This window comes from Xyrauchen texanus, chromosome 27, assembly GCF_025860055.1.
Source record: "Xyrauchen texanus isolate HMW12.3.18 chromosome 27, RBS_HiC_50CHRs, whole genome shotgun sequence".
Lineage (NCBI taxonomy): Eukaryota > Metazoa > Chordata > Actinopteri > Cypriniformes > Catostomidae > Xyrauchen > Xyrauchen texanus.
The window spans coordinates 29,656,151-29,770,779 of record NC_068302.1 but is presented as its reverse complement, the minus strand read 5'-3'; the positions used below and the strand labels follow the sequence as shown (position 1 = coordinate 29,770,779).

The window sequence follows — 114,629 nt, the reverse complement described above, 5'->3', positions numbered from 1 at the left end:
CAGGCTGGATGTCTCAAAAATGTAGATCGTGTGCCTATTGTCATGTATGCACCACTACACACAAGCACTGTTCCCACAGTTATAAACACTTCCCCAGTAAAAACGGGAAGTGCTATAAGTGTAGCGCGTGTGCCTGCCGTATTGCACGCACCCCTACACACAGCTACCCACACAGTTTCAAACAGCTATGCCGCAAACATCACAGATGCAATGCGCGAGCTAAGAAACTCCCCGCTAAATGCGGAAAGCTTTATGAATGTGGCGCGCGTGCCCATAATGATGAATGCACCCCCACTTCAAAACACTGTTCATACAGTTTCAAGCACCTCTCCGACTCATGCTGTGAGCATTTCGAAATAGCGCATGTGCCTGTACTCTCACACGCACCTCTGCACTCGGCACTCAATACGGCTGCTCAGCACGCACCTGCGCCTCTGAGAGCCGTAGATTCTGTGTTAGCACAAAGCGATTTGACGGGCGGGCCCATACGTCACTGCGACACGCCCCAGCCGGCATTCAGCCCATATCTGTGCGAGCAGAAGCCTGGGAAAAAATCCCGACATGCCGAAATGGGTTTTGAACATAATAAAACACGGATACTCACTTCAGTTCGCCGCGAGACCACCCCGCTTTTCAGCGGTGGTCGAGACGAAAGTGAGGAAAGATGTGTCACATGTTCTACGCACCGAGGTGCTCAAACTGATAGAGAAGGGCTTATAGAAACTGTTCCTCCCTCTTTGAGCGAGGCAGGTTTTTACAGCCGCTATTTTCTCGCCCGAAAAGGACGGTGGCCTTCGCCCCATCCTGGATCTCAGACATCTGAACAAAGCGCTAATGATTCGCTCGTTCAGAATGTTAACAACCAAACATATCCTCGCGCAAGTTCGGCCCGGGATTGGTTTCTATCAGTGGATTTGAAAGACGCTTACTTTCACATCCCGATAGCGCTCACCACAGGCCCTTTCTGAGATTCAGCTGAGGGACAGTCATACCAGTACACAGTACTACCATTCGCCTATCATTGGCCCCCGTACATTCACGAAATGTATGGATCGCGGCACTTTCCCCTGAGACAGCGGGAGTGCGGATACTGAATTACCTCGACGATTGGCTAATCATAGCACAATCAGAGGTTCAGTTAATGACACACAGATCTTGGACTATCAGCCATTTACAATGCCTGGGTCTGAGAATAAATTTTTCAAAGAGCTGCTATCCCCCAGCCAGAATATTTCTTTTCTGGGAATAGTGCTAGACTCAGTGCAGATGACAGCGCCTCTCATCAGAGCGCGCTCTCTATTCGACGCCTTGCAACATCGTTCAGAACGGCGCGCACGCCTCGTCAAACGATTTCAGAGAATGCTCGGTCTCATGGCCTCGGCATCAGCTGTACTCCAGCTAGGATTGTTGCACATGCGTCCTCTCCAGCGCTGGCTCAAGAGCCGTGTCCCCACTCACGCGCGGCGCTCGGGCCACTTTTTGATCAGAGCGTAATCACGGCTGTATAAAAGCCCTGACGCCCTGGAAAGCCATAAACTGGTATCAAACCGGCGTGAGTCTGGGCGTGAATACGCTGAGAAAAATGATCACGACAGATGCCTCCAAAATAGGATGGGGGCCCTTTACGAGGGCAGGCCTGTTTCCGCTTTTGGTCAAACCCGGAAAGCGCCTACACATAAACTGTCTGATGGCGGCTGCTCAGAGCCCTGCTTCCGCATCTGCAAAACGAACACGCCCTGGTCCGAACGGACAACATGACGGTAGTTTCAGATATAAATCGCCAAGGTGGACTCAGGTCGAGCTCCCTGCACTCTATGGCCAGGAGCTCATCCTATGGTCACAACACCACCTGCGCCGCTAAGGGCAGTGCACGTGCCAGGCGCCCTGAACCAAGGAGCGGACATGCTATCCAGAGACAAAGTTCTCCCAGGAGAATGGTCTCTCCACCCTCTGACGGTTCAGTGGTTATGGCGAACCTTTGGCGAGGCAGAGGTCGACCTCTTCGCCTCCAAGGAAAACGCCGACTGCCCTCTCTTCTTCTCAAAAGCACGGACGCTCGCCTCAAGTTTGGCCGAGCCGCCTCTTGTATGCTTTTCCCGATCGCGATGCTGCCTCAGGTCATCAGTCGGATCAGGGAGGTGAAATGTGCAGTGCTCCTGGTAGCCCCACTCTGGAAAAACCAGACGTGGTTTCCAGAGCTGGTACAGATGATGCAATCTGCCCCATGGCCGATTCCGCTGACGCAAGACCTCCTCGGACAGGCCAGCGGGATGATTCTTCATCCCCGCCCCGATCTGTGGGCCCTCGGAACCTCCCCAGTGGAGTTCTGAAAACCATTACTGAGGCGCGAGCCCCCTCTACGAGGCGCTTGTATGCCCAAAAGTGGAAAGTGTTCAGTGACTGGTGTGATACCAAGAGCTTGAACCCCAAAACGTGCGAGATACCAAGTGTACTCGCCTTTTTGCAGGAGCTGCTGGAGGCGGGCCGCACACCCTCCACGCTCCAAGTCTATGTGGCTGCCATAGCGGCGTCACACAATCCTGATAAAGGACATTCATTAGGAAAAATGCCTTCGACATTTATCAGGTTTTATAACCTACAGGTCCCCTCACTGCATTCCAACATTCTATCAGTCTGACTGTGGAATGAACTGGAGTATGTATATGCTGGGCATCATCTCCTCCCTTATAAGGTCCGTCTCTGACAGACTTAGAGGGTTTATTATGCGTACCAGTACACAAAAGCTCAGTACATGAGATATGTGCTTGTGTTTTTTACAAGGAGCGCCCCACCTCGAAGGCAAGGGCGCCCTGTCATACCCCACTATATAGCTCGCCGCATTTGGTCCCCACAACATAGGGAACACACACACACACACACTGTTATTGTATATGGCAGTTTTTCTTCATTAAAATCTCTAAACTATCTGTGTGTCTGTGACATTAAATCACTCTCTCCTTAAATTTATATGAGCATGAGCATACAGCACATTGAATTGCATAAAATATTAAGCAAAAGCCTTAAAGGGGTAAATAACCCAAAAATTTGAATTCTCTCATTTACTCACCCTCATGTCATCCCAGATGTGTATGACATCCTTCTGCAGAACACAAAGATTTTTAGAAGAATATTTCAGCTCTGTAGGTCCATATAATGCAAGTAAATGGTGGCCAGAACTTTGAAGCTCCAAAAACCACTTAAAGGCATAATAAAAGTAATCAATACGACTCCAGGGGTTTAATTCATGTCTTCAGAAGTGATATGATAGGTGTGGGAAAGAAACAGATCAATATTTAATTCCTTTTTTACTATAACTCACCTCCCTGCCCAGTAGGTGGCGATATGCCGATCATATCGGATAAGAATGTGAATCGCCAAAAAGAAAGTGAAAGTGGAGATTTTTAGTAAAAATTGACTTTCAATATTCAATAATGTTTCTCACTCACTCATCATATCGCTTCTCAAGAAATTGATTTAACCACTGGAGTCTTATGGATTACTTTTATGTTGCCTTAATGTGCTCTTGGAGCATCAAAGTTCTGGCCACCATTCACTTGCATTTTATGGACCTACAAAGCTAAACATTCTTCTAAAAATATTTTTTTATGTTCTGCAGAAGAAAGAAAGTCATATACATCTGGAATGGCATAAGGGTGAGTACATTTCCATTTGGGGGTCACTATCCCTTTAATAGACCAATACTTTTTTACTTTTGATACTTAAGTACATTTGAAAGCAAACACTTTTGGACTTTAACTCAAGTGGAAATTTAAAAGGAGTAAATTCACTTTTACTGGAGTAATATTTCATCAGGGTATCTGTACTTTTACTCAACTACAGGATTAGTGTACTTTGTCCACAACAGAGTATACCATGTATAAAAACTATTTATTGGTTTTATAATAAAAAGAACGGCAATTTTATAATGTCATAAGAATCCTATTCCACCCAAGAGATGGAATAGAGCTCAGTGAGCCCATGACAGGACAAAAAAAATGGCTTTGAACTGACTGATACATGAATCAGGGACACAGCTAAATGAATGGTGTTAGCATAGCAATAATGGCATGGTGCTAGCATCAGCACACATATAGAACACAACAATTCAGACATACGTGAATAGCACATCCTTAGAAAAACAGCCTATGTAGGCAATTAAGTGTTTCGAATACACTGGTAGTCATGACTTAAAGCAGTACAAGCAGAAACAAAGCTGTAACTAAGTAGCAATGCCTCAAGAGTAAACGCTGCATCTCCAATGAATCCATTCAGCCAATGGCAGTGCTAGAGAGTTCATTACCACCAAGCCAATATTCGTGCAGTGTTGCAGTCAGTCAGCAAAAAGAATCAATGAGTCAAAGCAATGAGAATGTGTCCCAATGGTAAGGAGTCATTTTCTTAATATTCTAGTAAAAATTATTAAAGGGTTAGTTCACCCAAAAATTAAAATTCTTTCATCATTTACGCACCCTCATGCCATCCCAGATGTGTATGACTTTCTTTCTTCTGCTGAACACAAAGATTTTTTTGAAGAATATCTCAGCTCTTTAGGTCCTTACAATGCAAGTGAATGGTAACCACCAGAACTTCAAAAGCTTCAAAAGGTAGATAAAGTCATCAAAAAATTTATCTACAAGGCTCTAGTAGTTTAATTCATGTTTTCTAAAGTGATCCAGTTGTTTATGGGAGAGAACAGACAAAAATATTTAAAAAAGTACACTGTACATCTTGACAGCAGTCTCCTTGGCGATCATAATTTTAAGCTTAATTACACTTAAGCCATCTAGTGCTCTGTGTATGCATCAAGTGCTAGGATGTGTAATCAAGCTTGAAATCATGATCTTGCCTATATTCTGCATTGGCCAGATTTACAGTTAAAAGCTTATATAAAAGTTTATTAAAAGTCTGTTCTCAACCAAATCCAACTGGATCGCTTTAGACGACATTGTTTACACCACTGGAGACTTATGGATTACCTATATGCGGACTTTATCTCCTTTTGGAGCTTTTGGAGTTCTGACCACCATTCACTTGCATTGTATGGACTTACAAAGCGGAGATATTCTTTTAAAAATCTTTGTCATGTTCAGCAGAAGAAAGTCATACTCATCAGGGATGGCATAGGGATGAGAAAATGATGACAGTATTTTCATTTTTGGGTGAACTATTCCTTTAACAAAGTTGCTGATGACTAGAGTCTTCCTCTCAATCAGAGCCATTCTGTAGTGTTCCGTAAGGCTTCCAGAATCTCTGCTTCCTTTGTGCCTTTGGCTGGCTCGTGCATGTACTCCCACCTGAAACAAGACATACAAATGATTTACATATCAAACAATAGATAATAGTGAGTTTTTAAGTTACATAAATACAATTTTTACATGTGAGCTCCAAGAAAAATTAGCTCAAAATGGTCATGTACAGACACAGGTGATGTGTGATAGATACAGACAAGTATTCTCAAACACAGTCTCTTACCTCGCAGTAAGAGGAAGGGACATCAGGATGCTTTCAATGCGAGACCCAGGTGTGGCTAGGCCAAATTTCACCCCTCCGTCATACACTAGATTAAATTCTACATATCTAAGACACACAGAAATTGTTTGATTAATACACGTACATTTATACCAATATGACAATTAGCACCAAATTCAATTCAAACCACAACCACAAGGTAATTATAATGTAAGAACTTTGTTATATTATTATGTAACCAATTTAAAATGATTATAATGATTCATATTAGGCTGGGCGATATACCGGGTAAATTAATATAGAGGTAGAAGCAGTGTACATTTTTTCAGTTTTTTTGGATTAATCATAGTTTTAGTCTTTATTTCCTTTAAAAATAGTCAATATTTTGTCATGTCATATTAATTTATATTTGTCAGTTTTACTCATTTTTATATGTAAAATGACAATTTTAGTCAATTAAATTAATATCTTTTAGTTGATGATAATTTGCAAAATGACAGACCAAACTTAAATCAAATGTTCAAACATTTATAAAAAAGGTATAAACATTTTATGAATTTAAACATGTATCAAACATATAAAAGACAGGCTACATACTGTACAACTGTTCTTGTTGTGAAAACCTGAGCTCCTAAAATAATAGCATATAATGAATATACTGAAGTATTAACTAGTATTTAGAAGTTAGCTTCTGAATTCTTCATGCTTTAAAGACTGTTATTAATTTTCCATGTTTAGGATATTACATTGCATGTAGCCATAGATTATTTATCAGAGATGGGCCACTTCTATTTAAATGAATGGGAGAAATTGGAACGTTCAACCAAGGATCTCTGAGCGCCCAACGGCCAATGGATGTAGAAAGGAAGTCCCGCCTTACTGTTAAAAGAGCCAATCACCTTTTAGATACAGACATCACCTGTCAGATGTCAGAATGTGCATGTGCATTAGCTACAGAAGCCAGGATTTTTTATTTTTTTTTGCGTAATATGAGGTTAAGAATCGCAATTTATGATTCCAGTATTGTCAGATTTTATTGCTGATTTCATGTTCTTTGATCAAAATCTTGACCAACCATTTTAGAGATTTTGGTCTTTCTTCATTCAAGTAGATTAAAGCTGCACTGGCATGACTGGAAATAGCCTCCTAAGACTGTTCCAAAGATGGCGGACAGTGGACTGACTTGCTAAAAAACCCTTTGGTGTAGCATGTTTTGTATGGAAACAGCATATTCACAACAAAAGTGACGCAACGCAAGTTAGGCATATCATGACTCCTGTAATTTAGTTCAAGTTCACCTTTTTATTCGCTTCATTGTCTGTGCAGATGTAAAATGTAATATTATATATATGTTGTGGATATGGTTTTTAATCTTATGTGTATATATATATACACACACATATATATATATATATATACATATATATATATATATATATATATATATATATACATATATATATATATATATATATATATATATATGATGTGTTAGAGTGATGTAATTAACCAGTTTTAAAGTGGTTCATTTTGCCAGTGTTCATCTTGTTCATCTCATTCAACTCACAGCTCAAGCAAGAAAATCCCAACATATTGGATTAGATGTACCATATCTATAAACAGATGTTTCTCTAGATGTTTATTTTTCTGTTTAAATCTTGCACTGTTAACATCTTGCAGTGTTATTTTTTCCTCATATTTTTGTCAACACTATGCTTTAATAAAATTGTTTAGTTTTCGTCACGATGTGTCTTTTTCGTCTTGCATTCTTTATTGTTGACGAAATCAAAAAAACATTTGTCAATTTTCTTTATTGTCAAGGACAAGATTAACACTGGGTAGAACCTTTCTATCGAGGTTATGCAAAATATCACCGCATGGGAATCCGTGTTCCAATCCAGAGGTTGCACTATAAATAATAGGTGTTTTTCAATGCCAAAGGCACATTCTCGTTCTTGTGAAAATCAGTCTTGCCTAACTAGCTTGAAAGAGCAAACTCGGAAGACATGAGGATTTAAAACGCATGTGAGTTTTGAGGTGTCCTGTGATATGTAGATTCAACAACCTCTTAAAGGTGCACCAAGTAATTTTTTTCTCAGTAAAAAACGTTACCTCCTAAAGACATGAACAGTAATTTTGCAGTATATGTAGGAAATCATGACCACTCACATTAAAATAAAGACTTCATTCATATCGGTAAACTTATAAAAGCTATTTTATTCTACATGGAGATTGTCCGCACATGGGGGCAGCCATGTTAGAATCACATGACCAGCCGAATACTACTCGCTTAATCTCAGTAATCGTCCTGTTATTTGACACTTTCACTCTTTTTAAATAAATCATGGCTGACTGTAAATAAAAAACTACAATGGCATCTGAAACTGAAAACTGTTGATTTTAAATGATGCTGCACCCAAGCCACTAGGTGTCAGTGTAAGTTGAAGATGACACAAAGACAAAAGTTACTGAGTGCACCTTTAATTACATTTAAACCTTGTTTGGTTCAACAACTTCTGCATTTTAGCAAGACAAAAAAAGAACTGCCGTGGTCTTATTATTTCAGATGTTATCTTTTTTATTCCTTAGCAATACTAAGCAAAAAATTATAAAACATATGGTCAAAAGCAATTTAGATTTATTTATTTGAATGAGCATCTGTCTCATTTAAGTGCTGTCTCAAACTCAATGTGTTGATTCACACAATACAAAAGTTGCGGCAAATAATGGGAAATTGTCTTATCATTGCTGGACAGTCAAAAGCCACCAAGAAGATAGAAACCTAATACGCCACACACATCCATGTATACACACTTACACCCACCCATACAAGTTGCAACACACCCGATTCAAACTGTACACAACAGTAATGTGATTCCTACCACATTTTGAAGTCGGGGTAATATTTAGGATTATGCTTGTCACATGCATCCTTCAAAGTCTTGAGGAAATGGGCAGCATCTTCCAGATCAATGTAAACAGGAGTCAGATCAGTTCCTCCACCGAACCACCACTGTTTTGAGCCTATGGTAAGGAAGGAGGGGGAGGAAAACAGAGACAGAGATGGTGGGGGTCACAAATAACAATACCCCCTTCACAGAGCCTTCTTAGAGCTGAAGATCTCAACTGACTTGGCAAAAACACTCACCATCTGCTACCTCAATCTCAAAGTATCTGTAGTTGAAGTGCACTGTGGGAATGTGGGAGTTTTTAGGGTGTATAACTGAACTCATGCCCATGGCACAGAATGGCAGCTTACCTGGAACAGAGATAATGCTAAATGGTTAAAACAGGAACTAACTGATCACCACATCATTGCTTTTTCAGGAAGTCATTTAGGACAACTCTGAATTTCATCAGTGATGAGTTTTACAATTCAAACTGTGTTCAAATCTAAAAACTAGAAGTAGAATTGAAGATTTAAGGAACTAGTTTTAGTCATACTCTGCATTCACCTTGAAATGGGAAGTCAGTATCTCACCATCTTTCCCTTTTAGAACTGTTCCATGGCTGCGCATTTGCTTGGCAGCCTCTTCTGTGAGATTCCCGAACACCACAGACACGTTCACCCCTGCTTTCTCAAAAACCTTCCCATCTTGCATCACACAGCTGTTGCCGCCACCACCTGTAACAGACACATGAGAAACATGCAGTCAGTTTTTTTTAATAATGCAATGGATACAAGAAGTGTAAAGCTTAGAGTGACCATGGAACAATTTACCTTAAAAATAAAATTGTGGTTTCTGATAATTGAAACAGATATTAGAACTGTTGTATGAACATTTGGAAAAGCATAACATGACTAAATGACCCAAACTTGCACTACCAATCAAAAGTGTGGACACACATATTTATTCATTATTTATTATTACTACTAATTTTCAAATTTTTTAATAAGAGAAAAGTCATCAAAACTATGAAATAACACAACTGGAAGTATGTAAGGCTGCACAACTAATAAAAAAATATAATCAAGACAACAGCTGTTGCAATTATAAAATCGTGAAAAGTTTCTATTACAGCATTCCATTTAGGTGTACTTTCATTGCGCCTAAATGTTCTATTTACAACATATTTTTGGGCCATTGTGTGTATGAATACAAAGGCAAATCTGACGCTTTTAAATTAGTCTAAAGGCATATTAGTAATGCCCCTATCTAAATTAAACTCTGTACAATTTATTCAAAATGTGAATAACACTTTTCGTTTTACATGCAATGAAAATATTAAAGCAAGTTGTTTTTGTTTATTTTATTGTAAATTCTATTCATCGAAATTAATATTTGCGGCATTTATGATTTTTGTCATAATCATGCAGCCCTACAAGTATGGAAATAATGTTTTGACAAAGAATTTAAACTAATCAAAACCATTTGATATTTTTGCTTTTTCAAAGCACCACCCTTTATTTTAAATATATATACTTTTATTGTATCATTTATTTTTTACTTAATACATTTAGAATTTATGATGAAAATGTATTTGTAAAAAATTTAAAATGACTTTTTTAATTACAAAATCTTAAAGGATTGTTTTTTGGCTAAGTATACATTTATTTACAAATATTAATATATATACACACACATACACACATACACACACATACACACACATGCACACACATGCGCACACATGTACACACATGCACTAGTGGTCAAAAGTTTGGAAAAATGTACAGATTTTTCTGTTCGGAAGGAAATTGGTACTTCAATTCAACTAAATGGCATTCAACTGAACACAAAATATATTTATTTACATTACTGATGTAAAAAAACAGCACCATCACTATTTGAAAAAAGTCATTATTGATCAAATCTAGACAGGCCACATTTCCAGCAGCCATTACTCCAACACCTTATCCTTGAGTAATCATGCTAAATTGCTCATTTGGTACTAGAACATTTCTTGACATTATATCAAACACAGCTGAAAGCTATTTGATTTGTTAAATGAAGCTTAACATTGTCTTTGTTGTTGAGTTGCCACTGTATGCAATAGACTGGCATGTCTTAAGGTCAATATTAGGTCAAAATGGGAAAAAAGAAACAGCTTTCTCTAGAAACTCATCAGTCAATCATTGTTTTGAGGAATGAAGGCTACAATGCTTGAAATTGCCAAAAAACTGTAGATTTCATACAAAGCTGTACACTACAGTCTTCGAGGACAAAAGACAACTGACTCTAACAAGGACAGAAAGAGATGTGGAAGGCCCAGATGTACAAATAAACAAGAGGATAAGTACATCAGAGTCTCTAGTTTGAGAAATAGACACCTCACATGTCCTCAGCTGACAGCTTCATTGAATTCTACCCGCTCAACACCAGTTTCATGTACAACAGTAAAGAGGAGACTCAGGGGTGCAAGCCTTATGGGAAGAATTGCAAAGGAAAAGCCACTTTTGAAACAGAAAATCAAAAAGAAAATGTTAGTGTGTGCAAAGAAACAGACATTTGACAAAAGATAATTGGAAAAGAGTGTTATGGATCTTAACCCCATTGAGCTTTTGATAATCACAAAATTTTGTGGAATATATATATATAAAATTTCATTTTTGTAAAGAAATTCATACCAAAAAGATAATAATTATTATTTAAGAGTAATCCTTTTGATTAAAACATTTTTAAGCTCATGAGAAACAGATATTAAAATCAAGTGTGTACAAATGACTGGTAGTGTGAATCAGAAAGAACTTTGGACCATGATGTTTGCTCTATCTCACCTCTCAGCCTTGTGTGCCACTACTTATGCAACATGCAAATGTAGGTCCACATGAATTTCATTCATAAAGAGATATAAAGAGAGAGCGAGACTATATATTAAATTAAACCAGGCATAAAAAGGTGCCAACCTTCTTTTCTATTCCATCTGTCCACCTAAAACGTGCCTTCATCCACCTCGTCGCGTGCTTTACAGAATGCAAACTGCGTCTCTATGATCAGCATCTCCATTATCGTGGACATCGCGTCTTTTCTCTGCTACAAGACCTTGATGTCAGTGACTGGTGGAGACATGAACGACTTGCATCTCTCCCTTATGTCACCCTCCTCATCTTCAACCTGGGATATCTTCGTAGCCATTTCTGCCCGCTGAAATTGACTCACACCTGCCGCCAGAACACCAGTGACAGCTGCGGCCCCGGCTGCCAGAAATACACCGTTACTGTACCGTCCGAGTGAGAACGACCCCACCGATCCATGAGACATCTGTCTCGTTCCCATTCTTACGAATTACTATTTTACTCCCGGAAGAAAGGCGCATTTACGCAGAGTAGAGTTGCGGGATACGAAAGAGTGGAAATTACTTGGCACAGTCTTGGTGTTGATCTGGCTGTTCTGTTTATTGAGAACAAAACTATAGAAGTATTTTTGTCTACTGAGCATCTACTCTCTAGCATCTACTGAGCATCTATCCACAACCTGTCAATTGATAAAAGACTCAAAATCACTATATGCAGTTTTGCAAGTAAATTGTTCTGCCCGCGGAGGTGAGTCCTGATGTTTGTAAGTCAAGCCGAGGTGTATCATGGGAAGTGAAGTTTTTTCACCAATGAAATGTATTGTATCTATTCTAATAAGTACTACATAGCCTACCCCATAAACTTGGGAATTTCAAAAAAGTATAAAAAATAGTAAAACGCGACATAAATGTATTCGGTGGTAATATTTCAACTTGGAAAAACATTTAAACTACATTTGATTAATTGTCTGAATACACCACAATATTATGCACATATTAAACTCCAACAAATCATATTTTCCCACCTCAGGCATCAAAGCCCTTTTTATTATATCCCTTTTTTCTGATTTGTAAACCTTTAGTTCTCAACCCCGTTACGGACATAGTGGAAATGGTTTGAAAATTATTCTACACAAAATAAAATAATTTAAAACGTGACCCTCCTACCATGACTATAATACAACATTTATGACCGTTCTAATTTTTATGTGATGAAGCTACAAAAAAGTCTAATTGTGAGTCTGTGATCTCATTATTTTTGTCAAAAAGTTATGAAATTCAGATTTTTTTTATTAAAACTTAACATATCAGGATGTGCTCAGCAAGCAATATATTGATTTTTAATAACGTTCCCATTTAATTATCCAATAATATCACTCTTGATTCAACCCTGTCACAACTCGACTTTTCCATGACTATAGGTGACTTTCACCTACATGTTGTTAACACTGTTTCATTAAAGTCAACATATAGCATTTGCTATGTATAATATATTGACTCTCATATTGTTACAATATCCATAAATGTTCTGAATAACTCAAACCTGTCACAAGTTTACAGTGAATAAATGTGTCAGGGTTGAGTGTGATGGAGTTGTAGATTTTTGCCAACTGGCAATTCTTTATATATTTATGGATTAAAACGTAGTTTTTAAAAGTACTGATTTAATATCTTAATTTCATGTGATGGGGCTGAGTTGCTGAGCTTGACAAGTCCCATCTTACTATAATACACTTCACAATATAAATACATATTATGACATTTCTTATCTGTTTCTTTTCAACCAGAGGCGGCGGCAGCCGATTTTGCCGGGGCTTCAGCCCCGAATGTTTTGAGTGTAGCCCTGAATGTATTTTGAAAGGTTGACTGACAAATATGAAACCGGACAATAGCCTATGTAAACCTCCGAAATCATAAGTTGCCTTATTTCATTGTGCTTTGGCTTTGCACATACTGCATACAGCCTGTAAAAATAGACATAGGCATAATCTAGCCTATAGAATAAGTTTCTTTGCTGTCGGTAGCCTAAGAGCGACTCCGTTTCTTCCTCTCTGTTGAATATGCAGCAGGTAGGGGAGGAGCTGACATCAACTTACGTTACTTAGTGGCGAGTTAACAGCAGTTAGCAGGAAAGACAGCAGAAATGAAGCAAATGAGGCTTCTAAAATTTCCGAAAGAAGTCAGTGGGTAAGAATTCACATTTGTTTTTGTCCCTAAAGATCATCATCTGGCTGGCTTTCACCCACAGTAGGCTAAACCTCAAGACGTCTGTTACTGACTGATATCACATGTTGTAGCCTCTAGCCTTGTGGTTAGCTCATCCGCCGGAGACCGCGGTTCGAGTACCGTCTGGAGCATAATTTTCTTGTTTATCAGGTGTTGTTTTCTCTAAGGATAACCAATAAGCATTAGCATAAAATGTATGTGTGACTTGTTTTGTGATATTAGTTTGTTGTAAATATACATTTTGAGGGTAGCAAAGATGTGCCAGAATCAGGCATGGAAACTGGTAACAATTAATCAGTCACTTTACTTTAGAGAAAGTTAAAAGTGAAACATTGTTTATCCCAATGATCCTAATGAAAGGATTTTGACAGATGAACATTGAGAATTATATACAATTCGATGCCATGGTGTGTCAATGAACTTAGACTAAAGTAATTAATGTATTGCTTTAACTTAGGATCTTATACATCATTTTGACTATTTATGTCAAAAAATATAAATTATTTACATTAAAAAAAAAAGTTACTTCAGTTTACTCACTATAATTTAACTCTTTTGTGATGACTTTATGTTAATGTGCATGAAAATTCAAGAATCATGATAGATCTTAGGGCAATCCCACTGATCTGCTCTTCCCAATACATTTTCTTCAATGGTATTGGTCTACAATTTGACATATGTAGCACTTGATGAATTAGTTGTTTCAAGCTGATTTGCAATAAGTTATGTGCTGTATCTGTTCTTTTGCATCACAGATGATTCAGGGAGGAGAGAGGATGTTGAGGATAGTACTAGAGTGGAAGATTTAGGAACTGTAGAAACAGGCCCAGCAAGAGCAAAACTCAAAGAATACCCTCTCACCAGCTTTGGACTACAGGGAAGTGGTTGCTAGTGTGAAAATAAAATGGTCTGGGCTAAGCCCCGGATGTCCTTCAATGCTGGAAACGCCTCTGTTCTCAATGCTGTTTATGAAAGCCAAATAATGTCACTTCTGGTTAATAATGTCACATAATAGGTGAAGCAAAACATTTTATGGGCTGAAAATAGTTGGTGTGACAGTGTTGAGTTCAGACTGAGAGAAAAAACTTTATAGCTTGGTTTTGTATTTAAAAAAATCACGCATTTTGGTCAAATATTTTTCTCAGCAAAGAACACAAATAAATGTTTACATTAATAACAAAATTATAGACAGTGTACACAATTATTTTCTTGTTATAAATTCAGTGAAGTGCATCAGGTACATGAAAAAATGCTTAGTTTGAATATATAAAGTAGATATTATTTTATTATAAAGATTATTTTAATGCAATTATTATTTTTAATTAATTATAATGGACATATCAACATCTTGAAAAAAGCTTTCAACATTTCATTTTAGTGAACCACCACTTTAAAATATATGTGGGACTGAAAAATTACCGAATCCCAGAAATGACCTATAAGCCAACAATGTACAGGCCAAGTAGGATGTTTGTAGTATTATTCGTAAATAAGAATACAGTACATCAAAGTATACAGAAGGTGGCGCATGCAGTGGAAATGGCAGGTGGCCATTACAGTGCAAATGAAAATGGAAATATACAGAATGTATAGAGTAGGTGATTTTATGTCGAAACATGCAAAAATGCAGGACTGTTAGCCTAAGTAAATATAAGTTATAGCTTAATAAATGACAAATTACAACTAAAGAGAAAAAAAGGGGGTTGAAGAGAGGTGAATTGAGTCAAATAACAGTACAGCAATGTAGTAAACTATATATATATATATATATGTAAATGTATAACAGTAAATGTAAAACAGGCATGATACATAAGTAAATAATTTTTCTATCTATTTATTTATTACAAAAAGTTCTTGTAAAATTTTCATGTAAAGTTCTGTGTAATTATAAACAATTTCAGACAAAGAAATTATACTGAAATTATGTTTATGACAGATGGAATGACAAGGAGGTCATGTGCGCGTGTTTATCTGTTTGCATATTCTGAACACTTTTTTCTGTCATGTCTTTCCATTGAGTTCTATTGTTTATAAACTGAGCTAATTATATTTTATATCAGCAAATCTCATCTCTACCCCTTAACCTAACGCTCACTGAAATTTTTCGATGTTCATTAGGACATTTTTTTATAATAACTGCGCCTTTTTCCTCCTGAAGACTAGCTGGCCCCAGTGATTTCACGTTTTACTGTCCTTTACAAAGTGTATTGTTTATTCAAAACAATATTGGACAAGCAATCCAAAGCATTCTTTGTCGTACCTTATTTATTTTTCCATTAACTGTATCAGAGATAAAAATCTGGCTGGATTTCACTTCTACATTTACAGAAAGTCTGCGCATGCGCGCGCACCCTCGGCAAGCCGTGTTGTGCGTCTCTATGGCAACACCTGTTACAAGCTACTTTGAAGTCGAGGCCACCAGAGGATTAGAGCGACTTGCTCTCTAATGCACAAGTGCGCGCACAGAGACCTGCTTTTTAGAGTATATAGGCCAGTACATGAATTCTCATTAATTAGTGTTTCGCGAGACAAGATCATACAGACATACAAAAGGTAAGCTGTACAATTTATAATGTTTTTAAATTATGTTATAATTTGTATTAAAAAGTTGTTGTTTTTTTAACTGTGAAGTGAATTCTAAAATCAGCTTGTAGGCTACGTCAAATCTATCAGAGAATATACTACGTCAAATCTGTACTGAGATTCCACCTGCATATGGCAATATGTGGCAATATTAAGCAGGTGTGCGTTAATGCATGTTTAAATCAGATTTTAGCACGCAGATGTGACAAAACAATACAGTAGCTAAATGCTAAAAATGTCATTTTTGGTATTACAATGCATTTAGTGAAATACGAATATCTAGCTGGCTATATAAATAAGATATTTTCATATGACAATACTGGAAAATATAGTTACAATTTACTTTTATCATACTAATTAGCACAATGCTTTAGTTTAACACAGTGCTTTAGTTTTGATGCTTTGCATACATTATGGATCTGTGTTTCTACCATATCTACACACCTGTGCTTTTCTTTCTGAAGCGTTATTCATTGATGAATTGAAGCTTTTCAAATCTACAACCTAAATACAATTGCACATTGCACAATTCTTAAAAAAAAAATGTCTTCCCAATTTGGCATTTCGCACATCTTATCACGTGGCTTGCTGTGACTCACAGCATGTGGAGGCTCATGTTATTCTCCACGAGCCACGCACAACTTAGCACGCACCCCATTGAGAGGGAGAACCACTAATCGAGACCAGGATGAGGTTACCCCATGTGACTCTACCCTCCCTAGAAACCGGGCCAATTTGGTTGCTTAGGAGACCTGGCTGGAGTCACTCAGCACATGTGACTCCAGGGGTAGTAGTCAGCGTCAATAATCACTGAGCTACCCAGACCCAATATATTGCACAATTCTAACTATATGTGTTTGTTTACAAACTTACTAAATGTGTTGTACATGTACATGATAAGTATTTCTATGTGTCACCAGTGAAATTTTATGTTTCGATAATGAGCTGTATGCTATGATGTACTACAATGAAATTCCAACAGTATTGAGAGGTCAATAAAGATCCAAAAATAATATTCCCCATAATATTTTTTAAATATAATTTTGTTTTCTAGTCTGCTGTGATTTAGTGAGGATACTTATATGGACATGAATAGAGGATGAGTGTTTCTGATGTCAAAAACACTCAGGATGAGTATGAGGATGACTTTGAGAAAGACTTGGACTGGCTTATCAGTGAGGAGGGCAAGGTTGAAGAACAGGTGAGTGAGTGTGTATTTATGTGCACAATGATTGTAAGAAACAGATCCACATCGATGAGACAGTCCTCTGGAATAGTTTTGTAGTGTTCCCTTACACAGACGCAGTACCTGTGAGTGTGAAATCCACCCACTGACACAGATCCATACACACTTTCACTCAGCCAGAGAACTTTGTCTCATGGCGATGCATTATTCAGCACATACACGCTATGTATCTGATTCACCCGTTCTCAATAACCCACACAGTGCCATAGTTCTTTTTTTCCTCCTCTTAATCTGTCCTCTCCAGGCTATATCTAGATCTTTCTGTATTTTCTTTATAACAGGATCCTGATGATGATGAAATTGAAGCTCAGATAGACAAAGAGCTTGAAGAAGATGATCTTAAAGAAGATAGAAAGAAGGAAGCTAGGGATTTGGATGATGAAGAAGGGGAAGAAAGGTGGCCAACACCCATGGAGCCATTAGAGGGTGTGTTAGATCCCCACAGGGACAATAATGTAACCTCTCCAGAGTCTGAAGATCTTGATGAAGAGAAGAAATACATTTTGGGTAAGATCCAGGAGGCTAACAGACAACTGCAGGACCAGGAAGCTCCAGTCCAAAGCCGTCGTAGACGTCTGCAGTTTAAAGACACTTTGGTGGACCTGGTGGTGCCTGCTCAGGAGTTTGACCCTCAGGAGAGCAACAGCTCCCTCTATAGGGACTTGGAGGAGGAAGACGGAGAAGTGTCTGGGCAAATGCAGAGACTGAATCTCTCTCCACGAGATGAAAGTGAGACAGGAAACTTTGAGGATGAGCACAGAGAAGGAGCAAAGGAGGGACGGGTTTTGGTTGAAAAAGATGGAAAGTTTGACCTGGTAAGTCTAAAGGAGGTGGAGAGTCAAGGGTTGCTTCCTCCCTTGCCAGTGTCTCATGTCGACAATCAACGAGGATCCTCACGGCAAAGTGATCCTGGTCTATATCTCAGCAAGAGTGCTGTCTCCTCACCAAGACTAAATTCTACCTCACATTTTCCTCCTGGCATTGACTCTTTGTACATTCCCATACCTCCATCGAAGCACAGGAATAGGCCCAGTTCTGCAAGACCATCCCAAAGAGGAACATGGGTCCAGGGTACCAAACGCAGGGTTCAGTCGGCAAGTGGAGCACCCACACATGCCACATTTACACTCACACCACAGCAGAAAGAACTGTTGATTAAACTTCAGCAGCGGAGAGAGAGGCAAGCTAAAGAGGTAGGCCCTGGTGATTGTATTAATATAACCGTGCAGACACATGAGTTGTTTTTGTCATTAAAAAAGAACAAAGTCATTGGCTAGTACTCATATTATCAGTCAATCATGTATCTGTCATTAAAATGTGGTATTGTGATAAAGATTATGATTCATTTAAATTCCCCTACAATCACATACTCAAACATACTGTACAGTGGCGTTCATACATTCTAAGGCCACTAGTAAAATGCTTCCGTTTTGCATTCTTTTCCAAATTAATTTGATTGAAAAGTTGAATTGTAAAAAATAACTTCATTTAGTATAAACTCTTTTACATTCATTTGAGCTGGTATGGACTTCACAAGTTTGTGCAAAACCTGAAAGGTTCATATTATGCCTGCATGTTTTGAGAATGATCCAAAGAGCATCTCATGTGCTTCAATGGAAGCATGGAAATCTACATTGTTTTTAAATGTTTGTGTCCTCTTAGTCTCTCCTTTCTGTTTCCTCTGGTTCTCTCTCAGGAAGAGCAGAAGAAAAAAGAGGAAGAGGAACAGAAGCGTCAAGAGAACGAAATAGCCTTCCAATCGTGGCTTATGAGGAAGAGAGATCAACTGCAGGATGAGAGGAGGGTGCAGAAAGCCCAGGAAATGGAGAGAATGAGCTTCCAGGTTTGACTAATAGGGGGAGCTATTTAGCCGTCAAAGAGTGTATCGAAGAGACTGTCTGAGTTTGGAATTGCATACTAGCAGTCAAACTACTCTTACTATTTCTGCAATATGGCAGAAATAGAAAGAGTAGTTTGACAGCTATTGTGCAATAGTAAAATAAGCCATTCTCTTCAATACATTTGTGTGAGTCATTTGATGGTTAAATGGCTCATTTTATATGAACTTCAGCTGTCTTTCAACACAGTTTACAGTTTTGTTTGTTTTGTCACTTAACCTTTTTTTATTAGTAGTATTTTCAGCACAGATTTTGATGGCATCTAATTGCCTGTGACATTAATTGCCATTGTCATTGTGGCAGAGGGACTGTGGTGACCCAGAGGAGGCCTTTAAAATTTGGCTTATGAAGAAACAGGAACAGCAGCTGAAAGAGAAGCAGCTAGAGGAGATGAAGAAACAGGAAATGGAGAGTGGCTTTTGCCTGCACAACCGAGAGGAGAGTGAAAGGGCTTTCAGACAGTGAGTTGAGGACAATAGGCATTGCTAGACCTTATTTAGGAGGGCTTCAGCTTTGATTGCTTTTTGCACCTACTGTAGTGGCCAAAAATATTGGCACCCTTTGTAAATATGCGCAAAGAAGGCTGTGAAAACAAATCTGCATTGTTTATCCTTTTGATTTTCATTAAAAAAAAAAATCACAAAAATCTAACCTTTAATTGAAGTAATACAATTGAATATCTCATTATTAAATAAATATTTTTCTCCAAAATGCACTGGCTATAATTATTGGCACCTTTTTATTCAATACTTTTTGCAACCTCCTTTGCCTAGATAACAGTTCTGAATCTTCTCTTATAATGCCTAATGAGGTTGGAGAACACCTAGCAAGGTGTCTCTGGTGTTTGCTGCCAAAAAGCTATTTTTTGGTTTCATCTGACCATAGAACCCGGTCGTTTAAAAGTTCCAGTAGTTTCTGGCAAACTGAAGATGCTTTAGTTTGTTGTTTGATGAGAGCAGAGGCTTTTTTTTCTTGAAACCCTCTCAAACAACTTGTGGTGATGTATATGTCTGATTTATTTATTTATTAGACTTTCTGACCCCAAGACCCAACTAATTTCTGCAATTCTCCAGCTGTGATCCTTGGAGATTCTTTGGCCACTTGAACAATAATATAGACACACGTCTTCCAGGCCAATTCTTAACATCTCCAGTTGATTGAATTATATTTTTGTGAATTATTTTGAAAGATCAAAAGGCTAAACAATGCAGATTTTTTTTTCACAACCGTCTTTGCTCATATTTACCACGGGTGCCAATATTTTTGGCCTCTACTGTATAAAAACTGACTAAAGCTCTAGCCAATAGCATTGAAGTGTGTACTGTGAAGGAGCATATCATTGGTTTGACCTACTGAATTACTACACCCCATTTCCTCATTCTCTTTGTGAACGAGCAACAATGATTTCAGGATGTAAATTAAAACTTGTAATTACTTTTACGCTAATAATGTTGTCTTTTCTGTTTACCTTGATGGCCATGCACAGCAGTTCACAAAATGAAATTCTTTGTTGTCATTTGAGAGGAAAACACTTATATTTAAACAATGCTGAATTTTCTCTTCTGATTGAATTCAAAAGATTTGAGTCATGAGTTAATAACACACAGAAAAACATCATCTGGAGTTAATTCACTCCACTAAATTTCAACCAAGCTAAATGTGAGATTTATTGTAATAATAGGTTTTTGTGGTGTTTGATATGTTTGATAGAAGTTTAATCTATAGAAGTTATGAAGCTATTGACTTTCTTTAATAAACAAAAGTTTTTAAACAAATTTGTTAAGTGGAAAATTTCATTTAATTTGTAATGCTTCTTTAAATGTTTTTTATAGTTATTTTGTTTACAACTTTATTAGTGTGTTTATTACATAAAATTACAATATTCTGAATGAATATTAGCTTGCTATCATGAATGATGTAAATACAGTAAAAAAACAAAAAAAAAAAAAACAAACCACTCTCTATGCTAAAGAGTAAAATGCATTAAATGTGAATTTCTAATAGTGTCATTTGGGGCTGAGATTGAAATCTTAGAATTGCCCCTGTTCAGCACCAAACACTGAGGGTTAAAAATGTGTACTTAAACAAGCTCACATATACAAAGGTAAAAATATTGAGGGACGGAGAGAGAAAAACTGGCTGGAATGTCTTACTGTCTTTCTTGTGTTTTCTTTTACTTTAGGTGGTTGAGACGCAAGCGTGCAGAGAAAAGTGCAGAACAGCAAGCAGCACGAGAGCGCTCCCGCAGGCTGGTGTTGGAAGAGCGTAGAGCCAGACGCATGCATGACCTCCTCTGCACTGTTAATGAGATCAAACCCTTCCGATTCAGTGACCCCTACAGCTACCGCTACTGAGCACCTTCCACTGTACATGTGATTATTGTTATAACCTCAGAGTTCATCCAATTCTAACAGTCACTCTGGTTACTGCTTAAAGAGTCACCTATCAGTATCTGTGGTTTGCTTTGTATAGAACTTTTCAAAGTGAACCAGAGGATGAAAGAACATGTGGTTGACAGGAACACAAAAAAGAGCTGAAAGAGCTCCAATCCTTTAGTAGTCTTCAATTCATCCCTTTTCAAGATGACACAGTTGCTCTGGTGGACCTTCCTGTTTCAAAGAGCTTTCAGGCACTTAAAATAATTGCTTCACCAAGATGATTTAATGGAGTTTATGCTGAATCATCAGATTCTCAATTTTTGTTTAGCTAGCTACCCTATAGATTTGCCATGTGTCTGCTGTGGGTACCATAAGTGTGTTATACAACTACTGCAGGAAATTTAAAAGTTCATACAGCATGAATGGGAGCAATGCTACAAATCAGGAGTATGTCCTGGGCTTTTTTACACTTTTCAGAGGTCAGTGATCTATATGTGCCACAGGCATTTTGATTGGTCAGTCCTGATCTGTTATGCAGCACTCCTGTGTTTGTTGAGCATGTGTGTCAAGATATTTCTATGCTGACATTGATCGTATGATAGCTAAGTGCAATGGGAAATGAGAAAAGAGTGGATTGTTTTGTTTCCCATGCTTATGGAAATCAAGACAGTAATCTAAAATTCAAATAGTTTTTTTTGGACCTACAAATCCTTCAGCCATCTTCAAAAGAAAAAAAAAAAAGCTTTTTAAAATTATTGTAAGATATACATTTTTACTGTAGATATAGCTGACGTGACATTTCAAGCAGCGACAGCCATATCCTGATTCTATACTTCACAGTATTATACACACACTATAAAAAAAAGTTGATCGAGGGAATACATTAAATATTTGTACTTTTAACAATTCATTTGTCACACTACAGGGCTAGTTAAGTGAAAAAAGCTAAAGAAAAGGTGATTAAAAATGGAGACTTCACCAGTCACAGCACCTAAAATATCCACTTTCCCCTACACATTCATATAAATATATATATATTTTTACTTTTAAAGTTAGGCGCGGCGTAACAAACAGAATGCAGGTGTCTCAAGACACGTTTTATTTTTTTACCTGACATGGTATCTAAAAACGCTGTTCCTGCATGAGACACTGAAAAATATGGAACGCCAGTAGATGCAGCGCAACAGTCAAATGAATAAAATAATGTGTAAACTATTGAAAAACAGTGCAAATGGATGCAAAACCACGTGTTTGAGTGGTCCTTTAACTGTCAAATACACTTTTGTATCTGATTGTATATTTAAAAAAAATTGTAAGAATGTGTATATGAAATTAATTATTACACAGATTTCAGCACTTTCAACATATTTTACAATACATCGAGTCAGTTTTGACTTGTAGAAATCAGAGATTCTAATGGTCTTATGCGTAACGGTCAACTAGCATGTTATGACAGTAAAACACCATTTGCGTATCTTAAATTAATGGGAAGAGCCGTAAACTGACACATACCTGTCACTAAATTGTCAGTGTCTTTCTCTTTTAAAACAGTCATTTTACTCTGTAAAATGTAATAAATTTACTTTACTTAAAAAAAGTGAGGAAACCAATTGCCTTAAAAATCAAGTAAATATATTTATTTGTCTCAAGCAAAGTGGACTATTCATAGTTCTCTTTACTTGAGCCAAATAAGTACATTTACTTTTTTAAGGCAATCGGTTTACATGCTTTTTAAAGTACCGTTAACTAATTCGGTTTTACAGTGTATCGTAGTGAACTCCACACATAGAATTCCCAAATGATTGTTTAGTATAAAACATGTTGAAGATAATAGGACAGGTGGTCATTCAATTCATTAAAGGTGCACTCAGTAACTTTTGTCTTTGTGTCGTCTTCAACTTACACTGACACCTAGTGGCTTGGATGCAGCATAATTTAAAATCAACAGTTTTCAGTTTCAGATGCCATTGTAGATATTTTTTATTCACAGTCAGCCATGATTATTTTAATCAATGAGTGAAAGTATCAAATAACAGGATGGTTACTGAGATTAAGTGAGTAGTATTCAGCTAGTATGGGGACCCTCTCCATGTAGAATAAAACAGCTTTTATAAGGTTACTGATATGACTAGTGTCATGAGTGGTCATGATTTCCTACATATATTGCAAAATTACAATGTTTTTAGGAGTTAATCTTTTTTAATGAGGAAAACATTTCTGAGTGCACCTTTAAGTGATGAACCATTCCCTCACAAAAGCAGTTTATTCAGCACAATGAAACATCTCCATTGACATCCATTAAAAAAAACGGCCTCTTTGAAAAACTACATTACCCAGCATAACCTGCTGTGCGCATGCGTACAATTATCTTTGGCACTAATGAGTCGGTGAAGGATGCACTGCTCCATAGCAACATCAGTACCAGGGCGATGGGCCAGTGGAGCAGCGCTGTTGCGGACGACCTGGGACAAATATCCTGAGAATATCTGAAACAGGTGCTGCATGTCGACAGCATGGACGACCAGAGGGTAAGCTTGAACCGCAATAATAAAGAAATAATCATTGATACGGTCTGATGACAAAGAAAGAAGATGCTGCATTCAAAAGACAAACTAAATACGAAATGCCGTTAGCTTGTAGCTTCACTTCCAAACGCCCTCCGCCCATTGTGTTAGTGGAAATGAGTATTTTTTTGTGAAGGATAGTCGAACGAAGTAACAACTTTGTAACGTTAGGATTTTTGGTGTTTTTAAAGCACGACTCGTGAATGAAGATTTCCTTCAGTTGTTCAACAAGCCCCTTGAATCGCTAGAAACCGCACCAGTTCTCGCAGCCCCATAACGTAATACGAGATCTGTTTTCAAATATTCACTGCAGGCAGTCTTATTTAGGAGGAATTTGCTATTATGCTCAGTCATGGATGCAAATCAAACACAAGCGATGGCAAATTTTGGTGCAGGGCAATCCCAAGCCGGCCTGTATTGTTTGAAGTCTCTGGCTTTAGGGAGGCGCCCTGGACATAAAGCCGCTTGTATGTGGCATCATCAGTGATAAGTCCAATGCATTTGGCCTGGATGAGAATGAAACATGACATTTCTGAGCAGCCATGCATGATGTACAGAAATATCTTCGCGTTTACCTTCTCTGCTTCACTTATGTAATATGCATCTCGAATGGATGAGTGCACTGGGTGTCCCAAGGCAGAAAGATAATTAAATGCTATTCAGAAACTGCCTTAAAAAAAGACTAGCAGCTGTTTACTTCGATGGCAAACGCAAAAAGTGTTAGAGGCCCTACATGTGCAACCATATTCAACCTATTTTAATTGCCATTCAGTTTTTGTGTTGAACGACTTCATGTATGCATGCATTTCTGATTTCATATGCATGTTTCAGGAGTCACTGCAGAAGATCATCACCACATTGGCCCTAAAGAATGAGGAAATTCAGAATTTCATCTGCTGTCTAAAGCAGAATTTAGAGAACCTAGAGGTAAATCCACAACTTTATGTTACATTTAAATAATGTTGATAGATTGCATTACTGACTTTTAATTAGTAATGACATCTTTGCTCATTAAACCATGTTTTTGATCAAATGTCAACTCTCAGCCAGATTTGAAGTGGCCTAGATATATGCACATTCTCTCTCATATGAAATGAGAGGCAGGTCAATGCAGCTTTGAATGTGCGTTTGACTGCGCTTTTCACTGTCTCAAGGTGAATGCAAACCGGGTGCAGGAGGATCTAGACTCAGAGTATAGTTCTCTGCATGCTGTCCTGGATGAACTGAAAGAGGGCATGGTCACACGCATCAAACAGGAAAGAGCCAGCCGCACCTATGAGCTACAGGTGAGAGCGCTTAAAGGGATGGTTCACCCAAAAATGTAAATTCTCTCATTTACTCACCCTCATGACATCCCAGATGTGTATGACTTTCTTTCTTCTGCTGAACGCAAACAAATATTTTTTAGAAGAATATCTCAGCTCTGTATGTCCTCACAATTGAAGCTAAAGGCGATCAGTCAGTCACTTTTATCTATTAAGCATATTTAAAAACAATAATTGTTGACCAAAGTGCGGTGTAATGCTAGTGATTAATGTTTTGTCTTGAAAGACAACATCATTTACACATAAAAACTAAGACGAATATTGAAAAACACTGCTACGCTAACATTGATCTATAAGCTACAGAGAAAAGGGGCATTTTAAGAAGTGATTTAAGAGACAGTGAAGGGAGGCACACCTGACGAGAAGTGCCATGTCACTGTTAGGACACGGTACAGGTATCAAACACAGGGCACATTGATGCGGTTCAGTTGGCAGACAGTACACACAAAAGCTACCCAGGTTTTTCCCCTCTTCAAGAATGAACAAGTCTAGAGTAGACAATATATTTCCATTGATAATGATTTGTGTCGAATTTTATGGAAAATATGCAAATTGCGCTCTGTGGTGCCGCAGAAATTCGAGCAACCTCCAGAGTCGTAGGTGGGCGCCGCCGACATATGCCGAATGGCGGCGATGTGCGTACATTCATTGAATTAGTTTTTTCGAATTTTAGAATGCGCCATGTTGTCCTCCAGACGCGTCCGGTGTGCTACCCCTTAATGGTGGTCAGAACTTTGAAGGTCCAGAAACCATATGAATGCAGCATAAAAGTAATCTATACCACACCAGTGGTTAAATCCATGTCTTCAGAAGCAAAGTGATAGGTGCGGGTGAGAAACAGATCAATATCAATTTTTTCACTATAAAGTCTCCTCCCTGCCCAGTTGGTGGCGATATGCACAAAGAATGTGAATCGCCAAAAACGAAAGAAGAATTATGCTGCCTTTATGTGCTTTTTGGACCTTCAAAATTCTGGCCACAATTTACTTGCATTATAAGGACCTACAGAGCTGAGAAATTCTAAAAATCTTTGTTTGTGTTCAGCAGATGAAAGAAAGTCATACACATCTATGATGGCATAATGAGAGAATTTTCATTTTTGGGTGAACTATCCCTTAAATGTATGTCAACATACATGTTTTAGTGTCTGAGCCAAGCTCTTTGATCACTCTTGTGATGGTCTAAAGCCATAATAAGGGTTAAAAAATGTGACATAAATTAACTTGTGCTGAATGAGTGGACGTAAGCAGCGAAAGGGCCGGCAGAGTGAGACAGCTTTAGAGCTCATGTAGGACTTAGACATGTCATGTTAAGTGAAGGATAATAAGAGATCCTTGAGGATTAGTGCGTGTGTGCATGTGTGTGTGTGTGATCCAGATTGCATCTTTGTATACCTGTACATGAGACAAAGTATTTCCCAGCACCCATTTCATTCCATTGAAATGACGTATAACTCTGTCTTTACTGGTGTTATTTATGTATTTACTTCCTTAGAAGAATATAATTTGAAAGCACTTCCTCTTGACTAAGTATATGAACCTGAAGTCAGAAAGTTCATTTATGCAGGTTTGAAAACATTTTAACCCCAGGTGTTTTTCCCCTGTGTTTACAGTACTTTGTTTACTCCAAGATATACTGTTTAATCGTCCAGTATATTCCGTGATGATGCAACCATTTTGTGACTTACATCACAAAAATGGTAATGTTCTTCTAATTGATTGAGGTTCATTGTACTTTTGATTGTATTTTCCTCAACTATATGTGATTTGTAGAGGTTTCTAACCAATATTTTATCTAATCTGAAGCCCAGCTACATGTATCAAGATGCAAAATAAATCAATAAATACATCTTCACATTTACATGTATACTCTTGGCAAATACTTTCTTACCATTGTAATACTGCACATTTTGCATAAGTAGCAATTACTAGAACAAGTAGAATAGAATGAAACATGCAGTAAAATATTAATTAAAATCAAAGGCAAATTAGGTTACACCAGTATGCAAAATGCCTCACTACAACAGTTATGACTTTTGTGCAGATATTACATACTTCTAGTTGTTTATGCTGCTAAAAGTCACTAAAGATAAGTGAGGTTGTCTAAACCAATCCAGGATTCCAGGAATATGATAATGCTGGAAGGAATTAATTGAGTAAACTTCAAGATGATGTCCTGTGACTATATGAAGAGAGACAAAATGTTTCCCAATCAAAAAAAGCTTGATTGTATTTGATACTATGATTATTTTGATCCTCTTTCAGAGCCAGCTGGGTGCATGTACCAAAGCCCTGGAGAGCTCAGAGGAGCTACTTGAATTAGCCAATCAGACGCTCTGCTCAGCTAAGAATGACAGCATCGCTCAGGTACCGCCCACTTGGAATGTTTACACTCTTGAATCAAATTGACTGATCTCATCAGCTTAAATGAACATATTGTGTTACAAACACAATGGACTACTTGCACAACTGCTTCTGCATTCTATGCAGTGCAGCTCAGGCATTTCTTGTTATAGTGTTCAGCGCATCTATATGCATAGATTTATTAATGGGAAGGCAGATTATTTCTTATTTTAGGATTTTTAGGGGTGATTAAAACAGTAAATCATGTTTTTTTGGTGTTAACGTGTCTGATCTCAAATTTATAATTTGCTGAAATTTGCCTCTACATATATTTTTTCCCATTCCAAATGCAGCTACACTCAGCTCTGGATCATAAATCAAACATATATAACCTGCAGCAGTCTGACCGTCTTATTAATACATCTTTCTTTCATTGATGATATTTCATACCTGTTGAGCTGTAAAGATAAATACCACCATAGAACGACTGCAAATTACTTTACTTTGGTTAAATTTTCTGGATAGATTGATTTATAAATACATTAGCCATTCTCTTACACTGAACAGGCTTTAAAAATCACTCAGAATAGAATGGAGCTGTTTTAATGTAAAGCTGAATAAATAAAAACATTAAAGGGAATGTTCACCCAAAAAGGAAAATTCTCTCATCATTTACTCACTTTCATGCCATCCCAGAGTGGCAGGGTGGGGCCAGGTTGTGATTATACACACCCATTCCCTTATCAGGCTAATTAAGCCTCCGAGAGGGATAAAGGCCGATGGCAGACAGTGGTGCAACGAGAGAGAGATGGTTTACGGACATGTCCGTCATATGTGTGTGTGTGTGTGTGTGTGTGTGTGTGTGTGTGTGTGTGTTTGTTTGGTTTAAGTTATTCATTTAAATATTATTTATATTGCCAAGCCGGTTCTCGGTACATACGACGGTAACCGCCGTTAAAATGAAACATTAATACAAAAGTAGCACACTCGGGCTGTTGTGCTTTCTGGACACACACTCTCACTCACTCTCTCTCTCTCCCTCCCTCTCGACACTTGGTGTTCCTTAAATGTCTCTCTCCGTATCACTATAACAAGACACAGGTGTTAGAGATAATTACAAACCAGGTGACAAGCCTTACCGCTCTCTCTCTCTCCCGCAGACCGACACACGACCACACCCCATGCCACACCCAGATGTATATGACTTTCTTTCTTCTGCTGAACACAAACAAAGATATTTAGAAGAACATTTCAGCTCTGTAGGACCTCTCAATGTTAGTGAATGGTGACCAGAACGTTCCAGCTCCAAAAATCATATAAAGGCAGCATAAAAGTAATCCATATGACTCCAGTGGTTTAATCAATGAATTCTGAAGCAATGCAGTCACTTTTGATGAGAAACACATCAATATTTCAATCCTTTTTTTCTATAAATTTCCATTTTCACCTACACTTTCAGAATGTAAAAGAAAAAGTGGAGATTTATAGGAAGAAATATTAATCTGTTTTCACGCACACCTATTATATTACTCTTGCTGACATAGATTTAATCACATTTTTGAGTTTTTAACTCTGCTAAAATATGTTTAACGACACTACACATGAAATCAATTTCAAATGTTAGAAGTGTTGTGCATTTTGAGATAATATTCTGCTCACTACAATTGTACAGAGGGGTTATCTGAGTTACTGTAGCCTTCTGTCTTCTTGAACCAATCAAGGCATTGCTGTCTGCAGAAATGCCACTCACTGGATGTATTTAGTTTTTCTGAGTAAACTCTAGAGACTGTTGTGCAAGAAAATCCCATGAGATCAGCAGTTACAGAAATATTCAAACAAGCCCATCTGGCGCCAACAATCATGCCACAGTCGAAATCACTGACATCAAATGTTTTTGCTTTTTCTTCCCCTGTCCCTGAAAATCAACAGATCTTAAACTCTTCTCCAGAACACTCATTTTAAATGTTTTAAAATGAGTTAAAATGAGTTTTGGGAGCTAGACAACTACGGCACATTGTAAAAACATATAACTGGAAATTTCAAAGCAGAAGTACATCATGAGGCTCAGTGCAAGTAGTCCATTGATTTATTGTATACATTTTTGAATGTAATTTAATTTTTTTTCAACTGTATAAATTGTAGGAGCCTTTTTTCTCATATTTAGCTGCTTTGTCAAAGACTATTTTGATTGTTTATTTACAAAGTTTTGGGACTGATGTTGCTTTCTCTAACAAAGTGGCAAATTGTGGCAGATGCTGCTGGCTTGTCCTGCTAACACGTGCTGGTATAACTGATGTATTGTTGTATCGTTCAGTGCGACTCAGTTCTCTTGCTCCCTATCTCTCTCTCTCTCTCTTTTCTCTTTCGTCTCTGCTGCAGGCGGCCAAAGACATAAAGGATAGGTACTGTACAGCTATACGTACTTGTCATAATGCTGAAGTTCAGTGCATAGTGTAGAACATCTTTACACATTTATTTAACCCAGAAATTTCATTCACTTAATTATTAACCTTTTTTTATTATTATTTCTTTCACTCCTGTCTTTAGCAACATCATCATTCTCTCTATTTTCTTTCTGATTATCTCCCCAGGTGTGTGTTTGTGTATGCATGGAGTTATTTAAAGGAATAGTTATTGTACAAATTTGACTCACCCCCCATGTAGTTCTAAACTCAAATGACTTTTTCTTTAGTTGAACACAAAAGTAGATTGAATTTCAGTCACCATTTACTTTCTTTTTATATTAAAAAAAAAAAAAAAAAACATTGCAATGAAAGTTAAATATAACTGAGACTGACATCCTGCTTAAGATCTCCTTTTGTGTTCCATGGAAGAAAGATAGTCATACACTGAACATTTTTTGATAAGAACTCTCCCTTTGTTGTGCCATCATTGCATTTTATTTTTATCATGACATTCCCACATTCCTGTTCTCAATCCATCAGGTGGGTTAATGTCATTGTAAACTAATATAAGTGTTTATGTTGGTCTGTGTGTCTGCAGTGTGACTATGGCTCCAGCATTTCGTTTGTCATTGAAAGCCAAGTCGAGTGACAGTATGAATCACCTGATGGTAGACTTCACTCAGGAAAGAAACATGCTTCAGGCCATCACATTTCTTCCAGGTCAGTGTAGCATCAAAGTGTAATCATCATAAGAAAAACAAGATTGACACACCTAGATTTTTGTCAGTCTGTGCCTGTGTTTGTGTACATTTTTGACGTCAAGTCTGTTTATTTCCATGTAAACCCCTAAAACAGGTTTTTCCAATCAGCTGATTTTGATAGTTATCAGTTTTTAGTGTACATGTAAATGCCCTTTGTGTTTTTCATAAACTATACATGCTTCAGAAGTAATCCCTAAAAACAGCCTGTCATATATTGTTTAGATTATGCTTAAATGTTGTGAATGTTTCTAAGAATCAACTTCCTTGTCTCATTTTCCAGTTAATGAAGTGTTTAATTTTAGGACTTGCATACATTTTTGCTTTGACTAGAAACAAAAGTAATCTACCAGATCAGACAGGGTAAATTGGGGTAATCTGGAACAACTAAGCTCCTACAAGCAAATGTGTGTTATGTTAGCTTTACGATAGTCTAGCTGGATCGTCATGTGATTGAGGTTTGTTTATTTCAGGCTCTTGGTCTAAAGTTTTGGGGGAAAATCATAGTATACAGCACATGTCGAAAGTGCAAACAAATGTCCCAAAAGACCCTAAGATCTCTTTGTCTCTCACCTTTAGTGCCTGCAACGCCAGAAATACAGTTGGCTGAATGCCAGGTGTTTGATAACACAGTCACAGCGGTGTGGACCTTACCTGAACCTGACTCCAAAATCGACCACTACATTTTAGAATATCGGAGAACCAATCACGAAGGTCCTCCCCGTGCTCGAGAAGACTACCCCTGGATGGTAGTGGAGGGGATAAAAGAAACTGAGTATACACTCAGTGGTAAGTGCTGATTTCTGTTTTGGATGTGGTCTTTTTTTGAGTACAAATCGATAAAGCTGTAACTATAATGTTTTGAGGGGCCTTTCATTTTTTCAGGTCTTCGTTTTGACACACGTTACATGACCTTTCGGGTGAAGGCATGCAATAAGGCTGTGGCAGGTGAATTCTCAGAGCCGGTTACTCTGGAAACACATGGTAAGTTGTACTTGCGCATGCACACACACACACACACACACACACACACACACACACACACACACACACACACACACACAGGGTAATGAGGCATGATGTTTCTTCTCTTTACTAAAAAAACAGTCTTACAAAGGTTCACTTCAGCACTATATCTACTAAACTGGTAGTTAAAGACCGATGCAGAGAACACAGTTGCCACTTTAATCTTCTTTAAAGCAGGGCCCAAAATGACCACTCGAAAATGGGCTTTGGCAAATAACAGCCAATAAATAATAAAATGGGAGTTACTGGCCAGTTGGTCTGTAAAATGTTTAGGAATTGCGATGTAATAAATTATTTAAATGGCAAAAGAAGAACGATAGTCTGACCTCCATTTTCTTTTTTTTTTGTCTGACCAAAGAGTATCAAGGAGACAGAAGCGTCCAATTACTAAAAGCTCAATGACTGTTGCAACTGTTTTTTTTTTTCACTGGAAAATTTTTACATTTACCATTAAACATTAAGCTAGAAAAAAGCAAAACAGAAAAGGTTTTGCCAAAAATTCCTGATGTTAAGCCACTAAAATGAAAGTAAATGTAAGCATGCAAAAGGAAATCAGCTGTATACTTTCTCACTGGGGAAAAAAAAACTGGTAACACATTACAAGATTACATTTGTTAACATTAGATAATGCAATAGGTATGAACTAACAATGAACAATATATATATATATATATATATATATATATATATTAGCAATTCATTATTAATGTTTGTTAATGTTATTTAATAAAAATACAATTGTTCATAGCGCAATAACTAATGTTAACATATACAACTTTTGATTTTAAAAATGAATAACTAAACTAAGCAAAAAAAGAAACATCCATTTTTCAGGACAAGGTATTTTAAAGATAATTTTGTAAAAAATTCAAATAACATTACGGATCTTTATTGTAAAGGTTTAAACAATGTTTTTCATGCTTCCATGCAATGAACCATAAACAATTAATGAATATGCATCTCAATTCAGCACTCAGCATGATGGGGTGATAGTCAGCATCAATACTCACTACCCAGGCCTCTCTCTGTCCATCCTTTTAATAAAAAAAAAAGAAGCAAAAATAGAGGTCACAGTGAGGCATTTACAATGGAAGTGAATGGAGCCAATTTTTTAAGCTTGTAATTTTATAAAAGCACTTGCATAGTTCTATTATTTGAGCTGTAAAGTTGTTTTAGGGTTTGTTGACATCGTCATGGCAACAAAATTGTAAAATTGGAAATAACTTTAAACAGATTAGATTAGTAAGTGACATTGTCACACTCAAATAATTTTAACATGCATATTGTTTGTCTTGTGGCTATACTTTTTAAACAGTGAGTATTTTAACATTTACAGATTGGCCCCATTCACTTCCATTGTAAGTGCCTCACTATAACCCAGATTTTGCTTTTTTAAAGAAAAGGAGGAACTAGTCTAAATTATTTTTTGTCGTAATCAACATTATGCCACAAATGCTGTTGATTAAGCTTAACTTATATTGAACCTGGAATATTCCTTTAATAAACTATGTATTACCTTTGTCTCTCCCTCTTCTTCCTTTCCAGCATTTGTCTTTAAACTGGACACTAGTTCGGCCCATCAGAACTTGAAGGTGGAGGATCTCAGTGTGGAATGGGACAGCAGTGGTGGAAAGTTACCAGTCCAGGACATCCGAAAGGACAAGAACAGAACCAACTCTCCCATGCATTCTCCCGCCAGGTCAGATTCAGCTGTCTTCAGCTCAGATGTGTCACCTTTGTAACATATCTTATAACAAGCCAGCTGTGTATTTTTTGGCACTCTGTACATTGCCTGTTGTTCCAGTAGCTGTTGCTACCAAATTAATTAGTTGTTTTATTGCTTATCATGACTGGCATAGTAGACAGAAAACAGACTGCCAGCATGGCCTATTTACATATTTTCATTAATCTAATCCTTAAATTACTGGCATTAATGTTTGTTTTCCAAAAGCAGCTTTTGCTTGCTAGTTTACTCAGCCATGTGGCCATTCAGCATATACTGTCCCTTTTTATAAACCATTCTCTCCCATAGGACAGCCATGATGTCCCCCAAAAGAGCTCCTACTGCTAGAGTTGGTCGAGACCGTTTCACAGCAGAGTCCTACACTGTCTTGGGTGAGTCAACTCAAACATATTGCTATGAATATCATTCACAGAAAAGACACTGAAGAACCATTTCTCGCCCTCTTTTATGGGTTTGGTGCTTCTGTATCATTCTTAAATTCAGGTGACACCATGATTGATTCAGGGGACCATTACTGGGAGGTGAGGTTTGATAAGGAGAGTAAAGCATTTGCAGCTGGCATCGCTTTGCGGTCCTTTGGCCGATTTGACCAGTTGGGTAAGAGTAATGCATCCTGGTGCATCCACCTGAATAACTGGCTTCAGCAGAGCCTCACAGCCAAGCACAATAATAAAGCCCGAACCCTGGACTGCCCCATTCCAGACCGCATCGGCATTTACTGCAACTACGAAGAAGGTGAGTTAACCCATCCATATAACAAAATGAGGAAGTGTTGTTGCAGTTCTCTTACGAGAGGTTCTCTCGTATTGCGTAAGCTAGCTTACGCTACGGGAAAGATTAATCTTTTCTGAGATATTGAAGCCAAAAAATTATCCTTAATTTTGTATCATTTGTCAACGCAGTGCAGCAACTGCAGACCTTGAGCGGGCTAGCTAGCGAGCTCATTGGTTGCTCTTTGGCAACTGCTGCAGCCTATAGACGAACTTGGGCGAACTCGCGTCCAATGAGAGGCGTCCGCGCGCTTACTGCATCAAAGCCCGCCAAAATGGGCATGGCTAGAGTGCATATAAGCGTAGTTCGTAGGCTGGAACCCTGATTTTCATCTCTTCAGCGAAGCTCTTCGCATCTCTGAACTGGAAGCCGCGTCGCCGTTCGAGGGGCATCTAGCAAGCTTGGACAGCGCTCGAAGAAGCCGGCCGTCTTCGCCACCTTCAGCCATCCTGCGAGCTACGCCATCCGTTTTTAGAACAAGCAAAGTTCCTCAGCGAACTTCACAAAAAGAGGATCGAGCGTCTTTTTAAAGATGCCTCGCACTTCCTGCGGCTCATGCCGCGCTCCTCTCAGCACCGGAGACCGCCAACTCATCTGTGCTCTCTGCCTGGGACGGGAACATGCAGAGCTCGCCCTCGCTGACGGCGGATGCAACCTCTGCAAGGAGCTTCCGATGTCGACCCTGCGGGCTCGACTCGAAGCATGCAAAACCGAAGCCGCCGCGCCGCCTTTCGTTTCGCCACGCAGAAAGAAGCGCCGCTCCCAAAGGCTGCCGGAACCGGTGTTAGAAGCGACTGCCTCGCCAGAGCCTTTCCCTCGAGTCTCGCTTTCACCCTCCCCGCCCCCCCGGGACGCGCAGTTGCCGCCGAGCGGCCGCACTGCTGCCATCTGGGATGACGAGGCGGAGGATAAGGGTTGCTGTTCCATCATGGCTTCGGACAGCGAGGAGCGGTCAGGCTCCCAAGCCTCCTCCTCGGTCCAGGAATCCAGAGGATTCGGTAGCAGCACACCTTTGCCCGCCCTCCGCGAGATGGCGGTCTAAACCGGTGCTCCCGTCTAGCCCTGCAGAACTACTTCCGCCTGTGTTGGCCGCGCCTATGCCGCCGCCGGCCAAGCCGCATCTGCTCTGCATTCCATGGCCATCTTACAGATCCTCCAAGCGGACCTCCTTCGAGAATGGGATGAGAAAGGCGGACACCCAGAGGCTGTTTCAGATCTAAGGAGCGCTGACGGACAACGCCGCTCTCTCCGTCCGGTCTCTTCGGTTCCGCGGTGAGTGGCATTGTTGACCGTTTCACGGAAGTCCAGAAAGCCACCCAAGCCATGAATCTCTTCCTGCCTCGTCGCGCTAGCTCCTCTGCAGGCCGCCCACGTGACCAGCCTCCTGCACGAGCCTCTTCACAGCGCCCAGCTCAGCAAAGCCAGACTTTTCAGCGTCGACAGGGCGGCCGCCCTAGGTCGCGCTCAGACAGCCGCCACAGACCGCCGCCCCCCCGCAGGCCTCGGCCTAAGATTGCGTTGAAACCTGAGCAACTGAAGTCCTCCTAGCTTTGTTGAGAAAACGACGGCTCAGTCCCGCCGCAGCCGGACAGCCGTCAAAGCTTCGCCCTCTGTCAGTCCCCTTCTCTCAGGCTACTGCAGTGGTGGATTCAGCAGCCAACAAGCCGGTGATACTGCCCGCTTGCCTGCACTCAAACGCCGTTTTCACGGCGACCCAAAGAAATCTTGTAAAGAGCAAACATGCCTTATGTGTAGAAAATGTGCCCACAATCCAGTGTTCACCTCTACACACAAGCATTACACTTCCCGTGTCCCGATCAGAGCCCACTCACATAAAGCGGACACAGCCCGCTCGAGTGTTAGAGTCAATAAACGCGCTCACGAATACGTGCGCGTGACCATTCTCTGCCCGCTCTGTCACACGGCCAGCAAACACTTCTCTGTATGTAAGTCCCGTGCTCGTGACTATGCTCACAGCATCACTTAACAGATGTGACTCTTTCCCCATTCACCTCAATCGGGAAGTCACTCACAGAACAGCCTGTCCCTGCTGTCTGCGAGCAGTCATGCATAAGCACAGTAAGCGTGCTCACACATTCTGTTCAGCGAGCTGTGTGCGGCAATCAGGGCGATTTGGCCATTCACCCTCTAGCGTTACGCTTCAAAGCGTGGGAAGCTATCCCAGGATATCCAAATGGGTGTTAAGCACAATAAAACAGGGCTATTTGCTACAGTTCGATCGCCGCCCTCCCCGCTTCAGAGCGCGGCTCGAAACTATTGTGAACATGGAAGCAGCCTGCATGCTTCGTTCAGAAATAGCAAACCTAGAGAAAGTAGAGAAAAGTAGAGAAAGTGCCGCCTTCGCTGAGCGAGTCGGGGTTTTACAGCCGTTATTTTCTTGTTCCCAAGAAAGACGGCGGCCTCAGACCAATATTAGATCTCAGGGTTTTGAACAAGGTGCGTGCAAAAAGACCGTTCAAAATGCTTACAATCAGGAAACTCCTCGCGATACGCGCCAGGGGACTGGTTTATCTCTCTCGATCTGAAAGATGCCTATTTTCAGATTCAGATAAACCCCGTCACAGGCCATTCTTGAGATTCGCCGACGGCCAGGTTTATCAATACACCGCCCTTCCGCTCGGCCTGTCTTTAGCACCTCGCACTTTCACGAAGCGCATGGATGCGGCGCCGCACTCCTCGCGGAGTCAGGGCTTGCAATTCTGAACTATTTGGACGACTGGCTGATTATGGCACAGTCACATACGGAGCTTCTGTCTCACAGAACAGTTCTCCTCAGCCATCTGAACAGTTTGGGTCTTGCAGTCAATTGGACCAAGAGCTCACTACAGCCCAGTCAGGCAATTTCCTTCCTTGGAATAGAACTAGACTCAGTGGCAATGATGGCTCGCTTATCTACACAGCCGGCCGTGTTCAGCTGACTAGCCGCGTCCTTTCAGATGAACAGCCTCACGCCTCTGAAAAAATTTCAGAGAGTGCTAGGTTACATGGCCTCAGCCGCAGCAGTACTTCAGCTGGGTTTACTGCGCATGCGCCGCTTCAGCATTGGCTAAACACCCGCGGCCTCGCCGGGCTTGGGCCACAGGCCGCCAGCCGATCAAGGTGACTCAGACCTGTATTTCAGCTCTGCAGCCCTGGACAGTGGCTGAATGGTATCAGCGGGAGTGACGATGGGAGCTGTATCTCGCCGAAAAGTCATCTCGACAGACACGCCCAACGCGGGTTGGAGCGCGGTCTGCAAGGGCTCTCCGGTTTTTTGGCCTATGGTCAGTTCAGGAAAAGCTCCTTCACATAAATTGTCTGGAAATGATAGTGGTCGAGTACGCTGCTTAGCGCTTTCTCCCGGTCATTCAGGGTCACCACGCCCTGGTCCGCTCGGACAACAGATCTGTGGTATCCTACCTAAACCGCCAGGGCGGTGTCAGATCCAGGAACCTCTTCCATCTGACCTAAACGCATACTGAGTTGGTCCCAGTGCCACCTGCGCCGCTGAGGGCGACGCGACGTGCCAGGCCACCTGAACGACGGCCCAGACAGACTGTCCAGAGACAATATTCCCCAGGGGAATGGTCCCTGCACGCCAAACAGTCCAGAAGTTATGGCGCATATTCGGCAGAGCAGAGATAGACCTCTTTGCGCCAGAAGAGAACTCTCACTGCCCAATATTTTTCTCGGAGCGAGGACGCGCTGGCCCAGGACTGGCCCAACCGCCCGCTTACGCCTTCCCTCCCGTCTGGCTATTGCCACAGGTAATGCAGAGGATCAGGAAACGCGTCACTCGGTGCTCTTCATAGCCCCGCGTTGGGAGAATCAGACATGGTTCCCGGAGCTTACGCAGCTGTCACTGACAGCGCCGTGGCCCATCCCAGTGAGAGCAGATCTCCTCTCTCAAGCTCGCAGCACGATCTGGCATCCCCACCCAGAGCGCTGGGCTGCACGCTGGGTGATCAACGACTACCCGTCGCTCTGCCAGAAGGGGTAATAAACACCATCATACACGCTAGAGCCCCTTCCACGAGAAGACTCTATGCGTCAAAATGGTCTGTGTTTTCAAAATGGTGCACCGACAGAGACCTGGACCCACGGACATGTGGGGTGTCGTCGCTGCTCGTGTTTTTACAAAGAGCTGCTGGATAAGGGCAGATCCCCATCCACGCTCAAAGTGTATGTGGCGGCCGTCGCGGCGCTCGCTGAACCCCTGCACGGCCAGTCACTGGGAAAAACGAGCTGGTCATCCGCTTCCTTAGGGGAGCTAGAAGGATGAACCCCGCGCCTCCATCGGTTCCTATCTGGGATCTTTCTATAGTTCTCGAAACTATGAAAGCCCCCTTTCGAACCGCTTCAATCCGTGGATTTGAAATACCTTTCACTCAAAACCGCTTTTCTGACTGCCCTGTCATCAGTCAAACGTGTGGGAGACCTTCACGCGCTGTCTGTCAGCGCTGCGTGTCTTGAGTTTGGACCAAGTGACTCCAAGGTCATTTTAAAGCCTAGACACGGCTATGTTCCCAAGGTGATCGGTACTCCTTTCAGAGCACAGGTCATTACCCTATCGGCGCTGCCAGCATCCGATAGCTGAACGCGACGCCAATCTCCTTTGCCCAGTCAGAGCACTGAGATTGTATACTGCGCGCTCGCCTCTTTCAGACGCTCTGAGCATCTTTTCGTTTCGTTCGGAGGGCGCACCAAAGGTCTCGCCACCTCGAAACAGACAATGTCTAGATGGATAGTGGACGCTATTGCTGCCGCATACGCGTCAAAAGACCTGCCATGCCCCTTGGGCATTAGGGCTCACTCCACTAGAGGCATGGCCTCATCGTGAGCATGGTCCAGTGGGATTTCCATTCACGACATATGTGTGGCAGCGGGCTGGGCTTCCCCCTCCACCTTTGTCAGATTTTACAATCTGGAAGTGCCCGCCCTGCAGGCAAAACTACTAGCGGTTTAATACGCTACAACTCCCCTGGTGAGCTGCACTGATGGGACTCATTCCACACAGACCGGCACCGCCGCTTTGTCGTTCCCTTCCCACAATGTGCTTATGTATTACACACACACTGGCCCGCACTCTTGCCGGCCAAATATTATTTCCCCACTCACAAGGGCTCCCCGGGTCCCCCACCCCGGGGCTCATGCAGTGGATGCTTGAGCGACGCGGCGTTGACAATGGGTTCCCGTAGCGTAAGCTAGCTTACGCATATCGAGAGAACCTCTCGTGAAGAGAACGAATCGGTTACCTAACGTAACCTCGGTTCTCTCTAGACGAGGAACGAGTATTGCGTAGCCGGCCGTGCTTCGCGCCACGGCGACTTTCGCTTCATTCAATGAAAACCAGGGTTCCAGCCTACGAACTACGCTTATATGCACTCTAGCCACGGCCATTTTGGCGGGCTTTGATGCAGTAGCGCGCGGACGCCTCTCATTGGACGCAAGTTCGCCCAAGTTCGTCTATAGGCTGCAGCAGTTGCCGCAGAGCAACCAATGAGCTCGCTAGCGAGCCCGCTCAAGGTCTGCAGTTGCTGCACTGCATTGACAAATGATACAAAATTAAGGATAATTTTTTGGCTTCAATATCTCAGAAAAGATGAATCTTTCCCTTAGCGTAAGCTAGCTTACGCAATACTCGTTCCCTCGTCTAGAGAGAACCGAGGTTACGTTAGGTAACCGATTCGTTTTCCCACAGTTTGGCATAAAGCTGATTACTTGTAGCTGCATTGAAAGCAAATGAATGTTGTTTGCTGTGTGTGAAATGGCTAATTGCATCAGTCTCAGGTTATGATATAGACTTAGTTTAAACTTTAATGAGGGAACCTTTTAAGGGATGTTTGTTTTTCTTCGCCCTTTTCATAGGCGCATTGTCTTTTTACAATGGTAGAACTAAAGGTCTTCTTCATACCTTCAGAACCAAGTTCCAGCAGCCTGTTATACCAGCCTTTATGGTAAGATCATTAGACAACTTTTTTAGCTACTACTGAAACTACATTTAATTTGTTTTAAAACATAGTAGCTTTTTCTGAGCTACTTTTAACGAGGATAGTTGTTTTTGTAATATTGTATTGGGTGCGACAGGCCCCTTCTTTTTTCTTGATTTTCTCCCCAATTCCCAATACGCTCCAAGTCCTCGTGGTGGCGTAGTTAGTGACTTGCTTCAATCCGGGTGGCGGAGGATGAATCTAAGTTGCCTCCGCGTCTGAGACGTCAATCCGCATATCTTAACATGTGGCTTGTCGAGCGCATTACCGCAGTGATTTAGCGCATGTGGAGGCTTCATGCTATTCATGCTCACCACGTGCCCCACTGAGAGTGAACCACATTATAGCGACCACGAGGAGGTGACTCTACCCTCCCTAGCAACTGGGCCAATTTAGTTGCTTAGGAGAATGGCTGGAGTCCCTCAACATGCCCTGGATTCTAATCTCGCAACTCTAGGGGTGGTACAACAAGCCGTATTTTTTACAGTTTACTGCCAAGTGAACTAGTGAGGCAGTAATCTCTCGCTCTCATATAAAGCATTGGGAAGTCAGATTTGTTTGAGGACATTTCATTTAAATGAACTGGTTCAAAACCAATTCATTGATTGATCTTTTTTGTAACTATAATAAAAATAATATTACTTATGATAATTTTACAAATGAACACAGAATTTAGTAAAAGGCTGCTGTCCATCACTGTTTTTAACATATATAAATTTTAGGGCTCTGTTATCATAAGCACGCAAAACGCAGTGCTATTCGGTATGTCTTATAACATTTTCACGAGAGCGCTAATTCTAAGCGCAATTTTCGGATGTTTACATACACCTTAGCCAAATACATTTAAACTCAGTTTTTCACAATTCTTTACATTTAATCATATAAAACATTCCCTGTTTTTGGTCAGTTAGGATCACTTCTTTATTTTAAGAATGTGAAATGTCAGAATAATAGGAGAGAGAATTATTTATTTCAGCTTTTATTTCCTTCATCACATTCCCAGTGGGTCAGAGGTTTACATACACTTTGTTAGTTTTTGGTAGCATTAACTTTAAATTATTTAACTTGGGTCAAAAAGTTTAGTTAACCTTCCACAAGCTTCTCACAATAAGTTGCTGGAATTTTGGCCCATTCCTCCAGACAGAACTGGTGTAATTGAGTCAGGTCTGTAGGCCTCCTTGCTTACACATGAGTTTTCAGTTCTGCCCACAAATTTTCTATCGGATTGAGGTCAGGGCTTTGTGATGGTCACTCCAATACCTTGACTTTGTTTTCCTTAAGCCATTTTATCACAACTACGGAAGTATGCTTGGGGTCATTGTCCATTTGGAAGACCCATTTGCGACCGAGCTTTAACTTCCTGGCTGATGTATCGAGATGTTACTTATACACATAAGTTTCCTTCCTCATGATGTCATCTATTTTGTGAAGTGCACCAGTCCCTCCTGCAGCAAAGCACCACCACATCATGATGCTGCCACCCCATGCTTCACGGTTGGGATGGTATTCTTCGGCTTGCAAGCCTCCCTTTTTCCTCCAAACAACAAAAGTAATTATTGCCAAACAGTTAAAAAAACAATTTAAAAGGCCAGAGGAAATTTCTCCAAAAAGTAAGATCTTTGTCCCCATGTGCACTTTCAAACTGTAGTCTGTCTTTTTTATGGCAGTTTTGGAGCAGTGGCTTCTTCCTTGCTGAGCAGACTTTCAAGTTATGTCGATATAGGACTCGTTTTACTGTGGATATCGATGCTTGTCTACCTGTTTCCTCCAGCATCTTCACAAGGTCCTTTGCTGTTATTCTGGGATTGATTTGCACATTTTGCACCAAACTTCATTCTTCTCTAGGAGAAAGAATGCGTCTCCTTCCTGAACGTCATGATGACTACATGGTCCCTTGGTGTTTATACTTGCGTACTATTGTTTGTACAGATGAATGTGGTAACTTCAGGCATTTGTAAATTGCTCCCAAGGATGAAACAGACTTGTGGAGGTCCACAATTTTATTTCTGAGGTCTTGACTGATTTCTTTTGATTTTCCCACTATGTCAAACAAAATGGCACTGAGTTTGAAGGTTGACCTTAAAATACATCCACAGGTACACCTCCAATTGACTCCAATTAGCCTGAAGCTAATTGCCAAATGGCTTGACATAATTTTCTGGAATTTTCCAAGCTGTTTAAAAGCACAGTTAACAGTGTATGTCAATTCTGACTCAGTGGAATTGTGATAGAGTCAATTAAATGTGAAACACTCTGTCTATAAACAATTGTTGGAAAAATTACTCATGTCATGCACAAAGTAGATGTCCTAAACGACTTGCCAAAACTATAGTTTGCTAATATGAAATCTGTGGAGTGGTTAAAAAAATCATTTTTAATGACTTCAACCTATGTGTATGTAAACTTCTGACTTAAACTATATGTCCCTGACAATAGCTTTTTTTAGTAAACAAAAATTATTTATTAAACAAAAAAGATTTGTGTTAACTATCTATAGGTCATGGTTTATTTTTTTCATTATAATTATTATTATTATTATGTTTATATTTACAATTGTATTTATAATCTAATTTGTATTAGTAACTTTCCACCTGTTGTCGTAGAGTGATTTTTAAGTCACTGCAAATGGGGCTGTTGGAAGAAGTTGGAAAGGATAAAATGTTTGGATTTGGTATGATTTTTTTTACCACAATTATTTTGATTATACTTTCATTTCATTTGGAGTATAATTTGAATTTAGAAATATTTGTGGTTAAATATTTTCGTGTTTCAATAAATTATTCATAGCTATGCCCATTGACATTGTACTTATGACTTATGGCATAGCGCTGCTCTTTGTGCTAGCACCCACGATGATTTCTAGATTAATTGGTGGTATTAATGTAAATGTATCTGTTTAAATTATGTTTAATGCTGTCACTTTATGAGATCCTCACTGCTTCAGTAGCTTCTGTGAGTAGTTATTTACTTTTAATTAGTAGTGTATATTGGTGTATCTTTTTCAACAGCTTTACTGTGGTTAAAGTACTTGAGTATTGAGCAGCATGAAGCTTGACAAGTTCCCATTTCAAAGTAGCAGCAACACATTTCACTTGACATTTTACAATAAAATCACAATTCAAATTTTTCTACCAAAACATGTTAACCCATAACATTCAGGTTTCCTCTTTTGCCCCCTATAGGTGTGGAATGGGAGTTTCTCAGTGCAGACGGGGCTGCAGGTACCCAGTATTGTGCAGAGCGGTCAGAAGAGAAACAGTAATACAAGCAGCTCCAATGCCAGCCTTACTTAAACCTTATCCATCAGTCTTTCACTGACAAATATCTACTCTTTAGAACTGTTACATGTTTGCACAGGGTTGGAGAACATCTGGCTAACCTGAACAAAGCCTGGAGGCTTTTTCGATCATCACATTGTTTGCCAGCCCTATGGGAGAACTCTTTTAGCTCACCTTCCTCATTCCTTTTAGCTCACTGCTACTGTGCCTTTCAGTGTCCTGAATTAAGACATCGAGAGGTGTTATTTTTTTTTTTATAATGCATACAGCTTTATTAGCTTGTTCATGTATATGTCATTAGGGCCAAAATATAGTATTTTATTGTTTAGCATTTGGTAAAGAAATATTATAGGTTCAAGACAAGTGAAGCTCAATTGACAACATTTGTGGCATAATGTTGATAAACAAATGATGGATTGAAACAATTTTTGTGGATATTTAAAAAAAAAATAAAAAATAAAATAAAGAATTCTTGCAGTACCGTAAATAAGGCACATATAATGGAAGTGAATGGGGTCAGTCCATAAACATCAAAGTACTCAACTGTATAACCACAAGACAAAAACATTAATGTTAACATGATTTTAGTGTGATAATTTCAAAATTCAAAAGGTATAATATATATTATAGTTATAATTATTTAAATATAAATATAATTGTTTAATCATTATATATTGAATTACTGTCGTTTGAGGGCCTTTCTCAGCAATTATTTATATATTCAATTAATTGTGATTAATAATGTTTTCCTCTTTTGTAAGTCGCTTTGGATAAAAGTGTCTGCCAAATGAATAAATGTTAATGTTAATTGGTATGTCATGCAATCAATTAAATATTTGAATCGATTGACATCCCTAATGTTATTGTTTATGGACAGGCCGAGTGTTTCAGTTTCCATTATAAGTGTCTTACTGTAACCACAAATTTTTTTTTGTACATAAACAAGTGACAAGTTGAAATTATTATTATGATGTCTCAAATGCTGTTGATTGAGCTTAACTTGTATTGAACCTGGAACATTCTTTAAAAGTGAAGGTTTATTTCTGCAGCACCAAACAGAATAGCAAAAAAAATACTGTTTTAAAAAAGGTTTCCTGAACACTGCCCCAATTGCCATTGGTTTAACATACAGATAGTCCTGCCTCAAACTCGAGCTATTGGTTGAGCCAGTGTTGCTGTGTTGGACCGGTTGGGATGCTCAAACAGAGCAATGTTTTGAAAGCCTTACAGAGCCAGTGTTAACACTTCTTTTTGTTATATAAATGGCTTACTTCTAGTTGTCCCTACATATTAAGCTGGGATAAGAGAAAGTATTTTAACATTGAAAAATTACACATATCAGCTTTAACTCAGACCACAGTATTTGTCAATTAAGACACATTTTAACAGTCATTTCAATGCAGCTGAGAGCATGTTGGTGTTATTGTTTGAAATCTCAGATGTAACTATTATATTTACACACTGAATATCTTATATGCCTCGAATTCTGCTTGCTGCTTCAGTGAACAAACATTTTTAAACTTAGTATCAAAGTAGCACAATAATCTTAAAAGTCATAGAGGAAGTCAAAAGCCTTTTATATAATGTATTTAATTCAGCAGTCCCAGCATTGGAGGAAAAGGGAGGCAGATTCAAAACAAACCATTGTTATGCACGATCAATGATGTGTGTGTGTGTGTGTGTGTGTGCCTGCGTGTGTGTGTTCACGTGTGTCCATGTTCATGATTAGTCACCAATAAATGTAAACGTTCAGTATTCTTTATGCAAATATTTACAAGACCAGATTTTTTTTGGATGCCTGCTGCAAATACTTGTACATTACAGAAGACAGACATTTTTTGCTGTTCTCTAGTTAAATGGATAGTTCTCCCAAAAATGAAAATTATCTCATTTACTCACCCTCATGCCATCCCAGATGTGTGTGACTTTTCTTCTTGGATTTTTAGAAGAGTATCTCTGCTCTTTTGGTCAATACAATGCTAGTGAATGGTGGACAGAACTTTGAAGTTCCAAAAAGCACATAATAGGCAGTATAAAAGTAATCCATGTGAGTAGTGGTTAAATCTATATCTTCAAAAGTGATATAATAGGTGTGGGTGACAAACAGATCAATATATAAGTACTTTTTTTTTACTTTGAACATATCACCACATACTGGACAGGGAGGAGATTTTATAGTAAAAAGTAAGAAAGGACTTAAGTATTGATCTATTTCTCACTCACACCTATCAAATCACTTCTGAAGATATAGATTGAACCACTGGAGTTGTGTGGATTTTGGACTTTCAAAGTTCTGGCCACCTTTCACTTGTATTGTGTGGACCTACAGAGCTGAGATGTTTTTCTAAAAATTATTTTTAGTCATTAAAGGAATAAAAGAAAGTCATACACATCTGGGATGGCATGAAGGTGAGTAAATGAGTAGAGAAATTTCATTTTTGGGTGAACATTCCCTTTACTGTAACCTGAAACACTTAGACATTCTGAAAAGTACGTCAACCTGTAAAGTCATAATATTACACCACCTGTTATGTCAATAAAACAACATGTCAAACATACCTATTGTGTTGCACATCCAGACAAGGGAGGAAGTGGGAGATATACTTTATTTTTGTGATCATATATTGTTCTCAGAACATATAGTATTAAACCAGTGATCAATTTTAACAGGAACAAAGAAACATCACATTTGTTTTAAGTTTCTGTAAAATATGTTTAGAAAGTAGACCTGCAACTTCCCCATATAATAAAGCCTATAATACAGCATAGCATGTTACCAACAACTCCTTGTGATATATATAGCAAGCCTAATGTTTGTTGTACTGTATATGAGAGACAGAAAAAAAGACAGACCAGCTATCTGACATTTAGGAATTCAAGACGAAACATTTATATGTGAGTGGCAAGTTTGCATACGTGCTCAACTTCATGTAAATAATCTCTGGAACAGAGATAAATATTTTGCAATATGTAGATGAGATAAAGGCTACTAGAGATACACTTGTAATTTGAGTTGTGACTCATACACAACAGTAGTGATTTACTGTAAGTAGCTACAAAGGCCACAATGTGACACATAATAGTTAATATCTTGGTATAATATCTACTAATTGATTGTAACAAGTAATTTTTTTGATTCCAAAGATAAAACATACAAACAATATAAACTGAATCAATTATTCACATTATGCTGACGAACAAACCCCATTTCCCCAGCGTTCTAAAAACATCTCAAACACCGCCACCTCGCCCATCTTCCCGCACCATTGCCTAAATGAGTGTGCCCCAGCCGACTTCCATCCCCTGAGGATGATTTTCTGACCAATCATGACTCTGGCTAGGACCCAACTTTTTAAATATTTGTCCACAAGAAATGCATCTTAATACAGAAAGAGCAGCCGACTTGATTCAAGTGCCTACTCATTGATACATCCAACTGGACAGCAGCAGACAAATCTGACTGGCTGAGTCTGAGCCAAGTCGACTCCCATGGATACGGTGTTCAGGTGAGTACAGCTATGTATCCAAAAGATTCCACGTATACATTTAAGACCAGTTTAATACTTGGGTAATTGTCCCTTGTTCCACAATGCAACTGTTAAAGTTGCTGTTTTCCTAACATCATGATTCTTGGATAGCACGTCTCTTCTTAAAAACCATCTTGAGCTCCTGTGATAAAGCTGTTAAGAACAAAACCACAGTGAGCTATGGATTTGTCATGACATTCTTCCATGGAACACAAAATAAATAGTCAGAATGTTAACCATAATATAAAAGTGAAACTATTTGAAACATTCTGCCTGACATTTCCTTCTGTGTTGCACAGAAGAAAGTCATATAGGTTTGAAACAACATGAGGGTGAATAAATGACAGAATTATCATCTTCAGGTAAATATCCCTTCAATAACTAATGAATTAACTGGGTATTAAATGTGAGCATCATAACATATTAAAAATGTATTTGCCCTTACTCATACCTGTAGGCTGTGGTCCAAGCTGAGTATTCTCTGTGTTCTCAAGCACGTTTGACACACTGTAGCTTTGAACAGACACAATAGGGTAGCCAGGGGGTATCAATGCTTTTTTTTCACCACCTACATCAAAGTAGAGTCATGTCATAAGTGCTATGCATTTTTTTGGGATTGATCTTAATGTAACTAAATCCAACCATCTGCATAACACTACTCAGGGGGGACTATTTTGACTAAGTGCAGTTTGTACAAAGGTTGGGGCATTACAATCAGTAGCCTTTAGTATCTAGGTGAGACCTCAAACTAGCAATGCTCTAACAAATGTAATCTACCAAGAGCAACTTGAAGTGAACTCACCTGAACTGGTGTTCAAGTCAGGCGGCATTGAATTCTGATGTGGCAAAAATCGCACTGCCAAAACTAAATACAAAGATCAGAATGATGATTAAATAGCATAATAATAATTATCACAGCCTATTTGTCAAACTTTTACTTTCTAGTTTTAGTAAATGTTTAAAAATGACTTGGAATATCATATAATACAGAGTGTAAATTCATGTTTAATTACAAATATGTAATTACAAGTATGCTGCATCTAGCTTTTTTTTAGTGCAAGAACATGTTCGCTCTAAACAGCCCCTTATCATATTCATGTTACCTGGAGGGCGTGGTTGTACAGGGGGTCTAGCAGTAGCACCCTGATCTACCTCATCCTCTATAACACAAACATATAAGAGGATCAACATTCATTAAAATCAATCAATCAATGTAAACCAATAAAACAAACTAAAACATTACAAGAAGCTAAAGTTCATAGCTACTTGGAAAAACGTATATGCATTCACCTTGGTCATTGAGGTAGATGCTTTCCAGTGTGTTGTTTGCCAGTGGCTCTGAATCGGCCATGTGATCCATTTGGACTAAACATGCAACAAAATAGTCAATCACCTTTCATGCATTTTAAGAGTAGAGCTGTCAGGTCACATTAGGTAGGCATCCATTAAATCCAATGAGAATCCATGATGAGGCCATAAATTAGTTACAATATCTTAAAAATAATATATGAGCTGATTATTAGTAAATATCTGTGATCCTAAAGATGTATTACTTGGTTTAGGGGGTGGAACTGGTGGAACTTGTGGAGACGGTGAAGGTCGAATGGAGGCACAATGTACACTTATTTCCCCATTTTCCTCATTGGCCTTAACAAACGCTGAGAGAAAGAATAATAAAAGAACAAACACATTAAAAATCATGAAAACTATAGCCCAGAATGCTGGGCTGGCTCATGGGTTGTGTTTAAATAAAAAGCTTTTTAAAATATACTGAAAGTTGAGTTCTTTAAATAGTCACACATTTATGAAATCAAATAAACAAAAACAGCTGAATCCTCATACGACTGTTGATCTGTTGACTGGAACACAACAGGCAATTCCCTGAAAATACTGCTATTTATAGTATGTTGTTGTTGTAATGTCTTAAGATGTTTGAATTGTCATTACACTTTCAACTGTATTTTTATTTATTTTGCATCGTCATTAAAAATGTCATAACATTTTTTTCATGTGTATTGCTTTTTCTAAAGAAGTAACCATAATTGTGTCTTACTGATATTATCCTCATAGTGTTGCTCCAGTAGAAGAGGCTCCAAAACCCCATTGGTCATCTCAACCAGGCAGTTGATGACATCATGCAGAGTGGGACAGGAGATCTGCATTTACAGACATGACATGTGAACACACCAACATTTTCCGATACATCAGTGCACATACAAGTTAAGAGCAAATTATCTGATTTTGTTCTCATTGTTTTTAATCACTAAATACACTAAAAACTGCAGTGTGCCATAGACCAGAACTTTGGCTATATTAGTGAGGACAAAAAAGGGTGTAATTACATTTAAACTTTCTTTTCCAAATGGCAGATGAAAGTCACGAGATAAAGTTGCTCTGAATGTAAGCATATAAATATTTGAGGTGATTTCCAAGAAATGTTTAATATATAACATTAATGATCAGCTGTACCGATTTCACAGCTGTGTAACCCATAACACTTTTTCTTATCGGAACTTCCTCTTAGCTTTCATGGTAAGATGGTGTACAAAGTACCTTTTGCAAGAGCTTTGAGTACACAGTTACATGTTTGCAGAGGTAAGATGAATAATTAGATGATTTGAGTGTGGCTGTGAAATTTGATATAAAGTTTTTAATCCAAAGTGATTTAAAACTGAATTTCTGCGGCACCAAATTTAATAAATAAATGATTGTTTTCAAACAGGTTTCTTGAACACTCCCCCCATCATCCATTGGTCGAAAAAACAGAGCCCCGCCCCACACTCATGCCATCGGTTAAGCCAGTGTTGCTGTGTCAAACAAACAGAAAAAGTTTTGATCGTCCCACACAGCCACAGTGTTTACATTTTGGAGAAATCAACCTTCAAACAGCTTACTTATTTTTGTTTCACACATGAGTTTTTTAACTGTATTTTTAACACACTTCATTCTTTATTTTTAAAAGTAAAAAGAATATAAACTCTGGTTTATTTCTGGTTTTTAATCCAGATTACCTACAGGAGTCTCGAGGTCAATGGTGAATCCCCCTTTGTGCTTCCGAGTCACACGATAATGTCTGAAAACTGATCTGTGGAGTGAAAAAGAAATTCCCCCTAACTGATGAAACAAACAAGCAAATAAAAAGAAGAGTATTTTCAGTTCTATGAAAGAGCTGAAAACTGCACATTAGATTCAACATGGGTAAGATATGAATGTGTTTTACCCGTTGACATCTTGGCGAGTGGTTACAGCAAAAGATGCCCCATCTCGGCCGGGCCTCAGCAGTAGGTTTCCCCATTCAGCATTCCTTTCCAATAAGAGCTCAGCTTCAACACGATTGACATCACGATAGCACCTGCAACAAGCATTATTATATTATTACATAATATGTTTGATTATTTTATTAAGTGACAAAACAATGTATTATTAAAGGTCAAGTATGTAATTCCTACACCATTGGCATCACCAGATGGAATACCAAAAATTACAACAAGTCTTCCCAAACTTTTATTGGTCAACCAAACAGATAGCCCTGTCCCTAATTCATGCCATAGGTTGAACCAATGTTTCTGTATCAGACTGGTCAGGATGTTGAAACGGAGAATTGTTTTGCTAGAACAACAGCAACAACATTTTTACACTATTTGTAGGAATCAACCTAAGAATGGCTTACTCACATTTGTCTCTGCATATTAAGCTGGGGATGGAGTAGGTGAGTATTTTAACAATGAACATATTACACACATCACCTTCAAAATTTTGATCTGAAGTGAGTGGTTTAAACTTACGCAGGCATGTCTGGCAGTACAGGAACATAAAAGTTAGGAGCTGCTGAGGGAGCTGTAGGAGGTTGTTGCCTCTTTTTCTCTTTCTCAATAATTTCTTTCATCATGTGAATCTGGCCTGGCAGCAGATTCAGAAAGCTGGGCACAGACAGCTGAGGGATAGACATTTTTATTATGTGTTCATCTGGAGTTGGCATGACATGTGCAAATGACTAATGTTGGTTGTACATGCTTTCAAACTTTTAATGTTTAGATCTTTTATCCTGCGGGTTCTAGTGGTGATGCAATAATGGTTAATAATCTGATCAGCCAGCAGGTCCACATATTTTGATACATTCATTCATGTTCATGCTTACATTGGATGCAAGTGAACACAGACCAAAAACAAACACTCTCTGGTTTACCACGCATAACCCTTTATGTAAAACCAATGCTGCATATATTTCCATTGTAAGTGCATTACAGTAGACATGGATTTGTTTGCTTTTATAACCTGTGAACACAGATGTCGAAAAAGCTACACTTGCACTGAACCCAAAACATTCCTTTAAGATCCAGAGAATTTGAGAGATGAGCTAAATATCTGAAATCACTGCCAAATCATTGCCTTTATAATAGTATAATAAAAGCAAGCCATAAAGGCCAAGAACCTTGTCTAAACAAACAATAATAAAAGTCTACAGAGCAATTTGATTGACCTTTGATTTAGTTTATTCAATCCCTACAATCCCAATTACTGATGATGTCATTCTTCAATTACACTTTGCCAAATTAGGTATACTAGGCATATAACAGCATTCTATGTGATGTGTTTGTGTACTTACATCACACATTTGTTAGGACTTTTCAGAAGCACAACTGACCTTAGAAACAGCAAGTATGAAACCTTTCCACAGCTCTCGAGACTCAAGGCTTGGGGCCTGAGAAGACAGAGAAAAATAGAAAAATTTATTATATTGGTTAATACTGTGTGAACTATTACCAGATGTAAATAACTATTTGTAGAGCAGCTGTTATGGAACTGCTGTAAACGTGATTCCTACCCTTTTGACCCATGAATTTCCATGATTTTTCCATGACATTTTTTTCCCCATGTCATTTTAATTACTGGATAAGGATTTTAAAATTGAGCAGAGCATTTAATGACAAATGTACTGAATATTGACTATAAACATTTTCTAACTTTTTAAGGTTTTACTAATTTTCATGACAGGTCTAGAAATCCCTATGTGAATCCTGTGTAAAATCCAAGTCAAGATTATATTTGCATCATAACGTATTTGCTTTAACATCAGATGATTAGTAATTGCTAGAATCCTTACTATCATCTTGATGTCATCATTTTTCATTTGCAGAGTGAATCGAGCTGCATCCAGGTTTCGGTCACGACAGCACTCATCTCTCACGGAGACGAGATCAGAGAGCTCCAGCTTCTCTATATACTGTATTCCAAAACATATACAACAACGCAGATGAGATAATAAATATCTGTCCCGTTTGTATAAAAATGTATACACAAACTAAATTTAGGCCTATAAGCATGCTTTTACAAGTATGCAAAAATATACATACATACACACACACAGTAAAATGTATTTTCTAGCAGTGAAACTGCTAAGTTTCCCTAAACACACTTACAACATTATCTTTGTTGTTATTGAAGAAAAAGAGTGAATTGCCACATAAACTGGTCCAGAGTTTACGACCCATCTGTGCAAAGAGGCAAAGGAAAATGTTAGCACATCAAATATTTGTATTAATATATTGATATTGATTCTATGCCCAGACGTTGTCAAGACGTTCTGAACTAAAGTATTGCAAACAAAAAACTAAAACACTTTTTTGGTCTTACAACTCCAATTCCCAAAAGGTTGGGATAGAAAAACAAAATGCAAATAAAAGCAAAAAGGAGTGATTTGTAAATGGTTTTCACCATTTGCTATATTGAAAGCACTACAACTAAACGTGTGTGTGTGTGTATATGTATGTGTGTATATGTATATGTGTGTGTGTGTGTGTGTGTGTGTGTGTGTGTGTGTAAATGTACAGTAATTTCAAATCAGATGGTTGCAACACACTCCAAAAAAGTTGGGACTGTTGAGTGTTTACCACTGTGAAACATCACCATTTCTTCTAATAATGCTTATTAAGCATTTAGGGACTGAAGACACAAGTTTGTTATTGCACCATCCTCCATCTGGTCCTCACCCACCTGGGCAACAAGCAAACGTAAGTTCGAAAGCTGTTCATTAACTTCAGTTCAGCATTCAACACAATCATTCCTCAGCACCTAATTGGAAAGCTGAACCTGCTGGGCCTGAACACCTCCCTCCCTCTGCAACTGGATCCTGGACTTCCTGACTGAGAGACCTCAGTCAGTCCGAATCGGGAGCAGCATCTCCACCACCACCACCACACGGAGCACTGGGGCCCTCCAGGGCTGTGTGCTCAGTCCACTGCTGTTCACTCTGCTGACTCACGACTGTGCAGCAATGCACAGCTCAAATCACATCATCAAGTTCGTCGTTGACATAGCTATGGTGGGTCTCATCGGCAAGAATGATGAGTCAGCATACAGAGAGGAGGGTCAGCGGCTAATGGACTGGTGCAGAGCCAACAACGTGTCTCTTAACGTGGACAAAAAAACCTCACCTGGTCCCTCAACACCAGCTCCATAACCAAGAAAGCTCAGCAGCGTCTCTACTTTCTGCAAAGTCTGAGAAAAGCACATCTCCCACCCCCCATCCTCACCACATTCTACGAGAGCATCCTGAGCAGCTTCATCACTGCCTGGTTTGGAAATTCCACAGTTTCGGATCGCAAGACCTTGCAGAGGATAGTGAGGACAACTGAGAAGATCATCAAGGTCTCTCTTCCCTCCATCATAGGCATTTACACCACACACTGCATCCGCAAAGCCACCAGCATTGTGGATGACCCCACGAACCCCTCACACAAGCTCTTAACCCTCCTGCCATCTGGCAAAAGGTACCGAAGCATTCGGGCCCTCACGGCCAGACTGTGTAACATTTTCTTCCACCAAGCTATCAGACTCCTCAACACTTAGAGACTGGACTGACAACACACACACGCACTCAACTGAACACCATCCGACTTTGCAATTTTGCACATTTCATCTACACAAATTGTTTTGCTGCTACTGTATTCATAAAATGTTGTACTTAATTTCTTGTCACTTCTACCTGGCTGCTACCCCAATAACTGCTAAGTCCATATGTAGTATAAGCTTATCTGCTGAATGCTATGTCATAGTATGTTATCTTTACATTTACAGCATTTTCTATTATAATGTATTATCTTATTGCACCTGTTTCATCTGACACTTTCACACTAGAATTGTGTAGTCTTACTGTGCCTATTGTTTGCACACGTTTGCACATGCACTTTATGTAGAAATGTGTAAGCCTTTTAGTTCTGTGTAGTCTCATGTAGATCTGTGTTTGTTTAATGTTGTTTCATGTTGTATTTATGTAGCACCATGGTCCTGGAGGAATGTTGTTTCTTTTTATTGTATACTGTACTAGTTGTATATGGTTAAAATGACAATAATAGCCACTTGACTTGACTTCAGCTACACAATTGTATGGGGTCTTCGTTGCCATATTGTGCACTTCATAATGCACCACACATTCTCAATTGGACATGGTCAGGACTGCAGGAAGGCCAATCTAGCACCAGCACTCTGCTTATTCGGCCAGTATTTGGTTTGAATTTGTCCTGCTGAATATTCCGGGAGGTCACTGGAAAAGATGGTGCTGGATGGTACTCTATGCTGCTCCAAACTTTGTACATGTCTGTCAGTATTAATGGTGCCCTCACAGATGTGCGATTTACCCATGCCATGGGCACTGACCCTGGCCCATACAGACACTGGCTTTTGGAACTGATGCTGATAACAGCTTGGATGGGCCTTTTGCCTCTTTGGCCCAGAGAATACGACAGCTGTGTTTTTCAAAAATTTAAGATGTGGACTCATCAGACCAAATAATCATGGTTCCACTGTTCTACTTTCCATCTAAGATGAGACCGAGCCCAGAGAAGTCGGCAGCGCTTCAGGACAGTGTTGATGCAGGGCTTCTGCTTTACATAGTAAAGTCTTAACTTGCATTTGTGGATGCAGCTGCGAATGGAGTTGACTAACAAAGGTTTACTAAAGTAATCCCAAGCCCATGTTCATGTTATCCATTATAGATGGATGATGTTTTTTAATATGGTGGTGTGTGGTGGTGGTGGTGTAGTGGTCGAAGCACATAACTGGAAATCTGGTAATCAGAAGGATGCTGGTTCGAGCCCCACAGCCACCACCATTGTGTCCTTGAGCAAGGCACTTAACTCCAGGTTGCTCTGGGAGGGTTTGTCCCTATAATAAGTTGCTTTGGATAAAAGCATCTGCCAAATGCATAAATGTAAATATAGTGCTGTCTGAGGGATCAGAGATCACGTGCATTCAGAAGTGGTTTTCATCTTACCCTCTACGCACCGAGATTTGACCAAATTCCTTGAACCTTTTAAAAATCTTGTGCATTGTAGAGGGTGAAATGCCCAAAATCCTTCTAATTTGTCTTTGGGGAACATTGTTCTCCAAGTGCTGGATTATTTGCTGAAGCATCTGTTAGCAAATTGACAAGTCTCGAATGATCTTTGCTCTTGAAGGACTAGACTGATTTTGGAGGCTCATTATATATATGACACGATTGAATCACTTGTTTAACATCTCCTTTTTCACATTGCCTTGTTATTTGAACTCGTCAAATTGTTATTAGTCTTAAATTGTCCCTATCAACTTTTTTGGAGCGGGTTGCAATCATCTGATTTTAAATTACTGTACATTAAACAAACAATACATTTCACAAGGTAAAACATCATATAATGTTTAGTTGTAGTACTTTCAATATAGCAAAGGGTGAATATAATTCACAAATCACTCCTTTTTGATTTTTTGTTATTAGCATTTTTCAAACTGTCCCAACTTTTTCGGAATTGTGGTTGTAATTTAAACCATACTGTATATCTGTTGTTTTATCATTTATAATTATAAATATAATTTATTGTTCTGTCTTACCCTGGATTTTCCAGGGGTGGTGGTGGGGTGTGTGGCGCATAAGCTTTTGCTTTAGGCAGATGATATTTTGTTATTCATCTCATCCCCACTAGATCTATGCCTTACCTCTACAGGATTATTCATTTCCTCTCTAATTTATCATGATACAGAGTCAATTGGTCTAAATCCGAAGCTTTGGCTCTGACAGCGTACTGCCCAGTAACAGCTTTTCAACTGGCATCTTTCAGTGGCCCAAACAGGGCATTAAGTATTTTGGCATTTGATTCCCAGCAAATTTGTGTGATTTAGGACATTTTTAGTGATTTTAGTTAAGTGAGTTCATTTTGACCCTTTAATAAAAAGGTTTTCGAGCGATGTGAGCAGGTGGGCTTCATTACATTTATCTATAATTGGGAAGGTTAATGTTATTAAATGAATTGTATTCCAAAATTCACCTACCTGCTACAGTCTCTCCCTGCATATGTCCCCTTCTCTTATTTCAAGCAATTTGATACCATAACGAAGACCTTTATTTGGAATGGTAAACATCCCAGATTACATTTCAACAAATTACATAGGCCGATTGACAAAGTTGGCCTAGGCCTACCCAAGAATTGATTTTATAATTATGCATTCGGTCTCAGACATTTGGCTCATTGGTCACTTCCACCTGAAAGAGCCCCTCCCTGGTTTTGTATTGAGCAAGAAATCCTTGCCCTATTTCACCACTGCAAAGCCTTTCTATTAAACTAACCGAGGTAGTTAAATTACACCCCGTTATCTCGCAAGTGGTTTGGACAAAAGTGTCCAGGGTGTTTAATTCAGACAATTATTTAAATGTAGCCTCAAGCAAATGGCTGAACCCAAAATTAAGTATTAATTTGTCCCCTTTCTGTTGGTCAGGGTGGATTGTGAGGGGGGTTACTACACTCGGTGTCCTATATGAGAGTGGAGTGTTAAGATCGAAAATTTGGTTTAACATTTTAAGATTCCTAGAACTCAGTTCTTTAGGCATTTAAAGCTGCGCCACCTGTTCTGTACATTTTGGGAGTAGTATAAATCCCCAAAAGCAGCAGATACTCTGGAAGTGGTGATTAATGCTTTTGGAAACGATCATGGGGCATCAATTTGTTACTCCCCGAGTCCCTGTTAATTCAGAGTCTGGGAGACAGAGCTTCATCTTCTCTCAAGAGATTATGGGAGAAAGATTTACATTTAGAATTGGAGGAGGGAGTGTGGGACAGGATTCTAAAAAGCATCAAGTCTACATCTAGAGATGCAAGGGCCCATCTGATGCTTTTTAAGATTTTGGATAGATTAAATTAGACACCTAGAGGGTTTTTATAGGCTGGGTCCACCTGCTGGCGGTGCCAGTCAGAAGATGGGGACACAACACATATTTTTTGGGGATGTGTTAAGATCCAAGAATGTTGGTTGAGGGTCCAGAGCTTTATGTGTGAGGTATCGGACACTCAATTTAAATTTTGCCCCAGACTCTGTATCCTGGGTGATGGGATGGGTATTAACATTGGGGATATATTTAAAAAGTTGGGTCTTAGCCAGAGTCATGATTGGCAGAAGAATCATCCTCAGGGGATGATTGTCGGCTGGGGCACCATCATTTAGGGAGTGGTTCGGGGAGATGGGTGGGGTGGTGGCATTTGAGGAGGTGATTTTTAGAAGGCTGGGAAAATGGGAATTTGTTTGTCAGTAAGTGGGAGGGTTATTTGGCTTTTTTGGAGGGTTCTCAGGGAGGGGTTGTGGAGAGGGATTTGTAGTTTAGATGGGTATGTGTATTATTGAACTTGTTTGAAAGCATATATATATTTTTTTTAATGTTCTAGTTGTTGGTGACCACAGTAGTGAGTGTTTGTGTCAGGGTTGGGGGTGGGTGGGGGAGGGGTTTAATTTGAATAGAGAGAGAATAATTAATCTGATCATTGCCTAAAGCTTTAGGGCTATTGTTAGAAGAATTATAATCCCAAACTACCAGGAATTTAAATAATCAAAGCACACGTCAATGTGCAAAATATTTTCCCCATTTTTTGACCTATAACAAATCATTAAATAAGAAATCATGACATCAGAAATGGTTTAGTGGTAAACTCTCTGTAAACAGAACTTAATCTGAAAACTCCTTTGTCAAATAAAAGAAAACAAATTACTAAAAGCCAATCTTTTATCCACAGCATATGCTCTGCATACAAGTAAGCCACCAGACCAGTTTTTTTTTGTTTACATTTACACATTTAAAGGAATGCAGCCTCCATATTACAACAGACACTTGTGCAACACTCCTTTGACACCACATAAAACTTCTGCCTTCTTTGGACCATTTCTCGGCATTTACAAGCTTATGTTAAAGATTAGCCCTGAAATCATTCAAATGATTGTGTACTTTGTGCCATCTAGAAAGAATTTACCCTTTTACAGTGAAACACTAAGGGGAACTGATTAAATTACGGTTAACCACCTGTAATGTATGACACAGTGAATGATAACCAACAGTTATAAGCCAGTTCACATAATAAACTGCAATGAGATCAGCCGCTGTTACAGATTGCATAAGTATCTCATTCATTCCATGCAAACTGGAGGTCTGCCATTGGCCCACATCTCTGTCCCATCACGAGTCTCACCTAACTGCAGCAATAGCTGGTTTCTGTCATACAGTGACTACATCTCTAATAAATGCACATCCTATGGTTTCCAATAATGTCATAAGTCATAAATGATTAAACAAATTAGTCAAGATTATCATTAATACTACATTGCTGAATAACATCTGTTAATATTAACATTTGTACTGATTTCTTAATTTTTTCTGTTATCTGTAAAGCTGCTGTGGAACTATTAAAATGGTAATAAGCATTATACAATAAACTGAATTGAACTGAGATTTCAGAACATGCCTGAATCTAATATAAAACTGTTTACAGTCCATTACACTGGCAATTATTGAATAAATCAACATCACATTTTGGTATCACAAAAAAAAATGCACAAGTTTGCTATATTATCATAAAAGTCCACATATGCTATGGTATACATTCTGTATGATATATATAAAGCTGAATACTGTGTCTGGGTCATGAAAATCACCCTTCCTGCAGTTTTCCCACAAGCATACAGTACACCTGATGTGGATGCATGAACAGGTGTGAGAGAGAAGACAAAATAAACAAAGATGTTCCTGATGGACACACACACACACACACACACACACACGACAGACAGACAGACAGACCTACCTTGTCTTTAATAGATTTCTTTACCAGAAAGCCTTCATGGTAACAGTCTGGCAGCAGATATCTCGCCCGTCCATGGCGCTTTGGTGTTGCCATGAGTAAATAATTCAATCTCCCAGTAACGGCGGCGCTCTTACAACGTATTTGAAGCCAATACAATCTTACGATGAATTTGAAGAAGACGCTTAAATGTCCAAACTGCTCTTTACTTAACGCCCGCTCTAATGTTAACGCACGCTCTAAGGCTATGAATGTCAAATGTTAGAGAAGAACAGAAACCAGGCGTACTAGAAATAACATAACTGCTCAAACGTCTATTTAGCAAGTCTACTTGCTGTACTCATAACCTCTCTCACCTGTGTACAGGCAGGTGCGCGTGAGCCTGAGTGTTGCCTGGAAGAGTGTTCGACGAGAGACCCGCCCATTTTGAGCAAATGTAAATCTCTATGGTGACACAAACTCACCCCCACAGAAACTGTACACTCAGTCGTATTGGGAAATACCCGCGATTAAAATAGCATCAATTTCAAAAACTTCAGGAAAAGGTCTCTTCAAAAACAGGAATTACACACCCTTTCAAATTCAAGCTACAGCAAGTCGAGGGGTTTAGTCACTATAAAATATGCCTTCTTAACTAAGAACTAACAGCCAATTTATTTCAGAGACAAAACATTTTAAACAGTCTTGGGTTATCCAAAACCATACTATATATCTCTTAAAGGGAATGTTCACCCAAAAATGAAAATTCTCTAATCATTTACTCACCCTCATGCCATCCCAGATGTGTATGACTTTTTTTCTTCTGCTGAACACAATCGAAGGTTTCTAGAAGAATATCTCTGCTCTGTTGGTCCATTTAGTGAATGGTGACCAAAATGCAAAAGGTCCAAAAACCACATAAAAGTAATCAATATGACTCCAGTGGTTAAATCAATATCTTCTGGAGTAATATGACAAGTGTGGGTGAGAAACAGAACAATATTTAAGTCATTCTTTTTTACTATAAATATCCACCTTTGACTGGCTGAATGTGTAAGTGAGAGTGGAGAGTGATAGTAAAAAAGGATTTAAGTATTGATCTGCCTCTCATCCACACCTTTCATATTGCTTCTAAAGATATAGATTTAACCACTGGAGTCTTATGGATTACTTTTATGCTGCCTTTATGTGTTTTTGGAGCTTGAAAGGTCTGGTCACCATTTATTTACAATGTAAGGACCAACAGAGCTGAGATATTTCTCTAAAAATCTTTATTTGTGTTCTGCAGAATAAAGAAAGTCATACACATCTGGGATCCATACACATCATCAAATCCAGCACTTCTTTTTTTGTCTAGAATGCTAATAGTATTCAATAATCATACAAATGTCATTACAAACTATATAGCCGTACAACCTTCTCCAAACAATGGAGGTGGGTTATGAATCAAGATTCTTGAGATTAGCTGTTTTCCCCTTATTTTAACATAGTGGGTAATTGATAACATTTTTACTGTAGTTTGCTTTTGAATTGTGCACTTTTAGATTCCATCCACTCTACAGACTAATCATGACATTTGATATTTATGTACATGTAAACAGTTTTTCCTAATAGCTAAGACACATTTCCTCAAATGAGGTAAAACATTTTCTATCATTTTAGTGTAAACACAAAACCAATACTGTATGTTCAGGAAAGTTTGGCATTTGACAAAGTCAGTTTCAGTTTGAAGGTGCTTTATTTGCATGGCAAACTTTTGTTAATTTGTATTGCCAAAGTGTTTACAGCTGAGCTGCATAAAACAAAGGTTATCTACATAAAACAGTGCAAAACAAAGACAATGTACATAATACAAGATAAAAAAAAAAAATTATATATATATAGATATAGATATACAATGTATAAAATTAAGGTGCAAAGGATCATGTTAAATAATAAAAGTTACACATAAAAGAAAATATTACTAAAGAGCCATAGTAATATATATATAATTTATGGAGACAGACTGGGGTCAGTTCACTCACTGCCCTATATCTGTGTAATTTCATTTATGCCATTTTAAGGTTTCAGTTTGACGTTTACACAGATATATATATATATATATATATATATATATATATATATATATATATATATATATATATATATAATTTGAATAGGAAAATAATTTATGCCTCTATTCAGAATCACAATCCATTCTTTGGCGCCATCTAGTCGTCAGAATTAGACTGTACGCTACAATCATTACCGTAATTCTTATATTGTTCACGCATATTCCCAAAGCATCTGTTCACGATGAGCCTCAGATGACTGCTCATTTGACCGTGATCCAGGACAATAAGAAACTGTATCTAATACAACAATAAAGACTGCAAATATTCCCAGCCACTTGGCTTGCAATATTCCGCGAATACATGTCTTCCGTTGAAACAACAAAGCACAACAACACCACCCCCCACCCCCCACCCGAGCTGGAGAGAGTACCGCCACAAACACTGCTAATTTATAAAGGGGAGTAAATGCCAAGGACGGGTAGGAGGGAGAAAGGGGAGGGGAATTGTCATTAAAGCAACACTACACAAGGAAACTGCACCGCAGACACACAAACACACACGCCTTCATTTTATGTTTTGAATAACAGCCTGGTGGCGAGTGTCCTCTCAAAAGTGTTACATTGCAACATTGCTGAACTGAAGTGGCGGGAAAGAAAGACGTCAGTCTTTGGAGCAGTTTCAGGTCAAACCGTTTCCCTACGATTATCGAAAAATGGGTGAGGATAAAAAAAAAATGCGATTTTCTTTTTTTTTATTATAAGCGGATGAAATTAATAAATACTAGGCCGCTGGGTTGAGGACAGGAGCGAAAACAAAACACGAGAAAGACGAACTGTTTCGATACACATATGAGAGCGGTTTTGTTTTAATTTGAGAAAAACGCTTATCAAATTCAGATGGCTGAAGACAGTCGGTGACTCCTATCTGTGTGCTTTCGCCGTGTTTACCATTGTTTGTCCCACAATAAAATACATATTTTCCCTCATGACCAGAGTTCAGTGTCCTGAGAAAACACTTTTTTCAAAGGACATTATAATTTCACCATTTAGAAGTTTGTGAAATTACCTTTAAAATTGTTTTTACTTTATCTGTGCTGTCAGAATGGGACTCGAGGCTTTTTTGATCAAATATTAATAGTCAATCAGTTGTTCATTCAACCAGTGTGATTTTTGTTACTCATTGGCTAAAAAAAAATATTTTCTGCTTATATGTATATATATATATATATATAATGATCCTTCTTTGTGTCAATGATACAGATGTATTCATCTCATTAACATGCATGAAGCAATTAAAGCCCTTTTGATGTATTCTTGTTTGTACCATATGTATTATTTCTTTGTCTTCATCCTCAGAGCCACCCTCATCTCCTCAGGCGATTGAGGAGGGTGCAGATGAAGAAGATGAGGAGTTAAGTGGGGCAGAAGATGCAGATCTGAGGACCTCCTCTGGGAGGGGTTCCCTTCTGACCAGGAGAGGCATCACATTAAGAGTCCTCTTAAAGGATGGTCTTGTGGAGCCTGGAGACGGCGCTCTGTCCATACACTATCTGGTACTGTCCAACAATCACCTCATCATTGTACTATCACTTATTCTTCTGCTTAATAAATATGAATATTTTTTACTACTGTTGTACAGCTTATGGATGAACTACAACTCTGTTGACTGAATGTATTTCGTCTTTTTCTCTCTAGGGTAAAAAGTTTGTTGGAGACCTTTTAAATGATGGGAAGATCCGTTGGGTGGAGACCGGGCAGATCTTTAACTCTCCAAGTGCCTGGGCCACGCACTGTAAACGCCTGGTAAACCCAGCCAAGAAGTCTGGCTGTGGCTGGGCCTCAGTGCGGTACCGAGGCCAGAAACTGGTGCAGTACAAAACCACCTGGCTTCACAAGTACCAACCTAGTGCTGACATGGTAAGTATCAATATAATGACAAGTATTGAATATCTAGTAGAACAAATATTGAAAAGGGGATAATGATAATGAAAAGGGAATGATTTGAATAAATGAATATGGGATGGTTTAGAACATTTTGGGCATGTTACAAGATGTAGCCACTGTATTATTTAATTTGTTTACTTCAGAGCCTAATAAGTGAGGGAGAGGATGATGAAATGGGAGATGATGATGAAGAGGAGGGAAAAACAGCCATACCAGTGGAGGAAAAGAATAAAAAGTCCAAACTAGAGCTGCACGGTATGACATTGTCATCCACATAAACATGAGCAGAGCAACTTGATTCTGTCTTCCAAAGTCTTGATCAACTTGCATTCACAACCACCTTTATTACTGATATCAGACCAGATCAACCGAGAGGGTAATATAGTATAAGTGTAACAGGACACATTTTAATCAGAATTTTTCAATACAGCCTCTGCAGCTAAAAGCAAAATTTTGGGTATCATTAATGGACTTTGTAATGGGTTTTTAAAGAGCTTAATTTATGACTAGTGAACCATTTTACAAATTCATTATCAATCATTAATATGCAGTTACATCAACATAAATAAAAAGGGTGAAGTTCATGCAATACTTGCAAATAGTGAGCATTTTAATTTATGTAATAAGTGCTTAATAAACACACTTATTTATACATATATTAATAAAAAACCCTAATTCATGATTTATGTCAGCATGCAGCAAAAATAGATTCATATAGTGAGATTAAAAGGAGGGATTGTGTAATTTTGCTACAGTCTGCTTAGATTTGATATTAATTACTGTTATGCCTCGAGTCATTTGTGCTGCCACTTTCTTTGCCTTGTTGATGTCAAAAGAATGATGCTACTCTGAGTGGTGTCCAAATTTACCTAGTCCTAGTTACCTAAAGTCCTCTGCAAAATACTTTTCAGGTTGCTGTGTATATCATATAATAGAGCCTGATAACCATTAAACCATAAAGAATTTATGTATATAGTGTATGTTTTTCTTGTTGGCAACTCCTTAATAAATAATTAAAATGTGTCGAGTTTAGGTGAAGGTACATTTTCATAGGTTATTAATGTCGAATGAGTGTTATTAATTATTTATAACATGTTAGGTAAAATGGCTCACTATTTGGCAGGTATTGCATGAATGTGACCCTTTGTATGCATATTGTTATAACCAAATATATCAATGAATTATAATGCACTTGCAAATTATTATTAGCAGTGTTGGGTAAGTTACTCAAAATAAGTAGTCCACTACAAATACTGATTAATTATCTACAAATGTAATCACATTACTTTACGGATTACTTAATATAAAAAGTAATACATTTACTAATTATTTTACTTTTAAGTTACTTTCTAAATCTAAAAAAGCATTTTATTTTCCTCTCAAATTCAAAATGTCTATATTTCCTCATTCAGTGTCACACACCAGTCGTGTCTAGAAGGGATCCCTCTCTCGTCAGCTTCTCGTGCATGCGCGTTCTGTTAAGATTCTTTCGCCTGTGTTTTTTTGCTTGCATGCCAGCATATTAATAATGAAAGCAGACTATTATAGTAATAATCTAAAAATGTATGTATAATTATAAGTAACTAAATACTTTGTAATCGGATAAACCCAACACTGATTATTTTGTTATTAACACTTTTTGATTCATATATATATATATATATATATATATAGAAACCACTTTAACCCCCATTATTTCCCCCTTCCCCCAACGCCACCCTGTACCTCAACAAACAAAGAGAATAGAAAGAATTCCACAAAGAACAGAATCCACAATTCTACCATCAATTTGTTTCTCTCCACATGGTCCTTAATACTTATTTGTCATTAATGAACCCGTATGTAAACCACTAACAAAGGGAAAATAAATGAAAATGTTGACAGATTTTGTTGTGGGAACGCATGAGTTCTTGTTGTTTCCATTGCTGTTGGTAATTTTTCTTGTTGCTAAACCACTAACAACCTACCAGTTTGAGCAGTTATAGATTTTCCTTTTTTTTGTGTTTATGATTCAAACTCAGAAAGCACATTTCTTTCAATTTATTTCAGACATTATGGTGCAGAGAAGAGACAAAGAGAGAATTCCAGTCAGGTATTGCACTCTTGGCACCAGAGATGCTGCCAGGTAATTACCATATTCTAAAATATATTTGAAGCACTATATCTTGTGATATATTTTCAGGTACTATATTTTTACAGTCTGACAGGTTGACACAGAAGCTTTATGATGACATTTACAGCCTCTTAGTTGACCTGCCTGAGGCCCTTAAATGTCCAGTTTTGTTAGTTCCCACAGTCCTCACGAAAAATTTAATTCTGTCAGTTTACAGGCACAAAAAAGGCTGGTGAAATAAATGGTAATATCAGTGCTCTTTTTGTGAGGTTGAGAAGAGAAAGCACTGTATTGCATTATGTAAATGTGCTTATGCTGGAGTATTCTTTTTTCTTGTCTTCTCAGGGATCCTCATACTCTCGTAGAGCTGTCTGCTTTCTCTGCCATCAACCGCTTCCAGCCTTTTAATGTAGCTGTTTCCAGCAATGTTCTCCTGCTAATGGTATGGATTTTAGAATAAATTTTGATGATCTGAAAATGATTTTTTTGGGTGTTTAAATGTCATATATTTGACTTTTACCTACCTCTAATCTTAGGATTTCCACTGTCACCTGACCACAAGTGAGGTGGTGGGGTATTTAGGGGGCCGATGGGACACTAACACTCAGTGTAAGTGTGATCTTGTTTCTAATTGCAAAACTAACAGCTAATTGGAGGTAAGAAACACTCAAAATATCTTTATCATATTTGTGTTTAATGCAGTGCTGACAGTCTTGCGGGCATTCCCTTGCCGTACAAGGTTGGCTGATAAAGATGCTGCTCCATCTGTTGAAGAAGAGGTTAGTCTGTCTCAAGCATTTAACCTTTTTTTACCATCAGATTTCATGCATATCCATGTTTGTTTCAAATTCACTGTAGATTCAAACTATATTTCAAACTACATTGTAGATATGTCAAAATCTCTTCATGAGGGGGCTTTCATTGGTGGGATGGTATCACAGTCACCCACGTGGCCCCGCCCTACCATCCCTTCAGGACATTGATTCGCAGATGGATCACCAACTCCGCCTACAAGGGAGCAGTAATGGCTTCCAGCCCTGTCTGGGAATTATCTGTGGTATGTAATGGATTTAACAGATGATTACTGCACAATGCAACCCTTATAATGTTGAATTAGACTATATCAGTCTTTCCTTTGTCTCCCCAACTTTCTCCACATAGGACCCTATTACCATGGCAACCAAGGTGTGGCCTCCACCATCACACCATTCTGGGTCGTACCTCCTGCAGAGGTATGAGCAGTAACTGATCTTAAACCTCAGCTTAAAAGTTGTCATCTTAGTAATAGAGTGTAACATAAGGAAATTGATTATTAACCATAACTTATAAACCTATACAAACAGATCTACCATGAGCTCTGAAGGTTGTTAATATATGGTATACTGTATGTTTCTGCTGAAGCTATCAGTCCAAGTTATTTCAACTTCATTCGTAAAAAATCTTGCTTAGTAGGGGAATACTTGAAGAACAACCCATCCCATGACTCTGAGATGGAAAAAACTAAATCAGAGAAATGCAGCAAAAGAGCCCAGCAGTGACTGCCCATTTCCATGATGCAACCTAGTTGGGCTTATCTACTGTATATTTATAAATATTTAGCAATATACTTTAAATATATTGATTTAAATAAATATTTCAGTTCTTAGCTTGATTACATCATTGTATTATCGTTTTTATTACCTCAATATTGTACCTTTGTCTTAAATGTTTTGCTTCGAATCAAAGATTTTAAAGTTGTGATTTATCCCAAAGCTGCTGGGTTTGGTTCATGGCTTACAACTCTTTTATGAAGAATTTTATGGAATTCCTATGGAAATAATGAATTGTAAAAATACTTCGGGAACCAAGGTTGAAAAAGTGGTTGAGCATCATTGTGCTATATTACATGCCTGACAGATAGCTTACTCCTATTTTCTCCTTTCGGCTTAGCAACGGCCCAATGACTACGGTATCCCAGTGGCTGTAGAGGTCACATATGTGCAAGACAACTTCCTCACTACAGATGTACTTAACGAAATGGTACGATTCATATATTTTTTTTAACAAGGCAAAAGGGATTTAAATTCCCACTACAGTTCTTTGTGCATCATAAATATTTTGAAGTCTTTTTAGCCCTATATGACACCTCAAACTAGATTAGGTAGTGTCTTCTATAAAATGTTATGTATTAATAATTAGCATTCTGAAATCTTGAGCAAAGCTATAACCAAAATGTGTTTTTGTGTGTAGATGCTAATAGTGGAGTTTTATAGGTCTGCTCCAGACCTGGTACAGTTCAGTCAGATGTGGAGTCCCAATACCTCAATACTTGACAAAATCAAGGTCTGCTTTGATTCCTCTTCTTCCCATAAATACAATCAAAATATGTTCAATGTCAAAACTTAAATAATGACCTCGTAAATTATTTTTAAGAACGTTTGAATTTACAGCAAGTTAAGAGTAATTACTGGATAATTTAGTCAGTGCCAATAACAATATTTTAATATTATATTGATAGATTAGCTCTGACCGGTAACATTTTAGAAATATGCATTATTTACAGCTTTGTGTTGTTTCATTCTCAGGCTTCTCTGAGTGGCCATGCACCCAAAGACCAGGCGTATGTGCAGATCCTTGAGCATGTGTACAACCAACTGCGCAACACACAGTGACTGGAGCAATGTGTGTTTGAGTCAAGCTGTTAGAACTGTTCCGTTTGTCAGTCACTGCTGACTTCGGACATTTCACCCTGTGCATTACTGTCCATGCACTGTTATACTGTACTGTATATGAAATGCCTTCATGGAAGATATACCATATATGGTTCTGTCCAAAGTGTTGCCTTTAGGACTGTTAGATCTGTATAACTGGCTTTAGTTTATGCGGTTCTGCCATACCTGTGCTGTGATCTTGTCTTCCTCTGTGGTAGAAAAGTCTGGTGGCTAGTTAGGAAAAAGAAGACAGATAAATGAGTCTCTCTCTCTTTGCTGGTATTTATCTATTTATGTGGTTAGATTTGTGTCATGTTGACTACGCGATATGGGAACAATGCCTTTTACCTGCTGAATACCTTAAAATATACACTGGAACTCAAGTCATCTGATTCTGATTTTAATATCTTTTCCACCATCTTCCGAATAGTTCTGAGAAAGGTTAGAAATAGTTCAAGTAGCAATTTCACTTGAGCATGTTTTGGTACAATTGGGTGTTGAAATTTCTCAGCATGATAACACTACACAGACCAGAGAACCTTACTAGTGGATTGGCGACTCACGACTGATCACCTGCCCTGTCAGTGTATTTGAATCCTGATTGTGCAGCACCACAATGGAAAAAGATATACATGCTAAGGAGTCTGGATCGGTACAGAACGGCATGATGCACCAAAGGTAACATTTCAGCCTGATGGTGAAAATTTGTCTCTTGACATTATAATTTTTTTTTTTTACCTTAAAATTAAAAAACAAAAAGGTCATACTCTTCAAGTTAAACAGATGGGGTACTTTCTTGAATTTATTTAAAGACAACTGGACACAACATTAAGATACAAATATTTAAGGTTTGGGATATTTAAGAATAACAATATAATGCAGGTAAATCTTACGAGACATAATACTACAACATACATCAGCTTGCTATGCTAGTAAGCCAACATGCAAAAATGATTAATTAAAAAAGTTGAATGGTTTTGTATACATATAAAATAATGATCTAATACTAAAACAGTAGAAGCAGAATTATTTGTTTTCATAAAATTATTCTGGTACTCTTGCTGGATTAGACAGAAATAACCCATTTGTTTACATTTGTAGTGTTGCAAAGGCACATTTGTACACATGCTTGTACATCTGGTTACAGCTCATGCCAAATACTGAAACCAACAAGCCATTTGTACAAAAAAAGGAAGAAAAAAAAAAAAAAGACCGATAAAAACTCCACATTAGCTTGGAGATACATTTTTAAAGTTTTGTTTGGTGTTATAGATCCATTCTTGCCATTAAAAAGTTACTAAAACTAATCATCTATTTTTCACTTTGAGATAGTGAGCTTAGCCTGTCTGCTCCAGCACATCTATAGTGACCTGTGACAGTGGAAAAGACACATGTAAACAGACACAGAGAGACAAAGGACATAGCACACAGAATCCACCTGAGAGGTTCTGTGCAGACAGAACTTGGTGTGGGGTGAAGGGACAGATGTTGGTGTGTTCATAACCAACAAGAGATGATGCATTGAACTGCGTTTTGTGAAGTGTGCAATGACACAGTATTTAAAAAAATCATACCACCGCAAGGGAGAACAAGGGATGTAGCACCATCCCTTCACTTCTGAAGCCTGGAAGAAATGTTTATATATGTCAAAATAGTCAATGTACATTTGTCTTCTTTATAACAAGTGGCTTATTAGCCAACATCCAACCTAAACACTCCCAAATAATCACACCTGAAATAATTGGACACTGCCAGCAGCATCAGATGAATAGACTACCAGTAAACTGACAAAGGAGGAGAAAGAGAGAGAAAGACAGAGGCAACCAGAGGAACACATTTCAAGACACACATTACATTCCATAACTATTTGGCCATTTCAGAAAATAGATGAAGAAAAATGACAGACAGGGCCTGGATGGTATCTGTCCCCCAAGTGAGTTAGAAGTTGAACTGAAATGATAAGAGGGAGGCAAATTGTTTCAAACTTCATAGTGTTAAAACGGTTGTAGTGCAGTAAAAACGTAACATCTTTTTCAGATATTCCAGAAAGCCTTCTCAACCTGAAACACATCTCTTTCATAAGTGTTTTAGTTCACCTTTACAACATGATGCCCAAGGTGAAATTTATATCTTGCAAAAAATACATATGAAAATATATGAGGAAAGTTATAGAAATGTTAAAATGATGGAGAGCATAAAAGGACTCATTCCTCTCTACAGGTCTGTGGCTCAGGACTGCTACACATTGGGACATTAGACACACAGCCTCACGTGTTCATCACAGAAATAATGCTGTTTATCCTGAATCTGAGGCAGGTCCATGTTGCAGCATGACCAGCAGGAGGCAGTAAGGGGAACATTCGAGTCAAAATGCAACCATTCACAATCCAACAATTGAGGAAGTGCATTGAGCAGGTACACTCAACACTCTTTAAAACATAAAAAATGTAGCACAGGGGTATCTATATCTGTATTCATTTCTTTTTAGATAATGTAGTACAAAACAGTATGCAACATTATTAATACATTTTGGACAAACTAAATGAGTTAGTGTGTATGCAACTAGCTTTAGGACAAGTTTGTACAGTCCTGCTCAGTCAGTCAGTCAATCAATAATTGTTTTCAGTCCTGGAATGTGAAAAGTTGTCTTTTCCCAAAGATCCCTCCTTAAAAAATAAATCAATATGTAAAAGTGCCTGAGTACAGGTACATTTGGATCAACGGCAACAATGTGAATACAGGTGAAGATGAAGACCGTGATGACTTCAGCTGTTTCTTTTCTCCCTACCTCACTTCGCTCAGTCTTTCTCCCTTTTACTTTTTTATTGGTTCTTCACTCTCTCCCTCCCCCTCTTTTCCTCCTTCCTCCATGGACACATTTTAGTGTGGCAGAGGAGCGATCACCTCCACATAGTTGAGAGGGAAGAATCCTGATTGGCCACGCAGCATGCCTTCGTACCAATTTTCATCGATTTGATTGGTCAGAGTGATGATGTCACCCTCGTGGAAGCCCAACTCACCCTCGTTCTCTGGCTCAAAGTCATAAAGTGCTTTACAGCATGGCTGCTCTGCTGCTGTGAGGTAAGATGAAGAGAGGGGGAGAGATTTAATGAGAATGGAATAATAACGTGGGGTTTGAGGAATGAGAGGTGTTAGTACAAGGACAGGTGGAGGCAGTGGTTGATGTATTAGAAATGACCAAAGTAAAAAAAAAATAATAAAAAAAATTGACATCTATTTTGCATAATGACACTATTAACAGTTACAGTAAGTATTACATCCTCACAAGTCAGATACTATAACTATATACAAATTTTATATAATAATTTCACAATTCCCAGCTGTAATAAGGAAAGGTAGTGCTTTTTACAGTTTCCTGTGATTTAAAATTGGCAGAGGTAAGTCTGTCAACCCAGAGTCATGACCTCAAGTGCAGCTGCTTTCTACAAAACACACTGCCATATGTGTTAGTATGTAACACACAGTTTTAATCCCACTTCAACCATCTGTTAAAACGAGGTGCACTGTGTTAGTGAGGAGTCAGGTGCCAAAGCCTGGATTTATGGTCATGTGACAGAAGACCCTGTGTTTCAGTCTGTAGCAAGGGTTCACTCTGTTAGGTGGAGCAGCACTCTGCCTGACACCAACATACATGCACACAATCATGCACACACAAACAAAGAGATCCTCGTACAATCTTCCTTGCTCTTTGGCCACGTCCACTATAATCTGTTTAAGTTTGAAAACTAAGCTTATAGTTTCCTAATGCCATCGTTTTCCTAAGTACATTTTCTGAAGTCTTTATTTACGGGGGAGAAAAACATCATTCCAGTGTGGATGAGGGGCATAAACATAGCGTAATCAATCTGTTTGCAAACAAAAAGCCTTACATACACTCACCGACCACTTTTTTCAGGTACATTATCAGATGCTATTCTGCTCACTAAATAGTACAGAGAGGTTATCTGAATTACCATAGCCTTTCTGCCAACTCAAACCAGTCTGGCCATTCTCTGTTGACCTCTCTAATCAACAAGGTGTTTCTGTCTGCAGAACTGCAACTCACTGGATAGGTTTTGTTTTTGTCACCATTCTGAGTAAACTCTAGAGACTGTTGTGCGTGAAAATACCAGCAGATCAGCAGATGAAGAAATACTCAAACCAGCCCTTCTGGCACCAACAATCATGCCATGGTCCAAATTACTGAGATCAAATTGTTTGCCCATTATGATGGTTGATGTGAACATTAACTGAAGCTCCTGAACCATATCTGCATGATTTTATTCATTGCACTGCTGCCACATGATTGGCTGATTAGATAATCACACAAATAAGTAGGTGTACAGGTGTACCTAATAAAGAGGTCTGTAAAGTGATATGTACAAATATATCCCACCCAACCAGCTATTCAGTTTGCTGTATTTCGGTGCAATAAACAAACATCTAAATGAGAGCCTGAACTTTGCATGATTCAGAAAAATATTTCCCTTTATAAATTAACATTTTCATCGCTATGGAAACTCCTTAAACATACATGCCCCAAATCAACAGCATGACCTCAATAATGAGTATGTGTGTGTTTACGTATGTAGAAAAAACAATCAATTGCATTGCTGTAGCAGAAACATTTGATAATCTTGATCTGTTCACACAAACACATTTGTGTCCGTCTGTGTTGTTTTTCTATGTAAACATGCACTAGATGGACATTTTTGAACGTTGCGCCACATCTTTCTGTTTTTTCACTGTCACATGGGAGCGCTGCACTTTTTAGACATTTGTCAAGTTAAAAAAAACTTAAACTTTTTAAAACACTCATTGTGTGTCTAGCTTTTTGTGTGCAAGTACGCGTTTGGTCTGAACAGTCCCTTAATTATGCAAAAAAGTAAATGTTAGATCAGACTAACATTTCAAAAACTTTTTAAGGAAAAACACATGATTTCTCTGCATCATGCTTTTGATCAAATACAGTTAAAACCAACTGCTGCAGAATTATATTTCCTTTATGTACCTTTTATGTCCTTTTATGCACCTTCCCAACAAATCACATCCTACTTCCTAATTTTTCCTCCCACCCCAACGCACTTTAAAACATACACAAGCACGTTCCCATGCATACACATACGGATGTACACAAACATTCTCTGACTCACGCAATCTGGGTTTTCTCGATGCCATACTGCCAGACTGGTGGTATGGGTCTGATGATGCATTGGGAAGAGAACACACAACAGGGTCACTGGCTGACGAAATGAGCAGCTGACAGCTGCCCAATTGGCCTGCCTATCCCGCACACACACACACACACACACACACACACACACACACACACATATATACTCACGTCACACGCAAATGGACAGGCCGTCTCATCACAGCCTGCCACTGAACCTCAACCAGACAATGTGCCTTTCTCTTACTAATCTCTTGTCAAAGTGGTTTCCTCAATGTAATGGAGATGTTGACCACCTATTCTGATCCAGGAACAGCTTGATTCCTGACTTTAATACATGTCTGACAATGGAATGAGGAACTTGAAGGAACAGTTCACCCCAAAATGAAAATTGTCATAATTTCCTCATCTTTCTGTTGTTCCAAACCTACATTTACACTTATGCATTTGGCAGACGCTTTTATCCAAAGCGACTTACAAGGCACTTATTACAGGGACAATCCCCTGGAGCAACCTGGAGTTAAGTGCCTTGCTCAAGGACACAATGGTGGTGACTGTGGGGATCAAACCGGCAACCTTCTGCTTCCCAATTCTGTGCTTTAACCCACTACGCCACCACCACTAAGCCACATTTTGCCTAAACTCCTTTTGCGTTCCAGAGAATAAAGAAAGTTAAATGGATTTGGAACAACATGACGCTGAGTAAATGCTGACAGAATCTTTTTATTATTGTTTTTGGGTGAACTAACCCTACTGTTTAGTGGTCTGGTCTTACCTGCATTGCGCATGGGTGGAGCAGATGTTGGGGTGAAGCCTCCGTTTGACTGTTCGTTAGGGTCTCCAAAGTCAATAACAGGTTTGGGCTTGGAAACATACTCTTTACGAGGACGTGACTGAGCATCTTTCATCCTGGTTGGTTAAACGAGAGTCAATTATAAGTCACTTATTTATTTATTTATTTTTAACAGAGGTCAGCACATCATGACTACAGAATCTGTATGAACAAACACAAGCTTTGTAAGGACACGTGCTCACACATACACACCTGTCTCCGAGTTTGTCTGACAGTTCATCTAGGATCTGAACAGCCTGTTTGTGGTACTGCAGTTGAGACTCAACCAGTGATGACAGCTGGCTCACTTGCTCAATCTGCACAGAGAAGAATGAACACACACACACAAAATATATAAAGACTTTGATAGGCAATCTCACTATCACTCTTCCACATACATGCAACGTGCTCAATTAAACTTTTTGTTTCTCATATAGCTACACAAACACACGAGAACTCTCTCACACACATAGCCATTTCTCCTTTTGCATGAGTACACACAATAACACTGGGCAACCTTCATAAAAACAGTCTAGTCAATGAGTTATTCCTAAAGCCTGACTTGAATTCACTACACTTGAGCCTCATTAGACAGTTTAATTTAGACTGTCAGCTCTGCTACGATTCACACTAAATTTTACTATGCTTTAAATCTGTCCCACATTGTATCTTCAGTGTATTACTTTGCATTTAGTACATTCATGATGTAAAAAAATATTATTTCAAATGCTTTTTATTTTAATAGACTCCATCTACCACTGCTTCTGTCCCCATGTAGTCATTCTCATTTTGGACCAACAGATGGCACTGTGATATCTCTAGAAAACAGTACATGAGAGCAACAGCCAGTGACTTTGAGGGGTTTTATGGTTTTGGCAGCAGTACAGCTCCATTGGATTAACTCTCTTGACCCACGGATGGGCTGGAGTCAAAAATGTATTTTTTAATTCTGCAACTTCTAAAGTGTCCATCGTTGCCAAAATCTCTTAAGACTTCCTGTTAATTTTGGCAATGTCATAAATATATTCCCTTCTCATGGTACAAACTCAATAATACAAGGTATTACAAACACACACTAAATAATTTAGCGCTGATAATAGGATTAGCACAACCCCTGGGACACACAAAGCTAAAAAATACACAGAATTAAGAGTCAAGCTGTCAGATTGTAAATCCTTACATCGGTTTCTAGAAGATTGTACATGCTGATCTCAGCCACCTCCTTAGATTCATGAAACTTCTCGTGCGCCTGCCTGAGCTCTTCATCTGGAATCTTCCCTTGACGTTTCTTCTTGTAGTCATAATCCAATCTGCGTCCTTCTAGCTTTTTCAGATGTTGCTGAGGAAGAGGGAAACTCTCCAACTCAATACATGTGGTGTGGAATAGAGTGCATTCAAGCAGAGTAATTAAAGGTAAACCATGTAAAATACAAAATCAATTCTTCAAGAAGTGAAATTGTTCATCTTTTCAGAGGATATTTCTGTTCACTGCAGTTCTTGAAAAAGGTATAGCACAGTGGTTCTTAACTAGTTTTGCTCCAGGACCCAGATTTTACATAGGACATCAAGTAGCATTCAAACATAATACCAAACCCCTAATCCATATGAAGTCTGACTCGTATTTTCTATTACCTTGCATAGATTTGTTCATGGTCTTTGAGGATAAAAGCATGTAATGCAAAACTACTCAATGGTGGCATCTGCTTAATTTGGCTAATCAACATGTTACCGTGTGTCTACCAAGTGACAGATGAACTTGTGGCAAAATACTGTTGAGTTTGATAAGATGCACAGCATTTGGTGTCAACAACAAAACATATGAACTGTACTGCAAGCACTGTAACAGTACTGTTCTACATTTACGTTCTGTATAATTACAACTATATTACTTACTAGGCACTAACCTTAACCTTAACCCATATTAAGTACATGTAGTTAACTAATATTACTCAGAACTTTCTTGGGTAAGTACACTGTAAGTATACTGAAAGTACATGTACTGTAAAATAAAATGCAACCGAAATGGTTTTCTTTGGATAAGCCTATTTATTTTGATATCCAAAATGCGCATATTTGAGGTTGGTTGCATTTTATTATTTGCATTTAGCATTGTTTTTGTCCTCCTTTCCACAGCCCAATCAGAGCAAACCAACAGTTGAGAACCACTGGACTAACAAGTTTTACACAAGCCCACCTCTTTAAATTATTCAAGCACAAAATGATCTCTGTCTATGTGTGAAACAGACAGAGAAAGAAAGCAAACCTGTATCTCTCTCAGGTCCTTGTCACACAGGCCTTGTAAAGGGTCGATAAAGTTTTGTTTGACATCAATGTCCAAAGAATCCTTCACCTCTGCTAGCCTTTTCATGCTTTCACCAACATCAACTAGAGCACCACCTACTCACACAAAATTCATTCTCAGGGTTCCATAAATTCTGTGTTCTTGTTTTCTACATCTGGAAAACAAGTGAATCTCGAACAAAAACTCATTAAGTTTTAAATGCTGGACTCTTCTGGTAAACCCACCAAAGTTGGTTTCCTCTCCAAGTTCTTTACCATACTTTGCCATGCATTCCCCCAGCAGCCCCTCCGCCTGGGGATAACCTGGACTCTTCACCTGGCCTCTGATCTTAGACATAGTGTTCAACATAGAGAGCTTTGCACGAGATGCTGTTTGAGACAGGCAGAAACAGCAAAAGAGAAAGACAGAAAGGAAAAGAAAGAGGCATAAAGAAAAAGACCGATATTGCCAATGAGCACTACAATGTGCAGAAAGCTTAAACTGTAAGACAACTAAATAAAAGCTCTACATGCAGTGGTATTTTAAGGTCTTACCTGGATTGGGCTGCAGGTACTCTGATGTTTTAGAGATGACTTCTACCACAGCTTTATTTGTCACATCTACTTTCTACAGAAACACAGACGGAAGGTCAAAGCACAGACAACATACACTCACATATACACACAGCACTACATGCCGGACACAATAACCAACACAGATCCTTCTAGATGGCTTAAATGGCTTTTTAATAACACAGGTTTTAACAAGGATAAATGTAAATAAAGGCCAAACCGTAAAATGTAACTAATCCGTTTGGTTGCTCTACAATTGCATTCATGTCATTGTGATGAAAAGGAGGATTATTTCATTTCAGTATTCCAAATCTCATCTGTCATCGACTGTGAGTGGCTTAAACCTTTCAAATAAAACACAAAATACAAGGATCCCCAGAGTCAGATTAAGCCAAGTCTAGAACTAAATCACATTATCACTGGATTGTCTATTGAAAATCATCAAAAGTGTGCTATCAAAACATTTGATTAGGAACTCTATTTAGCTGGATACAACAATATGTGAAAACAGAGGAATTTATAAATTTGTGAAGCCAGTGTTAGTGTTACAACACAGTTAAACTCATTTCATTGAGCAATATTTCCAGGAGCTTCATGATATCACTCAGGATTACAGGATAGGATTATTAGATTCAGATTTCAGTTTAAGACACTGAAGTGAATAAAAAAAACTAAACCAAAGAAATTAGCTAATTATAGAATCAGACAATCCTGGATTTCATTCAACATCCTTTAATACAGCCCTGTACAACACTCTTGACTTTGAAAACTGTAAAAGGAGTCAACTTAAAGAGCCATTTCTGAAAAAATCCATCTCATTGATGGATATGTGGGACAGAGGTCAAGTCTTTGAATCACTTAATGTGTTTAAATCGAAGTCTTTAGAAAAAGTGTTGACTGCAGTTGGTGGAAATTACGATCTACTCACTTTCTCCAGGTCCTTGAACTCCTCGTCGAGTTTAGTTCCCTCAGCACCGCCAACCTTCTCACTTACCATCTGACAAACAGAGAGAATGAAGTCATTTTAAGGGTGCTTTCACACTTTGATTTTTTTAGATCGCTTAGACCGAACCAGACTTAGTCCCCCCCCTCGACCCCGACGGTCTCTGTTCACATTATATTGTTTGGGTCTGAACTGTGGTCCCATTAAGTCATCAATTACATCAGCCTGACTGTGTTAGTAAAGTATTTAAGTTTGTCTCTTTGGATTTACACCAAAACTTGCAATCAGGAGACTGCAAAGACACAAAATACACATCATCAATATTGTTTCACTTCCGCTATTTTGTACGATTGTAATCATATTAGAAGCAAACCTTACCCCGGACCACTTTTTCAAGCGGACTCAGGTGCGGTTCTCGGGTGTGCAGCTGAGTTGTTTTTAACATCTGTTTTTAAACAGAAATTAGGTAAAGCCAAGCGCACAGCACAAGACTGAAGCTTCCCGAAATCTGTATCACAAAGCCCTCCGTCACCGGCACTCTTCTAGTGTACAAACTTGTAAGACATGTTGCTAGAGCTACCGAATATCTACCAGCCAAATATGGGACATTCCAGCTCCAAAAATGTAATACCATATTCCCCCATTTATCATGCACCGAAATGCTATGTTTTTGACAAACGGCTGCTTTTTAAAGGGATAGTTCATCCAAAGATGAAAATGCTCTCATTGTTTACTCACCCTCATACCATCCCAGATTTGTATGACTTCCTTTCTTCTGCTGAACACAAACGAAGATATTTAGAAGAATATCTCAGATCTGTACATCATTACAATGCAAGTTAATGGTGGCCAGAAATTTGTAAATTAAAAAGCATATAAAGGCAGCATAAAAATAGTCCATATGACTCCAATGATTAAATCGATATTCAGAAGCGCTAAGTGTGGGTGAGAAAAAGATATTTAAGACCTTTTTTAATATAAATTCTCCTCCCTGCCCATTAGGTGGCGATATGCACGAAGAATGAAAATTGCCAAAAACAAAATTAGAATGTGGAAGTGAAAGTGGAGATTTATAGTTTTAAAAAAGTAAATATTGATCTGTTTCTCACCCACATTTACCATATTGCTTCTGAGACATTGATTTAACCACTGGAGTCTTATGGATACATTTTTGGAGGTTCAAAGTTTTGGTCACCATTCACTTGCATTGTATTGAACTAAAGACCTGAGATATTACTCTAAAAATCTTTGTTTGTGTTCTTTGGAAGAAAGAAATTCATACACATATGGGATGCTATGAGGGTGAGTAAATGATAAGAGAAGTTTAATTTTTGGATGAACTATCCCTTTATTTCTCCTGCATTAGATGGAAAATGTGTCAGAAGATTGTACTGATTGTCACGAAAGAAGCTGTTTAGGTGTGAGCTGCTAAAATACCAGACAAACTGCATCCTGGATGGATTTAATACAGAACACATTTCTGTTATGCAAATATGGGATGATTCTGTATTATACGGGACCACTGGCAACCCTACACTTTACATTCAAGAATGGAATGCAGAACTGAATAATTTTAGGATTGTGTCTACAGTATACGCACCAACATAATAGAACATATCACTATTATTGTTGTGTGCATCCAGTCTGATTAAAAATATATTGCTTAATTTAAACACCTGACTTTAAAACAGGATCTGATTCAATCAACTGAATTTGCGAAATGGCACTGATAAAGTTAGTCATCACGTTGCCCCTAAATGTCAGGCAGAAAAAAACTAAAATAATAATATGTAAAAGAAGAGATTTGTAATGTCAGAATAACATTTTTCAAGTCACTGCATTTCCCATTCAAAACCCCACAAAACAAATGTTATTCAGGGTGATAGCCATGTCAATGTATACTTTCCCTCCACTTCTGTATTCCTTTTGCTTTCTCTTCAAACTGTGGAAAACTTCTTTCATAAGCCACTCCTTTTAGCACTGTACACATGTAAAATCAATTATAGCCATCCATCAGGCTATCACCTCTTACTTCTTCCTTTCGTAGGTATTATTTAAATAACAATAATATAAATATCCTGCATTATTTGGCCTTTTAACTAGGCTACATCAAGAGGACACCCCTGTATTTAAATGACTGAAACTAAAAGCTCTGCCTAAACCTACCTCTGCCACAACACAGTTGTTGTCAGGACTTGGTAACACATGTTCGTTCCACTCAGACTTTATGTCATGGTATGCAACAGAGCAAAAAAGAGTGTGATTGCGCAACTGTCTAACAAGGCCAAATGTTATGTTTCAGTCCTCACTAACATATGTTGGTAATTTCATTGTTTTTTTTTAACCCTCATTAAAGAAGGCATTTATTTTAACAATGAACAAGCTAGATGTTTGTCAGATTATGTCATATAAACATTAATTTCAAGCACATATCATTTTATGGTCATAAATGGAAAATGTTGAGAAGTTCTTTTTCATCTTGTTTTTCTATTTCTATGGCTGCTTCACCCAAAAAAATGACTATTATTTAATCATTTCCTCATGCTATGATATTCTAACCCCTTTTGAATTTCATCCTTTACATGGAACACAAGAGGACATATTTTGAAGAATGTTGACACAGCTCTTTGTCATAAAATGAAAGTGAATAGGGACTGAGGGATACATCTTCTTTTGCAAGAAGGGTTACAACTTTACAAAGACTTTTCTCAAACTTTGTTTAAAATCCAATTGGGGAGGTTCTCATAAAATCTACAATAGTGCTTACAAACACAGCTTTTGCAACTGGAAAAGTCAGAATTGCAAATCAAATACCGCCATCCACAAGAGCAATCCAGAAACTCTTGGTACAATGACATCAAGACATGCTCTAGGTCAGGGGTTCTCAATGCCACAGAGGGCATTCAAAGGATGCCAGGGGGTGCTGAGAGTAAATTAGTAGAGAGGGGGCATTAGGTATAAATGGGGGTGTTTATCAGTCATGTTAATCAAATGTATCGTCAAGTTTGTAAAATGTTTTCGTAGACTCTTATATGGGTTGGGATGAATTTGTACCACGGTTCATCTGCAACGCATCTGACGTGTCTAATTTAGCAGCATCAAATAGACGCTAATGCACACGTATGGCTCTGTAGATGGATACGGCTCAATGGACAGAGCAGTGCGAGCGCAAAGCAGGTGCGTTTTACTCAAAGACCAGTCTCAAGCTCTTAAACGTGCACCTCTGATCATTGCAGCACTGCGAGAACCAGTTGGAAGCACGGCACGAAATGCAGAAACCATTATAATTCAGCACAGAATTCTACATGACCACGCTTGAATTTACTAAAGTAACACTAACTGTATTTTGGGCAGAAATAGATTCATAATATGAAACAAATATTATGAATATGTGTTTACACATATAACGCATGATAACACATTATCAATTCACTACTACAACTCTATTAAATTTGTCATAAGCTACATTAGGGGAGTGAGGGAATATAATACATTTTTGTTAAATCTTTGAAATGTTTTTATTTTGTATTTGTTTTTACATGTGTTTAGAGTAAGCCTACTGTTTGTAATTCATGTTACATCTAAGCACAGCAGTGAAGAAAATCCATGCTTCCATGTGCTTACTATGGCCTTGTTACAAATACCAATGATAAACTATACAAATAAATAAATTTTTATATTCATGAGGGCAAATGCAAAATACACTTTTTTTTTATGAAATAGAAATGCTTAAATCCTAAAAGAAATAGGCTAAAATAATTTTGTTTGAGTTTAAGAATATATAACCTATTTTGTTTGCCTTCAGATATTCCAAGAGATGACTCATTTGAATCAATAAGAACCTGATGAAAGGAGTTCCAACTCAATCACACTGTTATAATAATTAGTCACATAAATTAGGTGTTAACTTTGTACTTTTTATAGATGTTGTAGATATACTATTGGGATAAGGGAATGTAGTAGGTTGGCGTTCATCAAAAAAAGGTAAAGAACCACTGCTCTAGGTGGTCAACCCTACTGATTTCTAACACTGTCACTTTAAAGGTGCACTTAGTAGGTTTTAGCTGGCTTTACTCATCCTAACAGTACCAGTGGTTTTGGACTTTATACTGACAGCTATCATCCTGGATGCACAGTTTGTTTTCTAATGACTGCTGCTTCTGTTTTGCTCCTTTTAGTCTGCATTTTCTCCATCTCATATAGGGATGTTAATGATTAATAAATAATCGATTAATTGACATTAATAATTTGATTAAGTTTATCGATTAATTAATTTCAGGAAAAATGTGTTCAGAAATCATGCCAGTAGGCATTCACAGCTAGGGAGCGCTTGTCCGAGTATGTCACATCTGGTCCGAGTCACAGAAGAAGAATCAGAATCATTGGCGAATTCCAATCAAAAGTGATCATCCCCATGCCCTACTCACTCCGAAGGACAGAGCTCTTGGTGTGGGAAATCTGAAGGGAGCATGGCATTACTGTATAAATGTACCCTTTGCTAACGGTCTTCTGGACGGACTTCTTGAAAAAAAGTTATTTGTCATGCAGTAAAACAGTAAAGGGATGCTTTAGAAGACAGAGAACAAAAACAATGTTGAAGTGAATATTTAATTACAATTCACTGAAACAAACCCTGCAGCTGCATTCAATCGTTTGCATGTGACGAAGATCATGTGCGAGTGCAGCCTATGAACAATTGACTACTGCAGGTAAAATACTTTCTAAATAAAAGTGTATCAAAACACTTACATAAAATGAAAGTGCTTAAAATGACCAAAACCAAACCAATGCCATGTTTTTTTTTACTACTGAGACCGTAATGTGTTCTTGCTTGGTTCTTGAGGTCACTGGTTTGCTTGTTTTGTTTATATGTTATTTTATGTTTGAGCACTGACAGAAAGCACTATATGAAGAGATTATTGTCATTAATAGATGTACAGTATAACTCAGTTAATTGCATGACACAGTTTGTCTTGTGTTGTCAACATGGCAGAGCCAATGAGGGGGCAACCCGTTGCATGCTAAATTAAACAGCTTTTATTGAGCTACTGACATGACAGGAGTTTTTATCTAATGTGAGTGTACATCATTTTAAACATATTTCTAAAAAGTATTATTTATGTAATACTTTATTAATTAGCAATAATTGGATTTAAAGAGGTCTCCATTACAACCATAGCTGTATTTGACATGGAGGTGTCTGCTTGCAGTGACCTTTCACTCCTCTATATTTGCCAAGCATGTTTGAATATTTGTGCAATTCAGTTTGTTTGGCCAGGGCACAAAGGAAACAAATGAATAATTAACAGGGGTTTTGTGGCAAGTAGCCAACTGTTGCGTCCAAACGTCTCCAATATGCTGGGGTGAGGAAAGACACTGGCTAGAGTCAACCCTATAAACTAGGTGGAAAACATGATACTGCTTAGATTAAGAGCATAGATAAAGACATTCTCAAACTGATATGTTCAATTCCTACCGATTTTTACATGTAAATGAAGACAATAATAGTGTTTTTAAATATAACAGCAAACCACATTCAGTTCTACCTTCTCCAAAGCAGTTAAAAATCCTACTTTTAGAAAATAACGATTATTATTTTTTAGAGTCTGTTAAGGGCCTGATCACTGGGATGCCACTGAGTACAGGCATTAGGGCTGGGCAATATATCAAATATACACTATATGATCACAACGATTTTCGAACAATATAAAATTAAGCAATATTGTTAATATTGCAATGATTTTACTGTGCTTTTTATTTGGCCATTAAGTTTCATTAAGAGAGCAGATTCAAAAACTGATTGGCTCACTGTACCATCTGTTCCATCTCATAAAGCATGATGTCAAATTAACCCCATTTAATATACGTTACTGAGCATTTATGTTTAAAATCATTCCAGAGACACCAGACGACCATCTGTTCTCGCCAAGTGAAATTATCTTAATCAGTCACTCACACATTGTTATTACACATTTTCAAGAGAAATAGGCCTTATCAGTAGATTAAGAGATAATGCAGAGACTCAGCTCTGACACACACTGTTGATAATGAAGCCTTTTGAGAGATGAAGGCTTTTCCATGCACTTCTGTTTTGAAAGAATAAAACAAACTTCATCTAACCGGGACAGAGTGAGAAGTGGACAACCCTGATGCACAACAACAACACAAGTACATCAGTCTCTAATTTGAGAAACAGACTCCTCACAGGTCCTAAACCACGAGCTTTAATTAACAGTATATATATGCTGAACACTTGCATTTATGTAAGTAAAAGATTCTTGGATGAACAGAAACTTTGAAGAAAACATCTTTTATTTTAAAATAAATAGTCAAATGTAACATTATAAATGCCTTTACTGTAATTTTTCAATTATTTTCAATCAGTTTAATGCATCCTCAGTGAACAATCCCCCCCCAGTGAATCTTGGCCATTTCCACCACTGATAACAAGAAAACGAATAAACACTCACTTGCTCTTGACTGGATCATTTTATACAGCCAAACACCATTTAGATACAGACATCAACTGTCAATCAACTCATGCGCATTAGCTATACAAGCCGGGAACATTTTGTTTTTAAGCGTAAAATGAGGTAAAAAAAAAAATAAACAATCTACATTTATGATTCCAGTATTGTCAGATTTTATTGTTGATTTGAAATATGTTCTTTGGTTGTAATCTTGACCAACCGTTTTTGAGATTTTGGTCTTTCTCCATTTAAGCAGACAGGAGCTGCCCTGGCATGACTGGAAATAGCCTCCCGAGAGCATTCCAAAGATAGCCGACAGTGGACTGACTTGCTAGAAAGACTTTAGAAAATTCCAATTAAAATTGATCATCCCCATGCCCTACTCACTCCCTAGGACAGAGCTCTTGGTGGGAACTCTGAAGTGAGCAAGGCATTACTGTATGAATGTACCCTTTGCTAACAGTCTTCTGGAAGGTCCCTTCTTGAAAAAAGTTCTTACTTTCATTTGGAACGACCTTTCGAGTGTCATCGCTTTTCTGCAGAACCCTTCAAAGGCACAACAATGCTGTTTGGAAAACAGCCAGTGTGGGAGTGTTTCTCTATAAATGAACATTGTTTTCTGCATAAACCGTGACAGTGTGTTAAATTACAACATGACAACAAGAGGCTACGTGCACGTATTATTTGAAGTCCTTTGAGTGAGTTTTGCGACATGAATGTTAACTAAAAGGGTCGGGGAGTAACAGAATTCACAGTGCATGGAACTGTATTCCACTACAGTTACAATTTAAGTAATTGGTAATTAGAATAGTTACATTCAAAAAGTATTTTGATTACCGAAGAGATTACTTTACATTTTATTTTCATTTGTTTCATTTAAAGAGCAACATGCAGGTTGAATTTATAACTGAATTAATACTTTATATTGTCTGCAGAGGTCTTTTAAAAACACATATGTAGAAATTACTAATGAAATCTCATTTGATGTAGAGATTTTGATGAAAATGTGCTAGGCTCTGGAATACGCCTTTCCCGCTATAGCAACGCGTCATATGACGTAGGGCGAGGCAAACAAAAGAGCTCGCGGTCAGCTCTCTCATTGTTGGGTGTTGATGTAGTTAGAGACAAAGTTTTAGAGAAGCCATAATGGTAAATTATTATGTTTGTGCTGGTTGCACGAATTCCAGCCTGTCAGGACATCGTGTCCATCATTTTCCTTCTAGGAAAAACAAGGCTTTTCGGTCTTGGGTGCGTTTTGTGCAGGTGAAGAGAGCAGACTTCACTGCCGCGTCTGTTACCACACACTCGGTCGTTTGTGGCGCACATTTCACACCGGAGAATTATCGACCTGGAGATTTGTTGGAGACTCGGATGGGATTTCGGAGTAAGGACCACGTGAGGCTGATTACTGATGCTGTTTCCTCGGTGCACTCGATGGAATCAAGTCCACCGTCAAAGTTTACACCGGATTTTGGCGCGGGCTGGACTCTAGGACCAAGTGCTAATGTTAGCAGACATTCTGTGCAATCTAAAAGAGGACTTAGCAGAGTAAGTCTTATTTTTAATTATTTTAACTCTTAATTTGTGTAATTTCGTAATAATAATAGTATAATATTTTTATATAATATATTTTTTATAATATTAAATATTTAATATTTATTTAGTATAATAATACAGAGAGAGGGAGAGAGACTGGGCTTTAGGACAGGTTGTCGTAACGTAATTGTCTGCCTTCTGAAATGAATTTAGTAGTTTGCACAATGCTATTGGCAGGAAGCTAGCCCAACTTTCCCGCTTCCCGCGATTTCAATTCAAACTGTTCTCCGCCGCTCTCCCGTCTGATTTTGTATCCCCGTTGGCTAACGTTATACTCTTCAATAAATTGCAAAACCACACCGGAGAACTCGGTTTCTTCATTCGCATCCATTGTAACCTGAGCTTGAACTTGACCAGACTCCTCAGCCCATCGTCACTTCCGGTTAGTGCTTTATAGACGCGGAAGTTATTTTATCACAATTTATCTCAAAATATCGTTAATGGCTAAATATATATTACTCCAGTTCAGAAAATCTAGTTGTTTTATCATCAACATACACTATGCTATATAGGGGTGTCCAACCTGCATGTTGCTCTTTAATATTTAGTCCTTTCAGATGGAAAACATTTATACATATAAATGATGCAATCCAAAGTGCATTTGAACAGTGGTGAAACACTCTCTTATGATGTGTAACCTTCATACGAGCAGACAGAGAAGTACGTTTGAAGTATGGAGCAGAAGAAATAGAAATAAACCTTGTGTAAATTGACAACTTTACGCCAAGCTAAAACGCTATTTCTAGCCATTTTACATGCATGCTACCAGGCACGATCACATTATTTTATCAAGAAAATTCATGTTAGATCATAATTTCTTTTTTTCTAGTAAAACTGTATTTATTACCAAAAACGTGGATTTTAAGAGGTCTCCATTACAACCACAGCTGTATTTGACATGGAGGTGTCTGCTTGCAGTGACCTTTCACTCCTCTATATTTGCCAAGCATGTTTGAATATTTGTGCAATTCAGTTTGTTTGGCCAGGGCACAAAGGAAACAAATTAATAATTAACAGGGGTTTTGTGGCAAGTAGCCAACTGTTGCATCCAAACGTCTCCAATATGCTGGGGTGAGGAAAGACACTGGCTAGAGTCAACCCTATAAACTAGGTGGAAAACATGATACTGCTTAGATTAAGAGCATAGATAAAGACATTCTCAAAGTGATATGTTCAATTCCTACCGATTTTTACATGTAAATGAAGACAATAATAGTGTTTTTAAATATAACAGCAAACCACATTCAGTTCTACCTTCTCCAAAGCAGTTAAAAGTCCTACTTTTAGAAAATAACGATTATTATTTTTTAGAGTCTGTTAAGGGTCTGATCACTGGGACGCCACAGAGTACAGGCATTAGGGCTGGGCGATATATCAAATATACACTATATGATCACAACGATTTTCGAACAATATAAAATTAAGCAATATTGTGAATATTTTAATGTGCTTTTTATTTGCCCATTAAGTTTCATTAAGAGAGCATCAGTGTACTAATTTCATGATCCTTCAGGGCTACACAATGAATCAAAAGAACAAAATGGCTATATGGTCATATGTGAATATAAAACTGCAAAAGGCTGTGATTAAAGATGGCTAAGAATGGTCTGTGTGTGCTTTAGTATAAAGTGACGCTCTGTCCTGTACACATGCTGGTCTCATGTTTGTAGCACTTTTAGAGCAGTTCACATGCATTGTGAAAGAAAAGTACTGAATGTTCAAGTATTCGCAAAATTCCAAACATTAGTACCCGCTGCAAGTTATTTTACAAATATACAAAGGCGGCACAGTATAACAGAAAAGGAGGAGATGACAGCGTTTCACCAGATGCGGAACATTGTAAAATACAAACTGCAATTTCAGTGTCAAAATAACTGCTCTAGGTGAAGGTGAAGTAATTAGAAGAGAAATATACTACTTTTATATAAAACAAATCTAATCCTCAAAATAATACAAATAATGTATTATCTATATTATAACAATAAAGCTGACTGGGTCCCAGAGTACTAATTTAGTATTATACAATTTCAACTGGGTAGTAGTTTTCACAATTTTTTTATATAAAAATATATGAAGGTAAATAATGCTTTTTGTTAAGTAACAATGTATAATTTAATATAAATATTAAAGTGCATATTAATGAAAACAATTAGATCTCATTCTCTCTTGTGTTCATTTAGTAAAACAACTTTGGGGAAACATGCATTTATTATAGATTTTTATTCAATGCCTTTAAAATATTGAATCTAATTGGCTACAATGGCTTTTTGTATGAAACAAATCAAATAAAAAATAAATAAGAAAATCATCTTTGAGACATTTCAGAGCAAATACATTATTATCGAGATATATATTGAATATTGTCAATACTATAGGCTGAAAAATATAGAGATATAATTTTTGAAACCATATCACCCAGCCTTAATAGCCATGGACAGATTTACAACATGAATTCACGGCAATCTCAAAAAACAACCAAAGATTCAAAAACTGATTGGCTCACTGTACCATCTGTTCCATCTCATAAAGAATGATGTCAAATTAACCCCATTTGATATACGTTACTGAGCATTTATGTTTAAAATCATTCCAGACACCAGACAACCATCTGTTCTCACCAAGTGAAATGATCTTAATAAGTCACTCACACATTGTTATTACACATTTTCAAGAGAAATAGGCCTTATCAGTAGCTTAAGAGATAAAGCAGAGTCTCAGCTCTGACACACACTGTTTATAATGAAGGCAAAGTTCTGCTAACTTCGACACAATACACAGACACAGGCAGCCATGTATCAAAGGCTGACCCAACAGGAGAAGATTGAAACCAAGGCCACACTCCATAGATAATGTGCTCCTTGTGAGCCTAATGAAGAGAAGAATGCATGACTGTGAGCCAACTGCCACAAACACATAGCAGGAATTTCAGAACAATTTCTGAAGGAAATTTCCTTATACAATTCTCACCAACAAAAAATGTCAAGCAAATGTGTCACTAGGTAGTAGTGCTGGGCAATATGCAAAAAATCTTCTCGCCATATTTTTATTAAAAAGATTTCGCAATATCTGAATACATCGTCAACCCCCCCTGCCCCACTGCAGAGGGATCGGTGAATATTTCTGCACGCACTTCCACCAGTCAATTTTGCATTAAAAATTTTATTTATTGAAACATGAAAAAATTGCATATCAAACTTAACAAAAAAAGCAAATAAAATAATGTGGTAAAAAAATAAAATAAAATAAATATATATATAAATAATATATATATATATATATATATATATATATATATGATAGCGCGTGCATCATTTCAGTGCTGTATCTTCATTCTTGAGAGTATTTTTTTTCCTTTGCGATCTCTCTAGTTTATCTTGGATTTTCATAAATACCATATTGCAAGAAGAGCACTCATTTCATCATGCTACCTGAATGCTTTTGATATCTGATAATTTTGTGTTTTTTTTTTATTGTTGTTAAAGAGTGAAGTACTCCTTGCTGCAGACGGTAGCTACTGTTGTTGTTTGAGAAAACTTTATCATGGTGACGTTAAATTATCCGCCCTCAGTCCCCTGACATATTCGTTCTTGCATAGAGACCAGTAAGCTTTTGGGGCCGGTATCGAATCAGGTTTTCAGCCCCTGGAACGGCCTTTTCTGCAGTGGAAATTTGCGAAACAGTTCGAGAATTCGCACCAGCCCAGGAACCTGCACCCGAACCGTCGGTGGAGGGTTAGGAGTGAATTTCGTGGGGGAAAGGCATTCCCATTGAAACTGGCTGCATTTGTTTTTTTTGCATTTTTATTTGCTTTACACTTGCAAGTCAATGTGACGAGGGAGTGGCCAGGCCGTGAGGCTGAATGGCCGGCACTGAATTAGCTGATCAAGAGAGATGCACAAGGCCGCGTTAAATGGGTGTCTGTGTTTGTTTGTTTTAAGTTGAGGTCAAATTTTCACAATAAGACCAGTAACATGCATTAATAAAATAAATAGGGTCAATATAGGTTTCATGCTGACTGTGCCAGGGCGGAGGGTGGGTCGTGATTTTACACATCTGGCCCCTTATCAAGCTAATCAAGCATCCGAGAGGGATAAAGACCGACAGCGGATGGTGGTGCGACAGAGACCTATGTGTGTTTGTGTCTTTTGGTTTATTTCTTCATTAAACTATTATTTATATTGTTAAGCCGGTTCTCGCCTCCTTTCCATTGAACTGCTTTACACTGGTGCCAAAACCCGGGAAGGAGGAGGGATATGACATAGGGGAGTTCTTGCCGCTACCATCCACCCCAACGGAGCAGCTGCGGCCATCTGCTGGGGGACGGAGGAGCCCGGCCACCTGGAAGCGGAGGAACGGCTACCGACCGCGAGAGGAGAAGCGGTACCTAACCGACTGCCTGGAGCGGTCAGGGCTGCTGCCAGGGGCAAAGGAGACCTCCTACCAGCCGCTGAAATGCGGCGGGGTCTGAGACCGCCGACCGCGAGCGGGAAGGGGCTCACTGCCGCCTGCCTGTAGCGGGAGAACCGCTGCCAGAGGCGGGGGAGACCCCTTCTGTTCTTTATGAAATTACGACTGAAATACATTGCTACTGTAAACTAAAATTCTAATATTTATAATTAATGTTGTTGTTATTATTATTGTAATTATATAACAACGATACTATTTTTTATTATTTTTAAACTAAATTACAAGACAAAATAATAATACAAAATAACTGTGATTGAAAAGTGGCCTGATATCCTTTTACAAATGAAGGGAACAAAAAAAAGTTCTAGACACAAAATTATAACATATTTAAAGAGAAGAGGCTTCTTTTCTACTGAAGATTTTCACTGGAACTACTGTTAATTTTGCTGCTAAATTATCCAAGTGTATTTAAAAATAATTATTTTGTTAATGGGTTACACTTTTTTTTTTATTATTTCCCTTTATTTTATAATGAAATGTGTAGTTATATGTTTTTTGTTTCTTTACATATAAATAGTTCCCCCAATCTGTTTCAAACCTTAAGGTATAGATATTAAAAACCGAATAGGATCAAAACAACACTGGTATCAGCCGATACTGAAAGTCAGAATAGGATCTGAAGAGAAAAAATGGTATGTACGTTTAACAATAATCTCGAAGCATTAGGATAGGCTACACTTTTTTAAAATGCATTCAAAAAGGCACACAAAATAAGATTTCCCCAAATACAGACTTGGAGAACTATTATTGTGTGTTTTAAAAGCAATCACAAAGCACACCACACCAAGAGCAAAGCAGGACTGAGGGTGTGACTGGTGTGAGAGTGTCTTTTGGCAGCACCTCCATCCTCTGTCAAGTATGCTGGCATGAGTTCTCTGCACCACTGCAGTCCAATAAAATGAGCCAAGCAGAGCAGAACACCCCCCAACAACCATTAGCGCTGCATGATTAATAATCTGCTTCTTAGTCCCAAATGCTGCAATCTACTGGCTGTCCATTTTACTTTGCCCTGCTCTTCCACTCTTCACTCTTTCTTTTCACATCCCCACTGGGGATCTGAGCTTGTTCCTGACAGGAAATTGGGCAACAGTTTGTCACTTCCTGCTGAGATCAGCAAACAGAGATGCACTGCTTCCCCCACATCTGTGATGTGCCCTTAGGAAAAGACAACCACTGGCAAAGAGAAACTAACACATTGTTGAAAACACATTAGCTGGAGACTTGGGATAATGACACCATACAAGTGTTCAATACAAGTTAGTTGGCTCACCCAAAAAAATATTATTCTCTCATTTATATAAACTCACATTACTTTCCTGCTGAACACAAATTAAAGATATTTTGGTCCAAAACATTCAAGTTCCAAAAAGGACATAAATGCAGCATAAAAGCAATCTCAAGTGGTTTAATCCATGTCTTCTAAAAAGACCAAAAGTCAATTTTCACTATAAATAATGATATTGATAGTTTGTATAGCAACAAACAATTGTAGCTTTGTTTATTATAAACAGAAGAGATAGTTGCAATGATGTCGCATAATGCCATTTGTGTGTCGAATTAACAGGTTTACATATCTTTAATCGCAAATGTGCGATTCTCTCACTGTGCGTGCACTTCAGTGTCCGAATACTGAACGAGAAGTACGCAGTAGCGCTGATTTACTGGTTCTGATTGCAGGAATTACAATATGATAGAAAGCCAAAAATTATTGATTTGTTCATATGGTGTGGATTAATTTACTTGCTCTCCATTACACCTTAAAGCGAATAAATGTGTGGGCATTATGAACGTGGAATTTGTGGGAATTGTTCAAATTTCACTTAATATTGCGCCAATTTAGGCCCTGATAGTATGGACAAATACACATAATTAATCCTTCAAAATATAATTGTTTGTGTTCCTTAGAAAAAAAGACATATGAGTTTGAGGCGGCATGGGGGTTGGTAAATGTTGAGAGAATTATCATTTTGAGGTGAACTATCCCTTTAATGGTATATGCCAGGTTTAATACAAGTATAGCTCAATCGACACCATTTGTAGCATAATGTTGATTACCACAATAAAATATTTTGAATTGTCCTTCCCTCTCTATATAAAAAAATCCTAATTTAAATGTGAACAGAAATGTGAATCTTATAATTTTATAAAAGCACTTGCATTAATTCTTCTGTTAAAACTGATGTATTATTTGAGCTGCAAAGTTGTCAGTTTTTCAGTCATTATAGGGTTTTAAGGTTTGTTGACATTACATCGTCAAGTCAACGAAGTTATAAAAGTGGATATAACCTAAAAGGTTAGAAAGTGATTTTATCACACTAAAATCATGTTAACATGCATACTGTTAATGTCTTGACGTTATACTTTTGAAAGTATTTTAATGTTTACCCACAGACTTCAATTGTAAGTTCCTCGCTGGAAGCTAGATTTTTTTTTTTTTTTTAAGAAAAGGAGGGGCAAGTCAAAATTAAAACACAAATTGGTAATTGTTACCATCCACATCCATTATAAGAACCAACTGAGCTGAGATATCTTTCTTCAAATGTTAAGTGTTCTGCTTAAGAAAGAAAGTCATATGGGATGGTATGAGGGTGAGTAAATGCTGAGAGAACTTTCATTTTAGTTTCATTTTGAACTATCCCTTTAAAATGTATTGAATATTCATTATGTATCTGCATATTCTTTTAAACTCAATCGACAGCATATGTGGCATAATGCTGATTAGAACAAAAATTGTTTTAACTCACCCCTTGTTTATTTAAAAAAAAGAAGAAAAAAAGAATAACGTATAATATTTAATGTATACTGTTTAAGTCCTGTGGCTATACAGTTGAAATAGTGTGTAATATAAAGTTTATGTACTAGCCTCATTATCTTCCATTGTAAATGCTTTACTATATGATAAACGAGTAATTCGTTGAACTAATTTTTGTGGCACTCAACATTATTTCACAAATGCTGTCAATTGAGCTCAACTTCTACTGAACCCCGACACATTCCTATAAAGAGTCCTCGTAAGGAAGACAAAAGACAAGGCTGTGATCCATCAGAACTCAACAGCTAAAAGGCAGCCTAAATCAGGGAAGAGATCCCTGTTAACAGATTTGGTTGCCTTCAAGTGATACTGCCTGCTTGGTTGAGGCACAACCACATTATGTTTTAATCTCGACTGACTGTTCCAATTATAATTAAAAAGACAACATTTCACCAAACTATATTGAAACTAACAATGACTATTCATATACAATTTGACTTTCTTAAGATAAAGAAATCGAGCTAGTCAACAGATCTCCACAACAGGTTCTCTCTGATGCTTTCAAAGAGCTGCTGAAAACAACTGGTGCTTCTTTAATGAAATACAGGTTTCTGAAAGCACCGACACGTTCAATATGACTGTGTCCGCAAAGTAACACTTTCCAAGTAAGTATCATCAACTTGAAGTGTTACCTACTACCAGAGAAACGCACGCGCGCGCACACACACACACACACACACACGCGCGCGCACACACACACAAGTTGGCTACTTGTCGAACAGATGGCATTCAAAGCGCAGCTAGCACTTTTGTAAAAGGAAACTGCGGTACTCTTGGGTTCACATGATGCTTTAATATATTCATAAAGCATTCCTCGCGCGCACACACACACACTCCTTAACCAGCATTATTTAATGGATTCATGTGTCATGAGTCAATCTTTCGCTTATGTTTAGAGCCAAACACATTGTTTTTTTCTGCAGTAAACGTGGCAAATAGCGTGATCTACTACTATGGACGGGGCGTTGCATTGCGTTAGCAAGCTAAAGAAAAACAAACACTTTTTGCATAAATGCAACACATTATAACCGCCAATTAGATGTGAATGCACCATTAAATTGACACCATTAATGATCCTTAAGAAAGCTGCGAAACTTAAATGACAACGTCTTTAAGGACAAGACCTACAATAAAAGGCACATTAAAAGCAGATTCCTTCAAAAAAGGACATGGCATTAAACCATAGCACGACATATTACTGTATTGTTCCAGAAATAGTAAAATATAACCAGCAAAAGCACATAAAACACTTAAAGTCCTGAATAGAGGTTTAAAGTACCGTTAGCAAGCTAAGCTAAGCTAACTGGCACAGCATTGCAGTTCAATGGCAGAAAACAACAGAAAAAAGTAACTCGCAAACCTGGCTGGCTTTGTAAAACTGCTTCTTTAAGCCTGCCACGGACATCTTCAAAGCGTGATCCCCTTTTCTCGAAGAAAAAAGACGTATAAAGTAGATTTTACACAGACTCAACTGTGTGACAAAAGTCAACGGTCGCTAAGTGAAACATAAAACTCAAGTCCTCAGATAAACGACACCCACTCCACACAAAAATACTCCAGGAGGCGGTTGGGAAAGGCTTTATCAGGCTATAATATCCCTAGTTGTCATAAAAAGTTATTTTCTTTGAAAATGTAAGTTTAGATACGCTTAACAGTCTATCCAGCGCAGTAATAACTCCTGCGAAACTAGCGGTTTCCTGCGCAACGCAAGCACATTCTTTGCGTGAGTGAAGAAGGGGCTGGAAAAGGGACGGCAGCGCTTGCTACCGATCGGGACAGGTATTGCACTCACAGCGCAATACTTTTATTGACCACAGGATGGTGACAAATACTTCCTAATCTAGGATTTTATCTTGATTAGCTACTCTTTTAAATTAGACCCGTTTCTGTTGTAGTGTTACAAATGTGCTTGTACGTCATTGTTATAAATTATTGCTCTGAGATTATCTTGGCAGTCTGTGTTTTTGAGCGCATACAGCATATTTCTATTGATAGAACGGGATTTATTGTATTAAAAGTATTGTAAATATTACAGCCCTTGTAACTAGTGCTAATAGTTTTTACAGCATTATTAAAGTATAGCATTGTATTATGATATTAATTATATGGAGCATACACTACCGTTGTAACTTATAATATACACACCTTTCTCTCCCTGTAGGCCTATATAGAGTAGCTGTTGAATTAATAAGCTATGGGAAGTGGTTCAGGTTTGAGAATTTCATGTCCTAAATTTTACTTTGAAATGCTTTCTGACAAATTAACGCTTAATAGCATACATACATCAGTTGGGACCTAATTCCACCCCTTGTACCTTAATAGTTTTTTGGATTTGTGCCCACATCTATTTAGTGTTCCTCCCTTCTCTTATAAATAATGTAACTAAAACAATATAAACAAAAGCCAAAACTGCATATTATATATATATATATATATATATATATATATATATATATATATATATATATAAAATAGTTTTCTTTTTAAATAATTTGTTTTTTTTGCACATCCATAAATTGTATTTTTATGATTATTTCATATCTGTACAAGTTTACTATTTCAGGCTATCTATTTATTTATTACGAGATAAATTAGTACTATATTCATACAAATAAATACTACATCACATTGATTTTCTGTGCAACAATTGGGAATTTTCTGTATCCCTTATGCGTGTAAACGAACATATTTTACATGCTATTTCTTACTCAAGGTGGCACTGTTGTTTCAGTGATAGACATGATTTACATTTGACATTGTTATTTGATGAAGAAACGTCTTGGTAGGTAGCAAGGGTAATGCATGAACAGTATATGATTATTGACATGTGGGTGTGCTACTGAAATTCTGTAAGTTGTGCATCTATTTAGACTCAATAAGTGCCTGGGAAAATGCTTACAGTATGTGTGACTTATGTGTTACGTGTAGCTCATTGTGTTTGACTGCCAGTTGCGTAACATGACATTTCAGTGTGAAAGTAATGAATCCTGTTTTAGATTTGTTGCAGGATCTCTTTGATACATGAAAAATAAAACATCAAAATATATTTTATTTTACTTTTTCTAATTTTTGAAAATATTCAAGTTATTCAAATTATCACATATGGATTATCAGATAGTGACATTATGAAAAATGTCACTATCTGATAATCCATGTGATAATTTGAATATGTAAGATTGTTTGATGAAATTTCCATGCATTTAAGGGTTAAATAAAAAGGGAAGAATTCAAATAAATTTCAGGATTGCTTCATTAAGTTTCTTTAGAAGCCACAAAAAGCTCACTGTAATGTAAAAAGACCTTTATTACACTCTGAATCCATGCGTTTAATCCTCATTGTACAACAAGAACTCTTTAATGTGTTCGTTTCATTGTCTGTAACCATAATATAACATAAATTATAGTCCTTAAAATCTATATGATTTATTTACTTGGAAACAACAAAGTTAAACTGCATGTTACCACAGAAGGATCATTGCAAAAGAATGAGGACTCTTGGGAGTTTCTGCTTAAAAAAAATCTCTTTAAAAAAATAAGATTTTAATTCTTCAAGACAAAGGTTGACACTAAAACGGGTGAGAACATATTACAGAAAAGGACTGACATGATGAAAGAAAAGATCACAGAAAAAAGATTAAATTCATCCATATATATCTGTATGCCTTTTAATAACTTTGATCCTATTCTCTCTTTTTTTTTTTTTTTTTTTTTTTAAGCAAGTCAAACTCAAAAAGACCTCCAATAGTACTCCTATAAGACAGGGGTAAAAGTCTTTGATACTTCTGCGATCAACATTCACAAGAAAAGCTACTGTAAAGTTTAAGTCTTCTATTTGGTGCAAGGTATCTTGCTAGGCTAACTGAAGAAGACATTGTAGGACAGAGAACCCAGCTATCTCCCTGAGTGACTGAGTGTAGATGTAAACGCATACTTCCAGATCTGCCCTCATGGAGGATGAATGCATGGGGCAGTTAGCGGGGCTGCGAATTACACTCCACAAAATGCATCATCAAAACTCTAAATGTTTTTTACGAAGTATTTGCACTTTGTTACAATCTTTCTCTGCCTTCACGCTTCAACTTTAAGTCAGTTAATACCAGAAAAGTGTAAAAAATAAAATAAAAAATGAACTCGATTGTTGAGTACACAGAATTAAGAAACCATGACGGGAGGTGTTAAATGTTCTGAGCTGGAGTGCTTATGAAATCCAAGGAGATGAATCCTTGGCTTGCGAGGGCCCTCAACACTAAAAATGGAAAGACTGACTATTGCACAGGGAGACATTATGATACTATATGAAGCACATAGATAAAAGTATATTATACAAACCATATAAACTCTTAGAAAATATAAAGTTTGGACAGCAGCACTGTTCCAGCAGTGCAAAAATTAATCATTAGATGAGCTTGTTAAATTTAACAGACAGGAAACTGGAGATCGATATCTATCAGTCATTCTGATCAACGTCTTTCATGCCCTGTAATTTGATATAGCTGCAGAAAAGTCATTTTTCTGCCTGGATCTGGGCACAGAGGGGCTCTGAGGTTATTGAAAAGCCCTTTGGGCTTTGCTTGGTTTTCCCATTTCTGGGCCACTCCTAAAGGTCCCATGAGACCAATCTTGATCACTAGTTTGTAGGACTTCCTAATTCAGAAGAATGTGCGGATAGATTAAACATTATTTGTCCTTCGGTTTGAATAGCAAAATATGCAGTTTTGAAAAAAAAACTAACCATAGTATTCCCTAACTCAGGGGGGTAGCTGATGGCTCTGTCAACCAATAGTTGTGCTATATGTGAACACAAATGGTGAAGGGGTGGTGGAAAAAAAAACTAAAAACTAAATCACACAGCAACACAACACTGATTCCCACATCAGACTCAAAGCATGAAGTATAGTCCGTGAATCCTCATATCCTAGATCACATCTGTGCCTCATTTCAGTGGTGTCCTAGCGACTGATAGTGAGCTCAGGTTGTCTGTTAGTTGTCTCTAAAAAAAAAAAAAAAAATAATACAGGTCCGCCCATCCGCTTTCTCCCCTGAGGCCCTGCTCCCACAGCAGCTGCTTGAGTGCTTTGCTGCACGCTCACTTAGGGGGACTTGACTTCAGAAACTCTCCCTCAAAGTGGCAATGTCTTTCAGCTGATTGTGGGGCGACAGCAAAGTCCTGCCCGCGTAAGAGGGCAATGAAAGCGTTTATTTCCCCAGTTTTTTAAGTGCTGTTTACCTGCATTTAAATCTTTCAAAATCAGCATGTTAGGTGAATTCCAAATCCAGTCCTGTCTTCCCACAATTCCACTCCAAGGGTTGGGAAGTCTTTGAAATGGCTTGAGAAAATTCTCTCATTGGTGCAATTTTCTAATCAAGTCCTCTTTCTTTCTTTCTTTCTCTCTCTACATTTATATCTTACCCTTTCTGAAGACTCTGCTTATAAATATATTTTGAAATAAATCTATTCTTCTACATACATGTGGTTTCTCTTTCAAATCAAATGAGGGGTTTCAAAATATTATCTTATATTAAACTAAGTGGCATTTGCATGGGAAAGGGAAGTAAGGATGAGGTTTTCATTAGTTTGGTTTCATCTTTTTAATTTATATGCAAAAATAAAGAGCTTGTATTTACTTTTAAATACTAAGTAGTTAGTGTTGCGTCTGTGAAAGTGTGGGTGCTCATATGGCGTTTATGACCTCAGGATGGCTCCCTGAAATGCTACAGCATTAAGAACAGGGTTGCATGTTTGCATTTGGTCCCTTTCATGGATTCGAAACTATCGCCTGCATGGCTATGCTATGGAAGCGAAGCCTCAAAGGCTTGTTTTACATATGGGGCAGGAATACATAATACATTCTGTCTTAATCCTGATGCTGTGCCACATGCCACTTGGGTTACATTCAATTCTCTTCCTAAGAGTACCAAGAAAATAGTTAAGGGAAATATCCCTCAACCCACTTTTCAAGCACTTAATGTTTTAGGAGATTTGTGCTACAGGTTTCATGGAGCACTCGTTTCAATTACATATACATCGTTTACTCCGTTTTAGTTACTATAAGTAGGTAGCATGAGTAAAAGCACACATCACCCCATGTTAGACTGCTGTCATTTAACAGCATCTCTCGTAAGAAATGTGGGCCTGAATCACCCTAATCAGGAGGGAGGTTATAGATGGAGTACTAAAGTGTAATGTGCAGGATTGTCATTGTGTTGCTGGTTTGTCTCAAGCACATATCCATCTACCTCCTATTTCCATCCCCTGTCTTTCTTTAATCCTCTCTACCTCTCTCTCATTAGCACCAGTTTGACACTTGAATGAATGTTAGCCCTCAGTGGAGTCTGGGAAAGTTATCTCGCTGCAAAATACCTCCCTGTAAAGAGCAGGGAAGTTGTAGGCCGTTTCAGGGTGAAGGAGGTGGAAAAACTCCAGCTTATCAATATGGAGGTTGCAAATAGACTTCATCATGGGCAACTTGGACACCATCTATTGTGCCAATAGAAAAACAAAAAGACAGTGAGTTAATTATTTGCTCTCCATAGTTACCTTGAGAAATATAAAAAGTGGCATGAAAAAGTATTTAAACACTTTTGCCACACTTAAAAATTAAGTAATGGCTTTACATGAAATAACAAAATATCAAACCAAGTGACATTTATATTTAAAGCACAAAACTTAAAAATGTAATAAATTGGTGGGGTTTCAAATATAAACCATGTACTGTTCAATATTAGACAACTTAATATCTAAATTGTCCATAGATCATTTGATGAACTACACCAGGTTACTCTGCTAAAAGAAATCACCTTGGCACCAGTTTCAAAGCTAATAATGAGAGAAGGGACAACCTTGTTTAGTATTTTGTTATTTAATGCAATCACATGTAAACATTTTAAGTGTGGCTGAAGTGCCCAATATAAGTGTCTAAATACTTTTTGGGGCCATTGGACACAGTACTGTGGAAAAGATTTAGGCACTAGAGAAAAATATTGTATAGTGAGGATGTCTTCAAAAATAAATAGTTTTTATTTATTATTTAACATCATAAAAGTGCTAAAAACTAAAAAAAATCTAAATCCATATTTGGTGTGAACACCTTTGCCCTCAAAACAGCACCAATTCTCCAAGGTACACCAGGATTTATTCTTGGTTGATGGCAGATAGGATTTTCCAAGCTTCTTCTATCTATTTAGTCTGTCTCAATTGCTTCGTCTCTTAATGTCATCTCAGATTGACTTTATGTTAGGCTCTGTGGGGGCCATGCCATCTGCTGCAGGGCTCCCAGTTCTATTGAATTCTATTGTATTTGCAAAAGGAATGTTTGAGAGTCTGAAAATGTATATTTCCTATTGACACACTAAAGCTGAAGACTTGTTTTTGTGAAACATCTAATGTGCCCAAGACCTTTGCACAGTACTTTTTATATTTTACCTTTGCCATTTTCTCCTCAGAGGTGCTACTTTTATGAAGACAGTGTTGCAATGCAACATAGACCTTCTCCTGAAGTTTCTGCACCTTTTGAGCATCTGTCAGCCAAGGTCGGTCTGTGAAATAAAAAAATAAAGGTAATTTCAACATCAATAAGTTCTTTTTTCTTTCATTGATCAGTGGAAGGGTAAACTCAAATGTCTGCCAATGTATACTTTAGCTAGACTGTTAGAGTTAAACATTACTTTTAATTCATGTCGCAGTTAAACTACCTGGAGACAGAAGCACAGTGGCGGTATACAGTGCCATCTCTTCTTCCGAAAGCTGTAGTCGACTCATGGTTTTACCTAGCTCAAACACAGTACTCACCAGATCATCACAACCTACAGAGGAGGGAAAAGACAGTAAGTACATAAAACACTAAGGGTAACATTAAGGGTAAAAGTAATTATTTTAGTCAAAATTTTATGACACTGAAATTTGCCCCACAAAGCTGGTAACCAAACAATTTTAGCAATAATAAATTGATCTGAACAGATTTTAATTGGCCTATTTTTGGTTTAGGTCTATATAAATAGTATATATTATATGGTTTTATCATATGATCTTAAAGCACTTTGTGTGCCATTGCTCTTCACTATTTTGGCCAATTGTACACAACTATCCAACATGCCCTTTGACATGCTACATGGTGCTAAAATAAGTGAAAGGTCTGTGGAGGAGACTCACCGAGTGCTTTAAACAGCTGTGGGGTCGCAAACTTTCCATCAAACAACATTGTGTTGTTGATGGGGTTGTAGGCCCGACACATTCGAATCAACAGCACGTCCAAGCAGCCTGGAAGACCATATAGAAGATGGACAAAGGAAAAGCAGGAGAAAAGAGGAAAAGCAGGAGAAAAGAGGGAGGCAGAAGGGAGAGACGAATGCTCCACAATGCGCGCACACACACACACACAGGAAAAAATTATTGGATTTAATTCACAAATGACAAAATGTTTTCAAATTGAGAATACATAAAAACATGCATCATAATGTGGAACAAAATGGGGAACCAACAAACAAATTTCACAAATGTATAGTGATGTCAACATTCAATTGGATGGGAATGATGGTTGTTTTAAGGAGGGGAAAAAAAAGACATGTTTTGTTTTCATTTAAATAACAAATTGGGTAAAAGGCACACCACACAATGCATAAAGGGAGGACACAAGAAGGAAGAAAGGGTGAGAGAAAACAAGAAAAGAGCCATTGTCAGAACACAGATGTGAACAAAACAACACATTCTAAAATAAAAACATAAATCCTGTATATTAAAACCATTGATACATTATTTTTTCAGAAGGGTTTAATATAGATAAAAAGCCATATATAAATGGACACTTAAATGGATAATTAACATGTTGTTTCAAACCAGTATGACTTACTTTCTTCCATGTAACACAAAAGAGATGTTAAGTAGAATTGTAGGGCATAACAGACCCAAGTCACCATTCATTACATATTTTTTTTCTCCATAAAATGAAAGTAAATGGTGACAAAGGTTCATATTCTGTCTAACATCTCTTCATATGTTCCATGGAAGAAAGGGAGTCATAAGTGTTCAGAACAACATGATTGTGAGTAAATGATTTCAGAAGTTTTATTTTTGGGTAAACTATCCTTTTAAGTGTATTTACTACAAAGGCATTCACTTTTGTGTATTACAGTAACTCCTGATTTGGTTGCTCTCTTTTACAGAAGTGAGGCTGACCTGCTTTGAGAAGGACTATCTGGTCATTTTGACACAGATCCATGAATCCAGAGATACGCTTGGCAAACTCAACCACGTACTGGATGGCGTTAGTGATGTGCACGGCACACTGCTCCCAAAGCATCTCTATCGGCTTGGATGGAAAAAAAAAAAAAAAAACACAAAAACAAAACAAACATCTGTTAGACTTTTCAACTCATATTATAATTGCAATAATGATGTCAAATTATGCACATTTTATTGACGTACTTTATAATCCACTTTTAATTGTATTCTGTACGATTCATTAGAGAGGAATGTATGGGTGGGTAATTGGTTAGATCACATTGGATGTATCACACAACTAGGTAGATCATTACGCCTTGTTTAAAGATAAAAGAAAGTATGATGCATTTCATTGGTAGTTGACAGATACCTTGTTTTGGTAGGCGCGTATCTCTTCGGGCGTGTAGAGGGTCCAAGCGAATCTCTTCAGCTCTTCTGTGCTGTACTGACTCGTCTCGATGTGGGATTTCACCACATTCTGTGTGATCCGTTCTACAGGAAACATACATTTGCACAATATGATCAGGCACATTGTCTTCACTTAAAGTTCTTGAACTCACTTTTGAAAAGATCAGCAATGCTAATCACCAGCATGTTGAATATGGATGCTCGTCTGCAGCATTGGAAGCTGGTGTGCCCTCCAGGCCTCCTGACTAGCTTAACAAGCTTCACCATTTAGTTGCCAGTTGCCAATTACTTGCCAGCATTTATTTTGAAAGTGAACCAGGTAGACCAGCACCCACCCTTTTTACCAATGAATGTCCATTACTTTCCATGGTTTTTACAATTTGTGATTTCTGGAAATCAATTTTTAAAAAATCTTTTGATTCAGCGATTTGCTAATGAATCATTCAGACCAAATCAGACAATACTTTGGCTTGCAAGCAAGTTTTACTTTACACAAGCTCTTACCAAGAGCAATATGTAGGTGATTAAATATTTTGGAGCACAGTGTAACAAGAAAAATGTATCTTCACTACAGAGATGTCCATGATTTTGTTAATTTCCATTACATTTTGTGTATGTTTGAAACTAACCAATTTCCATCAAGGAACAGCCTTCAGATGGGATAAGCAATGAGCGAGAGAAGAGTCCTGAGTCGTACTCATGTTTGATGTGCATTGTGTCACCAAACTCCTGTCTATTACACTCAGGGGAACTCTGGGAAGATGAACTGCTCCCTCCGCTGCCCCCCAGCAGCTCCAGGCTGCAGTAGTCTCCGGCTTCCTCCGGTGTGAGTGGCAGATCAAACAGCAGGCCATCTGGTAGTGTGGTAATGTCATCTAAGTCGCTAAGGGTGGTGCTGGAGCCCCGACTGTAGGCCCGGCCATGATTGCTGCCATTCTCCCCAGCATCATCACTGATGTGGCCAGGTACATTGCTGCCCAGGCCCCCAGCTCGCTCCTGGGACTGCTGGTGCTTCTGAACCTCAGCATAGAGACTGTCACGCTGCTTTTTTGACATGCGACCAAACTTCACAGCTGCAATGAAAAGGAGGGTGTTAACAGAAATAAGAATGTTAGATACAATGTGGGAGACTGAAAATTAAACTAAATTCATGGCTGGCTGTGTTTCGTTGGGCCTGTGCCACTTTTTATATTCACACGGAGACCACAGCTGCATTTAATGGGACCCAAAGAGACTAGACTTCTGATAGAGGATGTTTGCTCTTGGGTAAGACCAGACTCACCATCACGGCTCATGCCCAGTGCCAGACATTTCTGCAGTCGGCAGTGCTGGCAGCGGTTGCGGTTGGTTCGGTCAATAAGGCAGTTCCTCTGCCTCGAGCAGGAGTATATTGCATTGTTCTGCTGACTTCGACGAAAGAAGCCCTTAATGATTGAAAAAGGAAGGAAAACAAAAAGGTAAAAAAAGGTGGCTTCATTTCCAAAGCTGGGCTTTCTATTTGTTGTAAAATTAATTATGGATTAAATATTAGACAGGTTTACCACACCTTTTGACCACATTTTTCTAGTTGTTTGTGATTACTGAATAAGGATTATTGAAATAATTTGATAGAGATTGTACTCACAATGAGCAATTTCTAGCCGATTAAATATCTTAAGAGCTGGGCATAACTAAAATAATTTGATTCACTATTATTCAGCTATTTCAGACTATAAGAATGTATTAATTTCAATTACTTTTTCCAGTCCTAAAAAAATAATAAAAAAAAAACATTTCCCATGACCATAGGAACCCTGATTATATTAAAAATAAATTAGAATTTTTAAATCACATGACCAAGCTCAATTTCATAATGTTTTTAATTAATTTCCTTTGTCCTTTAATAAATGGAAAGTAAAATTGTAATGCTGAAAGTTTAAAGCTTCACGCGTGTAATTACTAAGACCATCCCAAATGGAAATGGTGGAGTTACGGAAAATTGCTTGGACCACCATTATAAATCTTAATTCTAATGCCTCATTGTATTCATTTTATTATTGCCATATTAACATTTTGTCATTAATTAAAAAAAAGAGAGAAAAACTCTGGGATTTTTAATTGTTCAATCCATGATGGTACACAGCATGGTTCAACACAATTATTAGGCAAGTGAGTATTCTGATCTTATCATTATTTCCATGCAAATTTTCCAAAACCAAACCATATAAACTTGAATGCATATTGGATTCAATAATTTTCAGGTGATATATATTTGTGTAATGAGGGAGGGGTGTAGCGAAAGTGACTAACACCTTATATCAAGGTGTACATAATTATTAGGCAGCTTCATTACCTCAGGTAAAATGGGCCAAAAAAGAAATTTAATTGGAAATGCCTTTCAGATGGATATAACACTATTGAAATAGCTAAACTATTGATGCATGGCAACCGGACAATCAAACGTTTTATTGCGAAGTTAACTGGGGCACAAAAAAACAAATGGAGAATTAAAAGGCACAAATAACAGGTGAAGCGTGAATTATCCTCCAGTGCCACCATATTCCAGAACTGCAACCTTCCTGGAGTGTCCAGACATACGAGGTATCAAGTGCTCAGTGACATGGCCAAGGTCAAGAAGGCTGAAACACAACCACCACTGAATAAGATTCACAAGATGAAGCGTCAAGATTGGGCAAATAAATATCTGAAGACAGATTTTTCAACAGTTTTATGGACGGATGTAATGAGTGACTCTTGATGGACGGGCCCGTGGCTGGATCACTAATGGACCACTTCGAGTCAGGTGCCAGCAAGGTGGAGGAGGGGTGCTGGTGTGGGCTGCTATCATTAAGGATGAGGTAGTTGGACCTTTTAGAGTTGAAGATGGACTGAAACTCAACTCCCAAACCAACTGCCAGTTTCTGGAAAGTACTTTTTTCAAGCAGTGGTACAGGAAGAAGTCCTAAGCATTCAAGAAGGCCATGATCTTTCTGCAGGACAATGCTCCATCACATGCATCCAAGTACTCCACTGATTGGCTAGCCAGCAAGGGCCTCAAAGATGCCCAAATAATGACGTGGCCCCATTCCTCATCTGACTTAAATCCTATTGAGATCTTGTGAGCCGCTTCTCAAACATGAGGTTTACAGTGAGGGAAGACAATACACCTCTTTGAACAGCATTTGGGAGGCTGTGGTTGCTGCTTCAGCAAAAGCTGATCGTGAACAGATCAAGAAACTGACAGATTCCATGGATGGAAGGCTCATGGCAGTTATTGAAAAGAAGGGTGGCTATATTGGTCACTGAATAATTTTGAAAGGCCAAAAATTTTAACTAATTGTCATTTTGTGTTACTTATTTGTTGCGATCACTTAAAAATTGAGAACAATTGAGTTGGCAGAATTATTTTTGTAATTTAGTTGCCTAATAATTGTGCACACTAATAGTTGCCTAATAAATGTGTGCACACACACACACACACACACACACACACACACACACACACACACACACACACACACACACACACACACACACACACACACACACACCTAAAGGATTATTAGGAACACCATACTAATACTGTGTTTGACCCCCTTTCGCCTTCAGAACTGCCTTAATTCTACGTGGCATTGATTCAACAAGGTGCTGAAAGCATTCTTTAGAAATGTTGATAGGCCCATATTGATAGGATAGCATCTTGCAGTTGATGGAGATTTGTGGGATGCACATCCAGGGCACGAAGCTCCCGTTCCACCACATCCCAAAGATGCTCTATTGGGTTGAGATCTGGTGACTGTGGGGGCCATTTTAGTACAGTGAACTCATTGTCATGTTCAAGAAACCAATTTGAAATGATTCGAGCTTTGTGACATGGTGCATTATCCTGCTGGAAGTAGCCATCAGAGGATGGGTACATGGTGGCCATAAAGGGATGGACATGGTCAGAAACAATGCTCAGGTAGGCCGTGGCATTTAAACAATGCCCAATTGGCACTAAGGGGCCTAAAGTGTGCCAAGAAAACATCCCCCACACCATTACACCACCACCACCAGCCCGCACAGTGGTAACAAGGCATGATGGATCCATGTTCTCATTCTGTTTATGCCAAATTCTGACTCTACCATCTGAATGTCTCAACAGAAATCAAGACTCATCAGACCAGGCAACATTTTTCCAGTCTTCAACTGTCCAATTTTGGTGAGCTCTTGCAAATTGTAGCCTCTTTTTCCTATTTGTAGTGGAGATTAGTGGTACCTGGTGGGGTCTTCTGCTGTTGTAGCCCATCCGCCTCAAGGTTGTGCGTGTTGTGGCTTCACAAATGCTTTGCTGCATACCTCGGTTGTAACGAGTTGTTATTTCAGGCAAAGTTGCTCTTCTATCAGCTTGAATCAGTCGGCCCATTCTCCTCTGACCTCTAGCATCAACAAGGCATTTTCGCCCACAGGACTGCCGCATACTGGATGTTTTTCCCTTTTCACACCATTCTTTGTAAACCCTAGAAATGATTGTGCGTGAAAATCCCAGTAACTGAGCAGATTGTGAAATACTCAGACCGGCCCGTCTGGCACCAACAACCATGCCACGCTCAAAATTGCTTAAATCAACTTTCTTTCCCATTCTGACATTCAGTTTGGAGTTCAGGAGATTGTCTTGACCAGGACCACACCCCTAAATGCATTGAAGCAACTGCCATGTGATTGGTTGATTAGATAATTGCATTAATGAGAAACTGAACAGGTGTTCCTAATAATCCTTTAGGTGAGTGTATATATATATATATATTCCCCTGAGAAAGACAAAACTCACTTTACCTTTGTTATACATTCAGGTTTGAGGTTCAATTACATTGTGTTTGTTCAACAATACAATTAATCCTGAAGAATACAATTTGCCTAATAACTGTGCATGCAGTGTAGACTGGCAAACAAGATTTTAGGGCACAGAGATTGAAACACTAGCTCAGCTCTGGCACACACTCGCCCTGTTGTCAACAACAAGCAGCTGAGATTTCTGATTGGTCAGAGGGCCGATCAGATAAAGGGCTTGTATTGTTTACTGTTTCAGGGGAACGGTTTCATCGGGGTGTAACAGTGTTCAGCCTTATCATAACCTTAATGAAACTAATTTTCTTGTTACTCATTTATACTTTAATACCGTTTATTCTTTTTATTTAATTTACTCAAGCAATTGGAACTTTTACCAAGATAAAAGTATTAGATCTCCTTAAGGGATAGTTCACCCAAAAAATGCAATTTTATCACCATTTACTCACCCTCATGTTGTTCCAAACCCACATAGCAAATTTTAGGCGGCATGACAGTCTAACCTGCAGTACACATTCACTTTCATTGCATTTTTGTTTATTACAAAAAAAGTGAAATTCTGCCTAAAATCACCTTTTGGGATCCAGGTTTGGAACAACATGAGGGTGAGTAAATGATTACAGAATTTTCATTTTTGGGTGAAGGAGGGAAAATGCTATGACTTGATAAAGATGATTACCTTGCAGCCCTCACATGTGATCACCCCATAATGGATGCCTGATGACTTGTCCCCGCAAATCTTGCATGGGATTACTTCAATTTGAGCTGAGAGAGAGAGAGAGAAAATTTGGTGAACATTAGCTAGAGTTTGACATGCTTATCCAGCACCTCTCATATGCAGCCTATAGAACAGTTCTGGCTCAGTAACAAAGCACTGAAAGCTATCTGCTATCTACGTTACACTTCTAAAGTGATCCACAGCACTGTTCTTTGTTTGACCCATTGATCTCTGAGCAAATGTTCAATAAAATAAGAGAAATATAGGCCGGCGTAGAGCCTGAAGGTCTGACACTCACAGGGAAGTGGAAACTTTGCTAGTGTCATATTCTTTCAACTGTAACAATACACAGCTCATGCACAATGAGCAGGGTTAAACGCTAGAAACCGCATTCAAAGACTGAAAGCTTTGCCCTACTCAGGATGACATAATAAAACAAGGCTTTGGAGTACAGAATAAAAAACAGCTTTTTAAACAAAGTCAGCTCTCTGCTTGGCTGAGTTGCGTTCAAATTAAGCGGATTGTCATACACTGTTGGAGAATTATTAAAAGCTTCAGGCTAATGAATAGAGTCTTTGTTGCTTCAAAATGATGAAAATGAAGAAAAACACAAACAGGGCCTTGAAACAAAACAAAAACAACAACATACACATATCCACTGTGCAGGTTAGTCCCCTATATCCCAGGAACAAGCTGATCTTTTCATTATGCCGCTTAAGTAGGAGTGCCTTCCTTGAATAGCAGGTCAATAGCATTAGCTGCTGAGGGCTCCAAGGTTATGAAGTTTCATTCTCACTAAAACTATAGCATACAAGTCAGGTAAAGCTACAGGTAACATAATGTCTCTAATGGCTCTACAAAAAGGCTATTTGCAGTGTGTAGGATCCCCCCGACAGTGTTAATATGTTTTGTGCAGTGACGCAATACCTTAGGTAACAGTTAATGTGTTGTGACAGAGAATCAGCCATTCAGAAATAATGGCAGACTCACACCTCAGCATCAATGTTAGTTGATGCATGCACCACATGCGAGCAATGGAGGACGTGCAGGGGAAAAGAGATGGGGGGGGGGGGGTGAATGAAGAGAGCCATGTCTGCCTGATGTTTCCAGAATGCTTAAGCATGTTCGATAAACACAAGCTCAAGCGGCACTCTCTGGTGACTGAGGCTAACATCCTGCAAAACATCTCCCTTTGTGTTCCACAGAAGAAATAATGTCATAGGTTTAGATGGAACAATATGAGTAAATGACCAAATTTGAATTTGAAGACAAAATGTCCTTTTAAAAATAATTAAATGTAATTAAAAGTGTCGTTTTTTATTCTGCAAAATGTCCTGCACATTTAAAGAGTTAAAATTACTAAATGGAACATATTCTATCTTTTTCTTTCCATCTACCCCATTCAGAGCCCCTGGCCCCCACCCTCCCTGTGTTATATAACTGCTGTCTGGCTACATTCCACGAACACACTCATTCAGAGGAGGTCACCCTAGCAACGCAATGACGAGCATTCCTCCATCCCATCCCTCACACTTTCCCATTGGCTCGTGAGAGCATAGCTTGTATTCTAACTCGTCAGCTCACGCTTCTTACCTGCATAGCACGGTCAGGCTATGTGGCTGAGCTGTTCTACTGACATACTTTTGATTTGAGGGAGGAGCTTGTGTGGAAGCCTTGCAAGGGCAGTAATCTGATTAGATTTTTCTTTTTTCCCCTGCTGATGACATGTTTAAGGTGGCACCGCAAAATCAAAGACCATCATCTTATCAGGGCAACTTGTGATTTAGGCAAACATTTTCAGGCAAATCCAAGGCCTCTAAAAGTAACTGCAATTAACTTTTTACTAGATCAAAAGGTTTATTCACATACATTTCATGCAAAGCCAGAGGCCAAATTTGAAATATCTACAGTACACTCAAAAGGGGCCCTGTAACTTACACTTGCCCTCAACATGTGGCAGCTTGTCAAGAATTCGAGCACAGTCCCAGCTGTCTCGAAATACTCACATAAAACTATTTTTAATCTAGGCTCCTGTGCATGCTGATAGGAGGTTGAATTGTAACAAGCCTTGGTTAAACGGTATTATCATGCTATATGTCAAATATACAGTCTATTATATACACAAGCATTCATGGCAAAAAACAAAAGATGAAATGTAGTTATCTTTTACTACATTCATAATGTGAATATCACACTGTAAATCACAGTCACATTGCACAGACTACATAAAGAAGTGTGACTTATCAAACATTTAAGCCAACAGTTATAAAAGCTTTTAGCATGACATAATTTAACTGTTACCATTCAATAAATGAACATTGGGAGCACATATATCATTGACTAATAATTAGAGGACCAAAGTGCCTTGTCAGGTGCCTCTTCAGGAATCATCAGTAGCAATCTCAAAAAAGTTCATCTCCTTCTAATATATCTTTTTAATGACCATTATTCCTAATATAACTTGCCAAATTCCAATGAAAACATATAGCTGAATCAAAGGTATATCAAACAACTCTTGTCTGATAAGCAGGCTCAAGCATTGCCATAGAGGCCGTGGGCAAATGCAATCAGGTTGCCGAAAACTAATTAAGAGGAGATTTATTAGCGTGCTATGTTTATCAGGCAAGCTGGGGTTAGTAATCTACCTCTCCTTATCTCCTCTCACTGGGCCACTCTATGTCAGTTAGTCAATGTGTCAGTCCATCAAACACCAGTCGGCAGTTTCATTAAATACTGCTGGGAAAAACCCATCATAACACAAGAGACTTTGCCCTCTTATCTCACCTAATCAAACAACTTTGTCCGGCAACGTCCAAAGGTCCTGTTTACCTTACACCTCGTATTTGCATAACACAATGCAGCGCTAAGCTAAATTGCATGAGATTTGTGTGAGCAGTCCATATTAAGGCAATTTCTGAGCCTGCTCCGAGTCCTTATTAGCAAGTTTGTTTTGATACCGCTTACAAACAGGGTGCCATTTTCAGCCGCATGTGCAGACATGATTTTTCTAAGCAGTTTTGTGGTTAGTAATAATGTTTTTGCTGTCCCTTCCAACTTAAGCGTGACCTACCTACATTGAGTAAGGTGAGATGGTGGAATGACACCGTGAGGCTCTAGTTAAATATGCACAGAGGGATTGAGTAATTCTTTGGTATAAGTAACAACACCAAGCTAAAAAACATGAGCTGATAGATAGTGTAGGTGGCTTTTGATGGGCATTAATTGTCTTCATGCCTGCTGGAAATAAACAACAGTAAGAGACAAAGTAATTTCACCACAAAAAAAGTGACCTTCCCCCCCCTTGTGTTTTTTACAAATTCAACCTAAAATCAACAACAACATCTATTTGAAAGAGGACTGATTTAAGTTAAAACTGTAGTTTGCTAAAAAAAAAGAAAGAGGAACATTTTGTTCACTCTGTTCAACATCACATTTCAAGGCTGGGTTTCATTTAAGACCTATTAACCATAGAAAAGTCACCAAAACAAGGCAACACACCTTAGGAGTGCAACAAAAAGTAATTTTAGCTTATGCCTTATTTACTTTAAATCAAAAAACTTCAACTGTTATTTAAAAAGATCTCTCAAGTCCCAATAGTTCAAAAGGCTGACCACATTCTCCCACTGCCTGAGCTTAAGTTGTTAAATGAATGGAAACTTCATGGGCAGGTGTCAAAGTGCCATTGCATTAAGCTGCTCAGCATTCATTTATAAACTGTTCATTGGCTAAGCCTAGTCTTCAAAACCTGTACCTGCTGAGCATATAGGCTACAGCATTCTACCAATCAAACACTGCCTTTCCTCAAGATGATAAAGTCTTACAAAATGTTCAAAGGCTCATTCAGTTTAATTTTGCCATGTCTCTCGCAGAGTAGTTTTAAATAGGATGTGTACTCTGATGGCACAGGCTTTCAAACAAGTATTCACGTGCTCTTGCAAGCCTGATCATGGAATTTAAAAGAATCGTCTGTCTAGTACTTAGAATGTCACCATTGAGCACATTCTAGTTATTTCAGTGTTGAAACTCAAACAAATTTTTTGATTTTTGTATTTTTAACGTTCTAATGGTCAAAGAATAAACATAACAACTAACTACAGAATATCACCGAAGACTTTCTAGCAAATCAGTCCACTGGCGGCCATTTTTGGAACGCTCTCGGGCACCAATTTTCTATGTAAACAAGAGCATACAAGAGCGGCTCCTATCTACTTGAATGGGGAAGGACAAAAAACTCCAAAACAGTTGGTCAAGATAACTATCAAAGAACAAATAAGCAGTAAAATCTGACTGGAATCATAAATTGTGCTTCTATACCTCAGATTACGCAACAAATCAAACGTAATTTTCCCAGTTTGTATATCGCATGCGCGTTCTCAAAATGATAGACAGGCAATGTCTGTATCCAAACAAAAAAAGGATAGTCTCTTTTACCTGCACGTTATTATACTTCTTTTTAAAGATTTGCTCTTTTTCCTCACACAGCTTCTTAGACTCTTTAACACTTTAAAGGATTAAACACTTGTAGTTACGCCTTCGCACCAAAGGAGATACTGTTTCCTACATACAGCTTTTCAGGTTAAACATCAGTATTTTCACTGCCATCACACGGTTTGGCATGCAGAGATTAAAACGGTAAAGTTACAAGATACTAACAAGTAATAAACTCAGCGTAAAATTGACTAGATATCGCCCTGACCTCTCAATGCTGTAACATGCTGTGAAACTAATCAGTAGTAATCCTCAATGACATAAGTAGGTCAATGGAGCAGAAAGACTATCATACCGGCGGCCATGCGGAGATGAAAAACATCAACACGCACATTGCAATGCAACTGACATTCAGCAGGTCTCCCCAAACTTACTGATAAGATTTATCACAAGTTCAACATGGCGGTTTAGAGTTTATAGCTTCGTGATCACAGGATATATGCAAATCAACTCTTGCGCATGACCGTAAATGGAGTATTTGTATTTTACACTCAGGTTATCATACAGTTAATAGTAATTAATGAAAGCAGTGATTGTAATATTTTACCCAACACGTTGCTTTATTCTTACATAATGGGGTTCGCTTAGCGGCAGTTAACAGTAATTACAGTAAGACCATTGACGCTCATCGCTTCCCTTTCACGCTTGCAAGAGAGACACATATACAAATATGCTAAGTTTATGGTTTCCCGAAGCCTACTGATTAGTTTCATTATGTTTGACTTGTGAGAAAACCTCACATCAACAAAAACACATGACATATGTTACAAACAAACAACGGTTGCAAATTATCAGTTATTTATGCGTGCTCGCGCTTTACTTTGTTCAAGACTTTGCACTGTACGTGCAACAAAATATCAGTTATATAACAATTTGTTGAAATTATTATAAATTAATGTTTTGAATTTAGTTTTTTCTTTAACTTACCTCTCATTGTGACGCTGTATTATCTGCCAATAATAATGTAACTCCTGCACATCTGAACAACACCGAAAGTTAAAAAAATAAATCGCGTGAAATTTTAAAACTCCAAAAAAGGAGTGGTTGTTAGCAAATAAAATAACTAAACCTGATAAATGATTGCACAAGCTACTTGTCCTCTAAACAAACTAGCCATTCAGAGTAAATGTCGCACCATCATATAGATACTTTTTCGCTGCATGTACTCTATGCAATAAAATTATGCACTCCGCTCTCTCTCATTCCCTCTCTTCGTGTCTGTGCTTCTGAAGTATAACCTACTTTCGGCGCGTGGACTCTCACATGATCTAGCTCCAGTGGCCCGCCTCGTACCCTCAGGCAGCGGTGCGTGCACGCGCACACGACTACGCGCTTTAAGGAGGATCCGTGCGCCAGAGTGTGAGCGCGCGTGGGAAAGTGTGGCAGTGTCACCAAAACATTATATCGTGGGAATATCTCGCGACCCCGCGGTTCTTGCGGATGCGATTGTTTGCGATAACAGCATACAGTAGCAACTCTTGAAAAAAGAAGAAAAAACAATGTCATTATGTTCCTTCCTCATAGAGTCAATCAATGACTGTTATTGAGGCTCTTGCTAAATGTTTGGTATAGAACTAAATAATTAGAACATTGAAAAAACATGGCCAAAAACGGTCAGTTAAGTTTTTTAAGATTTTAAACAGACCTGCATAGTTATACATTTAGTATTATTTGTATTTTTTTGTGCTTTTACTTTAGTATGTGTTTTA

At 38.3% G+C, this 114,629-nt stretch overlaps 6 protein-coding genes and 1 pseudogene across 8 annotated transcripts; 3 read left to right on the top strand and 4 right to left on the bottom strand.

Annotated features, from left to right (window-relative positions):
• Positions 1-8,347: 8,347 nt before the first annotated feature.
• Positions 8,348-11,934, bottom strand: LOC127620682 (oxygen-dependent coproporphyrinogen-III oxidase, mitochondrial-like; annotated as a pseudogene).
• A 5,179-nt stretch (positions 11,935-17,113) lies between these two features.
• ccdc181 (coiled-coil domain containing 181) lies at positions 17,114-22,846 on the top strand. The gene is made up of 5 exons (XM_052094949.1): positions 17,114-17,215; positions 17,542-18,453; positions 18,957-19,103; positions 19,462-19,619; positions 21,341-22,846. Exons 1-5 carry the CDS (start codon positions 17,114-17,116, stop codon positions 21,510-21,512), a joined length of 1,491 nt encoding a protein of 496 aa, XP_051950909.1. The 3' UTR covers positions 21,513-22,846.
• A 1,077-nt stretch (positions 22,847-23,923) lies between these two features.
• On the top strand, positions 23,924-46,134 carry fsd1 (fibronectin type III and SPRY domain containing 1). The gene is made up of 13 exons (XM_052094723.1): positions 23,924-24,064; positions 24,932-25,027; positions 25,255-25,386; positions 27,690-27,791; positions 30,147-30,169; positions 30,771-30,892; positions 31,510-31,719; positions 31,816-31,914; positions 33,502-33,655; positions 33,989-34,071; positions 34,184-34,435; positions 40,340-40,428; positions 43,644-46,134. Exons 1-13 carry the CDS (start codon positions 24,050-24,052, stop codon positions 43,752-43,754), a joined length of 1,488 nt encoding a protein of 495 aa, XP_051950683.1. The 5' UTR covers positions 23,924-24,049; the 3' UTR covers positions 43,755-46,134.
• Positions 46,135-46,321: 187 nt separating this feature from the next.
• LOC127621216 (signal-transducing adaptor protein 1-like) lies at positions 46,322-59,779 on the bottom strand. The gene is made up of 14 exons (XM_052094724.1): positions 59,362-59,779; positions 52,687-52,758; positions 52,371-52,490; positions 51,912-51,968; positions 51,052-51,200; positions 50,487-50,618; positions 50,282-50,351; positions 49,320-49,422; positions 48,820-48,924; positions 48,557-48,631; positions 48,370-48,426; positions 48,069-48,131; positions 47,718-47,834; positions 46,322-47,419 (listed from the first exon to the last, which is right to left on the bottom strand). The coding sequence occupies exons 1-14, from the start codon at positions 59,452-59,454 to the stop codon at positions 47,361-47,363; spliced, it is 1,272 nt and encodes a 423-aa protein (XP_051950684.1). The 5' UTR covers positions 59,455-59,779; the 3' UTR covers positions 46,322-47,360.
• A 1,775-nt stretch (positions 59,780-61,554) lies between these two features.
• On the top strand, positions 61,555-68,520 carry mpnd (MPN domain containing). The gene is made up of 13 exons (XM_052094718.1): positions 61,555-62,107; positions 62,747-62,943; positions 63,086-63,307; positions 63,478-63,589; positions 65,384-65,459; positions 65,793-65,889; positions 65,984-66,056; positions 66,150-66,226; positions 66,336-66,504; positions 66,609-66,679; positions 67,377-67,466; positions 67,677-67,769; positions 68,012-68,520. The coding sequence occupies exons 1-13, from the start codon at positions 62,104-62,106 to the stop codon at positions 68,096-68,098; spliced, it is 1,368 nt and encodes a 455-aa protein (XP_051950678.1). The 5' UTR covers positions 61,555-62,103; the 3' UTR covers positions 68,099-68,520.
• Positions 68,521-68,927: 407 nt separating this feature from the next.
• On the bottom strand, positions 68,928-94,989 carry LOC127621169 (endophilin-A2-like). Of its 3 annotated transcripts, none has more exons than XM_052094669.1 (9): positions 94,644-94,989; positions 77,924-77,992; positions 76,978-77,050; positions 76,669-76,812; positions 76,406-76,539; positions 75,323-75,481; positions 74,356-74,459; positions 74,086-74,219; positions 68,928-71,211 (listed from the first exon to the last, which is right to left on the bottom strand). In XM_052094669.1, exons 1-9 carry the CDS (start codon positions 94,686-94,688, stop codon positions 71,018-71,020), a joined length of 1,056 nt encoding a protein of 351 aa, XP_051950629.1. In that variant the 5' UTR covers positions 94,689-94,989; the 3' UTR covers positions 68,928-71,017. The 3 variants fall into 3 exon arrangements, with proteins under 3 accessions (XP_051950629.1, XP_051950630.1, XP_051950631.1); XM_052094670.1 differs by having other exon boundaries at positions 68,928-71,208; XM_052094671.1 differs by lacking the exon at positions 68,928-71,211 and adding an exon at positions 71,225-73,338.
• Positions 94,990-96,966: 1,977 nt separating this feature from the next.
• On the bottom strand, positions 96,967-114,171 carry rorca (RAR-related orphan receptor C a). Its single transcript, XM_052094452.1, has 10 exons — positions 113,848-114,171; positions 108,394-108,479; positions 104,191-104,332; positions 103,538-103,981; positions 102,871-102,992; positions 102,456-102,588; positions 101,433-101,540; positions 100,976-101,086; positions 100,707-100,819; positions 96,967-99,761 (listed from the first exon to the last, which is right to left on the bottom strand). Exons 1-10 carry the CDS (start codon positions 113,852-113,854, stop codon positions 99,600-99,602), a joined length of 1,428 nt encoding a protein of 475 aa, XP_051950412.1. The 5' UTR covers positions 113,855-114,171; the 3' UTR covers positions 96,967-99,599.
• Positions 114,172-114,629: the final 458 nt, after the last annotated feature.

Excerpts from the sequence above, each read along its gene's own strand:
- ccdc181 (XM_052094949.1), top strand. The coding sequence starts at position 17,114 with ATGAGTGTTTCTGATGTCAAAAACACTCAGGATGAGTATGAGGATGAC. Across the intron at positions 17,216-17,541 it reads AGGGCAAGGTTGAAGAACAG|GATCCTGATGATGATGAAAT; the intron begins GTGAGTGAGTGT and ends TCTTTATAACAG. Across the intron at positions 19,620-21,340 it reads AGTGAAAGGGCTTTCAGACA|GTGGTTGAGACGCAAGCGTG; the intron begins GTGAGTTGAGGA and ends CTTTTACTTTAG.
- fsd1 (XM_052094723.1), top strand. Across the intron at positions 25,028-25,254 it reads AGAATTTAGAGAACCTAGAG|GTGAATGCAAACCGGGTGCA; the intron begins GTAAATCCACAA and ends CACTGTCTCAAG. Across the intron at positions 31,720-31,815 it reads AACTGAGTATACACTCAGTG|GTCTTCGTTTTGACACACGT; the intron begins GTAAGTGCTGAT and ends TCATTTTTTCAG.
- LOC127621216 (XM_052094724.1), bottom strand. The coding sequence starts at position 59,454 with ATGGCAACACCAAAGCGCCATGGACGGGCGAGATATCTGCTGCCAGAC. Across the intron at positions 52,759-59,361 it reads AGAAATCTATTAAAGACAAG|ATGGGTCGTAAACTCTGGAC; the intron begins GTAGGTCTGTCT and ends CTCTTTGCACAG. Across the intron at positions 47,420-47,717 it reads GCTTGGACCACAGCCTACAG|CTTTATCACAGGAGCTCAAG; the intron begins GTATGAGTAAGG and ends TGTTCTTAACAG.
- mpnd (XM_052094718.1), top strand. Across the intron at positions 63,308-63,477 it reads ACCAACCTAGTGCTGACATG|AGCCTAATAAGTGAGGGAGA; the intron begins GTAAGTATCAAT and ends TGTTTACTTCAG. Across the intron at positions 66,227-66,335 it reads CTCCATCTGTTGAAGAAGAG|ATATGTCAAAATCTCTTCAT; the intron begins GTTAGTCTGTCT and ends ACTACATTGTAG.
- LOC127621169 (XM_052094669.1), bottom strand. The coding sequence starts at position 94,688 with ATGTCCGTGGCAGGCTTAAAGAAGCAGTTTTACAAAGCCAGCCAG. Across the intron at positions 75,482-76,405 it reads AGGACCTGAGAGAGATACAG|CAACATCTGAAAAAGCTAGA; the intron begins GTTTGCTTTCTT and ends CCTCTTCCTCAG. Across the intron at positions 74,460-75,322 it reads ACAATCTTCTAGAAACCGAT|ATTGAGCAAGTGAGCCAGCT; the intron begins GTAAGGATTTAC and ends TTCTCTGTGCAG.
- rorca (XM_052094452.1), bottom strand. Across the intron at positions 103,982-104,190 it reads ACTGGGCATGAGCCGTGATG|CTGTGAAGTTTGGTCGCATG; the intron begins GTGAGTCTGGTC and ends TTTTCATTGCAG. Across the intron at positions 101,087-101,432 it reads ACAGCTGTTTAAAGCACTCG|GTTGTGATGATCTGGTGAGT; the intron begins GTGAGTCTCCTC and ends CCTCCTCTGTAG.